At 46.5% G+C, this 142,649-nt stretch overlaps 2 protein-coding genes, 1 long non-coding RNA gene and 3 pseudogenes across 15 annotated transcripts; 3 read left to right on the top strand and 3 right to left on the bottom strand.

The window, feature by feature from the left end:
• Positions 1 to 7,520: 7,520 nt before the first annotated feature.
• On the bottom strand, positions 7,521 to 10,369 carry LOC139360178 (endogenous retrovirus group V member 2, envelope). The gene has a single exon (XM_071086126.1). The coding sequence runs from the start codon at positions 9,984 to 9,986 to the stop codon at positions 8,373 to 8,375; it is 1,614 nt and encodes a 537-aa protein (XP_070942227.1). The 5' UTR covers positions 9,987 to 10,369; the 3' UTR covers positions 7,521 to 8,372.
• Positions 10,370 to 21,065: 10,696 nt separating this feature from the next.
• On the top strand, positions 21,066 to 129,982 carry LOC139360182 (uncharacterized). 13 transcript variants are annotated; one of them, XR_011617387.1, is made up of 13 exons: positions 37,633 to 37,932; positions 43,135 to 43,215; positions 44,151 to 44,358; positions 44,957 to 45,129; positions 52,164 to 52,209; positions 53,009 to 53,177; positions 70,403 to 70,479; positions 107,364 to 107,408; positions 118,558 to 118,774; positions 120,409 to 122,766; positions 123,082 to 123,169; positions 124,294 to 124,359; positions 127,605 to 129,982. It is a non-coding gene; the product is annotated as an uncharacterized lncRNA (long non-coding RNA). The 13 variants fall into 13 exon arrangements; XR_011617388.1 differs by lacking the exons at positions 37,633 to 37,932; positions 44,151 to 44,358 and adding an exon at positions 21,066 to 21,196; XR_011617389.1 differs by lacking the exons at positions 37,633 to 37,932; positions 43,135 to 43,215; positions 44,151 to 44,358 and adding an exon at positions 21,069 to 21,196.
• Positions 62,649 to 64,853, top strand: LOC139360499 (uncharacterized). The gene is made up of 3 exons (XM_071087880.1): positions 62,649 to 63,412; positions 63,489 to 63,620; positions 64,816 to 64,853. Exons 1-3 carry the CDS (start codon positions 62,854 to 62,856, stop codon positions 64,851 to 64,853), a joined length of 729 nt encoding a protein of 242 aa, XP_070943981.1. The 5' UTR covers positions 62,649 to 62,853.
• LOC105497055 (actin-related protein 2/3 complex subunit 1A-like) lies at positions 89,695 to 90,767 on the bottom strand (annotated as a pseudogene).
• LOC105497054 (ubiquitin-conjugating enzyme E2 E3 pseudogene) lies at positions 106,362 to 106,988 on the bottom strand (annotated as a pseudogene).
• A 7,090-nt stretch (positions 129,983 to 137,072) lies between the features above and the next one.
• Positions 137,073 to 142,649, top strand: part of LOC139355396 (zinc finger protein 525-like) — an 11,245-nt pseudogene continuing 5,668 nt past the window's right edge.

The raw sequence follows: 142,649 nt of genomic DNA, 5'->3' as shown, positions 1-142,649 counted from the left end.
AGTTGAGTCTTCTCAAAGAATTGACCTCTTTACAATTACGTAACGCCCCTGTTTGTCTTTTTTGATATCTGTTGGTTTAAAGTCTGTTTTGTCAGAAACTAGGATTGCAACCTCTGCTGTTTCACATTTTCTTGGTCGATTTTTCTCCATGCCTTTATTTTCTCCCTATGTGTGTCATTGCAGGTGGGTCTGTTGAAGAGAGGATGCCAATGGGTCTTGACTCTTTTTTTTTTTTTTTTTTTTAGACAGAGTCCCCCTCTGTCACCCAAGCCAGAGTGCAGTGGTGCGATCTCAGCTCACTGCAACCTCCGCTTCCCAGGTTCTACCGATTCTCCTGCCTTAGCCCCCTGAGTAGCTGGGATTACAGGCGTGCGCCACCACACCTGGCTAACTTTTGTATTTTTAGTAGAGACGGGGTTTCACCATGTTGGTCAGGCTGGTCTCAAACTCCTGACCTCCTGATCCGCCCGCCTCGGCCTCCCAAAGTCCTGGGATTACAGGCGGGAGCCACTGTGCCTGGCCCCGGGTCTTGACTCTTTACCAGCTTGCCATTCTGTGTCTCATAAATGGGGCATTTAACCCATTTACATTTAGGATTAGTATTGATATGTGTGGATTTGATCCTGTCATCATGATGTTAGCTGGTATAATATCACTCATCTGTGAACATCAGTGTGTTTTTGTAGTGGCTGGTAATGGTCTTTTCATTTTTAGTGCTTCCTTCAGGAGCTGTTGTAAGGCAGGTCTGGTGGTATCAAAATCCCTCAGCACTTGCTTGTCTGAAAAGGATTTTATTTCTCCTTTGCTTATGAAGCTTAGTTTGGCTGGATATGACATTCTGGTTTGGAATTTCTTTTCTTTAAGAATATTGAATATTAGGCTGGGCACAGGGACTCCTGCTTGTAATCCCAGTGCTTTGGGAGGCCGAGGGGGATGAATCACTTTATGTCAGGAGTTCAAGACCAGCCTGGCCAACATGGTGAAACCCCATCTCTACTAAAAATACAAAAATTAGCCAGGCATGGTGGCAGGCGCCTATAATCCCAGACCTTGGGAGGTTGAGGCAGGAGAATCGTTTGAACCTGGGAGACAGAGGTTGCAGTGAGCCGAGATCATGCCACTGCACTCCAGCCTGAGTGACAGATTGAGACTACATCTCTAAATAAATAAATAAGATCGTTGAATATTGGCCCCCAATCTCTTCTGCCTTGGAGAGTTTCTGCTGAGAGCTCTACTGTTAGTCTAATGGGCTTACAGATGACTAGACTTTTGTCTCTAGCTTCCTTTAATATTTTTTCTTTCATTTCAACCTTGGAAAATCTGCTGATTATGTGTCTTGAGAATGATCTTCTTGTGCCATATCTTACCGGGGTTCTCTGCATTTCCTAAATTTGAATGTTGTCCTCTATAGCTAGGTTGGGGAGTTTCTCATGGGTGATATCCTAAAATATGTTTTGCAAGTTGGGTCCGCCCTCCCCATCTCTTTCAGGGGTGCCAGAGAGTCACAGATTCAGACTCTTTAGATGATCCCACATTTCTTGGAGATTTTGTTTGTTCTTTGTCATCATTCACTCTCTATTCTTGTCTGACTGTCTCATTTCAGAAAGCCAGCCTTCAAGCTCTGAGGTTCTTTCCTCTGCTTGGTCTGTTCTGCTACTAGTACTTGTGATTGCATTATGAAATTCTTGGTATGTGTTTTTCAGCTCTATCCGATTGCTTACATTCTTTTCTCTAATGGCTATTTTGTCTGTCAGTTCTTGCATTGTTTTATCACGATTGTAAAATTGCATTGAAACCCAATGTGATTCCTTGCATCAGGTCCCAATGTACTGTAGTTCAGTGATCTTCATTCCTATCCATATGCTGAATTCTATTTCTGTCATTTCGGTCATCACAGCCTAGTTGAGAATCCTTGCTGGAAAGATGATTTGCTTGTTTCTAGGAAAGGAAGCTCTGGAGCATTTTGAGTCTTCAGGGGTTTTGTGCTGATTTTTTTCTCATCTTTTTTTTTTTTTTTTGAGATGGAGTCTCGCTCTGTCGCCCAGGCTGGAGTGCATTGGCGCGATCTTGGCTCACTGCAAGCCCTGCTTCCTGGGTTCAGGCCATTCTCCTGCCTCAGCCTCCCGAGCAGCTGGGGCTACCGGTGCCCGCCACCACGACCAGCTGATTTTTTTTTTTTTTTTTTTGTATTTTTAGTAGAGACGGGGTTTCACCGTGTTAGGCAGGATGGTCTCGATCTCCTGACCTCGTGATCCCCCTGCCTTGGCCTCCCAAAGTGCTGGGATTACAGGCATGAGCCACCGCACCTGGCCTTCATTTTTTTCTCATCTTTCTGGGCTTATCTCCCTTCAGTCTTTGAGGAAACTGACCTTTGGATGAGTTTGTTTTTCTTTTTTTTTTCCTTTTTTTTGAGATGGAGCCTCGCTCTGTTGCCCAGACTGGAGTGCAGTGGTGCAATCTCAGCTCACTGCAACTTCCGCCTCCCAGTTTCAAGCTATTCTCCTGCCTTAGCCTCTGTAGTAGCTGGGACTACAGGTGTGTGCCACCCACATGCCTAACTAATTTTTGTATTTTTAATAGAGACAGGGTTTCACAATGTTGGCCAAGCTGGTCTTGAACTCCTGACCTCAAATGATCTGCCCGCCTCTGCCTCCCAACGTGCTGGGATTACAGACATGAGCCACTGCGCCCAGCCTTTTCGTTTATCCCATTTGATGACCTTGAGCGTTTGATTGTGGTATAAGGTGGATTTAACCAACTGGCTTTGCTTCTGGAAGATTTTAGGGGCACCAGTGCTCAGCTCCCAACTCCTGGAGTGCATGCTGTAAATCTCAGAAGCTTGTATTGCACACTGACATTGTTCTCTGGCTTCTCAAGGCTCGTAATCTACTGTGCTACAGGAGCTGAAGTGCAGCAGCTGCAGCAAAGTGCCAGTGAGTGCTGCGTTCCCTGCCTCCGTGCCGGCATTCACCGCCGTGGCAGAGACAATGCCGCTGTGTCGGGGTGCGGGCACCTTCTGGAGACTGTGTTGCCCTGGAAGTCGGTTCTGGGGTGGGGTGCTGGTGGGTGCGGGTCTTGGTGCCTTCTTATTGTCTTGTAAACAGGAGTGGCACCAGTCTTTTTAAAAAGACTGCTAGGCCGGGCGCGGTGGCTCACGCCTGTAATCCCAGCACTTTGGGAGGCCGAGGCGGGCGGATCACAAGGTCAGGAGATCGAGACCATGGTGAAACCCCGTCTCTACTAAAAAAAATAGAAAAAATTAGCCGGGCGCGCGGCGGGCGCCTGTAGTCCCAGCTACTCGGGAGGCTGAGGCCGGAGAATGGCGTGAACCTGGGAGGCGGAGCTTGCAGTGAGCCGAGATTGCGCCACTGCATGCACTCCAGCCTGGGCGACAGAGCAAGACTCCGTCTCAAAAAAAAAAAAAAAAAAAAAAAAGACTGCTAGCCGGCTGGGGGCGGTGGCTCAAGCCTGTAACCCCAACGCTTTGGGAGGCCGAGGTGGGCAGATCACCTGAGGTCAGGAATTTGAGACCAGCCTGGCCAACATGGTGAAATCCTATCTCTACTAAAAATACAAAAAATTAGCTGTGTGTGTGGTGGTGGGCGCCTGCAGTCCAGCTACTTGGGAGACTGAGGCAGGAGAATTGCTTGCACCCAGGAGACGAAGATTGCAGCGAGCTGAGATCGCACCACTGCACTCCAGCCTGGGCGTTAAGAGCAACACTCCGTCTCAAAAAAAAAAAAAAAAAAAGACTGCTAGCAAACCTATTCTTATTTTGAGCTTATGAAGGAGAAGGAGGAATTACATTTATGTTGAAGGTCCCCAAAGAAACCCAGAGCCATAGGTGAAAATCATGTCAGGGAAGGCTGGGATAGCTAGGTGGCCTTATTTTGTCCTTGAGTGCTTGATACAAGCATAATACTGCTTACTGTTCCATGTACCTCCCAGCATCTGGAGGGTCCGGAGGCTCCGTGGCTTCTTCCTACGGGCCCCTTATATGCTTGGTCCCACAGGTCTTGGTGGCTTGAGACACTCCTGCACCTAACATTTCTCCTCTGATGGTGGTTGCGAGACCTCTTACCAACAGAGCTACAAAAGTTTGAATCTCTCTTTTCCCCCAAAATGTTCAGAATATGCAGCATTTCCTTAAAGTGACTGAGATTGGGATAGAGAGGGAGGAAAGAGTCAGGGTTAGGGGAAAAGAACGTTCCTGAATGCCAGGAAGCAAGACATCATTGGCATTAATCTTGAGCAGCTTCTTGGCTGCTGGCTTTTCAAGTAAATGAAGTTTTAATGTTTTATATTCACCTTAAGCTCTCTAGCAGCTTTGAGGACTCTGTCCTTATCTCCTGCCAGCTGGAGGAGAATGAACAACAACCAAACACCATTAAGGTGGCTTCTTTCAATTAAAACTCTAATTCCTAAGGCACGATTCCAAGGTAGGACAGTGGAGACTCATTGTCATCTCACTCATCACTGAGGCCAAAGCATTTGTTATCGGGAGGTTCTCATCCCCAATACCCAGCTCATAAAATGCCCTTTGACTTTTCTGTTTCAGAGCCACATGTATGCCACAAGCTCATGAACACAGAAGAAATTAAGATAGAGGCCGGGCACAGTGGCTCACACCTGTAATCCCAGGATTTTGGGGGTCCGAGGCGGGCAGATCACAAGGTCAGGCATTTGAGACCAGCCTAGCTAACATGGTGAAACCTCATCTCCACAAAACTTACAAAAATAGCTTGGCATGGTAACAGGCACCTGTAATCTCAGCTATTTGAGAGGCTGATGCATGACAGTTACCACCTGGGAGGTGAAGATTGCAGCGAGCCAAGATTGTGCCATTGCACTCTAGCTTGGGTGATGCAGCCAGACTCCATCTCAGAAAGAAAATAAAGACCAGGTGCAGTGACTCACACCTGTAATCCCAGCACTTTGGGAGGCCGAGGCAGGCAGATCACCTGAGGTCAGGAGTTCAAGACCAGCCTGACCAACATGGAGAAACCCTGTCTCTACTGAAAATACAAAAAAATTTAGTGGGCGTGGTGGCGCATGCATGTAATCCCAGCTACTCGGGAGGCTGAGGCAGGAGAATCACTTGAACCCAGGAGGCAGAGGTTGTGGTGAGCCGAGATTACGCCATTGCACTCCAGTCTGGGCAACAAGAGTGAAACTTCATCTCAAAAAAAAAAAAAGAAAAGAAAGAAAAAAATTATTCTATGTAATTTGTACCAATTGCAAAACTGAAAATAGTATCAAACCATCAATTGTTTACATACTTACATGAAACTACTTAATTATCGGGGGATCCTGCCCCCAGTAGTTCATGTGGGTTCTTTTCTATTTCCCTACGTGTTGGCCGGTCTGAGAAATAAAGGGAAAGAGTACAAAAGAGAGAAATTTTAAAGCTGGGTGTCCCGGGGAGACATCACATGTCAGCAGGTTCCGTGATGCCCCCTGAGCCGCAAAACCAGCAAGTTTTTATTAGCAATTTTCAAAGGGGAGGGTGTGTACAAATAGGGTGTGGGTCACAGAGATCACATGCTTCAAGAGCAACAAAAGATCACAAGGTGGAAGAAGATCAGGGCGAGATCACAAGATCAGGGCGAAACTAGAATCACCAATGAACTTCCATGTCCCGCTGTGTACACTTATCATTGATAAACAAAGTTCAAGGGCAGAGAACCCGTCTGACTAGAATGTGCCAGGCTGGAATTTCCTAATCCTAGCAAGCCTGGGGGTGCTGCAGGAGACTAGGGCATGTTTCATCCTTTTCTACATCTTCATAAAGGCAGACATTCCTAGGGCGGCCATTTTAGAGGCCCCCCCCCGGGAATACATTCTTTTCCTAGGGCTGTTAATTATTAATATTCCTTACTGGGGAAAGAATTCAGCGATATTTCTCTTACCTGTTTTCGGTAATAAAAGAAATATGGCTCTGTCCTGCCCGGCCCACAGGCAGCCAGACTTTAAGATTATCTCCCTCGTTCCCTGAACATCGCTGTTACCCTGTCCTTAAGGTGTCCAGATTTCATATTGTTCAAACATACATGCTTTACGAACAATTTATGCAGTTAACGCAATCATCACAGGGTCCTGAGGTGACATATATTCTCAGCTTACAAAAATGACGGGATTAAGAGATTAAAGACAGGCATAGGAAATCACAAGAGTATTGATTGGGGAAGGGATAAATGTCCATGAAATCTTCATAATTTATGTTCTTCTGCCATGCCTTCAGCTGGTCCCTCCGTTTGGGATCCCTGACTTCCCACAACACTTAATATTTCATTTAGTATTACTATTACTATTTATTGTTATGGAGCAGAAGCTGAGTCTGTGTTCCATTACAAGAGAGTGGTGTCCATTTCAAATTGTGCTGTCTTCACAGTGGGTGAGTAGAGAAATTTAGTAAATATTGTGCAAAACCAGATAATTTATATATTTCTTTTTTTTTTTTTTTTTTTTTTGAGACACAGTCTTGCTCTTTCACCCAGGCTGGAGTGCAGTGGTACAGTCTCAGCTCACTGCAAGCTCCGCCTCCTGGGTTCACACCATTCTCCTGCCTCAGTATCCCGAGTAACTGGAACTACAGGTGCCCACCACCACGCCCGGCTAATTTTTTGCATTTTTAGTAGAAACGGGGTTTCACCGTGTTAGCCAGGATGGTCTTGATCTCCTGACCTCGTGATCTGCCCACCTCGGCCTCCCAAAGTGCTGGGATTACAGGCGTGTGCCACTGCACCCAGCCAATTTATGTATTTCTGATAAGATTAAGGTATTCCTCGCCTACCAGGCAAAGCAAAGACTAGGTTCTCTAGAGTCATCTTTCATGAGAAAATAGATACTGACTGCTTCAAAACATGTATTGATAAAGGTAGAGGCATTTACCAGCCACTAACTGGGCTGGGATTATCAATTTATTGTTTTCCTTTGTGGAGAGGATTTCTGGGTGAGGAGAAAATTATTTTGCCTTTAATTATATTTTCCCAACATTTAATAAATAAAGAGTATTTCTTGGTCAGTTGAGTGCAGTTTGCTTGTTTATTTATTTAAACAATAAATAAATTAAATAAATAAAAAATCTAGTTTGTTTGTTTATTTATTTATTTATTTGAGATGGAGCCTTGCTCTGTTGCCCAGGCTGGAGTACAGTGGTGCAATCTCAGTTCACTGCAATCTCTGCCTCCTGGGTTCAAGCGATTCTTCTGCCTCATCCCCTCGAGTAGCTGAGATTACAGGTGGCTGCCACCATGTTTGGCTAATATGTGTATTTTTAATAGAGACGGGGTTTCACCATTTTGGCCAGGCTGGTCTCTAACTCCTGACCTCCCGATCCGCCTGTCTCAGCCTCCCAAGGTGCTAGGGTTACAGGTGTGAGCCACTGCACCCAGCCTCTATTTACTAGTTTAGATGCACTGAATCCTTCATAGACCTTTGGTTACCATGAGGGGTGGGGAATCCTTCAGTTCTTGGTCTTCCTCAAGGAAGGAATTCAGTCAGGAGACACACAGAAACAGTTAAATGGTTAAGTAACCTTTACTTAAAACGAGAGGACATCAAGAAGAGACTCAACTGGCTGCTCAGAAGAATGAGCCGGCTGCTAGTGCCTTAGTTTTTATGGGAGCTTTTAGTCATCAAAACAGTACACTCAGAAAGACAGAACAGGGTGGGCTGATCAAAAGGATGTGTCTTCTACTAATGGCTGTTCAGATGCTTTTTATGAGAATCATGATTAATCATGAAATTCATGATTATTCATGAACGTGCCATTCAGAAGTGTTCTGAGTAGCCAGGTGCAGTGGCTCACGTCTATAATCCCAGCACTTTGGGAGGCTGAGGCAGGTGGATCACCTGAGGTCGGGAGTTTGAGACTAGTCTGACCAACGTGGTGAAACCCTATCTCTACTAAAAGTACAAAATTAGCCGGGCATGGCGGCACATGCCTGTAGTCCCAGCTACTCGGGAGGCTGAAGCAGGAGAATCGATTGAACCTGGGAAGTGGAGGTTGCAGTGAGCCGAGGTCGCACCATTGCACTCTAGCCTGGGAGACAGAGCAAGAACTTGTCTCAAAAAAAAAAAAAAAAAAAAAAAAGCAAAGGGCTGTTCTAGGGTGGGTTTTTAGAGAAGTGCTGACTGACTGTGGGCAGCATCACCAAGGAAGCTATCAGTGGGCTGCGTTTCTAAAGATTCCTTTCCCAAGGGCTCTCTTGCCTGCTCATGCCTGCCTACCTGTCTACCCTAATATTTCCCTCCTCAAGAGATGGAGACCCTGAAAAGCTTTGGGTGTAAGGACGTCGTGGGTCTTCTGTAACTGCTTCCTGCTGACATGGGGCGAAGAAGTCATCAGGGTCTCCGTCTCTTGCTCTGTCTCAGAGAGGAAATCCCTCCATAGTTTCCCGGAATCTTCGCCCACTGGCATCCAAGGGAGAGATGTGCTTGTAGGTGCTGGGGCCTCCAGGGACAGATAGCTGATATCTTTCCATTTTGGGGGACTCCATGTGAAATTGCTTTATCCTAGAGGAGACACACTTAATCAGTAAATTAAAGAAACAAGGACCAAAGAGGAAAAGTGAGAGTATAACTGTTGCTGGTCCCAGTAAAGGGACAAACCATTTGAGGGAGGGGAGGGCAGATTTCAGAGTCTCCCAAATGGCCCTTGTTGAAGCACCTCCTTTTCCAAAGTCATGGAGCCATGTAGCCTGGTCATAGATCTTTTTTATATCCTCCTCTATCGCCCCGCTGTTATTGACATAAACGCAACAGGTTTTATTGATCACTGCACAGACTCCACCCTGCTCTGCTAAGAGGTAATCTAAGGCCAATCTGTTGTCCATGACTACGTTTGCTAGAGAATCTATGGAGGCCTTGAGTTTAGAGATGCTATCTCCGGTACTCTTAGCTATGTTTTCTATTTGTCTGGAGAGATTTCTGAGGGTGACATCATGATAAGCGAACCCTCCCCACGGGGCGATCATTCCTACGGCCGCTCCTATCCCTGCCAGTATCAGACCCAGAGCTCTTTTCTGTCTGGGTTGGGTGGTGTTATAAATGGTCACACCTATCCCCCGTGGTCCCAAAAGTCCCACAGCACATTCCCCCGTATGTTGGATGTTATTAATGCAAGTAAAGAGGTTTGCCACGGGGGGAGTTGAATAGGTTCTCTTAGGACTTCCGTCAAAGGGCAGTTTATTTTTTTGTGGTCCACATAAAAACACATAGCCAGGAGGGGTACAGGCCCACCGGGGCATGCGGCTGTCGAACCACTTGTGTAACTGCGATTTCCACACTGCTGGAATAGTTTGATTGCATGTAGGGGATAGAGGCCCTCCCAGGGGAACAGTAGTTTTTGGCCATGTGGGGACAGTGTGTGCCTTGGGAAGCGAATATAGAACCCTCCATGTGATTAGCTCTTTTCCTTCCCAAGCTGCACAGCGGTTTTGGGGTGACTTGTCTCGATAATCGTTCATTTGTTTATGGCTCGCTGGACACCAGTGAGTCAAGTTAGGGTGGCAGCCTGCTGGGGAAAAGCTCATGGGATGGATGGTGGGACTGGGGAATCCCTCCTTAGAGGTGCTTTTCCGGCCACAGTGTCCTTCAGGGCATGGACAACAGGTTTGGTTTAGAGAAGAGCAGTTGTACAAATAGAAAGAAGTTTTAGAGCTTTGATTGAAAGGTGGAGTGAGATCCAGGCAGGGGACTTGGTACGCTGAGTTAACAAGCGAAACCTGGAGTGGAACAGATTTATGTTGGCCTTCAGGGATTCCTGAACCAAATGTTAGGTTTAAAGAAAAATTTCTTAGCAAAATATATTGGTAAGATGAGGACCTGGTGATGAAGTTGTGACAGATCCAACAGTTGCTTAGATGGTTTCCCGAAGCAATAATTTTGGAAAAATTGACAAGGGAATTTTCACTCCATTGTGCCTGTGAGAGTAGGGGCATGGGAAGGAGGGAAAGATAAAGGAAAAGGAATTTCTCTGTCATAGCTGATTCTCCCTTAAGCTTTGTGAAAGCAAAAGGAAAGTGGTGAAAATAGGAGAGACAAATAATTAAATGGTTAGATAGAGTGTTTGGTGAGAAAACAGGCTATTGGGACTTCAGGTGGCATGGAAGTGTGGGTCCAAATAAGGAGAATAACCAATGCCACCGCAACCAAGATTCCCGGTACTGAGACTGACTTTAGTTTTGGGTGAACAGAGAGAAGGCTTTACTTATCTTTTGACTTGACTAGGACTTTTAAGTTCTCCAGTGGCTCACAAGAATGCTCAGGTGCTGAATTCTGTTGTTCTTCTGTGGTTCTTCGGGACCTTCCCACAGTTTTACTCGGGACTGATGTATGCAACTGGAGATGCCAGAAATGTTGACAGCTGTTGGGGTGGAAAGTAAGACAGTAAAGGGGCCTTTCCATAGGGACTTGAGACCCAAGTGACCCATCTCTCCAGGTTTTGATCAGGTTTTTTGACCCTGGTTGGTATAATGGTTGTTGATTACTGAAAGGGTCAAGAGCAGGCAGTACCTTTTTGTCCGAACTCCTGAATGGCTTGTTTTTTGTTTTGTTTTGTTTTTTGACATAGAGTTTCGCTCTTGTTGCCCAGGCTGGAGTGCAATGGTGTGATCTCGACTCACCATATCTCCGCCTCCCAGGTTCAAGTGATTCTGCAGCCTAAGCCTACCAAGTAGCTGGGATTACAGGCATGCACCACCATGCCCAGCTAATTTTGTATTTTTAGTAGAGACGAGGTTTCTCCATATTGGTCAGGCTGGTCTCGAACTCCCGACCTCAGATGATCCACCCGCCTCAGCCTCTCAAAGTACTGGGATTACAGGCATGAGCCACTGTGGATGGCATTTTTTTTCTTTTTTGAGCTGGAATATCTCTCTTGTCACCCAGGCTGGAGTGCAATGGTGAAATCTCAGCAAACTGCAACCTCCACCTCCTGGGTTCAAGTGATTCTCCTGCCTCAGCCTCTCGAGTAACTGGGATTACAGATGCACGCCACCAGGCCTGGCTAATTTTTTAGTGGAGACAGGGTTCCACCATATGGCCAGGCTGGTCTTGAACTCCTGACCTCGTGATCCACCCACCTCAGCTTCCCAAAGTGCTGGAATTATAGGCGTCAGCCACCGTGCCCGGCTGATATGGGGTTTCTCCATGTTGGTCAGGCTGGTCTCCAACTCACGACCTTGGGTGATCCGCCCACCTTGGCCTCCCAAAGTGCTGGGATTACAGGCGTGAGCCAATGCACCCAGCCTAGGTCTTCTTAATACATGATGATATTGGGCTAATACTAATGATTACAGGAATGGAAAAGATGTGATATCTTCCCCCACTCTTCAAAGGTTCCTCGGGGATTATACAGAAAAAAATGCTTAAAAAGCATGGATGCCCCCTGGGGCTCAGAGTTAGTGAACTGGGCTATTGATTCTGGTTTTTTAGGTCCATTATATGATCACATAAACAGCAAGGGGAATGTGAGAAGCATTTTCCATCAGCTTATTCAACAAAAAGCAAAAAGGACCTGAGTACTTCAAGGGTCTGTTACAATGGCCTAATGAGGTGAAGAAAGAAGTCCCCAGTGACCCATAGGAAACCCTGGTTGTACAGAGAAACTAGGGAGTAAGGAAGTGGTCACAGGTGGCTCTGGAGGAGCCAGGCAGTCCAGTTGAGAAGTCACAGAACGAGGCATTTTTGAAGAGTAGTCAGGTGGACACGGACCCAATAATAAATAAGGGATTTCTTTTTTTTCGAGACAGAGTTTCGCTCTTGTTGCCCAGGCTGGAGTGCAATGCCGTGATCTCGGCTCACTGCAACGTCTGCCTCCCTGGTTCAAGCAATTCTCTTGCCTTAGCCTCTCAAGTAGCTGGGATTACAAGCGTGTGCCAGCACGCCCAGCTAATTTTTGTATGTTTAGTAGAGATGGGTTTCACCATGTTGGCCAGGCTGGTCTTGAACTCCTGCCCTTAGGTAGGTGATCCACCCTCCTCAACCTCTCAGAGTACTGGGATTACAGGCATGAGCCACCGCACCTGGCCGAGATGGGGGATTTCTTTAAGCATCCTGTCAGTGCTGGTCCCTCCAGTGAAAAAGGAGGCAAGGGAAAGGACAAAGCTGAGTCTCATTTCTGAGGAAAAAAGTATAAATATCAGCATAGGCCCTCAAAGGACTCTGGCGCCTGGCAATGAAGCAAACGCAGCAGGTCCTGGATGAGCAGGCCCTGCAAGGGTCTTGCACCCAAAGGAAGAATTCATGAAATCCCCGCGGCAAGGAGAGGGACAGCAAAGAATAAGCAGAGTGACCTGGGAGATTAAGCACCGGTGGGGGCATATTGTGTTCAGGGGATTGAACGGCCATGAACGGCAAGTATAAGAGCTGACTTAACACAGGACTGTAGTTTTAGTTAAAAGATATGGTCCAGGGCCAGGCGTGGTGGCTCACGCCTGTAATCCCAGCACTTTGGGAGGCTGAGGCGGGTGGATCACGAGGTCAGGAGATCAAGACCATCCTGGCTAACACTGGGAAACCCCGTCTCCACTAAAAATACAAAAAATTAGCCGGGCATGGTGGCGGGCACCTGTAGTCCCAGCTGCTCGGGAGGCTGAGGCAGGAGAATGGCCTGAGCTCGCAGTGAGCCGAGATTGCGCCTCTGCACTCCAGCCTGGGCGACAGAGCGAGACTCTGTCTCAAAAAAAAAAAAAAAAAAAGATATGGTCCAGGCGCCATGGCTCACACCTGTAATCCCAGCACTTTGGGAGGCAGAGGCAGGCAGATCACGAGGCCAGGAGCTCGAGATCAGCCTGGCCAATATGGTGATACCCCATCTCTACTAAAAATACAAAAATTAGCCGGGCATGGTGGCACACGCCTGTAGTCCCAGCTACTCTGGAGTCTGAGGCAGAAGAATCGCTTGAATCCAGGAGGCAGACGTTGCAGTGAGCTGAGATCACGCCACTGCACTGCAGGCTGGGTGACAGAGTGAGACTCTGTACCCCCCCCCAAAAAAAAAAACAAAAACAGGCCGGGCGCGGTGGCTCACGCCTGTAATCCCAGCACTTTGGGAGGCTGAGGCGGGTGGATCACAAGGTCAGGAGATCGAGACCACGGTGAAACCCCGTCTCTACTAAAAATACAAAAAATTAGCCGGGCGCGGTGGCGGGCGCCTGTAGTCCCAGCTACTCAGGAGGCTGAGGCAGGAGAATGGCGTAAACCCAGGAGGTGGAGCTTGCAGTGAGCCGAGATCGCGCCACTGCACTCCAGCCTGGGCGACAGAGCGAGACTCCGTCTCAAAAAACAAACAACAACAACAAAACAAACAAACAAACAAACAAAAAACACAAAAACATATGAAACTCCCCAGTCATTGCACAGCCAGGCATATTCCCTGCCACTTTTATAAGCCTCATACAGGAATGGTCACTATGTGTCTCAGATCTACTCAATGTGGAGTTTAAAGTCCTCCCTCCTCTGCTTATCACCCCCAGGGTAAGCTGAGAAATCAGCCAGAGGGAGCAGAGTGACAGTGGCTGAAGGGAAATGGTACGGGGCAGTTGTTAGTGGACAGAGCCTGAGAGGAGAAACCCCTCCCCTTAAAGCTGCAAGAACTGCATTAGGGCAGGAGGTTCTTCAGTGCAGAAAGAAGCAGAGGTCGTCAACCAGAGAATCTGGCACCAGCTTTTGGGCACTTACCTTGCTAACCACGTCAGGTAACCAGGTAACCAGGTGAAAACACCAGATGTTACCTGGAGGCGTGTGGAAGTTGGTCTCTGGTTCTTGGTCTTCTTGGATTCAGTCAAGAGATTGGCAGAAAGAGTTAAAGGGTAAATGCCCTTCATTTAAAGAGATTGGATCTCAGAAAGAAGAGACACCTGGAACAACAGAACTGGGTGGGCTCCTGAAAAGAAGGAGTCTGTCCTTACTAATGCTGGCCTGACCCTTTTAATGAGAACCTGACATGATTATTCATGAAGGGGCCGTGCACAAGCATTATTAGTAAGCATGTTCCGGGAAGTCCTCTGGGCAGGAATGTGCTGTGACTGTCCATGCTAGTGCACACATCACATGTCTCATTAGCATCTCAAATCTCCACCCAGGGGTGTGGCTTGTATTTATTTTTTTCTAGGATCGTATTTGAAAAAAAGGAGGATGTGTTTCTTAGTATTATAATGAGCAAAAGGCCATTCTAGGGTGAATTATTAGAGGAGTGTGCATGCTTCTTAATAGGGAAAATCCGCTAGCTGGGTTATTTCTGGCTAGGGCCTGATAATTCTTTTCCTGGGCCAGACAAGCCCAGCCACAAGGACAAGTGTAGGCAACGTAGCCACTGTTCTGCTTTTGCTGTCACAAGGGGATTGTCACTGGGCTCTGTTTCTAAAGATTCCTTTCCTTAACTGCTCATGCCTGGCTACCTACCTACTCCAACAGCTGGTTTGTGGACGGAAAGACTTGATTGATTGATTGATTGATTGATTGAGACGGTATCTCACTCTGTCGCCCAGGCTGGAGTGCAGTGGCGTGATCTCGGCTCACTGCAACCGCCAACTCCCTGGTTCAAGTGATTCTCCTGCCTCAGCCTCCCGAGTAGCTGGGATTACAGCCACATGCCACCACACCCAATTAATTTTTGTATTTTTAGTAGAGACAGGGTTTCACCACATTGACCAGGATAGTCTTGATCTCCTGACCTCGTGATCCACCCGCCTCGGCCTCCTTAAGTGATGGGATTACAGGCGTGAGCCACTGCACCTGGCGCTAGAAAGACTTTTAAAGTAGTATCTAGTTCATCCACATCTGTATGTTTCTTCTATAAGCAATCTGAATGCAAATTTACCTAAAGCTTTTCCCCTGAGGTCACAGAGAACAACTTTCTTTTTTTAATTTATTTTTTATTTTATTTTATTTATTTTTTTGTTGAGACGGAGTCTTGCTCTGTCGCCCAGGCTGGAGTGCTGTGGCTGGATCTCAGCTCACTGCAAGCTCCGCCTCCCGGGTTTACGCCATTCTCCTGCCTCAGCCTCCCAAGTAGCTGGGACTACAGGCACCCGCCACCTCGCCGGGCTAGTTTTTTGTATTTTTTTAGTAGAGACAGGGTTTCACTGTGTTCGCTAGGATGGTCTCGATCTCCTGACTTTGTGATCCGCCCGTCTCGGCCTCCCAAAGTGCTGGGATTACAGGCTTGAGCCACCGCACCCGGCGAGAACAACTTTCTTCACCTTAATTTTATTTTCAGCTGGGCATGGTGGTGCACACCTGTAATCCCAGCACAGTGGGAGGCTGACGCAGGAGGATCCCTTGAGTTCAGAAGTTTGGGACCAGCCTGGGCAACATGACAAAACCCCATCTCTACAAAAAATACAAAAAAATTAGCTGGGCACAGTGTCGTGACCCCATAGTCCCAGCTACTGAGGAGGCTGAGCTGGGAGGACAGCTTGAGCCCAGGAGGTGGAGGGTACAGTGAGCTGTGATCATGCCACTGCACTCCAGCCTGGGGGACAGAGAGAGACCCTGTCTCAAAAACAAACAAAAAACAAAAAAACCCAATCAAAAAAAGTTTATTCTCATTAGGTTATTTCTCTGATCACGAGAGAAAATGTTTCTCAATTACCTTCCTTCATCAGGGCTCAGCTGGTACCAAAAAGGATGTCAAGAAAATTTAGATGAATATGAGGATGTGACATGGATCTGACATATAAATTAGTGTTTTTTGTTTGTTTATTTATTTTTATTTATTTATTTTTTTTTTTTTGAGACAGAGTCTCGCTCTGCCGCCCAGGCTGGAGTGCAGTGGCGTGATCTTGGCTCACTGCAAGCTCCGCCTCCCGGGTTCACGCCATTCTCCTGCCTCAGCCTCCCGAGTAGCTGGGACTACAGGCGCCCACCACCTCGCCCGGCTAGTTTTTTTGTATTTTTTAGTAGAGATGGGGTTTCACTGTGTCAGCCAGGATGGTCTCGATCTCCTGACCTCGTGATCCGCCCGTCTCGGCCTCCCAAAGTGCTGGGATTACAGGCTTGAGCCACCGCGCCCGGCCATAAATTAGTGTTTTTATTGTCAAATTATGACCAAAGAATTCTTGAAGCTGTGAGAATACGTTTTCCCGTGATCAGCAGAAAAATGTATAAGGGGACAATATTTTCCTTAATATGACCCGGGCTTTCTGCTTCATTCGATAGTTGCAGAGACCCTTGAAGTTGGAAATGTAGAGCGGTATCTTCCAACAAGAACCGATCAGTGTCTTGCATGTGATAGAAATGAATACCACACAGCCGGAATGCACACTGAGGACCCTTCAATGTCATTCAAAAACTGAGGTAAAGAGCAGTCTGCTATTGTTCTTACTATTTTAGTTCTGTTTTTCAAGTAGAAGACGTGTATTTATTATTTTTTAAAGTCTTTGTTTGATGTTATAATATGTGCTGACAATGTTGAAGTTTACCACAGCACTGTAAAACTAGTAAATAGCAAAGGTTGAAGGACCCACCAGAAGGTCACATGTTCTCGAGACCTCTTCAGACTGTGCCTTGGGGAAAAATAACAAAAAACAAAAAAAAACCTACCAGAAACCACTCCTCTGCCCAACCCAAAAGCTTAGTTCAAATAACCCCACTTTCCCCAGAGTACTTCAAGTCTAATGACACCTTCTTTGCTTACATAGGAAAAAGCTCCAATTTCCCACCCTTTGTCTCACCAAGGATCACTCAATTGTTTATCCACATTGATCAGTGGGAACAATGCTTGTTTACTTGACTTAATCAAATCTTATTTAGGCTTCTCTCTTACTTCAAGGTCTCTGACTATTGGGTCACTCTTGGGCACTGAAATTTCACAGCCTCTCCTCCTTGATCACGCTTGGCCACTGTGATTTAGAACAACTTCTCCTCCTTAATATCCCCTCCCAAGAGTAGGCTGACCTTAGGATAAAACATTCCCTGAGCCGGGTGCGGTGGCTCATGCCTGTAATCTTGGCACTTTGGGAGGCCAAGGTGGGCGGATCATGAGGTCAAGAGATTGAGACCATCCTGGCCAACATGGTGAAATCCTGTCTCTACTAAAGATACAAAAATGAGCTGGGCGTGGTGGCACGCACCCGTAGTCTCAGCTATTCGGGAGGCTGAGGGAGGAGAATAGTTTGAACCCAGGAGGCAGAGGTTGCAGTGAACTGAGATCGTGATACTGCACTCCCACCTGGGCGACAGAACGAGACTGTCTCAAAAAAAAAAAAAAAAAAATTCCCTGAGTAGGTCACAGCAGATGCTCATCCTCTGCTCCATACCTGGTGCCTTCTAGCCTTGCTTCCTTCTTTAGAGAAAAGAAAAGCCCGTTTCTTGTAACTCAAACATTTGCAGATCTTGTGGTTGGAGCATTCTCCCTACCACAATATACTTTTTGAATAGAATCTCTTCTAACCAATGTCCAAATTTGTTTTTTGACAGTAGTAAATATTTTCATTGTTCCATCTGTGTTAGAATATGTACATTCTCTTTTTTTTTTTTTTTTTTTGTGACACAGGCTATAATATATACTCAAGAGATGAAAGTATTTCCTGGATGGGCTCAGTGACTCATGCCTGTAATCCTGGCATTTCGGCAGGCTGAGGTGGGAGGATCACTTGAGACCAGTTTGAGACTGGCCTGGGCAATATGGCAAAATCCTGTCTCTACAAAAAATACAAAAATTAGCCAGGCATGATGGTACATGCCTGTAGTCCCAGCTATCAGGAGGCTGAGGTGAGAGGATCACCTGAGCATGGGGAGGTTGAGGCTGCAATAAGCCATGATCACACCACTGCACTCCAGTCTGGGTGGCAGAATGAGATTCTGACACACACATACACACACACACACACACACACACACACACACAAAGTAGTTGCTACTTTAACTTATTTGAAAAAATCCATATTAATTTGCAGTTCTCTTATAATGATATTACAAGGAGGTGTAATAGGAAAATAAATCTCGGACCCCAAAATTACTTAGCCAAGGGAAAAGTCAAGCTGGGAACTATGTCAGGCAAATGTGCCTCCCATTTTATTCCTTATTCTTAAATAAGATAGCTACAAAGATTTTTAAAAGCTACATACCTTCCTTAAAATTTACCTACAAGGAAATTCCTTGTGGACAAAGGACAGACAGAACGCAATGTCATCCCTCTGCTCATGTGACACAAATGCATATCTGATTTTTTCCTTTGTCTTATTGTTTCACTAAGCCAGACTAAGGCATAAGTGACTATTTCTATAAATCACGAATTCAGTGAAAGCCTAATCAGAAACTCCAAAAGAATGCAACAGTTTGTCTGTTATCTACCTATGACCTAGAAGCTTCCTCCCTGATTGAGGTGTGTGACTTTCCAGACCAAATCGATGTACATCTTTTATGTATTCCTATTTTATTTTATTTTTAAAATTTGAGACAGAGTCTCACTCTGTCACCCAGGCTGGAGTGCAGTGGTCCTATCTCAGCTCACTGCAACCTCCACCTCTCGAGTTCAAGCAAATCTCCTGCCTCAGCCTCCCGAGTAGCTGAGATTACAGACACGCACCACCACACCTGGCTAATTTTTGTATTTTTAGTAGAGACAGGCTTTCACCATGTTGGCCAGGCTGGTTTCCAACTCCCGATGTTGTGACCTGCCCGCCTTGGCCTCCCAAATTGTTGGGATTACAGGAGTGAGCCACTGCGCCTGGCCCACATCTTTCATATATTGATTGATGTCTCATATCTCCCTAAAATGTGTAAAACCAAACTGTACTTAGACCACCTTGGGCACATGTCATCAGGATTTCCTGAGGCTGTGTCACAGGCACGTTGTTAACCTTGGCAATATAAGCTTTCTAAATTGATTGAAACCTGTCTCAGATACTCTTAGTTGACAAATTGGTGACCCAAGGAAGTAACTCTGAGTGGAGGGGGCAAATCTCCTATTGGTGCTTGGTACCAGATTGAGCTATCCTTATGGCTCAAACCAATAGGACAATTGGCTGAGGCCTGGGAGCCCCCTCTCCAGAGAATCCCTGATCTACCAAATTTGGTTGAGATCTTAAGTTTATTTTGCTGTACAACTTCTTTTTCTGGAGTTTTACTTGCTTCCAATAAGGAAGGCACGTTTTCCTGCTTCCATGACAACGGAAGGCAGGTAACTCCTTTATAAAGTTTAAGCTCACTTCCAATTGGGAAGGTGAATTTGAGTTTTTTTTCCTGCTTCTAGGATGGTATACCCATTCCTAGGTACATAGGTGAATTTGGGTTTCTGTCTTGGCTAAAGTTAAGATTAATAATCAGCTGGTTTAAATTTCTCCTTACCATTAGAGCACTCAGTATATTGTTTGGGTTTTTTTTGTTATTGTTTTTGCCAGTCTTTCTCCCATCAGATGTTTTAGGTTTTTGTTTTGTTTGTTTTGTTTTTCTTTGAGGAAGTTTCGATCTTGTCGCCAAGGCTGGAGTACAATGTCGCAACCTTGGCTCACTGCAACCTCTGCCTCCCAGGTTCAAGTGATTCTCCTGCCTCAGCCTCCCAAGTAGCTGAGATTCCAGGCATGCACCACCATGTCCGGCTACTTTTTGTATTTTTAGTAGAGACAGGGTTTCCCCATGTTGGCCAGGCTGGTCTTGAACTCCTGACCTCAGGTGACCCACCCGCCTCAGCCTCCCAAAGTGCTGGGATTACAGGCATGAGCCACCGTACCTGGCCATTGCTTATTATTTAAAGCAAAAATTGGTGATCTAACTTATCACTGAACCTGAAACTGCCTTTGCAAAAACTCCTGATGGAGAAATCTAACCTAATTGTTGCTTCTAACACACAAGCTATGTTTGCTCATTACTGGGCATTGGCCCAGCTAACTATGGGTGGAATTCAGTTTATAGTTATGACTTTGAAGAAAGGATGATACTAGTCCCTCCCAAAGTGACCCTCTCAGGTGACTGAAACCAACTGTCTAAGACTAATGAAAGGCTACAATGTTAGGATTATGGGAGGTAACTGAATTCTGCTAAAATGTAGACAGAAACAATAACCAGTGATTTGTAATTTCTCAGCTGCTCCTGTAGATAACATTACTATTTTGAAAACCTAAGATTGGTCTTTGAGGTATTTTTCAGACTTTTACAATTGGGCAGAGTCACTCAGGCCACCTGGACATCTTCTTCACTGGTACCACAGAACTGGCACCACCTGGTCCTGTGACCTTCACCCAGAAACTGACTCAGCTCCAGGAGACCTGTTTTGAACCCTCCTATGATTTTCTCCACAACTAATGAGCCACACCAATTCCCTAGCCCCTTGCTCTCTGAATTATCCTCAAAACCCTAGCCTCCCAACTTTTTGGGTGACAGATTTGAGAACTAACTTCCCCCTCTCCCAACTTGTTCCACTTGGCTAGCCCTGCAATAATTAGACTCTTTGCTGCAAAACCCTCCTGTTATCAGCGCACTGTCTCTTCTGGGCAGAGGCAAGATGAATCCAGGGTGATGACAGACCTAGCTTTCCATGCTTACACCCCAGGTGTTGTCTCTATGAAAGTCTCTGGACGCCGGGCCCAGTGGCTCATGCCTGTAATCCCAGCACTTTGGGAGGTCGAGGCTGACGGATTTGGAACTTCATTTCAAAAAGAAAAAGAAAAAGAAAAGAAAGTTTTTGGAAACGAGTACAAGGTTGACTCTCTGGAGTAAATGTAGATTAGAAAATAAAAGGATTTCTATTTTGTTTTGTGGGACATCAGCACGGGATTGCACCATTACCCCATGCAGAGTTTGCATTTCACATTGCAGTTTACATCCCCTTCACAGACAATTCTGGGGCTTTTAAATTAAGTTGCTAAACTTAATTTCGATAGCAGGAATTTTCCTGGATCCAATCACCGACAGTTTGCCCTGCCCCAGGGAGATCCTGCTGAGTTGCTTCAGCCTCACTGGTAAATGTTGCCTCCTAAACCCGAAAAATAGAGATGCCATGGGAGCCAGAAGAGGAAAGCACAGGCCCAGCTCCTCCGCGGAGGCCCCGCCCCCTTCCTTCTTCCCTCACCAAACTGTCGCTCGCGGGACCCGCCCAGGCTTCCGCTCTGCGCGCTTAGTTTCCTGCAGACCCGGAAACAGATCGCGCGGAGTGAACCTTTTATGGCGGCGCGTGGATGTCCCCGTTTGTTAGTAAGATTAAACTTGGGCTTCGCAGTTCTCTCACCTCCATACCCCAGATTTGGAGGTTCGGACACCCCTGAAAATTCTCATACCGCTCCCCTCACTGCTAGTAAGTCACACATCGCTGTGAGACTCTTGGGGTCGTGTCAATAATTTGGGGTAAAATCATTCTGAGGTTGGTTCCGTCGCCGGTGTTTCTGCCTTCAGGTCATGTAGACATGTTATTTCCTTAAAATTTTCTGTTCGAAACCCTTTACTGACACCTCCTCCTGCCCTAGACTTTTTCAAGTCCTCACCCGCGAGGTGGAGTCGCAATCCTGGGCGCCTCCCAGCCTCGCCCTCGTCGGCCCCGCAGCCCCAGTCCCAGAGAGGCCGCCGTCCTCTGCCTGGTGGGATCCTGCACACCCCACCCCTGTCCTAAGGCGCCGTCGCCCCCTACCTCCCTCCAACTCATGCTGGGCCCTGCTGCTCCACAGGCCTTTCGTTTGCAGTCACCGCTTCCCCTTAGCCCGCCTTAGGGAGGTGCCCGGGGCCTGTCCTGTGACAACCCGGTGTTCTTGCCTTCCCAGGTCCACCCCCTGAAAAGTGTGCTCCTGCGGGATGCAGGCCTCTTACTGCAAACCCTCCTGTGAATGTGTGGGCCAAGGGAATCTGGAAACAGGGACTACGAGAGAAGTAGACAAACTGAGAGAGAGAATGAGGGAAACCCATAAACAGATGGCAAAATGGAGGTTGCATGGGGGATTCGCAAAGAGATAGGAAGAGTGAAAGAAGGAGCTGAGAAAGTAACAGGATGGGGAAACAACTGGAGAAATGTAGAGAAAAGCTCCATGTCCAGAAAGATGAACGACAGCAAAGTAGGGAGAGGGGCAGCAGAGGGTAGGCTCCTCAGACAGAGAGTGAGGGAGAGGAGGAGGGATTTTTAGCCACGGCAGGCAGCAGCGTGGTGCTGGGACAGCAAGAAGGGGCAGCTGGTGACAAGGAGAGCAGAGGGAGAACCACAGCAGGGTTCTCAGGGATTATTGGTTCAAATTCATTAAATGCTATAGGCCTGTTCAGATTGTCTGTTTCTCTTTGAGTTTTGGTGCTGGAACAACTGGACATGCAAATGGGCGGGGGGCGGGGGAGAAAAAAATCCAGCTAAAAACCTCACATTTTGTGCATAAATTAACTCAGAATGGATCATAGACCTCAGTGTAAGCCTAGGAATCTGAGGGTGCTAGAGACTGAGGACAAGGGGGCATAAACAGGGAAGAGGGAAGTTAACGGGAAGTAGAGATGGAGGAAGACGGAGGCAGAAATGTGTGGATGCTGGGGACAACCCAGTGATTGGGGAGAAAGAGGGACAGGAGGTGAAACAAGTTGCAAGACTGGAGCAGAACAGGTGGAAAAGATGGAATAGTGGGAAGAAGGAGAGAAACAGCAAGAGAGGAGAGAGGCTCAAAATGAGGAGCAGAAACCCAGGGGAAAACAGAAAAGAACCCAAGAGTTAGAGAAGATGAGAATGAGAGAGACGTATGGAATAAGGGAGGGGAACACAGAATAATGAACAAAGGGGGGATTGATAGGATGAGTTGACTAAGTTGTGACATATTGATTTCTCTGATTATAATATAACACATATGAAATTTTTTTCTGGGTGCGGTGGCTCATGCCTGTAATCCCAGCACTTTGGGAAGCCGAGGCAGGTGGATCACCTGAGGTCAGGAGCTCAAGACCAGCCTGGCTAAGATGGTGAAAACTCATCTCTACTAAAAATACAAAAGTTAGCCGAGCGTGGTGGTGCCCGCCTGTAGTCCCAGCTACTCAGGAGGCTGAGGCAGGAGAATCACTTGAACCCTGGAGGTGGAGGTTGTGGTGAGCCGAGATCACGCCACTGCACTCCAGCCTGGGCAACAAAGCAAGACTTCGACTCAAAAAAAAAAAAAAAAGAAAAAAAGCTTTAGAGCAGAAATAAAAGGAAGGAAAGTACACTTGGAAGAGGACCAAGTGGACGACTTGAAAGGCAAGTGTGCAGTTTGACCTTTTGACTTAGGGTTTTATACGTTGGCATACTTCCGGGGTCTTGCTTCCTTGGGGTGGGCTGTCCGCATGCACAGGCTTCAGTCCACTTGCCCAACTCCTGAGATCTCATGGGAAGGGGCTGATCATGTTTCAGGTGTTTTCTATCTATGCCTTTCCCTGGTGCTGGCTGTGACTAATTATTATTTTAGAGAGACAGTTAACAACCACCTGACCATCACCTGATGGTTGCCTGGCTCATTCCTGATGTGTGTGTATGGGGAGGGGGAGCCCTCTCCTGCTCATACCATATGAGCTACCTGCTGTAACAAAATGTCATTCTTTGAAGTTGCAAATCTTTGAAACATCCTGCCCGACATGTTTGCTCACTCACGCATGCCTTCCCTCGGTCCCTCTCATCTCACTTAGATTCCGTCGTGCATGACCTAGTGACATGAACTTCTGAAGAGGCTCCGCTGGGCATGGTCCTGGGAAGGGCTGACACCCAGACATAGATTGGAGATGGGGTGTGGGCCTTGTGGTTTCAGTGCTACTGGGGAGCAGGGATTGTTTAGGGACACAAATATCTTCACTGTTTTTGAACACTTGGGTCCATCCACATGCCTCTTCTCCAGTTTTCTGTCACCAATTTTCTAGTCATGCTCCTTCCAAGCCCCTGACCATCCAGCCAAACCATTAGCTACAGCTCATGAGTCAGTATATAATCACACATCTGGCCATTTCTCCTTCCAACCAAAGTGCGCAACCAGGTGTGTCGCTCAAAGTTCTGCCCACTGGGAAGATTTTCCTTCACCACTGTTCTTCAGGGATGTCCTAGAAAGTGCTGCAGCTGTCTGCTTTCAGATGATACTTTCTTTCTTTTTTTTTTTTTTTTTTTGAGACGGAGTCTCGCTTTGTCGCCCAGGCTGCAGTGCAGTGGCCGGATCTCAGCTCACTGCAAGCTCCGCCTCCCGGGTTTACGCCATTCTCCTGCCTCAGCCTCCCCAGTAGCTGGGACTACAGGCGCCCACCACCTCGCCCGGCTAGTTTTTTGTATTTTTAGTAGAGACGGGGTTTCACCATATTAGCCAGGATGGTCTCGATCTCCTGACCTCGTGATCCGCCCGTCTCGGCCTCCCAAAGTGCTGGGATTACAGGCTTGAGCCACCGCGCCCGGCCCAGATGATACTTTCATATCATGCAGAACCATCTGTAAACTAGGCCCTAGTCGTCTTTTGCTGTGTTAATTGATCATAGGGAACTCCCCATGAGAATGTTGGTGCAGGCTGAGGGACAGAAGGCAGGTGGCAGGAGTAGAGACCATGGGCATTTGAGCCACTTTCTCTTTCTCTTTCTTTTTTCTTTCTTTTTTTTTTTTTTGAGACGGAGTCTCGCTCTGTCGCCCAGGCTGGAGGAGTGCAGTGGCACAATCTCAGTTCACTGCAGCCTCCACCTCTCGGGTTCAAGTGAGTCTCCTGCCTCAGCCTCCTGAGTAGCTGGCGTTACAGGCATGCACCACCACATCTGGCTAATTTTTGTATTTTTAGTTGAGATGGGGTTTCGCCATGTTGACCAGGCTGGTCTCAAACTCCTGACCTCGAGCGATCCGCCCACCTCGACCTCCCAAAGTGCTGGGATTATAGGCATGAGCCACCATGCCTGGCCATTTGAGCCACTTTCTCGGGTAACTTCCTTGTGCCTTCAGGAACTGCTTGAGCCCAATCACATATATACCATTCCCATTTGATGATGGAATGCTGCTGTGCGTGCACAGCTTTATGGCTCCATGAGTCAGAAAGCACCCAGTTCATGATAGGCAGATCAGGTCTCATGGTAACTTTGTGACCCATAGTCAAATGTTCAGTTTCTGCCAAGGCCCAATGACAGATTGGGAGCTGTCTTTCAAAAGGTGAGTAGTTATCTGCAGAGGATGGTAGGGCCTTGCTCCAAAATCCCAGAGGCCCCACTATGATTTACCTTTAGGGGCCTGACAGAGGCTCCAAACAGCATGCCTATCTGCTACTGACACTTCAAGTATCATTGGATCTGCTGGGTCATATGGCCCAGTGGTGAAGCAGCTTGCACAGCAGCCTGGACCTGTTGCGGAGTCTTCTGTTCTAGACCACACTCAAAATTGGCAGCCTTTCGGGTCACTTGATAAATGAGCCGGAGTAACACATCCAAATGAGGAATGTGTTGTCTCCAAATCCAAACAGGCCCACTAGGTGTTAATGCCTCTTTCTTTGTGGTAGGAAGGGCCAAATGCAGCAACTTATCGTTCACCTTATAAGGAATATCTTGGCCGGATGCGGTGGCTTACGCCTGTAATCGTAGCACTTTGGGAGGCTGAGGCAGGTGGATCACCTGAGGTCAGGAGTTTAAGACCAACATTGTGAAACCCTGTCTTTACTAAAAATACAAAAAATTAGCGTGGCATGGTGGCAGATGCCTATAATCCCAGCTACTCGGGAGGCTGAGGCAGGAGAATTGCTTGAACCCAGGCGGCGGAAGTTGCAAGTCATTGCACTCCAGCCTGGGCAACAAGAGCAAAACTCCATTTAAAAAAAAAAAAAAAAAGAAGGAATATCTTGACAGGCCCCACGCCACCGGACCCCTAGAAATTTCACTGAGGCAAAAGGATCCTGAATTTTACTCAGATTTATTTCTCATCTCCTGGCATACCAATGTCTCACCCATAAATTCAATGTGGTTGCTACTTGTTTCTCACTGGGTCCAGTCAGCATAACGTCATCAATGTAAAGGAGCAGTGAAAGCGAACTGATCAGGATCTCCGTGAACAAGATTATGACGTAAAGCTGGAGAGCCCATATTCCTCCGAGGCACGACAGGGAAGGTATATTGCTGGTCTTGCCAGCTGAAGGTGGATTCCTTCTGGTGGGCCTTATGGACAGGAATGGAAAGAAAAAAAAGCATTTAGCCAAATCAATGGCTGCATACCAGTTACCAGGAGATGTGGTAATTTGCTCAAGCCATTAAACCACATCTGGTACAGGAGCTGCCATTGGAGGTACCACTTGATTGAGCTTATGATAATCCACTGTCATTCTCCAGGATCCACCTGTCTTCTGCACAGGCCAAATAAGAGAGCTGAATGGAGATGTGGTGGGAATCACCACCCCTGCATCTTTCAAGTCCTTAATGGTGGCACTAATCTCTGCAGTCCCTCCAGGGATGTGATGTTGTTTTTGTTCGTTTGTTTTTGAGATGGAGTCTTGCTGTATCGCCCAGGCTGGAGTGCAGTGGTGCGACCTCGGCTCACTGCAACCTCTGCCTCCCGGGTTCAAGCGATTCTCCTGCCTGCCTCAGCCTCCCAAGTAGTTGGACTACGGGGTCGTGCCACCATGCCCAACTAATTTTTGTGGGGTTTTTTGTCTTTTTTTTTTTTGAGATGGAGTCTTGCTCTGTCACCCAGGCTAGAGTGCAGTGGCGCCATCTCACCTCACTCCAACCTTCACCTCCCATATTCAAGCCATTCTCCTGCCTCTGCCTCCCGAGTAGCTGGGACTACAGGCACATGACACTGTACCCAGCTAATTTTTGTATTTTTAGTACAGATGGGGTTTTACTGCGTTGGCCAGGCTGGTCTCGAACTCCTGATCTCGTGATCCGACTGCCTCGGCCTCCCAAAATGCTGGGATTACATGCGTGAGCCAGTGCGCCCAGTCTGTATTTTTATAATTTTAGTAAAGATGGAGTTTCGCCATATTGGTCAGGCTGCTCTTGAACTCCTGACCTGGTGATCCACCTGCCTCGGCCTCCCAAAGTGCTGGGATTACAAGTGTGAGCCACCGCACCTGGCCTGTGATGTTTTTTATTTACTAGTTTTCTAGATGGAGGCAGCTCTAGTGGCTTCCGTTTGGCCTTTTCCACCGTAATAGCCCTCACTCTGCTAGTCAGCAAGCTAATGTGGGGATTCTGCCCGCTGCTAAGTATGTCTATTCCAATTATGCATTTTGGCACTGGGGAAAAGACCACAGGATGAGTCTGGGGACACACTGGACTCACTGTAAACCAGACCTGAGCTAAAACTCCATTAATTATCTGATCTCCCATAAACCCTTACTCTGAGGACCACAATGATGTTTTGGGTCCCCTGGAATCAATGTTAGCTCAGAGCCAGTGTCCACTAGTCCCCAAAAGGTCTGATCAGTGCACATTTACTCTGGTAAGAGGCCAGAGCTCTCCTTGGAAAAGGCTGGGAGAAAGATTGACAGTAGAAATTGTCGTGCAGTGAGATCCTTAAGGAAATCCAGCTTCCTTTTCATTCAAGGTTCCTGGGTCTGTAAACTGGCTCAAGTCTGGAAATTGAGGGGCCATAATTCTCTGTTTTTCTAATTCAAATTAGACTTTTGTTCGTTCAACATGGGAGTTTTCTGCTTATGCAAATTAAGAATGTAGTCGGCTTCCTATCGCTTTCACTTCTAGGAACACCATAATTAGCCAATGACAGAGTTCTACATGAGTCAGTCTTCCCTTCCCCTTCCCCTTCCCCTTCCCCTTCCCTTCCCTCCCCCTCCACTCCCCCTCCCTTCCCTTCCCTTTTTCCTTTCCCCTTTCCTTTCCCCTTTCTTTTCCCCTTCCCTTTTTCCTTTCCCCTTTCCCCTTTCCTTTCCCCTTTCCCCTTTCCTTTCCCCTTTCCCCTTTCCTTTCCCCTTTCCCCTTTCCTTTCCTTTCCCCTTTCCTTTCCCCTTTCCCTTTTCCTTTCCTTTCCCCTTTCCCCTTTCCTTTCCTTTTCCCTTTCCTTTTCCCTTTCCTTTCCTTTTCCCTTTCCTTTCCCGTCTCGCTCTGTCTCCCAGGCTAGAGTGCAATGCTGTGATCTCAGCTCACTGCAACCTCTGCCTCCCAGACTCAAGCGATTCTGCTTCAGCCTCCTGGGTAGTGGGGTTTACAGGCGTCCGCCACCACGCCCAGCTAATTTTCGTATTTTTAGTGGAGACAGGGTTTTGCCATGTTGGCCAGGATGGTCTGGAACTCCTGACCTCAGGTGATCTGTCTGCTTCGACCTCCCAAAGTACTGGGATTAAGGCGTGAACCACCATGTCTGGCCATTTTTTTTTTTTTTTACAGGGTCTCACTCTCTCACCCAGGTTGGAGTACAGTGGCGCAGTCTCAGCTCACTGCAACCTCTCCTAGGTTCAAGCGATTCTCATGCCTCAGCCTCCTGAATAGCTGGGATTACAGGCCTGTGCCACCACACCCAGCTAATTTTTGTATTTTTAGTAGAGATGAGGTTTCCCACCTGGCTAATTTTTGTATTTTTTGTGGAGATGAGGTTTCACCATGTTGGCCAGGCTGGTCTGGAACTCCTGACCTCAGATGGTCCACCTGCCTCAGCCTCCCAAAGTGCTGGAATTTGGTTTTACGCTGGCATGAGCCAGCGTGCCCAGTGAGTCAGACAATTTTGATTACTACTTTGCCTCTGCTGTCCGTTATGTTAACTATGCCCACCTCTCCTTTGGCATTTGAGTGGCTACTTGGTCCTTGCCTCCTTAAGATCCAATTATTCCCATTGCATTTAAGTATTTCAGCTGAGTGACTGGTGTGCACTGTAAGATCTAGCATACAGAGAATATCAGTCACAGAGCTCTTCAAGGATGTAGGTGCTTCCTTCACAAATCTATTTCACAAGTGAGGACTAAGCTCTGATTTTTTTTTTTTTTTTTTGAGATGGAGTCTCGCTCTGTTGCCCAGGTTGGAGTACAGTGGCACCATCTCGGCTCACTGCAACCTCCGCCTCCCTGGTTCAAGTGATTCTCCTGCCCCAGCCTCCTGAGTAGCTGGGATTACAGGCATGCACCCCCAAATCTGGCTAGTTTTTGTATTTTTAGTGGAGACGGGGTTTCACCATGTTGGTCAGGCTGCTCTTGAACTCCTGACTTTGTGATCTGCCCACCTCAGCCTCCCAAAGTGCTGGGATTATAGGCGTGAGCCACCACACACTCTGAACCTCACCTCTAGGAACCTGCGGGAGTTGAGTCTAGTGACAGGTCTAGAAGCAAAGAGTGTGGGTGCTGAGGAGAATCAGTATAGTCTTAACTGGCAACTGTCCCAGGGTAGACCCTTGCCATTGCCTCAACTAGTACAGGGTTAATCTCCTTAGACAAAGGTGGAAAGACTGATGGCAACCTGGGTGAAGAAGGGGATGTTGCCACCACTGAGGGTAGGGAGGCTGTCTCCTCTGGCAAAAAAAAAAAAAAAAAAAAAAAGTTTAGGGGCTCAGTATCTCCAGCTTTATCAGGGTCCTTCTTCACGTCCTCATTCCAAGTTATAGGTTCTCATTATTTTCCAATCAATGGCCTCACTTTAACAGTAGACACCTGACAAGGCTGACATTCACATTTCATTGCAGGTCATCCACTTACATTATATGAGCTTGTGTCTGATTTTCCCCAATTTCAGCCCTTTGTCTAAAGGAGATTAGATTCCCATCCAGGGCAATCTTAGATTTGAGGCTAAATATGCACTTCTGGCGCTGGGAGATGGAATCCCTGAGCTCATTTTTTTTCTTTCATCTATTTGTCCAGCAAACTTATGAGCAATCAACCAACTTCATTGTATTCCTTGGTTCTCAACATATGGTCAAAGGTATCATGTATAGAGTCACTAAACTCCTTACCCCTCAGGAGTGGTGAATCAGAAGTAGCAAATGCATTTATTTTGCATAACTCAACAGTTTATGCCAATAACTACCAGTGTTCTCCATACTATTCGAAGTAGAGTCCTTAGCATTTTGGGGTCTAATCCGATTAAACAGCCAACTCTAGAGACCCCAAAACCAACTAAAGAAATACATCTTTAAAATTCTGTTCCTCTTGAACCACTCCTGATACCAAAATCTGTATTGGGGTTCTCCAAAGGGACAGAACTAATAGGATATATGTATATAAGAGGGGGAGTTTATTAAGGAGAATTGGCCCACACGATCACAAGGCCAAGTTCCACAGTAGTCTGTCTGCACGCTGAGGAAGAAAGAAGCCAGTAGTGACCCATTCCAAGTTCAAATGCCTCAAAAGTAGGGATGCCAACAGTGCAGCCTCAGTCTGTGGCCAAAGGCCCGAGAGCACCTGGCAAACCACTGTAAGTCCAAGAGTCCAAAAGCTGAAGAACCTGAAGTCTAACGTCCAAAGGCAGGACACATGGAAGGAAGCATCCAGTGTGGGAGAAAGATGAAAGCCAGAAGACTCAGCAACCCAGCTTATCTCACCTTCTGGGTGCTTTGTTCTAGCCTCACTGGCAGCTGACTGGATGGTGCTGACCCACATTGAGGGTAGGTCTTCCCAGCCCAGTCCATTGAGTCAAATGTCAGTCTCCTCTGACAACACCCTCACAGACATACCCAGAAACAATACATTACCAGCCATCTAGCCTTCCTTCAATCAAGTTGAAACCTAATATTAACCATCACATAGACCTTTGTCAAATGCACAGTTTGCAAAAATCTTCTCCCATTCAGTAGGCTGTCTGTTTACCCTGTTGTTAGTTTCTTTTGCTTTTCCCCAAATTTTGGGGGCTTAGCTTCATTGCCTTGGTAGTGAGTTCTTGAGTGAGTTTACCCAAGATCCAGTTGTTTTTAATGTGTACAAAAGGTCCTAAGTTTAACTAGATCTCACTTGTCAAGTTTTTATTTTGTTTCTATTGCTTTTGATATCTTTGTCATAAAATCTTTGTTCCTATGTCCAGGATGATATTGCCCAAGTTGTCCTCTGGAACGCTTATAATTGTGGGTTTTACATTTAAATCTTTAATCCATTTTGAGTGGATTTTTGTATATGATGTAAGGAAGGGGTCCAGCTTCAATTTTCTGCATATGGCATCATTTCTTGAATAGGGACTCTTTTCCCCATTGCTTGTTTTCATCAGCTTTTTAGATGGTCAGATGGTTGTAGATGTGTGGCCTTAAATGTGGGCTCTCTATTCTGTTCCATTAGTCTATGTGTCTGTTTTTGTACCAATGCCATAACGTTTTGGTTACTGTGGCCCTGCAGTATAGTTCAAAGTGGGGTAACATGATGCCTTCAGCTTTGTTCTTTTTGCTTAGGATTGCCTTAGCTATTCAGGCTTTCTTTCTGGGTCCATATGATTTTGTTTTAGATGGAGTCTCACACTGTCACCTGGGGTGGAGTGCAGTGACACGATCTCGGCTCACTGCAACCTCCGCCTCCCAGGTTCAAGTGATTCTCCTGCTTCAGCCTCCCAAGTAACTGGGATTACAGGCACCCACCACCATGCCTGGCTAATTTTTTTTTTGTATTTTTAGTAGAGACGGGGTTTTACCACATTGGCCAGGCTGGTCTTGAACTCCTGACCTCGTGATCCACCTGCCTTGGCCTCCCGAAGTGCTGGGATAACAGGCATGAGCTCGCGGTGGCTCAAGCCTGTAATCCCAGCACTTTGGGAGGCCGAGGCGGGCGGATCACAAGGTCAGGAGATCGAGACCACAGTGAAACCCCATCTCTACTAAAAATACAAAAAAAAAAAAATTAGCCAGGCGCGGTGGCGGGCGCCTGTAGTCCCAGCTACTCAGGAGGCTGAGGCAGGAGAATGGCGGGAACCCGGGAGGTGGAGCTTGCAGTGAGCCGAGATCGCGCCACTGCACTCCAGCCTGGGCAACAGCGTGAGACTCCGTCTCAAAAAAAAAAAAAAAAAAAAAAAAAAAAAAAAAAAACCAAAAAACAAAAAACAGGCATGAGCCACTGCACCCGGCTAGATAAACTTTTTGATGTGCTGCTGGATTTGGTTTGCTGGTATTTTGTGGAGGATTTTTGTATCAATGTTCATCAAGAATATTAGCTTGAAGTGGTTTTTTTGTTTGTTTTGTTTGTTTGTTTATCTTTGCCAGGTGTTGGCATCAGGATAATGCTGGCCTCCTAGAATGAATTAGGGAGGAGTCCCTCCTCCTCAATTTTTTTCAGATAGTTTCAGCAGGAATGATACCAGCTCTTCTTTGTAGCTCTAGTAGAATTCAGTTGTAAATCTTTCTGGTCCTGGGCTTTTTTAAATTGATAGGCTATTTATTACTGATTCAATTTCAGAGCTCATTATTGGTCTCTTCAGGGATTCAATCTCTTCCTGGTTCAGTCTTGGGAGGGTGTATGTGTCCAGTAATTTTTCATTACTTCTACATTTTCTAGTTTATATACAAAGACATGTTCATAATGTTCTCAGATAATTTTTTGTATTACTGTGGGGCCAGTGGTAACATCCCCCTTGTTGTTTCTGATTGTGTTTATCTGAATCTTCTCTTTTCTTCTTTGTTAGTCTAGCTAGTGGTTTATCTATTTTATTAATTTTTTCAAAAACAACTTTCTGGATTTGTTGACCTTGTGAATTTTTTTGTGTGTGTCTTAATCTTGTCCAGTTCAGCTCTGATTTTGGTTATTTCTTGTCTTCTGCTAACATTGGGATTTGTTTACTTTTGGTTCTCTAGTTCTATTAGTTGTGATATTAGCTTGTTAATTGGAGATCTTTTTAACTTTTTGATGTGGGCATTTAGTGCTGTGAATTTTCCTCTTAACACTTTTTAGCTGTGTCCCAGAGATTCTGGTATTTTGTATCATTGTTCTCATTAGTTTCAAAGAACTTCTTGATTTCCGCCTAAATTTTATTATTTATCCAAAAGTCATTCAGGAGCAGGTTATTCAATTTCCATATAATTGTATGGTTTTAAGTAAATTTCTTAGTCTAAATTTCTAATTTGAATGGAATGTGTCCAAGAGATTGTTGTAACATCAGTTCTTTTGCCTTTGCTGAGGAGTGTTTTACTTCCAATTATGTGATTGATTTAAGAGTATGTGCCATATGGCAAGGAGAACAATGTATATTCTGTTGTTTTAGAGTAAAGCGTTCTGTAGATATCTATCAGGTCCATTTGATTCAGTACCGAGTTCAGGTCCTCAATATCTGTGTTAATTTTCTATCTCAATGATCTGTCTAATATTATCAGTGGGGTGTTAAAGTTTCCCACTATTATTGTGTGGGAGTTGAAGTCAGTTTGAAGGTCTCTAAGAACTTGCTTTATGCCTTTCAGTGCTCCTTTGTTGGGTGCATATATATTTAGGATAGCTAGGTCTTCTTGTTGAATCGAACCCTTTATGTAATGCCTTTGTTTGTCTTCTTTGATTCTTGTAGTTTAAAGTTTTGTCAGAGGCCGGGCATGGTGGCTCACTCCTGTAATCGCAGCAGTTTGGGAGGCCAAGGCAGGTGGATCACTTGAGGTCAGGAGTTCAAGACCAGCCTGGCTAACATGGTGAAACCCCATCTGTACTTAAAATATAAAAAATTAGTCAGGTTTGGTGGCGGGCACCTGTAATCCCTACTGCTCAGGAGGCTGAGATGGGAATTGCTTGAACCCAGGAGGTGGAGGTTGCAGTGAGCCAGGCATGTGCCACTGCACTCCAGAGCCAGGCTCTATCTCAGAAAATAAATAAATAAATAAAAAATAATAAAATCAGTTTTGTCAGAAACTATGATTGCAATCCCTGCTGTTTTCCATTTGCTTGGTAGATTTTTCTTCATGCCTCTATTTTGAGCCTATATGTGTCATTGCATGTGAGATGGGTCTCTTGAAAACAGCATACCAGTAGGTCTTGGTTCTTTATCCAGCTTCCCACACCATGTCTCTTAATTGTGCATTTAACACATTTACATTTAAGGTTAGTATAGATATGTGTGGATTTGGTCCTGTCATCACAATGATAGCTGGTATAGTGTCAGTGATTTGCATCCTTTGGTGTATTTTGGTAATGGCTGGCAATAGTCTTTTTTTTTCCATAGTTAGTGCTTCCTTTGGGAACTCCTATAAGGCAGGTGTGGTAGTAATGAATTCCCACAGCATTTGCTTATTTGAAAGGATCTTTTTTCTCCCTCACTTTTGAAGCTTAGTTTGGTTGGATATGAAATTGTGGGTTAAAATTTCTTTGTTTTGGCCAGGCGCAGTGGCCCACACCTGTAATCCCAGCATTTTGGTAGGCCAAGGTGGGCGGGTCACCTAAGGTCGGGAGTTCAAGACCAGCCTGACCAACATGGAGAAACCCCGTCTCTACTAAAAATACAAAATTAGCCGGGCATGGTGGTGCATGCCTGTAATCGCAGCTACTCGGGAGGCTGAGGCAGGAGAATGGCTTGAACCTGGGAGACAGAGGTTGCGGTGAGTCAAGATCCCACCATTGCACTCTAGCCTGGACAACAAGAGTAAAAAACAAAATTCTTTGTTTTAAGAATGTTGAATAATGGCCTTTAGCCTTTTCTGGCTCTTAGGGTTTTTGCTGAGAGATCCACTGTTAATCTGATAAGCTTCCCTGTGTAACTGGCCTGACCTTTTTCTCTAGCTTCCTTTTTTTTTCCTTTCATTTCAGCCTTGCAGAATCTGATGGTTATATGTCTTGATGGTAATATTCTTGCGAAGTATTTCACTGGGGTTCTCTGCATTTTCTGAATTTGAATGTTGTCCTCTATAGCTAGGTTGGGGAATTTCTCATGAATGATATACTAAAATATGCTTTCCAAGTTGGTTTCACTCTCCCCATCACTATCAGGGATACCAGTGGGTCATAGATTTGTTTTCTTTACATAATGTTATATTTCTTGGAGGTTTTGTTCATTCCTTTTCATCCTTTATTCTTTTTATTTTTATTTATTTAATTATTTTTTGAGATAGAGTCTCACCCTGTTGCCCAGACTACAGTGCAATGGCATGATCTCACTTCACTGCAAACTCCGTTTTCTGGTTTCAAGTTATTCTTTTGCCTCGGCCTCCCGATTGGCTGGGATTACAGGCACCGACCACCATGCCTGGCTAATTTTTGTCTTTTTAGTAGAGACGGGGTTTCACCATGTTGGCCAGGCTGGTCTCCAACTCCTGACCTTGTGATCCACCTGCCTCAGCCTCCCAAAGTGCTGGGGTTACAGGAGCCACCGTGCCTGGCCTGGTTATACTCTTCTTCTTCTTCTTTTTTTTTTTTTTTTTGAGATGGAGTTTCACTCTTGTTGCCCAGGCTGGAGTGCAATGGCACGATCTCGGCTTACCACACCCTCCACCTCCGGAGTTCAAGCAATTCTCCTGCCTCAGCCTTCCCAGTAACTGGAATTACAGGCATGTGCCACCATGCCTGGCTAATTTTTTGTATTTTTAGTAGAGACTGGGTTTCTCTGTGTTGGTCAGGCAGATCTAGAACTCCTGACCTCAGGTGAGCCGCCTGCCTCAGCCTCCCAAAGTGCTGGGATTACAGGCGTGAGCCACCGTGTCCAGCCTATTCTTCTTCATTTTTTTAAATTTATTTATTTTGAGATGGAGTTTCCATCTCTCACTCATGCGAGAGTGCAGTAGTGCTATCTTAGCTCACTGCAACCTCTGCCTCCTGGGTTCAAACAATTCCTCTGCCTCAGCCTTCCAAGTAGCTGGGATTACAGGCACCTGTCACCACCCCTGGCTAATTTTTAAATTTTTAGTAGAGATGAGGTTTTGCCATGTTGCCTAGGCTGGTTTTGAACTCCTGACCTCAGGTGATCCAGCTGCCTCAGACTCCCAAAGTGCTGGGATTACAGGCGTGAGCCACTGCACCCGGCCTATTCTACCCGTATGGTTATATTCAAATGGACTTTTATTTTTATTATTTATTATTATTATTTTTTTCAGATGGAGTCTCTGTCACCCAGGCTGGAGTGCAGTGAGGTGATCTCGGCTCACTGCAACCTCTGCCTCCCGGGTTCAAGAGATTCTCTTGCCTCAGTGTCCTGAGTAGCTGAGATTACAGGTGCACACCACCACACCTGGCTAATTTTTGTGTTTTTTAGAGACAGGGTTTCATCATATTGGCCAGGCTGGTCTGGAACTCCTGACCTTGTGATCCGCCCTCCTCAGCCTTCCAAAGTGCTGAGATTACAGGCGTGAGCCACTGGGCCCGGCCTGGACTTTTATTGTTTTAAGCAAGAAAGTATTTATTTATTGTAATTTAATTTAAGTTCCAGGATATATCTGCGGGACATGCAATTCATCGCATATGTAAACGTGTGCCGTGGTGGTTTGCTGCACCTATCAACCCATCCTCTGGGTATTAAGCCCCACATGCATTAGCTATTTATCCTGGTACTCTCCCTCTTTCCACCCCTCCAGTGTGCCCTAGTGTGTGTTGTTTCCGTCTCTGTGCCTATGTGTTCTCATTGTTTAGCTCCCACTTATAAGTACGAACATGCAATGTTTTGTTTTCTGTTCCTGTGTTAGTTTGCTGAATGTAATGGCTTCCAGCTTCATCCATATCCCTGAAAAGGACATGATCTCTTTCCTTTTTATGGCTGCATAGTATTCCATAGTGTATATGTACTACATTTTCTTTATCTAATCTATTATTGATGGGCATTTGGGTTGATTCCATATCTTTGCTATTGTGAATAATGCTGTTCAATTGCACTTCTAATAGCTACATCTCTAATCCATGATGATTAAAGTAAATGAATGAAAAAATCCATTCTATGTAATTTCTACCTATTTCAAAGCTGAAAAAATAATGAATTATTCTACACTTCCTTTTTTTTTTTTTTTTTTTTTTTTTTTTTGAGACGGAGTCTCGCTCTGTCGCCCAGGCTGGAGTGCTGTGGCTGGATCTCAGCTCACTGCAAGCTCCGCCTCCCGGGTTCCCGCCATTCTCCTGGCTCAGCCTCCTGAGTAGCTGGGACTACAGGCGCCTGCCACCTCGCCCGGCTAGTTTTTTGTATTTTTTAGTAGAGACGAGGTTTCACCGTGTTAGCCAGGATGGTCTCGATCTCCTGACCTCGTGATCCGCCCATCTCGGCCTCCCAAAGTGCTGGGATTACAGGCTTGAGCCACCGTGCCCGGCTATTCTACACCTACTTACATAAAATTACTTAATATTATAATTAGTATTGCTATTAATATGTATGGTTCTGGAGAAGAAGCCCAGTCTGTGTAAGTTATAATACAAGAGAGTGGTCTCCTCTATTTCGTTTTTCTTTTTCTTTTTCTTTTTTTTTTTTTTGAGACAGAGTCTTGCTTTGTCGCCCAGGCTGGAGTGCAGTGGTGCAATCGCGACTCACTGCAAGCTCCGCCTCCCGGGTTCACGCCATTCTCCTGCCTCAGCTTCCCAAGTAGCTGGGACTACAGGTGCCTGCCACCACATCTGGCTAATTTTTTTGTATTTTTAGTAGAGATGGGATTTCACCATGTTGGCCAGGATGGTCTCAATCTCCTGACCTCGTGATCCACCTGCCTCGACCTCCCAAAGTGCTGGGATAACAGGCATGAGCCACCGTGCCCGGCTTTTCCTTTTTTTTCTTTTTTGACATGGAGTCTTGCCGTGTCACCCAGGCTGGAGTGCAGTGGTGCGATCTTGGATCTCACTGCAACCCCCACCTCCCGGGTTTAAGCAACTCCCTGCTCAGCCTCCTGAGTAGCTGGGATTACAGTCGCCCGCCACCATGCCCAGCTGATTTTTGTATTTTTAGTAGAAACGGGGTTTCACCATCTTGGCCAGGCTGGTCTTGAACTCCTGACCTCGTTATCCACCTACCTCAGTCTCCCACAGTGCTGGGATTACAGGCGTGAACCACTGTGCCTGGCCCAAGAGCGGTCTCTATTTCATATTGTGGTAAGTGTCCACAGTAGATGAGTAAAGAAATTTAGTAAATATCATGCAAAAACAGTCAATTTACATGTTTCTGATAAGATTAAGGAGTTCTGTATTCCTCATCTACCAGGCAAAGTAAAGACTAGATTCTGTGGCGTCATCTTTGATGAGAAAATAGAAACTGACAGCTTCAAAACAGGTATTGATTAAGGTAGAGGCATTCACTACCCAACAACTGGGATTCTTGTGGGGATGTGTGTGTGCACACGCGTGTGTGTGTGTGGAGAGGATTTTTGGGTCAACAGAAAGTTATTTTGCTTTTAATTATATTTTCCCAGTATTTTAAAAATGAAGTAAAGAGCATTGTATGATGTTTTTGGATAATTGAGTGCAGTTTGTATTTACTAGTTTTGATACACTAAGTCCTTTACACACCTTTTGTTACTGGTAGGGGTGTGAAAGTTCTTCAGTTCTTGGGCTTACTGACGTAAAGGATTCAGTCAGGAGACACATGGAGTTAAAGGGCTAAGTAACCTTCATTTAAAGAGACAGGAGATCAAGAAGAGACAGAACTGGCTGCTTGGGAGAGTGAGCCAGCACTAGTGCCTTAGAAGGAGTTTTTATGGGAGCTTTAGCCTATGCAAACAGTACACCCTGAATGAATCTGCCATTACTAATACTGGGCAGACCCTTTTTATGAGAATCTTACATAATTATTCATGAAAGTACTATGCAGGGCTGTTATTAGCATGTTTTGGAAAGCCCTCTGGGCAGATAGGCACTGTAAGTGTACATGCTAGTATACATGTGACCTGACTCATTAGCATCTGAAATCTACATACAGGGGTGTGTTTTAGTATTATAATGAGCAAAAGAGTATATTAGGGTGAACTGTTAGAGAAGTATACATGCTCCTTAGTGGGGAATAGCTCCTACCTCGGTAATCTCTGGCTGGGCTGATAAGTTTCCTTCAGGACCAAACAATCTCAACTCCAAGGCCAGATGTAGCCAATGTAGCCACTGTCCTCTTTTTGCTGACTCAGCGTGCAGCATCTCCAAGGAGGCCGTCAGGCACTGCATTTCTAAAGATTCCTTTCCCAAGGGCTCTCTTGCCTGCTCACGTCTGGCTACCTGCCTGCACTAATATTTTCCCCCCTCAAGAGATGGAGACCCTGAAAAGCTTTGGGTGTAAGGACGTCGTGGGTCTTCTGTAACTACTTCCTGCTGACATGGGACGAAGAAATCATCAGGGTCTCCCTCTCTTGCTCTCTGTCAGGGAAGGAGCCCCTCTGTAGTTTCCTGGAATCATTGCCCGCTGACGTCCAAGGGAGAGATGTACTTGTAGGTGCTGGGGCGTCCAGGGATGATTCGCTGATGTTTTTCCATTTTTACGAACTGTATGTGAAACCGCTGTATCCTGGAAAAGACACATTTAATCAGTAAATTAAAGCGACAAGGGCCAAAGAGGAGAAGGAGTATAAATGTAGCTCATCAGAGTAAAGAAACAAACCATTTGAGAGAGGGGAGAGCAGACTTCACAGCCTTTCAAATGGCCCCTGCTGAAACACCTCCTGTTCTAAAGTCAAGGAGCCATGTAGCGTGGTCATAGATCTTTTTTATGCCCTCCTCTGTTTGCCCGCTGTAATTGCTATAAGCGCAACAAGACTAATTGATCACCACACAGACCCACCCTGTTCTGCCAAAAGGTAATCTAAGGCCAATCTGTTGTCCATGACCATGTTTGCTAGAGTGTGTAGGGAGACCTTGAGTTTAGAGATGATATTTCCGATATCTTTAGCCAAGTTTCCTATTTGTATGGAGAGATTTCCAAGGGTGACTTCGTGATCAGCGAACCCTCCCCATGGAATAATAAGTCCTGTGGCCACTCCTATCTCTGCCAATATTAGACCCAGAGCTCCTTTCTGTCTTGGTTCGTTGGTGTTATAAATGGTTACACCTATTCCTCATGGTTTCAAAAATCCCACAGCACATTCCTTCATATATTGGATGCAAGTAAAAAGGCTTGCAAGAGGAGGGGTTAAATAAGTTCTCTTAGGACTTCCCTCAAAGTGCAGTTTGTTTTGTATTAGCCTACATAAAAATACATAGTCAAAAGGGGTACAGGTCTACTGGGGGATGCTAGTGTTGAACCAACTGTTTAAGAGGAATTTCCACTGAGTTGGAATTGCATAGGAGATAGAGGTCCTTTATCAATGACAGGATTTCTTGGCCCAACTGGGGACCCTGTGTGCCTTGGGAGGCAAATATAGAACCCAAGTTATTAGCTGTTTTCTTCATCAAGCTGTCCATCAATTTTGGGGTGACTTGTCTTGATTACCATTCATTTGTTTATGGACAGCTGGACACCAATAAGTCAAGATAGGGTGGCAACCTGTTGAGAAAAACCTCATGGGACGAATAGTGGGAGTGGGGAATCCCTCCTCAAACATGGCGTTCCAGTCACAGTATCCTTGAGGGCGTGGACAACAAGTTGGGTTTAGAGAAGAGCATATGAACATATACACAAAAGTTTTATAGCTTTGATTCAAAGGTGGAGTGAGATCCAGACAAGGGACTTGGTGCACTAAGTTAGCAAGTGAAAGAGCACAACAGATTTATGTTGGCCATCAGGAATTTCTGAACCTAAGGTTAGGTTTAAAGCAAGACTTCTCAACAAAATACATTGGTAAGATGAAGACCTGGTCATGAAGCCATGAAAAATCCAACAGTTGCTTAGGTGGTTTCCCAAAGCATTTATTTTGGAAAAAATGACGAGGGAATTATTACTCCATGGTGCTTGTGAGAGTAGGGGTATGTAAAGGAAGTAAAGATAAAGGAAAAGGTATTTCCCTGTTATAGCCAATTCTCTGTTAAGTTTTCTGAAAGCAGAATGAAAGTGGTGAAAATAGGAGGTAAAATAATTACATTGTTAGATGATGGAGTGTTTAGTGATAAAACAGGCAGTTTTTGGAACTTTGGGTGGCATGCAAGTGAGGGCCAGAATAAGGAGAATAAAAAATGCCACCACAACCAAGATTCCCAGTACTGAGATGACCTTCCTTTTGGGTGACAGGAGAGAAGGCTTTACTTATCTTTTCACTTGAAGAGGAATTTTAAGTTCTCCAGTGGCTCACAAGAATGCTCAGGTGCTGATTCTGCTGATTCTGTTGTTGGTTCTTCAGGACCTTCCCACAGTTTCACTCGGGACTGATGTATCCAACTGGAGATGCCAGAAATGTTCATAGCTGTTGGGTTGGAAAGTAAGACATTAAAAGGGCCTTTCCATAGGGAGTTAGTTGAGACCCAGGTGACCCATCTCTCCAAGTTTTGATGAGGACTTGTGACTCTAGCTGGATTTTTACCTTATAACAGGAGTGAAGCGGCTTCGTATCCTCGGGAAGGAGTAGTATGATAGCAGGATTGAGAGCGTGACATCTCTGAATGGTGATTTTGGATTTGCTAGCAGAAGATCTTGGTATTTTAAAAGTAGGCTGCCCATCAGCCAGTGTGAGCCTTTTCATTGCAGCACAGTGGCTATCTGATGTGAGGTAAAGATGTCAATAATTTGGCCCATTGTGATTTTGGAAACCTCTTCTACTGAGAGTGGTGGTAGCTATTGCCTTAAGGCACTAGGCCATCTTTGGGCCACCATCAAGCCTTTGAGAGACATAGCCCATCAGGCACCTTGTGGGACCCAGAGTCTGTATTAAAACTCCCATTGCTATCCTTCTATTTTCATTTTGTAAAGTTGGAAGGGTCGCCGAGTACACCGGCTCATGCCTGTAATCCCAGCACTTTGGGAGGCCGAGGCCAGCAGACCACGAGGTCAGGAGATCAAGACCATCCTGGCCAGCATGGTGAAACCCTGTCTCTACTAAAAATTCAAGACATTAGCTGGGGATGGTGGCAGGTCCCTGTAATCCCAGCTACTCAGGAGGCTGTGGCAGGAGAATTTTTTGAACCAGGGAGTCAGAGGTTGCAGTGAGCCAAGATCACAACACTGCACTCCAGCCTGGTGACAGAGTGAGAGTCTGTCTTTAAAAAAAAAAAAAAAAAAAAGTATATATAAATGTATCAGGTTGGAAGGGTCTGTCTACTTGGGGCAGCCCCAGTGCTGGGACTTGCAGTAGACTAATTTTAAGTTGGATAAATGCCTGATCTTGTGAGGGTGCCCATGATAAGGGTTCTTTATCATTCCCTCCTTTTGAGATTCTTAAAGGGGCTTAGCCATTTCTTCATATTCTAAAACCCAAAGTCTACAATCTTCTGTTAGCCCCAGGAAAGTTCTAAGTTGCATTTGAGTGCTAGGGTGAGGTATTTGTTGAATGACTTGTATTTTTTCAGGTGAGAGCCTGACTTTTCCTGGAGTAAGAATAAGATTAATTGTTGTTGGATTAATTGGGCCTTCTGTTTGGAAGCTCTGTATCCTCTTTTAGCCAAGAAGTTGAAAGTCTGGGCATGGTGGCTCACACCTGTAATTCTAGCACTTTGGGAGACTGAGGCTGGCAGATCACTTGAGGTCAGAAGTTTGATACTAGCTTGGCAAACATGGCGAAACACCATCTCTACTAAAAATACAAAAATTAGCCAAGCATTATGGCACATGTCTGTAATCCAAGCTACTCAGGAAGCTGAGGCAGGAGAATTGCTTGAACCCAGGAGGCAGAGGTTGAAGTAAGCCAAGGTCACGTCACTGCACTCCAGTCTGGATGACAGAGCAAGAGTTCATCTCAAAAAAAAAAAAAAAAACAAAAGAAGTTGAAAGTCTGTACTGCATGTCATTGTGCCAGTTATTTTGAGGGGGAGCAGATGAGTAGATCATCAATATATTGTAAATGTGAGACCCCCTCAAGAGAGAGTTCTGTTAAGTCTTAGCTAGAGCTCGCTCAAATAAATGTGGAGTGTCTGTAAAACCCAGAGTCAGGACCATCCAAGTCAGTTGGCAATTTAACCCTTTGTCACCTATTAATTCAAAGATAGTAAATAAAAATGGAGACTCGGGGTCCAGAGGTACGCAGAAAAAAAAATATTTCAGATCTAGGACTCAAAGATCTAGAACTCTGTGAACGCCTTTGCGTTGGTAGGCATTTCCCCCAGAATCATCTATAGGTTTGGGATCACTGAGTGAATAGGTATGACAGCTTTGTTTATGATTCTTACGTCTTAGACAAGCCTGTACTCCTCATTGCCCTTTTGGACAGCCAGGATGGGTGTGTGACAGGTGAGTTACAGGCCTTTACCAGGCCACTCCTAAGGAATCAGTTAGTAGTAGGCTGCAGTACTTCCTCAGCTTCTTGCCTTAGGGGGTATTGTATTTTATGAGGGAAGTGGAAGGGACTGCAGTTGTTGGCCTTCTTGGCATATCAGAGGCCCACATCTTGAGATTTATTTGTGATTTTAGATCAAGATTATTCACCAACATCATGGGCGATTCTTTCAGAAAAGACGGACCTTTAAGGGAAGCTACATATCTAGAGTTCAGGTAAATGTGAAATATATCCCTGGTTTGGAGAGTATATCCCCGCCAAAAAGGGAGGTGGGACATTCAGACATTACCAGGAACTCATGGGAAAAGAGTAATGAGTCCAGTAGATGACCTAAAGGAGGTGTAAATCTTCTGAGGTAGGGATGCCATTCACCCCAATTACTTGACAGGATTTAGAGGAAAGTTGCCCAGAGAAGGGGGTCAGCACCAAGCAGGCTGCTCCCAAATCCAATAGAAAATGTATTGTCCTACCTGCTACGTCCAGAGTTGCCCTTGGCTCCATCCCTTTGATGATGATGTCAGACCAGGGAGCCGGCCACAGCAGAGGGCCCTTCCAGCTCAAACCATATTGAATTGCTGTCTGGCTCAGGGACCTTTTGGCTCTCAGGACAGTCCCCTTTCTAGTAGCCGAGCTTACGGCAGAGGGGACAGGCCGTGTAGGGCTTTTCCCCCTTTGGCCCATAGGGGCAGTTTGCCTTCCAGTGGCCTGGCTTCCCGCACTGATAGCACTTCCCTGGGAGCGTATCCTTAGGGCAACCTGGAGGGGGCTGGTGGACTTGCAAAGCAGCTAATAATTGAGCCTGCCTCTCTTCTTTCTGTTTTTCCTTCTTCTCGGCCCTGTCCCTCTCCTCCTGGTCTCGGTTATAAAACACTGAGGAAGCTAATTTGAGGATTTGTGACATGGGGGCACTAGTTCCCAAAGCCAGCCTCTGCAGTTTTCTCCTAATGTCTGGGGCAGCTTGTGTGAGGAAGTGATCCTTTAGGACCAGTTGTCCTTCTGGGGATCCTGGGTCTAGGTTGGTATGTTTGATAAGAGTTTCCTGGAGCCTTTCGAGAAAGGCTATGGGATTCTCATGTGGCCCTTGGTCGATGGTTGCTAATTTATTATAATTGACAGGCTTGACTTGACTCCTTTTCATTCCCTCTATCAGGCATAGGAGCATATGATTTCTGGCGCAGATTCCTGCCGGGGTATCGTAGTCCCAGTTGGGGTCCTGCAGGGGGACAGCTGTAGCTCCCACGGGGTAGTTGGCGTCTGCCAAGTGGAGCTCATCCCCGCATTGACGTGCTGCCTCCCAAATGGTCTGTCTTTCGTCCAGAGAGAGGGTTTGTCCGAGGAGGATGGCGACATCCTTCCAGGTTAGTTCACAAGTGAGGGTTAATTTACGGAAGGCCTCCAGGAATTTTCCCGGATTCTCTGAGAATTTTCCCAGGTCTTCCTTAACTTGGGACAAGTCGTGCATGGAAAAGGGGACCTGGACTTGGACTGGTCCTGTTAGTCTGCTCACCACTGGTAGCGGGCAGATTCCAGAGCGGGGACCTGGGGGCCTAGTGTAGGTTGAGGCTGACCCATCAAGGCTAAGAGTGTGATACAAGGAGGAGGGAGCTGGGGGTGCCTGTTCTTTCTCTTTGGTCTCAGGAAGAGGAGGTTGAGGTGGGTTGACCAGGAAATCGTTGAGGCCTCCTGGTTGAGGGCTCTGGAGTGGATGACTGAGGATAGGTAAGAGGGTGGGATTTGTTTCACAGCCTTTACAAAAATCGGGGTTTTCCCTGAAGATCATGAAGGTTTTCACATAAGGGACCTCCGACCATTTGCGGTGACGCCGGCAGTAGAGGTCAAGCTGGAGTATGGTGTTAACATTTAAGCTTCCCCCCACTGGCCAGTCTTCCTGCCCTTCTAGGTCATATTTTGGCCAAACTGTATTGCAAAGGAAAACCAATCTTTTTTGTTTTATAGTCTGGAGATCAAACTTATCCCAGTTTTGAAGGATGCATCCGAGAGGGGAATTCTGGGGTACAGCGATCTTGTTACCCATCTGAAAGAGAAGACGGGAGAATGTAGGATAAAGGAGATATCCCTCCACCTATTCAGTGCCTTACAAAGATGCGGCGTCTCACACATTGACATAGGTGAGGTGTTCCATGCCTCTGCCTATACGGGTGAAGCTTTCTTCCCCTTGGGGCTCCAGAATCCGCAGGTACTTATGTGTATCACACTTTCCGTCCCTGCGTCTTTTATTTTTATTTTTATTTTTATTTTTGAGATGGAGTCTTGCTCCGTCACCCAGGCTGGAGTGCAATGGCGCGACATCAGCTCACTGCAACCTCTGCCTTCCAGGTCCAAGCCTTTTTCCTGCCTCAGCCTCCCAAATAGCTGGGATTATAGGCGTGCACTACCATGCCTGGCTAACTTTCCTATTTTTAGTAGAGGCAGGTTTTCACCATTTTGGCCAGGCTGGTCTTGAACGCCTGATCACAGGTGATCCACCCACCTTGGCCTCCCAAACTGCTGGGATTATGGGTGTGAGCCACTGTGCCTGGCCCCTCTGCTTCTTTTTGATCCGAAGAGTTTCTTAGATTTCCTAGGATTCATGCCCAGCAGGGATGACAGCCTCACCTCCGTGTTGGGCAAGGAAGGGTGGAGGAATGTTGAGCATGGGAGTAGTTCTCTTTTCTCTCCCATTCCCAGTGACCTTGGTTCTGCAAGAAGCTCAGTGCTCATGTCCCTGCTGGTGTCTGCAGAGAAGGGACTCCATAATAAGGTCCCTTTAATGCATAAGAATATTGGGATAGGCGGGGCGCAGTGGCTCAAGCCTGTAATCCCAGCACTTTGGGAGGCTGAGACGGGCGGATCACGAGGTCTGGAGATTGAGACCATCCTGGCTAACACGCTGAAACCCCCTCTCTACTAAAAAATACAAAAAACTAGCCGGGCGAGGTGGCGGCACCCGTAGTCCCAGCTACTCGGGAGGCTGAGGCCGGAGAATGGCGTGAACCCGGGAGGCGGAGCTTGCAGTGAGCTGAGATCGCGCCACTGCACTCCAACCTGGGTGACAGAGCGAGACTCCATCTCAAAAAAAAGAAAAGAATATTGGGATAATAGATACAAATGAATAGAGGAATGGAGGAAAATATGATGTCTTCTTCCACTCCTAAAAGATTCCTGGAAGATCATACAGCAAAAATAATTAAGTCCAGGATCGATGGCTCGTGCCTGTAATCCCAGCACTTTGGGAGGCTGAGGTGGGCAGATCACTTGAAGTCAGGATTTTGAGGCCAGCCTGGCCAACATGGTGAAACCCCATCTCTACTAAAAATACAAAAATTAGCCAGGGGTGGTGGCACATGCCTGTAATCCCAGCTACTTGGGAGGCTGAGGCAGGAGAATTGCTTGAACCCGGGAGGTGGAGGTTGCAGTGAGCTGAGATCATGCCATTGCACTCCAGCCTGCGTGACAGAGCGAGACTCCGTCTCAAAAAAAAAAAAAACAAAACCAAAAAAAATTAGGCCAGGCACAGTGGCTCACGCCTGTAATCCTAGCACTTTGGGAGGCCAAGGCAGGCAGATCATGAGGTCAGGAGATTGAGATCATCCTGGCTGAAATGGTGAAACCCCATCTCTACTAAAAATACAAAAAATTAGCTGGGCGTGGTGGCAGGTGCCTGTAGTCCAAGCTACTCGGGAGGTTGAGGCAGGAGAATGGCGTGATCCCGGGAGGTGGAGGTTGCAGTGAGCAGAGATTGCGCCGCTGCACTCCAGCCTGGGTGAAAGTGTGAGACTCTGTCTCAAAAAAAAAAAAAAAAATTAGAGCCGGGTGCAGTGGCTCATGCCTATAATCCCGGCACTTTGGGAGGCCAGGGTAGGTGAATCACCTGAGGTCAGGAGTTTGAGACCAGCATGGCCAATGTGGTGAAACCCCATCTCCACTAAAAATACAAAAATTAGCTGGGTGTGGTGACCTGCACCTATAATCCCAGCTACTTGTGAGGCTGAGGCACGAGAATCGCTTGAGCTCAGAGGCGGAGGTTGCAGTGAGCCAAGATCACATCACTGCACTCTAGCCTGGGCAACAGAGCAAGACTCTGTCTGAAAACAAACAAACAAACAAATATTAGCCAGGCGTGTGGGCGCATGCCTGTAATCCCAGCTACTGGGGAGGCTGAGGCAGGAGAATCGCTTGAACCCAGGAGGCGGAGGTTGCAGTGAGCCAAGTTTGCACCATTACACTCCAGCTGAGTGACAAGAGTGGAACTCCATCTCAAAATAAACGTATAGGGCCGGGCGCGGTGGCTCAAGCCTGTAATCCCAGCACTTTGGGAGGCCGAGATGGGCGGATCACGAGGTCAGGAGATCGAGACCATCCTGGCTAACACAGTGAAACCCCGTCTCTACTAAAAATACAAAAACTTAGTCGGGCGAGGTGGCGGGCGCCTGTAGTCCCAGCTACTCGGGAGGCTGAGGCAGGAGAATGGCGTAAACCCGGGAGGCGGAGCTTGCAGTGAGCTGAGATCCGGCCACTGCACTCCAGCCTGGGTGACAGAGCGAGACTCCGTCTCAAAAAAAAAAAAACAAAAAAAAAACCAAAACGTATAAAGTTCAGCACAGGTGCGCAAAGGCCTCTGGTGCCTGGCAGTGAAGCAAACACAGCAGGTCCCGGACAAGCAGGCCCCACAAGGCGCTTGCACATGAAGGAGGAATTCCAAGAAGCTCGGCGACGAGGACAGGGACAGCAAAGAGTAAGCAGAGTGACCTGGGGGATTGTTCACCGGTGGTGGCATATTGTGTCCAGGGGAATGGAGTGCCATGAACAGCACGTAGAAGAGCCGACTCAACACAGGATGGTAGTTTTCGTTGAAAGATGTGAAGCTCCCCAGTCATTGCACAGCCAGGGTGGATTTTCTGCCACCTTCACAAGCCTCCTGCAGGGAGGGTCACCGTGTCTCAGATCTACTCAGTGTGGAGTTTAAAGTCCTCCCTCCTCTGCTTATCACCCCCAGGGTAAGCTGAGAAATCAGCCAGAGGGAGCAGAGTGACAGTGGCTGAAGGGAAATGGTACGGGGCAGTTGTTAGTGGACAGAGCCTGAGAGGAGAAACCCCTCCCCTTAAAGCTGCAAGAACTGCATTAGGGCAGGAGGTTCTTCAGTGCAGAAAGACGCAGAGGTCGTCAACCAGAGAATCTGGCACCAGCTTTTGGGCACTTACCTAGAAGAACAGTTCACAGGCCACCAGTGGAAAACACCAGATGTTACCAGGAGTGGGGTGGAAGTCCTCTGGGTCTCGGTCTTCTTGAATTCAGTGAAGACACACAGAGAGCGTTAAAAGGTAAGTGCCCTTTATTTAAAGAGACAGGAGCTTAGAAAGAAGAGATGCCCTGAATGAAGAAACAGGGTGAGCTCCTGAAAAGAAGTCTGTCCCCGCTCATCCTCGGCAGAGCGTTTTTATGAGACTCTGACATGATTATTCATGAAGGGGCTGTGCAGGGATATTTCTAATAAGCATGTTCCCAGAAGTCCTCCGGTCAGGAATGTGCTGTGACTCTTCATGCTGGCACACACGTCACACGTCTCATGAGCACCCCAAGTCTCCATTCAGGGGTGTGTGGTTTTTTTGTTTCCTAGGGTAATATTGGAGGAAAAGGAGATAAGTTTTTAAATTTTTATTTATTTATTTATTTTGAGTCTGTGTCTCACTCTTGTCACCCAGGGTGCAGTGACGTGATCTCAGCTCACTGCAACCTCTGCCTCCTGGGTTCAAAGGATTCTCCTGCCTCAGCCTCCAGAGCAGCTGGGACTACAGGAACCTGCCACCACGCCCAGCTAATTTTTGTTAGCTAGACTGGTCTGGAACTCCAGATCTCAAGTGGTCCGCCTGCCTCAGCCTTCCAAAGTGCTGGGATTACAGGCATGAGCCACCACGTCCAGTCTTATTTTTATGTATGTATGTATTTATTTATTTATTTATTTTTATTTTTTGTGACAGAGTTTCACTGTTTCTACCAGGCTGCAGTGAAGTGGCGTGATCTCGGCTCACTGCAACCTCTGCCCCCTGGGTTCAAGTGATTCTCCTGCCTCAGCCTCCAGAGTAGCTGGGATTATGGGTAACTGCAAGCCATCACACCCGGCTTAATTTTTGTATTTTTAGTAGAGATGTGGTTTTATCATGTTGGCCAGGCTAGTCTCAAACTCCTGACTTCAGGTGATTCACCTGCCTCGGCCTCCCGAAGTGCTGGGATTACAGGCGTGAGCCACCATGTCCAGTCTTATTTTTATGTATGTATGTATGTATGTGTGTATGTATTACTTTTTGAGACAGAGTTTCGCTGTTTCTACCAGGCTGGAGTGAAATGGCATGATCTCTCTTCACTGCAACCTCCACCCCCTGAGTTCAAGTGATTCTCCTGCCTCAGCCTCCAGAGTAGCTGGGATTATGGGTGCACACCACCATGCCTGGCTTAATTTTTATGTTTTTAGTAGAGATGAGGTTTCACCATGTTGGCCAGGCTAGTCTCAAACTCCTGACCTCAGGTGAGTGCTAGGATTACAGGCATGAGTGACCGCGCCTGGCCTGTTTTTTAGTATTATAATCATCAAAGGCTGTATTCTAGGGAAAATTATTAGAGGAGTACACATGCACATTACTGGGGAAAATTCCCTACCTCCGTTATATCTGTCTAGGGCCTGATAAGTCCGCTTCTGGGCCACAAGGCCAGGTGCAGGGGATACAGACATGGTCCACTGCTGTTTTTTTTTGCTTACTGCCAGTGGGCAGCATATTCAAGGAGACTGTCAGTGGGCTGTGTTTCTAAACACTCCTTTCCCAGGGGCGCTCTTGCCTGCTTATGCCTGGCTACCTGTGTACTCCAACACTTTCAGCTGGTTTGTGGACACATTGACTTTTAAAATAATATCTAGGCTGGGTGCAGTGGCTCACACCTGTAATCCCAGCACTTTGGGAGGCCAAGGCGGGTGGACCACTTGAGGTCAGGAGTTTGAGACCAGCCTGACCAACATGGTGTAACCCTGTCTCTACTAAAAATAAAAAATTAGTGGGGTGTGGTGCCACACACCTGTAATCCCAGCTACTTAGGAGGCTGAGGCAGGAGAATTGCTTGAACCCAGGAGGCAGAAGTTGCAGTGAGCTGAGATCGTGCCATTGCACTCCAGCCTGGGCAACAAGAGTGAAACTCTATCTCAAAAAAAAACAGTTTCCCACAGCACTATAAAACTAGTAAATAGCAAAGGTTGAAGGACCCACCAGAAGGTCACATGTTCTCGAGACCTCTTCAGACTGTGCCTTGGGGCACAAAACAAAAACAAAAAAATCTACCAGAAACCACTCCCCTGCCCAACCCAAGAGCTTACTTCAAATAATCACTTTCCCCAGAGTATTTCAAGTCTAAGGATAGCCTCTTTGCTTACATAGGAAAAAGCTCCAATTTCCCACCGTTTGTCTCATCAAGGCTTACTCAATTGTTTATCCTCACTCAATGAAAACAATGCTTGTTGACTTGACTTAATCAAACCTTAGGCTTCCCTTTTTCTCCAAGGCCCTTCAAGGAAAATGTAATAAAATAAATACTTATAGACACACCTGTCATAATTTAGAATTTAAAGTCGTATCAAATAATAGATATTTATTATGTTCCAATTAATAAATATATATTTATAAATATTTATTAATAATATTTATATATTATATATTTATAAATATATATTATATATTATAATATAATATATAATAATGTAATATATAAATATAATATATAATACTTATATACTATATATAATATATAGTATATACTTATATAATATATACTTATATATATATACAAGAAAAACATTCTTTCTAAAAGAAACTGTGTTCTTCCTGAAAGGTAAATATTTTTTGTCTAATTCAAAGTTTATTTATTTATTTTATTTTATTTTATTTTATTTATTTTTTTTTTGAGACGGAGTCTTGCTCTGTTGCCCAGGCTGGAGTGCAGTGGCCGGATCTCAGCTCACTGCAAGCTCTGCCTCCCGGGTTCAAGCCATTCTCCTGCCTCAGCTTCCCGAGTAGCTGGGACTACAGGCGCCCGCCACCTCGCCCGGCTAGTTTTTTGTATTTTTTAGTAGAGACGGGGTTTCACCGTGTTAGGCAGGATGGTCTCGATCTCCTGACGTTGTGATCCACCCGTCTCGGCCTCCCAAAGTGCTGGGATTACAGGCTTAAGCCACCGCGCCCGGCTCAAAGTTTATTTAAAGGCAATGTATAAAACAAGGTAAAAGAAGGCCAGGGGACCGGGCGTAGTGGCTCACGCCTGTAATCCCAGCACTTTGGGAGGCGGATCATTTGAGGTTGGGAGTTCAAGACCAACTTGACCAACATGGAGAAACTCCATCTCTACTAAAAATACGAAATTAGCCGGGTGTGGTGGCGCACGCCTGTAATCCCTTAGGAGGCTGAGGCAGGAAAATCACTTGAACCTGGTAGGCAGAGGTTGGGGCGAGCTGAGATTACACCATTGCACTCCAGCCTGAGCAACAAGAGCGAAATTACATCTCAAAAATAATAAAAATAATAAGATAAAATAAAATAAATTAGTTATTAGGCTGGGGTGCAGTGGCTCATGCCTATAATCCCAGCACTTTGGGAGGCTGAGCCGGGTGGATCACTTGAGGTCAGGAGTTCAAGACCAGCCTGGCCAACATGGTGAAATCCTGTATCTACTAAAAATACACACACACACACACACACACACACACACACACACACACACACACACAAATTAGCCTAGTGTGGTGGCAGGTGCCTGTAATCCCAGCTACTTGGGAGGGTGAGGCATGAGAATTACTTTAGCGCAGGAGGCGGAGGTTGCAGTGAGCTGAGATTATACCACTGTACTCCAGCCTGGGCTACAGAGTGAGAATCAGTCTCAAAAAAAAAAAAAAAAAAAAAGTGATTTCATAATCAACATAGGAACATAGGACTATGGCAAGTTATCTTGAATGCAAGTTTTGGAGGTTATGACACTACAGAAAAAACTTCCAAGACTTCCATGGAGAGCTGAAATATTCATCAATTTCAGTCAAATAGGAGTTAACTCATGAGCTGAACTAATAGAAGACTGAAATCATCCTTTTATGACTTTTTGCTTAAAATGTTGTTTATCCTTTGTTTTTCAGAGCCAAGAAAACTTCTTTTGAGTAATTTACAACTTTTAACAATTGAGTAAAGTATACTCCTATGAACAATATTGGGGGCATATTTCTCTCTACCTGATTTCTCCCAAATTTGGAAACTAGTGTTGAGTATTCTTTTTTTTTTTTTTCTCTTGAGATGGAGTCTCGCTCTGTTGCCCAGGCTGGAGTGCAGTGGCGCGATCTCGGCTCACTGCAAGCTCCACCTCCTGGGTTCATGCCATTCTCCTGCCTCACCCTCCCGAGTAGCTGGGACTACAGGCGCCCGCCACCACGCCCAGCTAAGTTTTTGTATTTTTAGTAGAGATGGGGTTTCACCGTTTCAGCCAGGACGGTCTCGATCTCCTGATCTCGTGATCTGCCCGACTCGGCCTCCCAAAGTGCTGGGATTGCAGGCGTGAGCCACCGTGCCCGGCTTTTTTTTTTTTTTTTTTTGAGATGGAGTTTTGCTCTTGTTGCCCAGTGCAATGGCACGATCTCGGCTCACTGCAACCTCCTCCTTCGGGGTTCAAGCGATTCTCCTGCCTCAGCCTCCTGAGTAGCTGGGATTACAGGCATGTGCCACCATGCTCGGCTTATTTTTGTATTTTTAGTAGAGATGGGATTTCTCCATGTCGGTCAGGCTGGTCTCGAACTCTGGACCTCAGGTGATCCACCCACCTCAGCCTCCCAAAGTGCTAGGATTACAGGTGTGAGTCACTGGGCCTGGCCTAGTGTTGAGTATTCTTACCTTAATGCAGTATAGGTATTTGCATAAGAGTAATAAGAATCTGTTTTTGGTGTATTTATTTATTTATTTATTTATTTATTTATTTATTTATTTTAAACAGGGCACAGTTGGAGACACTGGTTATTCTACCAAGGTTTTGACTGGAATGACATATCACATACAGACTCGTTTAAGGAATCAAAGTTGATATATGGAGCCAAAAAAAGCCCCTTGCACATGCTAGCTTCATACCTTGTCTACTCAGTTCCAGTACAGGTTCCTGACCTGTGGTAAGTAAAGAGTGTCACTTTGCCGGGCGTGATGGCTCACGCCTGTAATCCCAGCACTTTGGGAGGCTGAGGCGGGAGGATCACGGGAGGTCGGGAGTTCAAGATTAGCCTGACAAACGTGGTGGAACCTCGTCTTTATTAAAAGTGAAAAAATTAGCCGGGCATGGTAGCTAGCGCCTGTAATTCCACCTATTTAGGAGGCTGAGCCAGGATAATCGCTTGAACCCAGTAGGCGGAGGTTGCAGTGAGCCAAGATTGTGCCATTGCACTCTAGCCTGGGGGACAGAGCGGGACACCGTCTCAAAAAAAAAAAAAAAGTGTCACCTTCTGACAGACCCAAAAGACCCAGGTTTTCTTGGGATCTCAAGGTTAGGAATTTACCAAGTTAATACAGGTACTTGCAGGCACAGGATGCCTTAAGGCATTGAAGTCAAATTTGAGATTCCTTATGGAATAAAGTTCCAGCAAAGTTCTTTTAGAAAAAGAAAAAGAGGAGCCTATACAGCAAATAATTGTTTTTGCTGACTGTATGCAAATACTCTGGCTAAGTATAATAAGACTAAAACTTATTTTTCAAATGAATTTATCCTATGATTTGGCTTTAGTGAAAACAGGAACTGAAGAGAGAGAAGTTTGTTTCAAAATAAACTATCGTTCACATGTTATTAGATTCTAGTCTTGCCTATGTTTTTCAATTCTTATTATTTTCTACAGTTTGGACTAAATTCTTTTTTCCTTTTTCTTTTTCTTTTTTTTTTTCTTTTGAGATGGATTTTCACTCTTGTTGCCCAGGCTGGAGTGCAATGGCATGATCTTGGCTCACCGCACCCTCCACATCCCAGGTGGAGCGATTCTCCTGCCTCAGCCTCCCGAGTAGTTGGGATTACAGGCGTGCACCACCACGCCCACTAATTTTGTATTTTTAGTAGAGATGGGGTTTCTCCATGTTGGTCAGGCTGGTCTTGAACTCCCGACCTCAGGTGATCTGCCCACCTTGGCCTCCCAAAGTGCTGGGATTACAGGCGTGAGCCACTGCACCTCGCCTGGACTAAACTCTATTAATAATATTTTTCCAGCTACAAGTCTGCAAAATAATGTTTCCAATTTTCTTCTTTCTTTTCTTCTCCCACTTTTCTTGATTAGAAATCACTGAAAGCTAAGCTGTGCTTTCTTAAGTCCCTGCAGACTGAAACTAGACAACTGAAACTTTAGCAGAAAATAACAACCACCGGTTTACATATATAGCGACTTTCATACCTGCCTATTGATGTATGGACTTCAGAGTAATATCACCTATATCAATTTTCCAGAATTGTTTTTTGTTTGTTGTTTTTTTACCTTCCTTCCCCTGTTTTCTCCTTGTAGAATGTGAGACTTTACAACCTGCTAAAAATGAGCTTTCCTAATAACTTGGGACCTACCCATCTAGGAATGAATCACCCTGGCCACAAGAGATTAAAAAACAAAAACAAGAACAAAAAAAAAAAAAACAGAGACCAGAGACTCATTTTCTTCTAGAATGCTTTCTCCAAAAGATTTTAAAATGAAAAAGAGGCTGGTCACAGTGGCTCACACCTGTAATCCCAGCACTTTGGGAGGCCGAGGCAGGCAGATCACCTGATGTCAGGAGTTTGAGACCAGCCTGACCAACATGGTGAAACCCCATCTCTACTAAAGATACAAAAAAGTAGCGGGGCCAGGTGGTGTGTGCCTGTATTCCCAGCTACTCGGGAGGCTGAGGCAGAATTGCTTGAACCTGGGAGGCGGAGGCTTCAATGAGCAGAGATCACGCCATTGCACTCCAGCCTGGGCATCAGAGTGAAACTGTGTCTCAAACAAATAAATTAAATAAATAAAATAAAATATAGCTACAAAGATAAGAAGCTACATACCTCCCTCACTATCTCCCCACAAGGAAATTCCTTGTGGACAAAGGACAGAGGGAACGCACAGTCAAACGTCTGCTCACATGAGACAAATACATATCTGATTGCTTTCTTTGTCCTGTTGTTTCACTAAGTCAGACTAAAGCGTAAGTGACTATTCCTGTAAATCACATGTCCATTGAAAGGCTAATCAGAATCTCAGTGCAACCATTTGTCTTTTATCTATGACCTGGAAGTCCCCTCCCTGTTTCAAGTTGTCCCACCTTTCTGGGTGAACCAATGTACATCTTACATATATTGATTGATGTCTTATGTCTCCCTAAAATGTATAAAACCAAACTGTACCCAAACCACCTTGGGCATATGTTGTCAGAAGTCTGTGTCATGGGTGTGTCCTAGGCCTTGGCAACATACACTTTCGACCTTGATTGAGACCTGTCTCTGATACTCTTGATTTTCGGAAGTATATGTCAAAATCTTTCTGTGATTAAGAAAATATCCTTTAAATTTCTTGTGAATGCCAGGCACAATATCTCACAGCTGTAATCTCAGTGCAGTGGGAGGCTGAGGGTGGCGGTTTGCCAAAACTCAGAGTTTAAGACCAGCCTGGGTAACATGGTGAAACCACATCTCTACCAAGAATACAAAAACGTAGCTGGATGCCATGGCATGTGTCTGTAGTCCCAGCTCTCAGGAGGCTCTGTTGGGAGGATCAATGGAACCTGTGAGGTTAGCCTACAGTGAGCTGAGATCTTGCCACTGCCTTGGAGCCTGAAAGAGAGTGAGACCCTGTCTCAAACAAAACAAAACAAAAAGTAGTTTCTACTTAAACTTTTTTGAAAAAATTCTAGGCCAGGCGTGGTGGCTCGTGCCTGTAATCTCAGCACTTAGGGAGGCTGAGGCAGGTGGATCACCTGAGGTCAGGAGTTTGAGACAAGCCTGGCCAACATGGCAAAAACCCATCTTTACTAAGAATAAAAAATAAAAAAATTAGTCGGGCATGGTGGCAGGCATCTGTAATCCCAGCTACTTGGGAGGCTGAGGCAGGGAGAATTGCTTGAACTGGGGAGGTGGAGGTTGCAGTGAGCCAAGATCATGCCACTGCACTGAAGCCTGGACAACAGTGAGACTCTGTCTCAAAAAAAAAAAACCTTATTAATTTGCATTTCTCATACAATGATGTTACAGAAGATATGTCAAAATCTTTCTGTGATTCAGGAAATATTCTTTTAAATTTTTTGTGAATCAGCATGACCATGTTGCTTCCTGGATATTTTTGGAAGCAAGAAAATTTCCAATATACCAAATGAAATTGTGATTTTCAGTTATAATCAGCTTCTTATTTACTGTTCTGAGGTTCAAAAGAAGCTTCACAATTAATCATATTTTTGCATGAGATCATAGAGGTTCAGATTCAAAGTTCATTTTTGGGAATGTAGCTACTTAGCAATATTTCACAATACCAAATTATAATGATGTGTGAGAAAAACATACTTCCTATTAAATGCTAAGTTGGGGATTGTCATAGAATTATTGCCAGTAGAAATGAGGCTATTTAAAATTCGATAATTGAGTTGTGTTTTCTTCAGCGTTCATATGAAAGAAAATAACCTGTCTGCCATATATTTTTAGAAATATTGCAAAATTAATTTCCTTTTTTTCTTTCTTTTTTTTTTTGTATATTTAGTAGAGATGAGGTTTCACTGTGTTAGCCAGGATGGTCTCGATCTCCTGACCTCGTGATCCACCCGCCTCGGCCTCCCAAAGTGCTGGGATTACAGGCGTGAGCCACCGCGCCCGGCCTTTTTTTTTTTTTTTTCTTTCTGAGACGGAGTTTTGCTCTTGTTGCCCGAGCTAGAGTTCATAGGCACCATCTGGGCTCACTGCATCCTCTACCTCCCAGGTTCAAGTGATTCTCCTGCCTCAGCCTCCTGAGTAGCTGAGCTTACAGGCACCCGCCACCACACCCAGCTAATTTTTGTATTTTTAGTAGAGACAGGGTTTCACCAAGTTGGCCAGGCTGATCTCGAACTCCTGACCTCGGGTGATCCGCCCACCTTGGCCTCCCAAAAGTGTTGGCATTATAGGTGTGAGCCACCTTGCCCGTCCCAGACGCTGTTTCAAATAAATAGGCTGGGCGCGGTGGCTCACGCCTGTAATCCCAGCACTTTGGGAGGCCAAGGTGGGTGGATCATGATGTCAGCAGTACGAGACCAACCTGACCAACATGGAGAAACCCTGTCTCTACTAAAAACACAAAAATTAGCTGGGTGTGGGGGTGCGCACCTGTAGCCCCAGCTACTCGGGGGGCTGAGGCAGGAGAATAGATTGCAGAGGTTGTGGTGAGCTGAGATCATACCATTGCACTCCAGCCTGGGTAACAGAGTGAGATTCCATCTCAAAAAAGATAATAATAAATAAATAACGTGTAAGGAAAAGCTATGTAACATCTACTTTTCAAAAGTTATTGCTTGTTATTTAGAGTATAAATTGGTGATCTAACTTATCATTGAACCTGAAACCGCCTTTGCAAAATCATTAGAGAAATCTAACGTAATTGTTGCATCTAACCACTCAAGCTGTGTTTCTTCATTCCTGGACATTGGTCCAGCTACATATGAGAGGAATTTAGTTTATAGTTATGACTTTCAAGCAAGGATGATAGCTGACCCTCCCCACAGTGACCTTCTTGGGTGACTGAAACCAACTTTGTAAGACTAATGAAAGGCACAAGGGTCAGGCGTGGTGGCTCATGCCTATAGTTCTAGTGTTTTGGGAGGCTGAGGTGGGAGGATCATTTGAGGTCAGGAGTTTGAGACCAGCCTGGCTAACATGGTGAAACCTTGTCTCTACTAAAAATACAAAAAATTAGCTGGGCATGGTGGCGGGTGCCTGTAATCCCAGCTACTCATGAGGCTGAGGCAGGAGAATCACTTGAACCTGGGAGGCAGAGGTTGCAGTGATCCGAGATCACGACAGTGTACTCCAGCCTGGGCAAATGAGGCAAACTCCGTCTCAGAAAAAAAAAAAAAAAAAAAAAAAAAAGAGCAGGGCACTGTGACTCACGCCTGTAATCCCAGCACTTTGGGAGGCGGAGGCAGGCCAATCACCTGAGGTTGGGAGTTTGTGACCAGCCTGGCCAACATGGAGAAACCCTGTCTACTAAAAATACAAATTTAACCGGGCCTGTAATCCCAGCTACTTGGGAGGCTAAGGCAGGAGAATCCCTTGAACCCAGGAGGCAGAGGTTGCAGTGAGCCGAGATTGTGCCAGTGCACTCCAGCCTGGATCACAAGAGGGAAACTCTACCTCAAAAAAAAAAAAAAAAGGCAACGAGGTTAGAATTATGGAAGGTACCTGAATTCTGCTAAAATGTAGGCATAAACAATAACCAATCATCCTGGAGATCAGATGATTTGTAATTTCCCCATTTGCTCCTATAGACATCATTATTGTCAAAATTTAAGATTGATCTTTGAAGTATTTTTCAGACATTTACAATTGGGCAGAGCAGCTCAGGCCACCTGGACCTCCTCTTCACTGGCCCCCAAGAATTGGCACCAACAAATTCTGTGATCCCTAACCAGAAACTGACTCAGCCCAGGAAGACTGTTTTGCACACTCCTAAGATTTCCTCTCCAACCAATCAGCCGCACCAATTACTTCCCCATATTATCCTCAAAAACCCTAGTCTCCAGGTTTTTGGGAAACGGATTTGAGAATTAACTTCCCCGTCTCCCACTTGTTTGACCTGGTTAACACTGGGATTATTAAACTCTTTCTTTGCTGCAAAACCCCGCTATTTTCAATGCACTGGCTCTTTTGGGCAGAGGCGAGATGAATCTGGATGACAGACCTAGCTTCCCACGCCTTGCACCCCAGGTATTGTCCCTGTGAAAGTCTCCGGAAACGAGTACAGGGTTGACTCTTTCTGGAGTGAATGGAGACTAGAAAATGAAACGATTTCTATTTTGTTGTGTGGGGCATCAGCATGGAATTACACCATCACCCACGCAGTTTCCCTTTCACATTCCAGTTTACATTCCTGTCACAGAGAATTCTAGGGCTTTTAAATTAAATTGCTGAGCTTAATTTCGATAGCAGGAATTTTCCTGGATCCATCACCAACAGTTTGCTCTGTCCCAGGGAGATCCTGCCGAGTTGCTTCATCCTCACTGGTAAATGTCTCCCCCTAAACCAGTAAAATAGAGACGAGCCAGAAGAGGAAAGCACAGGTCCCGCCTCTCCGCTCTGCCCCCGCCCCCTCCCTTCCACTCTTCACACTCTGTATCTCGCTGGGTGGACCTGCCCATCCCTGGTTTCCACCGTGTGCGCGCAGTTTCCTGCAGACCCGGAAGCAGTTCACCGGAATGGGAGTTGCTCCTCCACGAGTGAGTTTTCCTCTGTCTATATTAAGATTAAATAAGGCGGTAGGGCCCGGTGGCTCACACCTATAATCACAGCATTTTGGGAGGCCAAGGTGGGTGGATCGCTTGAGGTCAGGAGTTCAAGACCAACCTGGTCTACAGGGCGAAACCTGTCGCTATTAAAAATACAAAAATTGCTGGGCGCGGTGACTCATGCCTGTAATCGCAATACGTTGGGAGGCTGAGGCGAGCTGATCACTAGGTCAGGAGTTCGAGACCAGCCTGGACAACATGGTCAGACAGAAACCCTCTCTCTACTAAAAATAGTCCACTAAAGATACAAAATTAGCCGGGCGCGGTGGCTCACGCCTGTAATCCCAGCACTTTGGGAGGCCGAGGCGGGCGGATCACAAGGTCAGGAGATCGAGACCACGGTGAAACCCCGTCTCTACTAAAAATACAAAAAATTAGCCGGGCGCGGTTGTGGGCGCCTGTAGTCCCAGCTACTCGGGAGGCTGAGGCAGGAGAATGGCGTGAACCCGGGAGGCGGAGCTTGCAGTGAGCCGAGATCGCGCCACTGCACTCCAGCCTGGGCGACAGAGCGAGACTCCGTCTCAAAAAAAAAAAAAAAAAAAGATACAAAATTAGCTGGGCGTGATGGCACACTCCTGTAGTCCCAGCTACTCAGGAGGCTCAGACAGCGAATCGCTTGAACCTGGGAAGCCGAGGTTGCAGTGAGCCGAGATCGCGCTACTGCACTCCAGCCTGGCAACAGAGTGAGACTCCATCTCAAAAAACAAAAACAAAAACTAGCTGGGCCTGGTGGCATGGGCCTGTAGTCCCAGCTACTCAGGAGGCTGAGGCAGGAGAAGGCTGAACTCAGGAGGTGGAGGTTGCAGTGAGCCGAGATTGCACCACTACACTGTAGCCTGGGCGACAAAGCGGGACTTTGTCTAAACAAAACAAAAAAAAGGCCGGGCGCCGTGGCTCACGCCTGTAATCCCAGCGCTTTGGGAGGCCTAGTTCAAGACCAGCCTGACCAACATGGAGAAACCCCGTCTCTGCTAAAAATACAAAAATTAGCCGGGGTGGTGGCGCATTCCTGTAATCCCAGCTACTCGGAGGCTGAGGCAGGAGAATCGCTTGAATTGGGAGGCGGAGGTTGCAGTGAGCCGAGATCGCCCATTGCACTCCAGCCTGGGCAACAAGAGCAAAACTCCATCTCCAAAAAAAAAAAAAAAAGAGAAAATAAAGGAAGAAATGTAGAGAAAAGGTCTATGTCAAAGAGATGAAGGACAGCAAGATAGGGAGAGATAGAGTCGGGAAGAGGTGGAATGATTTCGAGCCAGGGCAGACAGCGAGGTGCTGGGACAGCAAGAAGTGGCAGTGATGACACAGAGGGCAGCAGAGAGAGAACCACACAAGGTTCTTTGGGATTATTGATTCAAATTCATTGAAAGTATAGAGGCCTGTTCAGATTGTCTCTTTGAGTGAGTTTTGGTGCAGGAACAACTGGAAATCCAAATGCAGAAAATAAAAAAAAATCCAAAGGCCTCACATTTTGTACATAAATTAATTCAGAATGGGTCACAGACCTCAGTGTAAGCCTAGGGATCTGAGGGTGCTAGAGACTGAGGACAAGGGGGTGTAAACAGGGAAGAGAATTTAACAGGGGAAGGAGAGATGGAGGAAGACAGGCAGAAAGGTGTGGAGATTGAGGACAATCACGTAACTGGCGAGAAAGAGGTGAAACAAGTTCCAGAAGGTGGAAGAGATGGAGTAGAGGGAAGAAGGGTAGAAACAGCAGAAGAGGAGAGGGGTACAACATGAGGAGCAGAAACCCGGGGAAACAGAGAAGTGCCCAAGAGTTACAGAAAGAAGGTGAGAATGAGAGATGTGTCAGGAATAAGTGAGGGAAACAGAATAATGAGCAAAGGGGGGAGTTGATTGGATGTGTTGATTAAATTGTGACATATTGATTTCTGTGTTTATAGTATAGCAAATTTAAATTTTTTTTTTTTTTTTTTTTGAGACGGAGTTTCGCTCTCACCCAGGCTGGAGTGCTGTGGCGGGATCTCAGCTCACTGCAAGCTCCGCCTCCTGGGTTCACGCCATTCTCCTGCCTCAGCCTCCCAAGTAGCTGGGACCACAGGCGCCCGCCACCTCGCCCGGCTAATTTTTTGTATTTTTAGTAGAGACGGGGTTTCACTGTGTTAGCCAGGATGGTCTGGATCTCCTGACCTTGTGATCCACCCACCTCGGCCTCCCAAAGTGCTGGGATTACAGACGTGAGCCACCGCGCCTGGCTAAATATGTTTTAAAAATGTGTGGAAATGGGTGAGAATTGCAAAAACTCCTATCTGTAAGATGTGCATTTTTCACATCTTGGTATCAGGCTATAGCTTCTTTTGAAATCCCTATTCATTCTAAGGGCAGTGACTTCATGAATTTAGGTTTTGGTCACCCTCTTTTCCTGGGATAGGGTAGGGTATGGGTGAGTCTATAAACTAAGGGGAAAAACAACAGCATTTTTCCCGTCTCTCTCCTGTCACACTCAATGTAAGTGAAGACTCAACACAGATTACTTCCCTGCCGATCATCTAAATGTGTGGCGATTTCTCCCACCAGCAACCCATTCTCTGTCATACATTACGTGGGTGTCCTATAATGTGACTCAGCTGTGACACTGTGTACCTGGAGGTAGCATTAGATCTCACCGTTTGAGGGCTCAGTTCCACAAGGGCTCTGGCACACTATGGGTGTCACTTGCAGTCTGTTTGTGACATGAACTTCTGACTAACCAACTATAAATTAGGCATCCCTTGACCCCCTCCTGGGTTCTATTAATTTGCCAGAGCTGCTCACAGAACTGAGGAAAACTCTATACTTAGGTTTGCTCATTTGTTATAAAAGATACTACAGGCTGGGTGCGGTGGCTCACACCTCTAATCCCAGCACTTTGGGAGGCTGAGGCAGGCAGATGACCTGAGGTCGGGAGTTCGAGACCAGCCTGGCCAATATGGCGAAACCCTCTCTCTATTAAAAGTACAAAAAATATTGGGCGTGGTGGCGGGTGCCTGTAATCCCAGCTACTCAGGAGGCTGAGGCAGGAGAATCACTTAAACCCGGGAGGTGGAAGTTGCAGTGAGCAGAGATCACTCCACTGCACTCCAGTCTGGGCGACAAGAGCAAGACTCCGTCTGAAAAAAAAAAAAAAAAAAAGATGTTACAAAGGATACAGATAAACAGCCGTAAGGAGGAGCTATGCTACCAACTTAATTAAACTGGAGCAGTGGTTATGAGAACCACAGTATTTATTAGGTCACTCAGAAATATAAGTGACAGCTGCTATTTGCATACAGCACTGGAAGTGAGGGACCTTCTTTTTTTTTTTTTTAACTTTTAACTAAAAAGTAAACTTTAATGTCGAAAATGCAAACTTGGGGAAGACAGAAAAGATCACATACAAGGCCGTCACTTCACACTTGGAAGGTTGCACAGTGGCCGGGCAGAGACGCTCCTCACTTCCCAGACGAGGCAGCTGCGGGGCAGAGGCGCTCCTTACTTCCCAGACGGTGGGGCGGCCAGGCAGAAGCACTCCTCACTTCCCAGATGCGGTGGCTGGTAAGAGGCGTTCCTCACTTCCCAGACACTGGGCAGCCGGGCAGAGGCGCTCCTCACTTCCCAGATGCGGTGGCCGGTAAGAGACGCTCCTCACTTCCCAGACGGTGGGGCAGAGACGCTCCTCACTTCCCAGACGGTGGGGCAGAGACGCTCCTCACTTCCCAGACGGTGGGGCAGAGGCGCTCCTCACTTCCCAGACGGTGGGGCAGAGGCGCTCCTCACTTCCCAGACGGTGGGGCAGAGGCGCTCCTCGCTTCCCAGAGGGGGCAGCCAGGCAGAGGCGCTCCTCACTTCCCAGACGAGGCAGCTGCGGGGCAGAGCGCTCCTTACTTCCCAGACACTGGGCAGCCGGTAAGAGGCGCTCCTCACTTCCCAGACGAGGCAGCTGCGGGGCAGAGCGCTCCTTACTTCCCAGACACTGGGCAGCCGGTAAGAGGCGCTCCTCACTTCCCAGAGGGAGTGGCCAGGCAGAGGCGCTCCTCACTTCCCAGACGGTGGGGCAGAGGCGCTCCTCGCTTCCCAGATGGGGCGGCAGCCGGCCAGAGGCAATCCTCACTTGCCAGATGGTGGGCAGCCAGGCAGAGGGGCACCTGGAGCAGGTCATTGTGCAGAAAAACCACACACACGTTTTGGTGATTAGAGGTGAAGTATTCTGTGTTGTGAGAGCAGGAAAAACAGTTTTGTTTTTTTTTTGTCTAAAGACTAAAGGGGCCAGGTGCAGTGGCTCACGCCTATAATCCCAGCACTTTGGGGGGCTGAGGCAGGCAGATCACCTGAGGTCAGGAGTTTGAGACCAGCCTGACCAACATGGTGAAACCCCCATCTCTACTAAAAATACAAAATTAACTGGGTGTGTTGGCACATGTCTGTAATCCTAGCTACTCTGGAGGCTGAGGCAGGAGAATCTCTTGAACCCCGGAGTCAGAGGTTACAGTGAACTGAGATCCTACCACTGCACTCCAGTCTGGGCAACAAGAGTGAAACTCCGTCTCAAAAAAAAAAGAAAAAGACTAAACAAAGTGGTCTCCAATGGGCCCACCCACCTGCCTCAGGGCCTGTCATCTCTACTCAGCAGTGACTGGGAATGGTCTGTCCCTGCCCATGGCTGTGGCTGTCCCTGGGATTGTGCACCATGGGTCAGCCCCACTTGCAGTCTCAGGACAGTGTGGCATCCTTCCTCCATGATGTCATCAGTTTTTACTTCAAGGGAAATTATTTTCTTTTTTGTTTGTTTGAGACACAGTCTTACTCTGTCTCCCAGGCTGGAGTGCAATGGCACGATCTTGGCTCACTGCAACCTCCGCCTCCTGGGTTCAAGCAATTCTCCTGCCTCAGCCTCCTGAGTAGCTGGGATTACAGGTTCCCGCTACCACGCCCGGCTAATTTTTGTATTTTTAGTAGAGACGGAGTTTCACCATGTTGATCAGGCTGGTCTCGAACTCCCGACCTTGTGATCCACCCACCTGGGCCTCCCAAAGTGCTGGGATTACAGGCATGAGCCACCGTACTGGGCTCAAGGGAATTATTTTCATCAGTATACCCAGATGGTGGTCTTCTCCTTTAAAAAACACATAAACACACATGCACACACACAGAATAAAGCATTTTTTTCCCTTCTACTCTCCCATCTTGTGGGGGAAAGAAAGAGAGATCAGACTGTTACTGTGTCTATGTAGAAAAAGAAAGACATAAGAAACTCCATTTTGATCTGTACTAAGAAAAATTCTTCTGCCTTGAGGTGCTGTTAATCTGTAACCCTAGCCCCAACCCTGTGTTTGCAGAAACATGTGCTGTATTGACTCAAGGTTTAATGGATTTAGGGTTGTGCAGGTTGTGCTTTGTTAAAAATGTGTTTGCAGGCAGTATGCTTGGTAAAAGTCATCGCCATTCTCCAGTCTCGAGTACCCAGGGACATAGTGCACTGTGGAAGGCTGCAGGGACCTCTGCCCAAGAAAGCCTGGGCATTGTCCAAGGTCTTCCCACACTGAGACAGCCTGAGATATGTCCTCGTGGGAAGGGAAAGACCTGACCGTCCCCGAGCCTGACACCCATAAAGGGTCTGTGCTGAGGAGGATTAGTGAAAGAGGAAGGCCTCTTTGCAGTTGAGATAAGAGGAAGGCATCTGTCTCCTGCTCCTCCCTGGGAATGGAATGTCTCAGTGTAAAACTGGATCGTACATTCTATTTACTGAGAAAATAGTAAAACCGCCTTTTGGCTGGAGGTGAGACATGCTGGCGGCAATACTGCTCTTTACTGCACCGAGATGTTCGTGTAAAGTCAAACATAAGTCTGGCCCAGGTGCACATCAAGGCACAGCACCTTTCCTTAAACTTATTTATGACCCAGAGTCCTTTGCTCACATGTTTTCCTGCTGACCCTTTCCCTACCATTACCCTATAGTCCTGCCACATCCCCCTCACCGAGATGGTAAAGATAGTGATCAATAAATACTGAGGGAACTCAGAGACCAGTGCTGGCGCGGGTCCTCCGTATGCTGAGCACCAGTCCCCTGGGCCCACTTTTCTTCCTCTATACTTTGTCTCTGTGTATTATTTCTTTTCTCAGTCTCTCATCTCCACCTTGCGAGAAATACCCACAGATGTGGAGGGGCAGGCCCCCTTCACCATCTTTAAAACAAAAAATAGTGGTAACTACATTTCCCTCTATGGTAATTCCCGTCTTCTAAGCCCCTTTAAGAATGTCATACTCCTGGCCAGGCGCGGTGGCTTACGACTGTAATCCCAACACTTTGGGAGGCTGAGGTGGGTGGGTCACCTGAGATCAGGAGTTCGAAACCAGATCGGCCAACATGGTGAAACCCTGTGTCTACTAAAAATACAAAAATTTGCCAGGCGTGGTGGCACATGCCTGTAATCCCAGCTACTTGGGAGGCTGAGGCAGGAGAATTACTTGAACCTTGGAGGTGGAGGTTGCAGTGAGCTGAGCTTGCACCATTGCACTCCAGCCTGGGCAACAAGAATGAAACTCCATCTCAAAAAAAAAAAAAAGAGAGAGAAAGAAAGGAAAAAAAAAAAGAATGTCATACTCTGAAAGCTTGCTTTTATTTTCTCTTCAAGTCTGGCCTCCAACTTTTGCTTGAACCCTTGAATTCTTGCTTGAATCAAACATTTACTTCCAGCATTCAACTGACCCCTTCTTTTTCAGTCATCAGTGACTTCCCATTTCTTTCTTTCTTTTTTCTTTTTCTTTTTTTTTATTTTTGAGGTGGAGTCTCACTCTGTTGCCCAGGCTGGAGTGCAGTGGCATGATCTCTGCTCACTGCAACCTCTGCTTCCCGGATTCAAGCAGTTGTCCAGTGTCAGCCTTCTGAGTAGCTGGGATTACAGGCATGCACCACCACACCCAGCTAATTTTTGTATTTTTAGTAGAGATGGGGTTTCACCATGTTGGTCAGGCTGGTCTTGAACTCCTGACTGAAGGTGATTTGCCTGTCTTGGCCTCCCAAAGTGCTGGGATTACAGGTGTGAGCCACTGAGCCCAGCCAACCTCCCCATTTTTACACTTTTTTTTTTTGTCTTTTTTTTTCCTTTTTGTGGAGAATGGGATCTCGCTATATTGCCCAGGCAGGTTTTGAACTCCCGGGCTCCAGCTATCCTCTCGTCTCTGCCTCCCTGAGAGCTGGGGTTATAGGCATGAGCCACTGCTCCCGGCACACCTCCCCATTTTTAAATGCAATGTTTAACTTCCTGTCCTCATCTTTTTCTTCCTATTGGTAGTATGTGATACAGTTGATCACTTTCCCTTCTATTTTCTTGACTTTGAAGACATCCCATCAACCTTAAAAAATCGACTCCTTTCAGTTTTCTTCTTGCCTCCCTGATCACTTCACCTTTTCCTCTTCTACTGTGTTTCGAACTTCTTTCTCTGAATGTGGAGTGACCCAAAGTTTAGTCCTTGGATGACTTCTGGTCTCTGTCCACACCCACTGCCCTTCCTTATCATCTCATCTCATGGCTTTCAACCCCACCTACATGGCTCCATGGCTCCTGCAAACCTCTCCCCTGAGTTCAACAATCCTGTGTCTAGTTGTCTCCTCAACTCTCCTCGGGGGGTCTAGCAGGCATCTCTACTGTCATATGTCCAAAAGTGACTTCCCGAACTCCCCAAATGCATTCCTCTGCAGTCCTGCACATCTCAGATGAGGGCAACCCTGGATTTCCTGGGACTTAGCTGAACATGTCAACATTTATGAGGATTATAGAAAATAGGACATGATTTGTGTGTCAATTTATACGAGAAAGAAAAAAATTAAATTTTTACTTAATATAGGCAAGGAAATAAGTCATTTGCAAGTTATTTTGTGGGACAGAGTTGTTTGAAGACCTTATCCCTACTTGATCTGCTCCCCCAGGACTTCTGTGACCTTATCTCTTGCTAGTGAACGCCTCACTCCCTCTGTTCCGGTCACACAGGCCTCTTCCCTTTTCCTGTGCTCTGGGTTGTTTCTTTTTTCTTTCTTTCTTTTTTCTTTTTTTTGGAGACATAGTCTCACTCTGTTGCCCAGGCTGGTGGTACAGTAGCATGATCTTGGCTCACCGCAACCACCACCTCTCAGGTTCAAGCCATTCTCCTGCCTCAGCCTCTTGAGTGGCTGGGATTACAGGCATGAGCCACCACGCCTAGCTAATTTTTGTATTTTTAGTATAGACCGGGTGTCACTATGTTGGCCAAGCTGGTCTTGAACTCCTGACCTCAGGTGATCCACCCTTCTCGGCCTCCTGAAGTGCTGGGATTACAGTTATCAGCCGTTGGACGGGGCCTTATGTCTTCTTTTGAAAAGTGTCAGTTCATGTCTTTTGCCAACTTTTTAATGGGCTTGTTTTATTCTTGTAAATTTGTGTAAGTTCCGTATAGATGCTGGATATTAGACTCTTGTCAGGTGCATAGTTTGCACAAAAATTTCTCACATTCTGTACGGTTTTCTATTCACTGCGGATAGTTTATTTTGCTATGTGGAAGCTCTTTGGTGTAATTAGATCCCATTTGTCAATTTTCGCTTTTGTTGCAATTGCTTCTGGTGTCTTCGTCATGAAATCTTTGTCCATTTGTATGTCCAGAATGGTATTGCCCAGACTGTCTTCCACGTGTTTTATAGTTTGAGGTTTCTCATTTAAGTCTTAAATTCATCTTGACTTAATTTTTTTGTGTGGTATAAGGAAGAGGTCCAGCTTCAATCTTCTGCATGTGGCTAGCCAGTTATCCCAGCATCATTTATTAAATAGAGTGTTATCTCCATTGCTTGTTTTTGTCAGCTTCATCAAAGATCAGATAGTTGCAGGTGTGTGGCCTTATTTCTGGGTTCTCTGTTCTGTTCCATTGGTATCACAGACCAGAAGTTTTAACCTGACGAAGTTTCATTCATCATTTTTTCCCATGCTTTTGGTGTCATATCTATGAACTCTTTGATGTGCTTGTTCCCAATTAATTTACAGTATGTTTTTCTAATTCTTGATAGATTAACATTTTATGGTTTCTTTATTTTACATTTAACAATATGATCCTTTTTGAATGAATGTAAAATTTAGGTGCAGATTCATCGTTTTTCATTCGTGGATATTCATTTGGTCCAGCACCATATTTGAAAGTCCTGCTTTCAATTGCTTTGGTATCTTTTTTTATTATTATTATTTTTTGAGACGGAGTCTTACTCCACCACCTGGCTGGAGTACAGTGGTATGATCTCGGCTCACTACAACCTCCCTTTCCCGGGTTCAAGTGATTCTCCTGCCTCAGCCTCCCAAGTAACTGGGACTACAGGCGCACGCCACCATACCCAGCTGATTTTTGTATTTTTAGTAGAGACGGAGTTTTACCACATTGACCAGGATGGTCTCAATTTCTTGACCTCGTGATCCGCCTGCGTTGGCCTCCCAAAGTGCTGGGATTGTAGGTGTGAGCCACCACACCTGGCCTGCTTTGGTATCTTTACCAAATATCAGTTGAAAGGAAGATATTTCTGCATTCTCTGTTCTGTTCCATGGATATATATATATATTGCTCTCCACCAATGCCATGCAGTCTTTTTTTTTTTTGAATGTAGAGTTTCATTCTGTCACCCAGGCTGGAGTGCAGTGTTCATAATCTTGACTCGCTCACTGCAACGTCCCTCTCCCAGGTTCACATGATCCTCTCATCTCAGTCTCCTGAGTAGCTGGTACCAAAGGTATGTGCTACCATGCCTGGCTGATTTTTGTATTTTTTTGTAGAGATGAGGTCTCTCTATGTTGCCTAGGCTGCTCTCAAAATCCTGGGCTCAGGTTGCTCTGCCTGCCTCAGCCTCTCAAAAGTGCTGGGATTACAGGCATGAGCCAGCACACCTGGCCACAATCTTGATTATGTTTACTATTATTCTTTTCTTTTCTTTTCTTTTCTTTTGTTTTTTTTGAGACCAAATCTCACTCTGTTGCCCAGGCTGGAGTGCAGTGGTGCGATCTCGGCTCACTGCAAGCTCTGCCTCCCAGGTTCACACCATTCTCCTGCCTCAGCCTCCCGAGTAGCGGGGACTACAGGTGCCCACCACCATGCCTGGCTAATTTTTTGTATTTTTAGTAGAGACGGGGTTTCACCTTGTTAGCCAGGGTGGTCTCAATCTCCTAACCTCGTGATCTGCCCGCCTCCCAAAGTGCTGGGATTGCAGGTGTGAACCACCGCGCCTGGCCTCTACGTTTACTATTTTTCAAATCTTGATACCGTGTTCAATGATTTCACCCACTTTATTCTTATTTTTCTTATGTTTCAGCTATTCTAGTTTCTCTCCCTTTGCAGATAAGTTTTAGAATTATCTAATAAAATGGCAGCTTTCTAGGAAATATACTCTCCCAACATTGACATTAGTTGACACAGAAAATCCAAACAGAACCATATCCATTGAAGAAATTGACATGTTTTATGAGGTGGGCAGATCACTTGAGCCTGGGAGTTCAAGCCCAGCCTGAGCAAAATGACAAAACCCCATCTCTACAAAAAATTGTTAAAAATTAGCTGGGCATGGTGGCACATGCCTGTGGGCCCAGCTACTTGGGAGGCTGAACTGGGAAGCTTGCTTCAGCCCAGGAGGTGGAGTTTGCACTGAGCCAAAATGGTGCCACTGTGCTCCAGCATGGATAACACAGTGAGACCCTGTCTCAAAAAAATAAAAATAATAAAATTACTGTAATAAATGGTACAAAAAATGCTAGAGTCTGAATATACATAGGAGAATCATTTGTAAAATATTATCAAACAATTTGTAATTGTTAATTTAAAATAATATATAATGAACATGTTACAGAAAGTCACACTAAAGTCAGAAATGACACTAAGGATCTTCTCGTCTCCTCTTATCCAGCATCATCTTGGAGGGAATAACCAAGGAAATTTAAGAAGAAAGAGCAAAATGGGAAACAAGAATTTTCAATTAAAGAGGTAAAAGTCATTCTGGAGCAAGTGATTCAATTTCTATGTAAATATATGGTTTTGAACAAATTTCTTAGTCTTTATTTCTAACTTGATTGAGCTATGGTCAAAGAGATTGTTAGGATTTCAATTCTTTTGCATTTGCTAAGGAGTGTTTTACTTTCAATTATGTGATCTATTTAAGAGTGTGTGCTGGCCCAGTGCCGTGGCTCACGCCTGTAATCCCAGCACTTTGGGAGGCTGAGGCAGGTGAATCACGAGGTCAGGAGTTCAAGAGCAGCTTGGCCAAGATGGTGAAACCCCATCTCTACTAAAAATACAAAAATTAGCTGGGCGTGATGTTGGGCACATGTAATCCCAGCTACTTTGGAGGCTGAGGCAGAGAATTGCTTGTACCCAGGAGGCAGAGGTTGCAGTGAGCCGAGATCGTGACACTGCACTCCAACCTGGGGGACATAGTGAGACTCCATGTCAAAAAAAAAAAAAAGAGTGTGTGCCAGGTGACAATGGGGAGAATGTATATTCTATTGTTTTTGAGTAGAGAGTTCCGTAGATGTCTGTCAGGTCCATTTGATCCAGTGCTGAGTTCAGGTCCTGAATATTTTTGTTAATTTTCTGTCTCAATGATCTGTCTGATATTGCCAGTGGGGTGTTAAAGTCTCCCACTATTATTATGTGGGAGTCTAAGTCTCTTTGAAAGTCTCTAAGAACTTGCATTTTGGGCAAGTTCTTGCTTTAGGAATACAGGGTGCTCCTGTGTTGTGTACATATATATTTAGGATAGTTAGCTCTTCTTGTCAAATTGAACCCTTTACTATTATGTAATGCCCTTCCTTGTTTTTTTAGAATCTTTGTTGGTTTAAAGTCTGTTTTGTTAGAAACTAGAATTGCAGTGGCCGGGCGCGGTGGCTCAAGCCTGTAATCCCAGCACTTTGGGAGGCTGAGACGGGCGGATCACGAGGTCAGGAGATCGAGACCATCCTGGTTAACATGGTGAAACCCTGTCTCTACTAAAAAAAAAAAATACAAAAAAAAACTAGCCAGGCGAGGTGGCGGACGCCTGTAGTCCCAGTTACTCGGGAGGCTGAGGCAGGAGAATGGCGTGAACCCGGGAGGCGGAGCTTGCAGTGAGCTGAGATCCGGCCACTGCACTCCAGCCTGGGTGACAGCACGAGACTCCGTCTCAAAAAAAAAAAAAAAAGAAACTAGAATTGCAACCCCTGTTTTTTTTTTTTTTTTCATTTTCTTTCTCCCCCCTGTTTTTTTTTTTTTTTTTTTTTTTTTGAGATGGAGTCTTGCTCTGTTGCCCAGGCTGGAGAGCAGTGGTGCAATCTCAGCTCACTGCAGCCTCCGCCTCTGGTGTGCAAGTAATTCTCCTGCATCAGTTTCCTTAGTAGCTGGGATTACAGGCACAAGCCACCATGCCCAACTAATTTTTTGTATTTTTAGTAGAGACAGGATTTCACCATGTTGGCCAGGCTGGTCTCGAACTCCTGGCCTCAAGTGATCCTCCTGCCTCAGTCTCCAAAAGTCCTGGGATTACAGCCATGAGCCACCGCACCCAGCCCCCTGCTTTTTTTCTGTTTTCCATTTGCTTGGTAGATTTTTGTCCATTTATTTATTTTAAGCCTATGTGTGTCACTCTTTGTGAGATGGGCCTCTTGGAGACAGCATACCAGTGGGTTTTGGTTCTTTATCCAGCTTGCCAGTCTGTGTCTCTTAACTGGGGCATTTAGCCCATTTACTTTTTTTTTTTTTCCTGAGACAGAGTCTTGCTCTGCTGCCCAGGCTGGAGTGCAATGGCACAATCTTAGCTGACTGCAGCCTCCGCCTCTGGGGCTGAAGCAATTCTCCTGCCTCAGTCTCCTGAGTAGCTAGGATTATAGGTGTGTGCCACCACACCCGGCTAATTTTTGTATTTTTAATAGAGATGGGATTTCACCATGTTTCCCAGGCTGGTCTGGAACTCCTGACCTCGTGATCCACCCACCTCTGCCTCCCAAAGTGCTGGGATTACAGACGTGAGCCACTGCATCTGGCTGCCCATTTACATTTAAGGTTCATATTGATATGTGTGGATTTGATCTGTTATCATGATGTTAAGTGGTATAGTGTAACTGATCTGTGTCCTTTAGTGTGTTTTTGTAGTGGCTGGTAATGGTCTTTCCATATTTAGTGCTTGCTTTCTTCAGGAGCTCTTGTATGGCAGGTCTGATGGTAATGAATTCCCTCAGCATTTACTTCTCTGAAAAGGATCTTATTCCTCTTTTGCTTATGAAGCTTACTTTGGCCAAATATGAAATTGTGGGTTGGAATTTCTTTTTTTTAAGAATGTTGAATATTGGCCCTCAATCTCTTCTAGCTTGTAGGCTTTCTGCTGAGACGTCTGCTATTATGGGCTTTCCTTTGTAGGTGACCTGACCTTTCTCTCTAGCTTCCTTTAACATTTTTTCTTTCATATTGACCTTGGAGAATCTGATGATTATGTGACTTGAGTATGATCTTCTTGTGAAATATCTTACTGGGGTTCTCTGCATTTCCTGAATTTGAATGTCTTACTGGGGTTCTCTGCATTTCCTGAATTTGAATGTTGGCCTCTCTAGCTAGATTGGGGAAGTTCTTATGGATAATATGCAAAAATATATTTTCCAGGGCTGGGCGTGGTGGCTCAAGCCTGTAATCCCAGCACTTTGGGAGGCCAAGGCGGGCAGATCACGAGGTCAGGAGATTGAGACCATCCTGGCTAACACGGTGAAACCCCGTCTCTACTAAAAAATACAAAAAAAAAAAACTAGCCAGGCGAGGTGGGGGGGCGCCTGTAGTCCCAGCTACTGGGGAGGCTGAGGCAGGAGAATGGCTTAAACCCGGGAGGCGGAGCTTGCAGTGAGCTGAGATCTGGCCACTGCACTCCAGCCTGGGCGGCAGAGCGAGACTCCGTATGAAAAGAAAAAAAAAATATATATATATATATATATATATATATATATATATATATATTTTCCAAATTGGTTTCACTCTCTTTCAGGGACACCAGTGAATCATAGATTTGGCCTCTTTACATAATCCCATTGATTTATCATATTTGTTATCTTTCTTGGAATGGGTTTCAACATACTCCCATAGCTTAATAAACTTTGTCCTTATCCACATTCTGAGTTCTATTTCTGTTATTTCTTCCAGCTCTGCATGGTACAGAAACCTTGCTGGAAAGGTGATGCAGTTGTTTGGAGGAAAAAAGGCACCCTAGCTTTTTGAGTTTCCAGGATTCCTGCACTGATTCTTTCTCATCTTTTTGGGCTTATCTACCTTCAGTCTTTGAGGTTGCTGACCTTTGGATGAGGGTTGTTTTTTGTTTTTGTTATTGTTTTTTACTTTTATCATAACTATTTGATGACCTTGAGGGTATGATTGTGCATTGTGGTATAAGGTGGATTTAGCCGACAGGCTTCATTTCTGGAAGATTTTAGGCGGCCAGCACTCAGCTCCCAACATCTGGACTGTGTGTTCCAACTCTAGGGGACTTGTAATGGGCCCCAACATTTTCCTCTGACTCCTCAAGAGCCAGCGTGCTAGAGGGTGCCAGAGTCCCTGCCTCCTTGCAAGTGTTCACCACAGTGGCAGAGACAATGCAGCTGGATCCGGGGCTGGGGTCCCCTTCTGGAGACCGTGTGCATGGGTACACTGGAGGTGGTGTTGGCTTGGGAGTGGGGTGCTGGTGGCCACCATTCTGGGTGCCTTTTCTCTGCCCTGTAAGCAAGAGTGGCAACAATCTTTCTTAAAAGACTGGTAGCAAACCTACCCTTACTCTGAGCTTACAAAGGAGAGGGAGGAATAACAGTTACGTTGAAGGTCTCCAAACAAACCCAGGGCCATAGGAGACAATCATGTCAGGGGAGGCTGGGGCAGCTCCATGGCCTTGTTTTCTCCTTGGGTGCTTGATATAAGCATAATGCTGCCTGCTGCTCCTTGTACCCCCCAGCATCCGGAGGATCCTGAGGCTCAGTGGCTTCTTCCTATGGGCCCCATACGTGCTTGGTCCCACAGGTGTTGGTGGTTTGAGACACTTCTCAAAGCATTTTTCCTCGGAAGGTGATTGGGGCACCTCTTACCATAAGAGCTACAAAAGTTTGAATCTCTTTTTTCTCCCAAATTGTTCAGGATACTCAACTCTTCCTTAAGGTGATTGAGATTGGAATAGAGAGGGAAGGAAGAGTCGGGGGTGGAGAAGGAGAAAGTTTCTGAATGCCAGGAAGCAAGACATCATTGGCAGTAATTTTGAGCAGCTTGGTGGCCACTCTGGTTTCAAGCAAGTGAAGTTTTAATGTTTCATATCCACCCTAAGTGCCCTATAATCTGTCCTTATCTCCTGCCAGCTGGGGGAGAATAAACGATAAGCAATTACCATTAAGGTGGCTTTTTTCAATCCAAATTCTCAAAGCACAATTAGTAGGTAGGACAGTAGAGACTCTCCTCTCCGCTTCTCACTCATCATTTACGCCACAGCATTTGTTACTGGTAGTCTCCCACTCTCTGCTCATAAAAAGCCCTTGCACTTTTCTGTTTCAGAAGCCATGTGTCTATCACAAGCTGATTAATACAGAAGAAATTAAGATAGAAAAAATTGCCGGGCACAATGACTCACGCCTGTAATCCCACCACTTTGGGGGGCTGAGATGGGTGGATCACATGAGGTCAGGAGTTCAAGACCAGCTTGAATAACATGGAGTAACCCCATCTCTACTAAAAATACAAAATTAGCCGGGCATGATGGCACATGCCTATAATCCCAGCTACTCAGGAGGCTGAGGCAGGACATTCACTTGAACCCAGGAGGTGGAAGTTGCACTGAGCTGAGATTGTGCCACTGCACTCCAGCCTGGACAGCAAGAGCAAAACTCCGTCTCACAAAAAAAAAAAGAAAAGAAAAGAAAAGAAAAAAATAAGCTGGTGTGGTAGCCCACACGTGCAATCCCAGCACTTTGGGAGGCCAAGGTGGATGGATCACTTGTGGCCAGGAGTTCGACCTGGGCAACATGGCAAAACACTGTCTCTAGTAAAAATACAAAATTTAGCCGGGCGTGGTGGTGTACACCTGTAATCCCAGCTACTCGGGAGGCTGAGGCACCAGAATCGCTTAAACCCATGAGGCGGAGGTTGCAATGAGCTGAGATCATGACACTGCACTCCATCTTGGGCAACATAGCAAGTCTGAGTTCCACCATATTATGTAATAAACGTTAATAGAGGAAATGCTCTTTTTAGAGTCTAACTGTATGGGTATATTCAACTACATTTTTAAAAGCTATATTTCTAACCCATGATGATTAAAGTAAATGAATGAAAACTCCATTGGGTGTGGTGGCTCATGCCTGTAATCCCAGCACCTTGAGAGACCAAGGGAGGTTGATCATCTGAGGTCCAGAGTGCAAGACCACTCTGGCCAACATAGTGAAATTTCATCTCTATGAAAAATACAAAAATTAGCCAGGCAAGGTGGTGTACACCTGTAATCCCAGCTACTCAGGAGGCTGAGGCACAAGAGTCACTTGAACCCAGGAAGCAGAGGTTGCAGTAAGCTGAGGTCACCCGTGGCACTTTGGCCTGTATGACAGAGCGAGACTGTCAGAAATAGAAAGAAAGGAGAGAGAGAGAGAGAAAGATTTATTCTGTGTAATTCACACTTATTGTAAAACTGAAAATAATGAATTATCAATTTTACACCTACTTATGTAATATTCATCTTTCAATTAGTATTGCTATTACTGTTTATGGTTATGGAGCAGAAGCTCAGTCTGTTTTAAGTTCAATACGGGAGAGAGGTGTCTCATTTTGTGCTAAGACTCTACAGTGGATGAGTGGAGAAAATTAGTAAATATTGTGCAACACCAAACAATTTATATGTTTCTGATAAGATTAAGAAATTCTAGGCCGGGCGCGATGGCTCAAGCCTGTAATCCCAGCACTTTGGGAGGCCGAGACGGGCGGATCACGAGGTCAGGAGATCGAGACCATCCTGGCTAACACAGTGAAACCCCGTCTCTACTAAAAATACAAAAACTTAGCCGGGCGAGGTGGCAGGCGCCTGTAGTCCCAGCTACTGGGGAGGCTGAGGCAGGAGAATGGCATAAACCCGGGAGGCGGAGCTTGCAGTGAGCTGAGATCCGGCCACTGCACTCCAGCCTGGGTGACAGAGCAAGACTCCGTCTCAAAAAAAAAAAAAAAAAGATTAAGAAATTCTGTATTCCTTGTCTAGAGTGCAAAGCAAAGACTAGATTCTGTAGCGTCACTTATAAGGAAAAAGAAGCTGACAGCTTCAAAACATGTATTGCTTAAGGTAGAAGCATTCACCAGCCACCAACTGGGATTCTTTATTTATTTTTTTTCGTTTTTGGTGAGGATTTCTGGGTTTGGAAAAAATTATTTTGTCTTTAATTGTATTTTTCCCAAGATATAAAAAATGGAGTGAAGAGGGTTTCTTTGGTGATTTCTTGGATAATTGAGTATAGTTTGTATTTACTAGTTTAGATACACTAAATCCTCCATAGCTTCCAAAGGAGGGATTGCACAGAGACCTTTGTTACCAGGAGGGGTGTGGAGATCCTTCAGTTTGTCTTTCTGAAGGAAAGAATTCATCCAGGAGGCACACAGAAAGAGTTAAATAATTAAGTACCCTTTATTTAAAAATAGGAGCTCCAGAAGAAACAGAAAGGCTGCTCCCGGAGAGTGAGTCAGCTGCTAGTGACTGAGGAGGAATTCCCTGCCCCCCTCCCCAGATGGAGTCTCGCTCTGTAGCCCAGGCTGGAGTGCAGTGGCGCAATCTCGGCTCACTGCAACCTCTGCCTCCTAGTTTCAAGGGATTCTCCTGCCTCAGCCTCCTGAGTAGCTGGGATTACAGGCACGTGCCACCACGCCCGGCTAATTTTTTTGTATTTTTAGTAGAGACAGGTTTTCACCATGTTGGTCAGGCTGGTCTCAAACTCCTGACCCATGATCTGTCTGAGGATCTACCTAAGGAAGTGCTGGGATTACAGGCCTGAGCCACTGTGCCAGGCCTGGGAGGAATTTTTATAGGAGCTTTTAAAGAAATAGTACACCCTGAAAGACAGAACAGGCTGGGCTGCTCAAATGAATGAGTCTCACGAATGCTGAGGAGATGCTTCTTTTTGTTTGTTTTTTGAGATGGAGAGCCCCTCTTTTTGCCCAGGCTGGAGTGCAATGGCTCGATCTAGGCTCAACACAACCTCTGCCTCCCGGGTTCAAGCGATTCTCCTGCCTTAGCCTCCCGAGTAGCTGGGATTACAGGCATGCACTGCCATGCCTAATTTTGTATTTTTAGTAGAGACAGGGTTTCTCCGTGTTGGTCAGGCTGGTCTTGAACTCCTGACCTCAGGTGATCTGCCTGTCTTGTCCTCCCAAAGTATTGGGATTACAGGCATGAGCCACCGCACCTGGCCGGGGAGATGCTTCTTATGAGAGTCTTACATGATTATTCATGAAGGGGCCTTGCAGGGGCATTACTAATAAGCATGTTTTGGGAAGTAGTCTGGGCACACACGTGCCGTGTCATTTGCATCTAAAATCTAACAAGGAATATCTGGTTAAAAAATAAAATCTCCACACAGGGATGTGTTTTTTTTTTATTATTTTAATGAGCAAAATGGTTTATTAGGATGAATTATTAGAGAAGTATACATGCTCCTTAGTGGGGAATAGCTCCGACCTCGGTCACCTCTGGCTAGGCCTTGATAAGTTCCCTTGTGGAACAGAGGCGTGCAGCCACAAGGCCAGGTTTAGCCAGTGTAGCCACGCTCCTCGCTCCTCTTTTTTGCTGACTCAGCGTGCAGTGTTTCCAAGGAGGACATCAGTGGGCTGCATTTCTAAAGATTCCTTTCCTAGGGGCTTCCTTGCCTGCTCATGTCTGGCTACCTGCCTACCCTAAAAATATTCCCCCTCAAGAGATGGAGACCCTGAAAAGCTTTGGGCGTAAGGACGTCGTGGGTCTTCCGTAACTACTTCCTGCTGACATGGGACGAAGAAATCATCAGGGTCTCCCTCTCTTGCTCTCTGTCAGGGAAGGAGCCCCTCCGTAGCTGCAGAATCTTTGCCCACTGGCATCCAAGGGAGAGATGTACTTGTAGGTGCTGGGGCCTCCAAGGAAGACTGGATGATCTATTTCCATTTCTAGGGGCTCTGTGTGAAATTGCCGTATCCTGGAAGAGATGTATTTCATCAGTGAATTATAGAGACAAGGGCCAAAGAGGAGAAAGAAAGCTATAAGTGCAGCTGGTCCCAGTAAAGGGACAAACCATGTGAGGGAGGGGAGGGCAGATTTCACAGCCTCCCAAATGGACCCTGCTGAATCATCTTTTCCAAAGTCATGAAGCCACGTAGCCTGGTCGTAGATCTTTTTTATATCCTCCTCTATCGCCCCGCTGTTATTGACATAAACGCAACAGGTTTTATTGATCACTGCACAGACTCCACCCTGCTCTGCTAAGAGGTAATCTAAGGCCAATCTGTTGTCCATGACTACGTTTGCTAGAGAATCTATGGAGGCCTTGAGTTTAGAGATGCTATCTCCGGTACTCTTAGCTATGTTTTCTATTTGTCTGGAGAGATTTCTGAGGGTGACATCATGATAAGCGAACCCTCCCCATGGGGCGATCATTCCTACGGCCGCTCCTATCCCTGCCAGTATCAGACCCAGAGCTCTTTTCTGTCTGGGTTGGGTGGTGTTATAAACGGTCACACCTATCCCCCGTGGTCCCAAAAGTCCCACAGCACATTCCCCCGTATGTTGGATGTTATTAATGCAAGTAAAGAGGTTTGCCACGGGGGGAGTTGAATAGGTTCTCTTAGGACTTCCGTCAAAGGGCAGTTTGTTTTTTTGTGGTCCACATAAAAACACATAGCCAGGAGGGGTACAGGCCCACCGGGGCATGCGGCTGTCGAACCACTTGTGTAACTGCGATTTCCACACTGCTGGAATAGTTTGATTGCATGTAGGGGATAGAGGCCCTCCCAGGGGAACAGTAGTTTTTGGCCATGTGGGGACAGTGTGTGCCTTGGGAAGCGAATATAGAACCCTCCATGTGATTAGCTGTTTTCCTTCCCAAGCTGCACAGCGGTTTTGGGGTGACTTGTCTCGATAATCGTTCATTTGTTTATGGCTCGCTGGACACCAGTGAGTCAAGTTAGGGTGGCAGCCTGCTGGGGAAAAGCTCATGGGATGGATGGTGGGACTGGGGAATCCCTCCTCAGAGGTGTTCTTCCGGCCACAGCGCCCTTCAGGGCATGGACAACAGGTTTGGTTTAGAGAAGAGCAGTTGTACAAATAGAAAGAAGTTTTAGAGCTTTGATTGAAAGGTGGAGTGAGATCCAGGCAGGGGACTTGGTACGCTGAGTTAACAAGCGAAACCTGGAGTGGAACAGATTTATGTTGGCCTTCAGGGATTCCTGAACCAAATGTTAGGTTTAAAGAAAAATTTCTCAGCAAAACATATTGGTAAGATGAGGACCTGGTGATGAAGTTGTGACAGATCCAACAGTTGCTTAGATGGTTTCCCGAAGCAATAATTTTGGAAAAATTGACAAGGGAATTTTCACTCCATTGTGCCTGTGAGAGTAGGGGCATGGGAAGGAGGGAAAGATAAAGGAAAAGGAATTTCTCTGTCATAGCTGATTCTCCCTTAAGCTTTGTGAAAGCAAAAGGAAAGTGGTGAAAATAGGAGAGACAAATAATTAAATGGTTAGATGGAGTGTTTGGTGATAAAACAGGCTGTTATTGGGACTTCAGGTGGCATGCAAGTATGAGTCCAAATAAGGAGAATAACCAATGCCACGCAACCAAGATTACCAGTACTGAGAGACCTTTTTTTAAGGTGAAAGGAGAGAAGGCTTTACTTATCTTTTCCCTTGAAGAGGAATTGGAAGCCCTCCAGAGGCTGGCTCACGAGACTGAGATGCTGATTCTGTTGTTGGTTCTTCGGGACCTTCTCACAGTTTTACTCGGGAGTGATGTATCCAACTAGAGATTCCAGAAACTTTGATAGCTGTTGGAGTAGAAAGTAATAAAGGGGCCTTTCCATAAAGGAGAGACCCAGGCTGGTTGAGACCCAGGTGACCCATCTCTCCAGGTTTTGATGGGGACCTGTGACCCTGACTAGTATAAGCGTTGATTCCCAGAAGGGTCAGTGGCAGGCAGTACCTTGGACCAATGATGTTATGTATTTGGTTAATTGGGTAACTTCTGGATCTCACGTTAGCTCTGCATGTAGGAAGGGTCTTCCGAATAAAATTTCAGAAGGACAAAGGCATAAGTAATTTTAGGGGCAATGCTCATTCAGAGTTGCCATGGGCAGCAGTTCTAACCATGGTGCGGAGGTTTCCTGGCACACTTTGTTCAGAGTCCTTTTAGTCGTTTGATTAGTCCTTTCTGCCTTGCCAGAGGATCGTGTTCTCCAGGAGTGCTAGGAGTGCTTTTTTTCTAGGGCTTTTGCCCACTAATTAAAGGGTGTGTGAAATGAAAACTGGGCCGTTGTCACTTTGTAAAAACAAACTAAGCCCACACTGAGGGATGCCTTTTTTTTTTTTTTTTTTTGAGTTGGAGTCTCGCTCTGTGGCCCAGGCTGGAGTGCCATGGCGTGATCTCGGCTCACTGCAAGCTCCGCCTCCCAGGTTCACGCCATTCTCCTGCCTCAGTCTCCCGAGTAGCTGGGACTACAGGTGCCTGCCACCACGCCCGGCTAATTTTTTGTATTTTTAGTAGAGATGGGGTTTCACCGTGTTAGCCAAGATGGTCTCGATCTCCTGACCTCATGATCTGCCCACCTTGGCCTCCCAAAGTGCTGGGATTACAGGCGTGAGCCACCGCGCCCAGCCTTTTTTTTTTTTTTGAGATGGCATCTTGCTCAGTTGCCCAGGCTGGAGTGCAGTGGCACGATCTCAGCTCACTGCAAGCTCCGCCACCCGGGTTCACGCCATTCTCCTGCCTCAGCCTCCCAAGTAGCTGGGACTACAGGCGCCCACCACCACACCCGGCTAATTTTTTCTATTTTTTATTAGAGACGGGATTTGACCGTGTTAGCCAGGATGGTCTTGATCTCCTGACCTCGTGATCCACCTGCCTCAGCCTCCCAAAGTGCTGGGATTACAGGCCTGAGCCACCATGCCTGGCCGGGATGATTTTTTTTTTTTTTTTAAAGAAGTACCTTGGCTGCTTCCTGGGCCTTTTCTGTTCTTGTAGGAAAGGATTTAATCCACCCAGTCAAGGTGTTCACAAACACCAGAAGGTATTTAAAGCCTCTACAGGCTGGCAATTGAGTGACATACATCTGTCAGTCTTTCCCTGGGTAAGCTCCCCGATGCTGAACTGGCTGAATTAAGCAGGCCAGGGAGCTGCATTGGCTCCGGCCAGTTGTCCTGGGGCACAAGGAGGCAAGGCTATGCGTTTGAGGCCAACCTTGGCAACATTGAACAACAACAAAAAAATTTGGCTGGGCACGGTGTAATCCCAGCACTTTGGGAGGCTGAGGCGGGCGGATCACCTGAGGTTGGGAGTTCAAGACCAGCCTGACCAGCATGGAGAAACCCTGTCTCTACTAAAAATACCAAAAAAAAAAAATTGTTTCTGGTTTTTTTTTTGGTGGCACCTGCCTGTAATCCCAGCCACTCCGGAGGCTGAGGCTGGAGAATCGCTTGAACTTGGGAGGCAGAGATTGTGATGAGCCAAGATTATGCCATTGCACTGCAGCCTGGGCACCAAGAGCAAAACTTTGTCTCAAAAAAAAAAAAAAAAAAAGAAAAGAAAAGAAAAAAAAAGCAGGGTAGCATAGGGCCCTGGGGGCTATTACAGCACAGGATGGACAGGCGTTAAAGACCTGACGAATAGTCTAGTAGAGCCCTTTCCTGGAAAAGAGGTTTTTGCACATGTGCTGGAGATGTTGTCTCCCGAAGTGACGTGACTCATGGAGTGCTCTTACAAGTTTTTACTGGAGGGCCTAGGAAAGTAGAGAATTCCTCCTGCTGTATACCACACCTCAGGTTCCCGGGTAGATCCATATTTGGTAGCCCTTTCCTTTTCCTCTTTGGTTTTTGTGGGTGGGTAAGGTGTTGGGTAAAGTTGGGTTAAGGGCCATCAGGAGCTCCCTAGAGAGGGTAGTGGTCCTGGCTGCTTGATCTGCCCTCCTGCTTTGCTGGGCATTTTCTCCCTCGTCCTTTTGGTGTTCCTGGCCATGGACTACAGCTATCTCCCGTGATAGGTGTACGGCCTAGAGCAGGGCCAAGATCTCTGGTCTACATTCCAGAGGGGTATCTTTTGCTGTTAAAAATCTCTGTTCCTTCCAGATGGCCACATGAGCATGGAGCCCTGAGAAGGCACATTTTGAATCTGTATAAATTGCAACTGTTGGATTTTTCCATAGTTCTGTGGGTCTAATTAAGGATATGAGCTCTGCTAGCTGTGCCAAGGTTCTTGGAGCAAGGCGTTTGTCTTTTATAATGTCAAATAGAGACACTATTGCATAACTGCATGTGTCACTCCTTGTTGGATGAAACTGCCGCCATCAGAAAACCAGAGTCAGTCAGGGTTCAGTAGTGGAGAATCCTTTAAGTGTTTTCTACCAGCAGAATAGATTTCCTGCGTTGCAGGGAGAATTACAGACTTTAACAGGCCAAGTCTAAGGAATGGGTTAATGATAGGCTCAAGTCCTTCCATTGCCTGTGGCCATAGCGAGTATTGTTTCTTATGAAAGAAGTGGAAGGTTTTCTTAGCCCCATTTTGACTGGGACTGCAGTTGTTGCCCTTCCTAGCATATCAGAGGCCCATATCTCAGGGTTATTTGTGATTCCAGATCGAAATAACTCACCAATGTCATGGGTGAGTCTTCCAAAAAAAAAAAAAAAAGGTCTTTCAGGGAAGTTCAGGCAAATGTGAAGTGTGCCCCTAGTTTGGAGAGTATATCCCTGCCCTAAAGACAGATGTTATCAGGAACTCATGGGAAAAGATTAATTGGTCTTTTGACAATAAAGAAGGTGTAAATCTTAGGAGGAGATGCCATTTATCCTGATTACCTGACAGAGGAAAGTTGCCTAGAGAAGGGGGTCAGCACCAAGCAGTCTGCTCCCAAATCCAATAGAAAATGTATTGTCCTACCTGCTACGTCCGGAGTTGCTCTTGGCTCCATCCCTTTGACGATGATGTCACATCTGGGAGCCAGCCAAGGCAGAGGGCACCCTCAGCTCAAAGTCATCATTTGTTTGGGGCCCTTTTGGCTCTTGGGACAGTCCCCTTTCTAGTAGCCGAGCTTATGGCAGAGGGGACAGGCCGTGTAGGGCTTTTCCCCCATTGGCCCATAGGGGCAGTTTGCCTTCCAGTGGCCTGGCTTCCCGCACTGATAGCACTTCCCTGGGAGCGTATCCTTAGGGCAATCTGGAGGGGGCTGGTGGACTTGCAAAGCAGCTAATAATTGAGCCTGCCTCTCTTCTTTCTGTTTTTCCTTCTTCTCGGCCCTGTCCCTCTCCTCCTGGTCTCGGTTATAAAACACTGAGGAAGCTAATTTGAGGATTTGTGACATGGGGGCACTAGTTCCCAAAGCCAGCCTCTGCAGTTTTCTCCTAATGTCTGGGGCAGCTTGTGTGAGGAAGTGATCCTTTAGGACCAGTTGTCCTTCTGGGGATCCCGGGTCTAGGTTGGTATGTTTGATAAGAGTTTCCTGGAGCCTTTCGAGAAAGGCTATGGGATTCTCATGTGGCCCTTGGTCGATGGTTGCTAACTTATTATAATTGACAGGCTTGACTTGACTCCTTTTCATTCCCTCTATCAGGCATAGGAGCATATGATTTCTGGCGCAGATTCCTGCCGGGGTATCGTAGTCCCAGTTGGGGTCCTGCAGGGGGACAGCTGTAGCTCCCACGGGGTAGTTGGCGTCTGCCAAGTGGAGCTCATCCCCACATTGACGTGCTGCCTCCCAAATGGTCTGTCTTTCGTCCAGAGAGAGGGTTTGTCCGAGGAGGATGGCGACATCCTTCCAGGTTAGTTCACAAGTGAGGGTTAATTTACGGAAGGCCTCCAGGAATTTTCCCGGATTCTCTGAGAATTTTCCCAGGTCTTCCTTAACTTGGGACAAGTCGTGCATGGAAAAGGGGACCTGGACTTGGACTGGTCCTGTTAGTCTGCTCACCACTGGTAGCGGGCAGATTCCAGAGCGGGGACCTGGGGGCCTAGTGTAGGTTGAGGCTGACCCATCAAGGCTAAGAGTGTGATACAAGGAGGAGGGAGCTGGGGGTGCCTGTTCTTTCTCTTTGGTCTCAGGAAGAGGAGGTTGAGGTGGGTTGACCAGGAAATCGTTGAGGCCTCCTGGTTGAGGGCTCTGGAGTGGACGACTAAGGATAGCTAAAAGGGCAGGATCTATCTTGCAGCCTTTACAAAAATCGGGGTTTTCCCTCAAGATCATGAAGGTTTGCACATAAGGGACCTCTGACCATTTGCGGTGACACCGGCAGTAGAGGTCAAGCTGGAGTATGGTGTTAACATTTAAGCTTCCCCCCACTGGCCAGACTTCCTGCCCTTCTAGGTCATATTTTGGCCAAACTGTATTGCAAAGGAAAACCAATCTTTTTCGTTTCAATGCCTGGGGATCAAACTTATCCCAGTTTCTAAGGATGCATCCAAGAGGGGAATCCCGGGGTACGGAGCTCTGGTTACCCATCTGAAAGAGAAGACAGGAGAGAACATAGGATAGAGAAGGCATCTCTACACCTATTTGGTGCCTCAGGAAGGTGAGGCGTTCCACACCTTGGCCTGGGTAACATGTCCATGCCTCTATTTACAAGGATGACAGGTTCTTCACCCTGGGGCTCCAGAATTAGCTAGCCTTAGCATTTGCACCATCCGTTGTCTCCCTGTATCTCATTTTGCTCAGAAGGGTTTCTTAGATTTCCTAGGATTGATGCCTAGCAGGGACGCCTTTCTCACCTCTGCGTGGGGCGAGGAAGCATGTAAGAACGTCGGGCATGGGAGTAGTTCTCTTGTCTCTCATATTCCCAGTGACCTTCGTTCTGCAAGAAGTCCAGTAGCTCTGCCCCTGCTAAAGTCTGCAGAGAAGGGACTCTATAGTAAGGTCCCCTTAATGCATTATAATATTGGATTAATGCATACAGATGGTTAGAGGAATGGAGGTAAATCTGATATCTTCCCCTTCTTATACTAGGTTCCTTGGGGATCATACAGAAAAAATGCTTAAACAGGCACGGAAGCCCCCTGGGGCTCAGAGTTAGTGGACTGGGCTGTTGGTTATGGTTTTTTACATCCCTTATATGATCACATAAGCAGCAAGGGGAGCGCTGGGGGCATTTTCTATCTGCCATTTCAACATAATGCAAAAACCACCTGACTGCTGTACAGGTCTGTAACAATGGCTTTAGGAGGCGAATGAAGAACTTCCCATTGACCCACAGGAAACTCCGGTTGTAAAGAGAAACTGGGGATTGGGAAAGAGGCCCATAAATGACCATCCGGAGGAACCTGACAGCTCGCTTGAGGAGCCACAGAATGAGGCATTCTTGAAGAGTAGTCGGGCGGAGAAGGACCCGATAATAAACGAGGGATGCCCGTAAGCGAGCATCCTGCCAGTGCCGGTCCCTGCAGTGAGAAAGGAGGCAACTGAAAGGATGAAGCTGGGTCTCATCTCTAGGGAAAAAATAAGTATAAACTTCCTCACAGGCCTGGGCAGGCCTCCGGCGACTGGCACTAAAGCAAATGCAGCAGGTCCCGGACAAGCAGGCCCCACAAGGCGCTTGCACATGAAGGAGGAATTCCAAGAAGCTCGGCGATGAGGACAGGGACAGCAAAGAGTAAGCAGAGTGACCTGGGGGATTGTTCACCAGTGGTGGCATATTGTGTCCAGGGGAATGGAGTGCCATGAACAGCACGTAGAAGAGCCGACTCAACACGGGAGAGTAGTTTTAGCTGAAAGATGTGAAGCTCCCCAGTCACTGCACAGTTAGGGCATATTCCCTGCCTTTCACAAGCCTCCTGCAGGGAGGGTCACCGTGTCTCAGATCTACTCAGTGTGGAGTTTAAAGTCCTCCCTCCTCTGCTTGTCACCCCTCAGGGTAAGCTGAGAAATCAGCCAGAGGGAGCAGAGTGACAGTGGCTGAAGGGAAATGGTACGGGGCAGTTGTTAGTGGACAGAGCCTGAGAGGAGAAACCCCTCCCCTTAAAGCTGCAAGAACTGCATTAGGGCAGGAGGTTCTTCAGTGCAGAAAGAAGCAGAGGTCGTCAACCAGAGAATCTGGCACCAGCTTTTGGGCACTTACCTAGAAGAACAGTTCACAGGCCACCAGGGGAAAACACCAGATGTTACCAGGAGGGTCGTGGAAGTCCTCTGGGTCTCGGTCTTACCAGGAGGGGCGTGGAAGTTCTCTGGTTCTTGGTCTTCTTGAATTCAGTCAAGAGACACGCAGAAAGAGTTAAGCAGGTAAGTGCCCTTTATCTAAAGGCATAGAAGCTCAGAAAGAAGAGTGGAACAGTGGAACAGGGTGGGCTCCTCAGAAGAATGAGTCTGTTTCTACTAGTGCTGGGCAGAGCCTTTTTATGAGAATCTGACATGATTATTCATGAAGGGGCTGTGCAGGGATGTTCCTAGCAAGCATGTTCCAGGAAGTCCTCTGATCAGGAGAGCCCTGTGAGGGTCCATGCTGGTACACACACCACATGTCTCATTAGCATCTCAAATCTCCACCCACCGGTGTGTGTTTTAGTATCATTTTGAGCAGAAGGCTCTTCTAGAGTGAGTTATGACAGAAGTACACATGGTTGTTAATGGGGAAAAGCCCCATCTCGATTATGTCCAGCTAGCCCCTGATAAGTCCTCTTCTGGGCCAGAGAAGTACAGCCCCAAGGCCAAGTGGAGGCAATGTAGCCACTGATCTTCTTTTGCTGTCAGTGGGCAGCATCTTTAAGGAGACTCTCAGTGAGTTGCATTTCTTTTTTTTTTGAGACCGAGTCTCGCTCTGTCACCCAGGCTGGAGTGCAGTGGCGAAATCTTGGCTCACTGCAAGCTTCCCCTCCCAGGTTCACACCATTATCTTGCCTCAGCCTCCTGAGTAACTGGGACTACAGGCGCCCGCCACTAGGCCGGCTAATTTTTGTACATTTAGTAGAGATGGGGTTTCACCATGTTTGCCAGGATGGTCTCGATCTCTTGACCTTGTGATTCGCCCATCTCGGCCTCCCAAAGTGCTGGGATTACAGGCATGAACCACCGCGCCCGGTCAGTGAGTTGCATTTCTAAAGATTCCAAAATGTCAGAGACGTTTGAACCAGAGCAATTCCATCTGGAATAGGGGCTGGAGAAAATAAGCCTGAGACCTGCTGGGTTACATTCCCAGTAAGTGAAGGCATTCTTGGTCGCAGGATGAGACAGGAGGCTGCTCTGCCTATGGAGTAGCCATTCTTTATTCTTTTACTCTCTTAATAAACTTGCTTTCACTGTATGATTCTGTATGGGTTCACCTTGAATTCTTCCTTGTGTGAGATCCAAGAACCCTCTCTTAGGTTCTGGATCAGGACCCTTTGCGGGTGACACAGGGGCTTCTTACGTGCTCATGCCTCGCTATCTGCCTACTCCAATACTTTCTTTCACCTGGTTTGTGGATAGAAAAACTTAATTATACCTAGTTCATCCACATCTGTATGTTGTCTGTTTAAAACCAATCTGAATGGAAATTCACCTTAAGCTTTTTCCCCAAGTCACAGAAAACAACAGAATTTTCACCTTCATTGAGTTTATTCTCATCAGCTTATTTCTCTGATAGAGAGAAAACTTCTATTAAGTATCTCCATCAGGGCTCCACTGGGATAAAAAGGGATGTCAAGAAAATTTAGATGAATTTGAGAATGTGACATGAATCTGATATATGAATTAGTGCTTGTATTTTCTTTTCTTTTCTTTTTTTTTTTTTGAGAGGGAGTCTCGCTGTGTCACCCAGGCCGGAGTGTAGTGGTGCATTCTCGGCTCACTATAACCTCTGCCTCCCAGGTTCAAGGGATTCTCCTGCCTTAGTCTCCCAAATTATGGGATTATGGGCACGCACCACCACGCCCAGCTAATTTTTTTTTTTTTATTTTTAGTAGAGACGGGTTTCACCATGTTGGCCAGGCTGGTCTTGAACTCCTGACCTCAGGTGATTTACCCACCTCAGCCTCCCAAAGTGCTTCCAAAGGCATGAGCCACAGTGCCCTGCCTCTTTTTTTTTATTATTTTTATTTTTCCCCGCTCTTGTTGCCCAGGCTGGAGTGCAGTGGCGCGATCTCGGCTCACTGCAACCTCCACCTCCCGGGTTCAAGCGATTCTTTTGCCTCAACCTCCCAAATAGCTGGGATTACAGGCATGCACCACCATGCCCGGCTAATTTTGTATGTTTAGTACAGACGGGGTTTCTCCATGTTGGTCAGGATGGTCTCAAACTCCCGACCTCAGGTGATCCGCCTGCCTTGGCCTCCCAAAGTGCTGGGATTACAGGCATGAGCCACCACACCTGACCTAAGTGCTTGTTTTTCTTTCTTCTTTTTTTTTTCCCCACATTTAGTTCTTTTATTTAGTTTTCTAGTGGACAATTTACATATCTCCCACACCCTGTCTTTTAAGTTAGTGTGACGATTTCCCATAACAAACTACTTAAAGGGGAGCTTTGGTCAAGAATGGAATGAAATCGCAAATAAATAAATAAATAAATAAATAAAAGTTACTGCTTTTAAAAAACCAACACTTTCACTAATTTTATATTCAAATAAAACCACACAGGGCTGGGCACGGTGGCTCAAGCCTGTAATCCCAGCACTTTGGGAGGCTGAGACGGGCGGATCACGAGGTCAGGAGATCGAGACCATCCTGGCTAACACGGTGAAACGCCGTCTCTACTAAAAATACAAAAAACTAGCCGGGCGAGGTGGTGGGCGCCTGTAGTCCCAGCTACGCAAGAGGCTGAGGCAGGAGAATGGCGTGAACCCAGGAGGCGGAGCTTGCAGTGAGCTGAGATCTGGCCACTGCACTCCAGCCTGGGCGACAGAGTGAGACTCCGTCTCAAAAAAAAAAAAAAAAAAAACACACACAGCATTGGCGTGATGTGTTTTCAGTGTTTCCTTGGGTCTGGCTTCCTCGCCATCGTGCCACGGCACAGCTGCTGTTGACCACAGTTTGTCATTCTGGATGGCAAAGGCTCACTCAGCTTCACATTATCCGGAGGACCTGGATGGAAAACTCGAGGGTCTTGAAATCCCAAATTGTCATGGCTTCATCAATGCCAGTAGTGCAAAATTTGCGACAATCTTGCTTGTCCACCTCATAAATAGAGACTTGAGTGATGCTATCCTGGTGCGGAGTCTCCAAGGCCATGTTACCGTCCTCAGTCGTGGCCCTCTTGTCCATGTTGCGGAAGCGTTCCATGGCAGACGTGTTGCGTTGAATGCTGTTTTGGAATGTCTAACTTGGAGATGAAGGTCGGGCAGCCATGGTCATCATAGTTAAAGAGCACTGGGCAGCAGGCATGGCCAGCAGCCACGACGCTGTTGTCCGAGACCAATGACACACTCAGGAGCAGCAGGAACTCCGTCCTCAGAGTTGAGACCTGCACACTTTTTGAGGCATCAGCAACAGACACAGTGCTGTCGTGGCTGACCCAGGCCAGGCGGCTCCTACTGGCAGAGAAGCTTACCCCGTGGACCCAGCCACCAGTGCCACTGCCACCAAACTCTGACATCAGCTGCCCAAAAGGCATCTTGCTGCCCCAGGGCATGCTGACTGGCTTCTCATCCACTTCTTTAATGTAGGCAGAAAACACTCTGCATTTGAAGTCACATGATCCTGCTGCCAGCAAAACGTTGTTGGGATGCCAGTCCAAGCTGAGGATTGTGGAGTGCATCGGCTTTTTAACATGCTTGCTCGCTCACCAGTCATTTCGAACTCAACAAACAGAAATGAGTCGTGCTCCACTTCCCACAGCAAATTTGTTCTCTAGGGGGGACCACTTCACAAAAGCAGCTGCACGATTAATTCTCAGGATCATCAGGGTTGGTTTCCAGGCACCATCTTTTTGACTCCGGACATAGGCATCGCGGTCTACCCCGTAAGTGACGATGCGGTTGCTCTTGGGAACCCAGTCAATACCTGTGATGTGTCCATTGTGCTCACTGAGTTCATAAGCTTTCACCCACTGGCTCCCGTACTTCTTATAGATGTGCACTTCGTGATTATTTTGACTAAGGGCAATCTGGGTACGATCCCTGTTCCAGACATGACAGGTAATTGACTCTAGTAAAAACCAATGCAGTGACATTAGTCTTAGTGTTTTCAAAGGAGAGAAAGCTGGGATTGGCGAAGTCCGGATGGGCTCAGAGCAGAGAATTCGCAGACCCTGGGCTGTCAACACGAACTAGTGCTTGTATTTTCTTTTTTTCTTTTTTTTTTTTTTGAGACGGAGTCTGGCTCTGTCGGCCGGGCTAGAGTGCAGTGGCCGGATCTCAGCTCACTGCAAGCTCCGCCTCCCGGGTTCACGCCATTCTCCTGCCTCAGCCTCCTGTGTAGCTGGGACTACAGGCGCCCGCCACCTCGCCCGGCTAGTTTTTTGTATTTTTTAGTAGAGACGGGGTTTCACCGTGTTCACCAGGATGGTCTCGATCTCCTGACCTCGTGATCCGCCCGTCTCGGCCTCCCAAAGTGCTGGGATTACAGGCTTGAGCCACCGCGCCCGGCATGCTTGTATTTTCTAATTGTTACCAAAGAATTGATAAAACTATGAGAGTGTGTTTGTTCATGGTCAGCAGAGAAATGGAAAAGGGAGCACCATTTTTCTTTTTCTTTTTTTTTTGGAGACAGAGTCTTGCTCTGTCACCCAGGTTGGAGTGCAATGGTGTGATCTTGGCTCACTGCAACCTCTGCCTCCCAGGTTCAAGCAATTCTCCTGCCTCAGCTTCCCGATCAGCTGGGACTACAGGCCCATGCCACCACACCTGGCTAATTTTTTGTATTTTTACCTGAGATGGGGTTTTACCATGTTGCTGGGGCTGGTTTCAAGCTCCTGAACTCTGGCAATTCGCCTGCCTCAGTCTCCCAAAGTACTAGGATTACAGGCGTGAGCCATCGCGCCCAGCCCACTAGTTTTCTTTTTTTTTTTTTTTTTTTTTTTTTTTTTTTGAGACGGAGTCTCGCTCTGTCGCCCAGGCTGGAGTGCAGTGGCCGGATCTCAGCTCACTGCAAGCTCCGCCTCCCGGGTTTACGCCATTCTCCCGCCTCAGCCTCCTGAGTAGCTGGGACTACAGGCGCCCGCCACCTCGCCCGGCTAGTTTTTTGTATTTTTAGTAGAGACGGGGTTTCACCGTGTTCACCAGGATGGTCTCGATCTCCTGACCTCGTGATCCGCCCATCTCGGCCTCCCAAAGTGCTGGGATTACAGGCTTGAGCCACCGCGCCCGGCCTATTTTTCTTAATATATCTCTAGGTTTCTGTTCAATTTAACAGTTACACAGACCCCTGAATTTGGAGATTTAGAGCCATATCTTCCAATAATTACTGGTGTCTCTTGTATGTGATAAGAATGAATAACACACAGCCAAAATGAACACTCAAGGCCCTTTCGCTCCATTCAAAAACTGAGGTATGGGGCAATTTCACTATTGTTCCTATTATTTTTAGTTCTATTTTTCAAATAGTACACATGTATTTATTATTATTATGTTTTCTTTTGGAGACGGAGTTTCACTCTTGTTGCCTAGGCTGGAGTGCAATGGTGCGATCTCGGCTCACCATAACCTCCACCTCCTGGGTGCAAGTGATTCTCCTGCCTCAGCCTCCTGAATAGCTGGGATTATAGGCATGTGCCACCATGCCCAGCTATTTTGTATTTTTTTTAGTAGAGATGGAGTTTCTCCATATTGATGAGGCTGGTCTCGCACTCCTGACTTCCAGTCATCTGCCCACCTCGGCCCCCAAAGTGCTGGGATTACAGGTGTGAGCCACCATGCCCGGCCTGTATTTATTATTTTTTAAATTTTGTTTTGTGTTATATGTGGTGACAGTGTTGAAGTTTATTACAACCCTGTCAACCTAGTAAAGGGCTGAAGAAATACCAAAGATTGAAGAAACCACCAGAGGGGCACATGATCTCCAGGCCTCTTGAGGCCTCTAGGGCAAAAGCAAAAAAATAAATAAATAAAACCCACCGGAAACCACTCGCCTGCCCAGTCCCTTGTTTTTGTTTTCCCTAGACACAGCTTACTTCAAAGCTTACCCTCTTTGTTTACATAAGAAAAAGCTCCAAATTCCCACAGTGTGTCTCATCAAGGATTTCTTACTGATCCTGGGAACAATGCTGGTTGACTTACTCAAATCTTAGGCTTCCCTGTTTCTCCAAGCCCCTGACTGTTGGACTACTCTTGGCCATTGAAATTCAGAACAGCCTCTATTTCTCTCTCTCTCTTTTTTTTTTTTTTTTTTTTTTTTTTGAGGCAGAGTTTCACTCTTGTTGCCCAGGCTAGAGTGCAATGGCACTATCTCAGCTCACCGCAACCTCCGCCTCCCAGATTCAAACGATTCTCCTGCCTCAGCCTCCAGAGTAGCTGGGATTACAGGCATGTACCACTGTGCCTGGCTAATTTTGTATTTTTAGTAGAGACCGGGTTTCTCCATGTTGGTCAGGCTGGTCTCGAACTCCTGACCTCAGGTGATCCACCTGCCTCGGCCTCCCAAAGTGCTGGGATTATAGGCATGAGCCACTGTGCCCGGCTAACAACCTCTTTCTTAACCACATATGGGCACTGTGATTGAGAACAACTTCTCTTTTTGCTTGTTTGTTGTTGAGATGGAGTCTTGGCTCACTGCAAGCTCTGCCTCCCAGGTTCAAGCAATTCTCCTGCCTCATCCTCCCCAGTAGCTGAGATTACAGATGTGTGCTACCACGCCCAGCTAATTTTTTTATTTTTAGTAGAGACAGGGTTTCACCATGTTGGCCAGGCTGGTCTTGAACTCTCCCGTCCTCAAGCGATCCACCCTCCTTGGCGTCCCAAAGTGCTAGGATTACAGGCATAAGCCACCGCGTCCGGCCCAGCTTTGTTTTTGATATCCCATCCCAAGAGTAAGCTACCTTAAGATAAAATACTCGCTGAATAGGTCACAGCAGATGCTCATCCACTGCCCTGTACCTGGTGCTTTCTAACCTTGCTTCCTTCTCTGTATAAAAGAGAAGTCCTTTTCTGTGCAACTCATACATTTGCAGATCTTGTAGTTGGAGCATTTTTCCTATTGCAATATACCTTTTGAATCAAATCTAACCAATATCTAAATTTGTTTTTTGACAGTAGTAAACATTTTCATTGTTCCGTCTGTGTTAGAATATGCACATGCTCTTTCCCATGACACTGGCTATAATATCAGCCCAATAGATGAAACTAGTTCCAGGCGTGGTGGCTCATGCCGGTAATACCAGCACTTTGGAAAGCAAAGGCAGCCAGATGGCTTGAGCCCAGGAGTCGGAAACTAACCTAGGCAACTTGGCGAAACCCATCTCTACTAAAAAATATGAAAATTAGCTGGGCGTGGTGGCACACCCTGTAGTTGCAGCTACTAGGGAGGCTGAGGTGGGAGGATCACCTGAACCAGAAAGATTGAGGCTGCAGTGAGCTGAGATGGCACCACTGCACTCCAGCCTGAGTGACAGAGTGAGACCCTGTTTCAAAAAAAAAGTAGTTTCTACTTCAACTTTTGGAAACATCTAATTACTTTGCATTTCTCTTATAATGATATTACAAGGATATATATGTCAAAATATTTCAGTGATTGAGAAAATATTCTTTTTTTTTTTTTTTTTTTGAGATGGAGTTTCACTCTTGTTGCCCAGGCTGGTGTACAATGGTGCTATCTCAGCTCACTGTAACCTCCGCCTCCCGGGTTCAAGCGATTCTCCTGCCTCAGCCTCCTGAGTAGCTGGGATTACAGCCATGTGCCACCACACCCGGCTAATTCTGTATTTTTAGTAGAGTCGGAGTTTCTCCATGTTGGTCAGGCTGGTCTCAAACTCCTGACCTCAGGTGATCCGCCCGACTCGGCCTCCCAAAATGCTGGGATTACAGGTATGAGCCACTGTGCCTGGCAGGAAATATTCTTTTAAATCTCTTGTGAATCAGTATGTCCATGTTGCTTCCTTGACATTTCTAGAAGCAAAGAAACTTTACATATACAAAATGGAACAATGACTTTCAGCTATAATCAGCTTCTTGTCTACCGTTCTGAGGTTAACAAGAACCGTTACAATTGATTCTTTTTTTTTTTTTTTTTTTTTTTTTTTTTGCATGGAAGCATGGAAGTCTAGGCGCAGTGTTCTTTTTTGGCTACTGAGCAATATTGCATAATACAGAATTATAATGTGACAGAAAAACATACTTCCATATTACATGGTAACTTGGAGATTGCCATGGAATTATTGCCTTAAGAAATGAGGCTACTTATAAAAATTTAATAATTGAGTCGTCCTTTCTTTTTTTCTTTTTTCTTTGCTCTGTCTCCAAGCCAGAATGCAGTGGTGCAATTTCAGCTCACTGCAACCTCTGCCTCCCGGGTTCAAGTGATTCTCCTACCTCAGCTCCTGAGTAGCTGGGACTAGAGTGCGCACCACCATGTCCAGCTAATTTTTAGTGGAAACAGGGTTTCACCATGTTGGCCAGGATGGTCTCGATCTCTTGACCTCGTGATCCGCCTGCCTCTGCCTCCCAAAGTGCTGGGATTACAGGCGTGAGCCACTGTGCCTGGCCGAGTTGTCCTTTCTTGAGAGTTCATATAAAGGAAAGTAACCTGCCTGCCATTTATCCTTAAAAATATTGCAAAATTATTTTTTCTCTAAGGGAAAATAAATCTAAACGACTTCTGAAGAGTATTTTATTGGCTTTGTTATCCACACGTGACAGAACATTGAGAAACAGAAAACAGAAAATATCTAAAATACGTTACAATTTTAAAATGAAATTTAATTCTCTTATTTCAGAATGCGCATGGTGAATTTGAAATTACAATATATTTAGAAATTAATGACATAGCGATATTAGTGTTGATGAAAAGAGTCAAACTCTGTAAAATACTTGAAGAGATTTATTCTCAGCCAAATACGAGTGAGCTGGTCTGTGACATAGTCCTTAGGAGGTCCTGAGAACATGTGCCAGAGGTGGTTGGGGCACAGCTTGGTTTTGTACGTTTTAGAGAGGCATGAAACATAATTGAAATACATTTAAGAAATACACTGGTTTGGTCCAGAAAGGTGGGGCAACTCAAAGCACGGTGGGTTGGTTTCAGGCTATTGGTGAATTTAAACATTTTGTGGTTAACAATTGGTTAAGTGGCCGGCATAGTGGCTCCGCTTGTAATCCCAACACTTTCGGAGGCCGAAGCAGGAGGATCACAAGGACAGGCGTTCGAGACCAGCCAGGTCAACATGGTGAAACCCCATCTCTACTAAAAAATATACAAAAATTAGCCAGGCATGGTGGCATGCTCCTGTAATTTCAGCTACTCAGGAGGCTGAGGCAGGAGAATTGCTTGAACCCGGGAGGCAGAGGTTGCAGTGAGCCGAGATCGTACTACTGCACTCCGGCCTGGGTGACAGAGTAAGACTCCATCTCAAACAAAACAAAACAAAACAAAACAAAACATTTGGTTGAGTTTCTGTAAAGACTGGGATTCATAGAAAGGTAATGTTCAAGTTAAGATAAAAGATTGTCAGCTGGGTGTGGTGGCTGGCTGGGTGCGGTGATTCAAGTCTGTAATCCCAGCACTTTTGGAGGCGGAGGCGGTTGATCACATGAGGTGAGGAGTTCCAAACCAGCCTGACCAACATGGTGAAAACCTGTCTCTACTAAAAATATAAAATTAGCCAGGGATGGTGGTGCATACCTGTAATCCCAGTTATTTGGGAGGCTGAGGCAAGAGAATCGCTTGAACTTGGGAGGCAGAGGTTGCAGTGAGCCAAGATTGCACTCCAATGTGGGCAACAAAAGCGAGACCGTCTCAGAAAAAAAATATATATATAATTAAATTAAATTAAATTAAAAAATAAAAAGATTGCAGAGACCAAAATTCTTTTTTTTTTTTTCTTTTTTTGAGATAGAGTCTCACTGCAACACACAGGCTGGAGTGCAGTGGCGCGATCTCGGCTCACTGCAACCTCCACTTCCCGGGTTCAAGCGATTTTCCTGCCTCAGCCTCACGAGTAGCTGGGACTACAGGCAGGGGCCACCACACCTGCCTAATTTTTTTTTTGTCTTTTTTTGAGATGGAGTCTTGCTCTGTCGCCCAGGCTAGAGTGCAGTGGCACAATCTTGGCTCACTGCAACCTCCACCTCCCAAGTTCAAGCGATTCTCCTCCTTCAGCCTCCCAAGTAGCTGGGATTACAGACGCCCACGACTGCGCCCAGCCAATTTTTGTATTTTTAGTAGCGATGGGGTTTCACCATATTGGCCATGCTGGTCTCGAACTCCTGACCTCATGATCCACTTGCCTCGGCTTCCCAAAGTGCTGAGATTACAGGCGTGAGCCACTGCCCTTGGCATAATTTTTGTATTTTTGGTAGAGATGAGGTTTCACCTTGTTGACCAGGCTGGTCTCGAACTCCTGACCTCAAGTGAGCAGCATCGGCCTCTCAAAATGCTGGTATTACAGGCCTGGGCCACTGTGCCTGGCCCAAAATTCTTTTGAAGTTTTATAGTGGCTGCTCTTTGAGACAATAGATGATAAATATTCCTATTCAGAACCTAGTTAATCTCTTTAGGATTGGGAGGCTCTGGAAGAAAAAGATCTAGCTATGTTAATAGAGATTCTTTACATATGCAAATTTTCCCCCACAAAGAACAGCTTTGCCTGGCCATTTCTTTTTTCTTCTTTTTTTTTTTTTTGAGTTTCACCCTTGTTGCCCTGGCTGGAGTGCAATGGCACAATCTGGGCTCACCGCAACCTCCACCTCCCAGGTTCAAGCGATTCTCCTGCCTCAGCCTCCCTAGTAGATGGGATTACAGGCATGTGACACCACGCCCGGCTAATTTTATATTTTTAGTAGAGACAGGGTTTCTCCATGTTGGTCAGGCTGGTCTCGAACTCCCCACCTCAGGTGATCCACCCGCCTCAGCCTCCTAGTGCTGGGATTACAGGTATGAGCCACTGCGCCCGGCCATGGGTCATTTCAAAATATGGCAAAGAAACATGTTTTGGGGTAAAATATTTTGATTTTCTTTTTTGTCTTGTAGTGTTATGCCAGAGTCAGGTTGGAAAGTAAGTCACAATATATAGAGTTAAATAAAACCCATTTGATGAGAATTTATGATTTGTAGGGCATGACTCCCCAGGCCCCTTTGATAGGAATTTGGGCAAGATAAAAAAAATCTGAGTTTAGTTCTCATTAGGATGTCAACAAAGTTCATTTCAGAAGTATTTGAGGTTAACTCATCTTGCATAGAATAAACTAACAAAAGTAACCAGGTGTGGTGGCTCTGGCCTGTAATCTCAGCACTTTGGGAGGCTGAAGTGAGAGGATTGCTTGAGGCCAACAGTTTGATACCAACCTGCCAATCAATACATGGAGACCCCATCTCTATTTAAGAAAAAGAAAAAATAGCAGGGTGTGATTTCTCATGCCTGTAGTCCCAGCTCTCAGGAGGCTGAGGTGGGAGGATCGCCTCAGCCTCTATGTTTCAGGCTGCAGTGAGCCGTAATCATGTCACTGCCCTCCAGCCTGGAGGACAGAAGACTGCTTCAAATAAATAAAAATGAACAAATAAATAAATATGACAGGAGAGTTTCAAATAAATAAATATGAATAACAATTACAAGGAAAAACTATGTAATTAATATCTACTTTTAAAAAGATACTGCTTCTTGACCAGGCGTGGTGGTTCACACCTGTAATCCTAGCACTTTGGGAGGCTGAGGCGGGCAGATTGCCTGAGCTCAGGAGTTCAAGACCAGCCTGGGCAACACAGTGAAACTTCGTCTCTACTAAAATACAATAAAAATCAGTGGGGCATGGTGGTGTGCACCTGTAGTCTCAGCTACTTGGGAGGCTGAGGAAGGAGAATTACTTGAACCCAAGAGGCAGAGGTTGCAGTGAGCCAAGATTGCACCTCTGCACTCAGCCTGGGCAACAGAGCAAGACTCCATCTCTTAAAAAAAAAATACAGCTTCTTATTTAAAGCATAAGTTGGTCATCTGATCATCTAACATATCACTGAACCTGATACCGCTTTTGCAAAGATTGATAGTGAAACTTAATTGTTGTTTCTAACCACAGAAGCTGTGTTTGCTCATTCTTGGGCATTGGTTCGACTAACTATGGGAAGAATTCAGTTTATAGTTATCACTTGGAAGCAAGGACGATAATAGTCCCTTCCCAAACTGACCCTCTCAGGTGACGTGTACCACCTTTGTAAGAAGCCTTTTACATGATGAAAGGCCACAAGGTTAGGATTATGGGAGGTAACTGAATTCTGCTAAAATGTAGGTATAAACATTAACCAGCCATATGGAGGTCACAAGATTTGTAATTTTCCTAATTGCTCCTATAAATAACATCACTTTTGTCAAAACCTAAGATTGGTCTTTGAGGTGTTTTTCAGGCTTTTCCAATTGGGCAGACCAGCTCAGGCCACCTGGACTTCTTATTTTCTTTATTACTTTTTAACCTCCAGTATTCAACCACCTGGAACTCTTCACTGGTACCAGAGAACTGGCACCACCCGATCCTGTGACCCCTCCCCACCCAAAAACTTACTCAGCTCCGGGATAGTTTTGGACCCTCCTATAATTTCCTCCCCAACCAATCAGCCACACCAATTTCCTAGCCCCTTGCTCCAAATTATCCTCAAAACCCCTAGTCTCCCAGCTTTTCGGGAGACGGATTTGATAATTAACTCTTCTCTCCCTCTCCCACTTGTTCGACTTGGCTAGCCCTGCGATTATTAAACTCTTTTATTTGCTGCAAAACCCTGCTGTTTTCAGTGCACTGTCTCCTGTGCAGAGGCAAGGTGAATCCGGATGATAACAGACCTAGCTTCCCATGCCTTGCGCCCCAGGTGTCGCTACGAACGTTTCTGGGCTGGGCACAGTGACTCACGCCTGTAATCTCAGCAGTTTGGGAGGCTGGGGCCAGCGGATCACCTAAGGTCAGGAGTTTGAGACCAGCCTGACCAACATGGAGAAACCCCATCTCTACTAAAAATACAAAAAGAATATTAGCCGGACATGGTGGTGCGTACCTGTAATCCCAGCTACTCCGGAGGCTGAAGTAGGAGAAATCGCTTTAACCCGGTAGGCGCGCCATTGCACTCCAGCCTGGGCAACAAGAGCGAAACCCGTCTCAAAAAAAAAAAAAAAAAAAAAAAAAAAGTTTCTGGAAATGAGTACAGGGTTGACTCTGGAGTGAATGGAGACCAGAAAATAAAGGGATTTCTATTTTGTTCGGTGGGGCGTCAGCATGGAATTGGACTATCACTGCATGCAGAGTTTGCATTTCCCCTTCCAGTTGGCATCCCCTTCACAGACAATTCCAGGGCTTTACTAAACTTAATTTCGATAGCAGGAATTTTCCTGGATCCAATCGCAGACTTTGCTCCGCCCCAGGGAGATCCTGCTGAGTTGCCTCAGCCTCACTGGTAAATATCGCCTCCTTAATCCGGAAAATAGAGATGCGCTGGGAGCCAGAAGAGGAAAGCACAGGCCCTGCCCCTTCTTTTTTTCCCTTCCCAATCCGCAGCTTGCTGGGCGCGCCAGGCCCAGACTTCCGCCCTGCGCGTGCCGTTGCCTTCAGACCCGGAAGCAGATCGCACGGAGTTAACCTTGGGCCGCAGCGCGTCTGTAAAGATTAAACTTGGGCTTCGCAGTCCTCTGGTGCTTCCGTACCTGGGATCTGCAGGTTCGTACACCCCTGAAAATAACCCCTCCCCAAGGAAATCACACATCGCCGTGAGAGCCGGGGTTGTGTCAATGATTTGGGGGTAAAATCATTCTGAGTCTGAATCCGTCCTGGATCTTCTGCCTTCAGGTCACGTAGACACGTCTTTTCGTTCCATGTTCTCTTTTGAAACCTTTTTTTTTTTTTTTTTTTTTTTTTTTTTTTTGAGACGGAGTCTCCGCTCTGTCGCCCAGGCTGGAGTACAGTGGCCGGATCTCAGCTCACTGCAAGCTCCGCCTCCCAGGTTCACGCCATTCTCCTGCCTCAGCCTCCGGAGTAGCTGGGACTACAGGCGCCCGCCACCTCGCCCGGCTAATTTTTTTGTATTTTTTTTTTTTAGTAGAGACGGGGTTTCACTGTGCTAGCCAGGATGGTCTCGATCTCCTGACCTCGTGATCCGCCCGTCTCGGCCTCCCAAAGTGCTGGGATTACAGGCGTGAGCCACCGCGCCCAGCCTAAAACCTTTTACTGACCCCTCCTCCTGCCCTGCACCACCTAAAGCCCTCACCCACGGGGTGAATTCAGGGCTATGTGGTTCCCCAGCCTCGCCCTCGTCGGCCCTTGTAGCGCAGGGCCGCAGCAGCAGTCCCGGGGAGGCCGCGTCCTCTGCCGGGTCCTAGGATCCTCCAGACCCCCACCCGGGCCTAAGGCGCCGTCGCCCCCCATCTCCCTCCTCCTCGTGCCGGGCCCTGCTCGTCCCCAGGTCTCTTCGCAGTCATCGCTTGTGCGTTGGGGAGGCGCCCGGGGCCTGTCCGGTTCTTGCCTGCCCAGCTCCACCCCTTGGAAATGTGCTCCTCCGGGATGCAGGTGTCTTACTCCAAACCCTCCTGTGAATGTGTGGGCTAAAAGGATCAGGAGACAGAGAAAGAGACAGAGAACTGAGAGAGAAATAGAAAAACGAGAGGAAAGAATGAAGGAAACCCGTAAACACATGGCAAAGTAGACTATGAGTGAAGAATTTGCAAAAAGAAGTTAGAACGAAGGAGTTGAGAAAGTAACAGGGAAACAACTGGAGAAATGTAGAGAAAAGCTCGATGTCCAGCAAGCTGAAGGACAGCAAGATAAAGAGAGAGCCAGCAAAGGGGAGGCCCCTCAGAGTGGGGAAGAGGAGGGATTTGGAGCCACTGAAGACAGAGCAGGATGATGGTGGGACAGCGAGAGGGGCAGCTGGTGACAAGGAGAGCAGGGGGAGGCCTGGGCATTTGCGGGTGCCAGAGAGTGAGGACAGCGGGTTATAACAGGGAAGAAGGAATTTAACAGGGAGAGCCACGGGGCAGCAGAAATAACATGTAGATTTCGGACAATGGAAAGATAGGGGAGAAAGACGAGTACGGGGCGAAACAAGTTGCAAGAATGGAGGAGAATATATGGAATTGAAGGATTCGAGGGAAGAAGGGGAGAAAGAGCAGGAGAGGAGAGAGGCACAAAATAAGGAGCAGAAACCCGGGGGGAAACGGGAAAAAAAGCTAGACACAGATGAGAATGAGAGATACAGAGTGAGGGAAGGGAACAGTAATGATGAAAGAGGGGTGCAGGTGAGTGGTGGGTTGATTGTATGTGATAATTGTGACATGTTGATTTCTCTCTCGTGATAAATTTAAATTTTGTTTAAATTTGAGAATAAGAATTGCAGGCCAGGCGCGGTGGCTTAGGCCTGTAATTCCAGCACTTTGGGAGGCCAAGGCGGGTGGATCACAAGGTCAAGAGATCAAAACCATCCTGGCCAACATGGTGAAATGCTGTCTCTACTAAAAATACAAAAATTAGCCAGCATGGTGGCAGGCACCTGTAGTCCCAGCTACTCAGGAGGCTGAGGCAGGAGGCTGGTCTCGAACTCCTGACCTCAGGTGATCTGTCTAGCTCCATCTCCCAAAGTGTTGACTTTACAGGCATGAGCCACCATGCCTGGTCTTGATTCATTTTTTAATTTTTGTTTTTAATTTCTGTGGTTGAATTGTAAGAGTTCCTTATATTCCTAATCACATGTAATTTCACAGTTTTTCCCTTGGAATCTTTAGTGTTTTCCATATGTAAGATGGTATCTTCTGTGAACACAGAGCATTCTACTTTTCTTTTACTGCTGCTTGGCATTTATTTCTTTTTCTTGTCTAATTTCTTTGGTCAGGATTCCAGTAATATGCTGAATAGAAATGGCAAAAGCAGGCTTCTCTTTCCTGATCTTAGAGGAAGAGATTTCAGGCTTTCACCATCAAGTATGATGGTAACTGTGAGCTATTCCTAAGTGGCCTTTGTTATGTTGAGGTAGGTTTCTTTTTTTTTTTTTTTTTTTTTTTTTGAGATGGAGTCTTACTCTGTCCCCCAGGCTGGAGTGCAGTGAGGTGATCTCTGCTCACTGCAACCTCTGCCACCCAGGTTCAAGCAATTCTCCTGCCTCAGCCTCCAAAGTAGCCGGGAATACAGGTGCACGCCACGGCGCCTGGCTAATTTTGTAGTTTTAGTAGAGACAGGGTTTCACCATCTTGGCCAGGCTGATCTTGAACTGCTGACCTCATGATTCACCTGTCTCAGCCTCCCAAGGTGCTAGGATTACAGGGGTGAACAACTGTGCCCGACCGGATTTCTTGTATTCTTACTGTGTTGAGTGATTTTATCACAAAAGAATGTGTTCACTTTACAAATGTTTGCTGCGTCAAGTGAGAAAATCATGTCGTTTCCCCCTTTAATTCTCTGAATGTGGAGTATTACATGGATTGATATTCGTGTGTTTTACCATCTTTGCATTCCAGTAATAACTCACATGTCATGGTATACGACCTTTTAATATGCATTTGATTTTAACTTGCTAGTTTGGGGGAGGTGTTCTGAAAATTATTTTCCCCATCCATTGGGGATATTTTTCTATATTTTGTAGTAGCTTTGCCTTGCTTTGATGTCAAGGTAATGCTAGCCTAATAGCATGAGTTTGGAAGTATTCCCTCCTTTCCCATCTTTTCAGGGTTTGTTTGTTTGTTTGTTTGGAGACCAAGTCTCGCTGTGTCACCCAGGCTGGAGTGCAATGACGCGATCTCGGCTCACTGCAATCTCCACCTCCCAGGTTCAAGCAATTCTGCCTCTGCCTCTGGATTAGCTGGGACTGCAGGCACCCACCACTATGCCTGCTAATTTTTTTTGTATTTTTAGGAGAGACGGGGTTTCACTGTGTTAGCCAGGATGGTCTCAATCTCCTGACCTCATGATCTGCCTGCCTCGGCCTCCCAAAGTGCTGGGATTACAGGTGTGAGCCACTGTGCCTGGCTTTTTGAGTTTTTTTTTTTTTTTTTTTTTTTTTTTTAAGTTTAAGGACGATTAGCTTTAATTCTTCTTAAAATGTATGGTAGAGTTGGTAGAGTTCTCCACTGAAGTTACCTGGTACAGGACTTTTCTTTTGAAGAGGTTCTTGATTATTGATTCAACCTTCCTACAAGTTACAGGTCTGTATCTTTTATATTCATACTAAGTATGTGTATGTTATGTGTTTCCAGAAATCTATCCATTTCTTCTTTATTTCCTTTGTATAGAATGAGTTGTGATTCCTTTTTGATTTTAGTTTTTTAAGTCAATTTTTGTCAATTTTCTTGAATTTGTCAAAGTATCACCTGTTACTTTCACGACTTTAGTGCTTTCTATTCTCTATTTTACTTCTTTCTCTTTTAGTCTTTATTTCCTTTTTATGTATGTTTTTGTTTAGTTTTTTCTTTTTCTACTTCGTTGAGGTATAAACTTGGGTTGTTGATTGGAAACTCTTATTCTGTTTTTATGTAGTCATTTTCAGTTATAAATTTCCTTATTAGGAGTGTTTTTGTTGCATCCTATGAGGTTTGGTGTGTTGTGTTTCCTTTTTCTCCACCCTCCAAGCTGATTTACAAACTATGTCACTGTTTCTTTCTTTTTTTCTTTTTTTTTTTTGAGACGGCGTCTCACCCTGTCACCCAGGCTGGACTGCACTCGCATGATCAGCTCACTGCAACTTCCGCCTCCTGGGTTCAAGTGATTCTCCTGCACAACCTCCCGAGTGGCTGGGATTACAGGCACACGCCACCACGCCCGGTTAATTTTTGTATTTTTAGTAGAGACGGGGTTTCACCATGTTGGCCAGGCTGGCCTCAAACTCCTAACCTCGTGATCTGCCTGCCTTGGCCTCCCAAAGTGCTAGGATTACAGGCGTGAGCCACCGCTCCTGGGCTTCACTTTTTCTTTCAATAATCCCAGTCAAAAGAGACAGAATGCAGTCTGTCATGCAAATGCCCGACAAGCCAGAACAGTGGATTTAAGTTTTACTCTTTTCTTTTGTCCCTAAAAGAAAATAATGAGAGAAGCATACTGCCCTGTGCTGGGGAGGCAATGGGATGGAGATGAACAAATTTCCACAAACTTTCCCACCCGTTCAGTCCAATTTTGCATCGGTGTTCATTGAATACTGCGGCTCCCTTACTGGTTTCCAGACTTTTTTCGCAAAGATATTTTTGATGAAAAATTTTTTGTTAAGTTGGTGTCTCCATGAGGATATGAGGGCCTAGCATTTGCTAGTCTGTCAACTTGCTGGCTTTACTTTTTATGTCTTATTTATTCCACAGACTGTGTTTAGAGGTCCAGGGATTTATTTCAAATCACGTAGGAATCAGCAAAAGAGACACCATTACTTTTATATGAGAAACAAGATTTACCCTCAAATTTTTATATGGCACTACTATTCATATTTAGCACATTATTGTTTTTCTTCACTAATAGGACCATGCACAGAACTAGGCAGCAATCTCTATCTGGCTTTGTTTTCAGAACACACATCTCTGGCTCATCATGGTTGCTCATGTTTGTAATCCCAGCACTTTGGGAGGCTGAGATGGGTGGATCACTTGGGGCCAGGAGTTCGAGACCAGCCTGGCCAACATGGTGAAACCCCCTCTCTACTAAAACTACAAAAATTAGCCAGGTGTGGTGGTACACGCCTATAGTCCTAGCTGCTTGTAAGGCTGAGGCATGAGAATCGCTGGAAGCTGGGGGTGGAGGTTGTGCTGAGTCGAGATCATGCCCTTTCTTCTTTTTTCTTTCTTTTTTTTTTTTTTTTCCTCCTTCAGGTGTATGTTTATTGTGTTTGAGATGATACATCAGGTGCTGTCTGAGCTACAAAGGGTAAAAGGAAATCCTCTTATTACAAACAGACAAAGGTAAAAGGTAAAACACTTTTCACAACAGCATGAACCACATACTCAGAAATAGATCTGGGTTTAATACAAATGACATAATTCCTAGTCATCTACAGCTACTTTTATCACTTCATGCAGATAATGAATTAGGCTAAAAGGCACTATAATATTTGGTAGATTTCAGGACCAGTATCCTTAGTACATCACAAAATACATTTTGATATCCCAGAGAAGCAAGACTTGCAAGTAGGCATTTTAAATATAACTAATCGGGCCGGGCGCGGTGGCTCAAGCCTGTAATCCCAGCACTTTGGGAGGCCGAGGCGGGCGGATCACAAGGTCAGGAGATCGAGGCCACAGTGAAACCCCGTCTCTACTAAAAATACAAAAAATTAGCCGGGCGCGGTGGCGGGTGCCTGTAGTCCCAGCTACTCAGGAGGCTGAGGCAGGAGAATGGCGGGAACCCGGGAGGCGGAGCTTGCAGTGAGCCGAGATCGCGCCACTGCACTCCAGCCTGGGCAACAGCATGAGACTGCGTCTCAAAAAAAATAAATAAATAAATAAATAAATAAATAAATAAAACTAATCTACAGCTGCAGAGTTCTACTCTTGATCGCATTTACCTTTTTGGGCAGTCTCCCAGGCTCCAAAGGATAAAAGCAGAGTAGAATCACTGTAACATATACACAGAAGTTCATATCGTACAGGCTTTAAAGTTTTGCAGCACAGTGAGAAAATGCCTTCTGCTCCTTCACACTGCATACAAATTATGTGAATTCTGTTGTGTATCTCTTGGTCCGCTGTCTGGCTATCCTGTCGTGTTCTGTGCTGTTGGTCAAATACTGAGTGGCTACGCTTCCACCCGAGGATCTGCAGGGTTGCAATCTGTCAAAAGGGAACAAATGGACAGCAAAACCTTTGAAATAGTCAAAGCGGGACTCCAGTTGTCTTTAAGGATGTCCAGACAGATGACTCCCTGACTGTTGATGTTGCAGTGATAGATTCTGATGTGGAAAGTAACCTTTGGTGGCTTAAATGGATAATCTGATGAAAATGTGATATCCAGAAAAAACACACCACCTTCATATACAGAACCCGGTGGACCAAGTATAGTTGATCTCCATTCATAAATGTTATCTCCTTAGGCCCAGCACTGCAATTAGGAGAAGGATCAAGGGTTATTTGAGCTAGCTCCTTCTGAATACTTTTAGCACTAGTGGATAACTTAGCAGTGGTTTTGCTAGAGAGTTTGGTGTTTTTTCTTCTGCTGGCTGGCAGAAGGTTTTCTTTCCTCATGTTCTTCAGCCTCTGGAGCGGCTGGGTCTTGCTTGTCCACATCTGCCACTGCTGATGCTGGGGCTGTCACCATCAGACCTTTGCCTATCACTGGACATCTTGGTGAAGTTATCGCTTGGAAAACTCGGCCGCCTGCCTGGCCTGTTCACACGCCACTATGGTGTGGGGGAGGAAAAGAGAAAAAAACTCTTCCTTAAGGAAATGGAGGCAGCTGTGGCGGGGGAAAAGGGGAGAGAGGGAAAAAAAGAAGCCGAGGAGGCTCTGACCGGGGAATGTGGAACACTGAAAGTCAGAGGGGGTTGTGCAGTCAGATCACGCCCATTCTTTAAGAATTGTACTCCTTTTGTATTCTTAAACTTTAAAGATCATATTTGGGAAGTTTAAAATAAGTATTTTTGTGTAATATTTACACATTTCGATATTATTTACCATCTGTACTCAATTGGAAACCTATTGGTCATTATTTTTTGTAGATATCTCTTCGAAAAGCATGATGGAATTCTCATCAACAGAGCAAGGTAATCCAGGAGAAGGTTTCTACATAGGGATGTTGGAAAGACATAAAAGTCATCACATTGGAGATTTTTGCTTCCCAGAAATTAAGAAAGATAATCATGACTGAGTTTTAGTGGAAAGAAGATGAAAGAAATGGCCACGAAACATCCATAACAAAAACCAAAACGTTTACTGATAGTACAGAGTGATATGATCGAAGGCATGCTAGAAACAAGCCTATTAAAGATCACTTGGAGTAAGCTTTCGTTCCCTTCTGCCTGAACTGCACGTATTTCAGACCCAAAGGAAAATTGGTAATCCAGTGGAGAAGTCTATCAACAATGCCTCCTCAGTTTCAACAGCCCAAAGAATTTCTTGTAGGCTCCAAACCCATATTTCTCATAAGTATGGGAATAATTTCCTCCATTCTTCATTATTCACACAAAAACGTAAGAGAAAAACCTTGCCAATGTAATGAGTTTGGCAAAGCCTTTAATTGTAGGTCACTTTGTAAATACTTCTAATGATTAGTGTTTGGCTTACTGGACACGGCTTTGAAAAACATGAGTTTGGTCCTCCCATCATAATCTACCTAAAAGGTAGGTACAAATCAACACATTTGATAGGTTGTTGGGAACAAGCCCCCCCAAAATCTGGCCATAAACTGGCCCCAAAACTGGCCATAAATAAAATCTCTGCAGCACTGTGGCATGTTCATGATGGCCATAACGCCCCCGCTGGAAGGTTGTGGGTTTAGTGGAATGAGGGCAAGGAACACCTGGCCCACCCAGGGCAGAAAACCACTTAAAGGCATTCTTAAGCCACAAACAATAGCATGAGCGAACTGTGCCTTAAGGACATGCTCCTGCTGCAGTTAAGTAGCCCAACCTATTCCTTTAATTTCCCATAAGGGATACTTTTAGTTAATCGAATATCTATAGAAGCAATGCTAATGACTGGCTTGCTGTTAATAAATATGTGAGTAAATCTCTGTTCAGGGTTCTCAGCTCTGAAGGCTGTGAGACCCCTGATTTCCCACTTCACACCTCTATATTTCTGTGTGTGTGTCTTTAATTCCTCCAGCACCGCTGGGTTAGGGTCTCCCCGACTGAGCTGGTCTCGACTATAGGTGAAATTAAAAGATGAAATTGTATCAAGACAAAGAAAATTGTGGTTGAAATTCTTTGTATACTGGGAGAGGAAAAACTGGCAGTTCCATGGCACAAATCAAGAAATATTGATAAAGTAAAGATCACTAAATTGGTCTATGTAAAATTAAAAATATCAGTCGGGCACGGTGGCTCATGCCTATAATCCCAGCACTTTGGGAGGCCGAGGTGGGTGGATCACCAGAGGTCAGGAGTTCAAATCCAGCCTTGACCAATATAGTGAAACCCCATCTCTACTAAAAATACAAAAATTAGCTGGGTATTTTGGCATCCGCCTGTAATCTCAGCTACTAGAGAATCAGGCAGGAGAATTGCTTGAACCCAGGAGGCAGAGGTTGCAGTGAGCCAAGATCACGCCATGGCACTCCAGTCTGGGAAACAAGAGTGAAACTCCTTCTAAAAAAGAAAAAAGAGAGAGAGATATAATGGACAGTGTTGTGGAATGAATGTGTCCATCCCAGAACATATATGTTGAAATTCTAACCCTCAATGTGATGGGATTAGGAGTTGAAGACTGCAGGAGGTGATTAGATCACAGAAGGGAACCCTCAGGAATGGATGCATGCCCTTAACACAAGAGGCACCGAGAACTTGGTTCCTTGTCTCCCTGCTCTCTGTCTGCTTGAGGCCACAGCAGAAGATATATCACCCAGCTACATCTGGACCACATCAGCTGCAAAGCACATCATTAACCTTGGCAAAGTAAACTTTCTAAATTGAGACCTATTAGATACTTTTGGTTCACAAGCTCATGAACACAGAAGAAATCAAGATAGAAAACAAACGATCTGGCTGGGCGCAGTGGCTCAAGCCTGTAATCCCAGCACTTTGGGAGGCCGAGACGGGCGGATCACGAGGTCAGGAGATCGAGACCATCCTGGCTAACACCGTGAAACCCCGTCTCTACTAAAAATACAAAAAACTAGCCGGGCGAGGTGGCAGGCGCCTGTAGTCCCAGCTACTCCGGAGGCTGAGGCAGGAGAATGGCATAAACCCGGGAGGCGGAGCTTGCAGTGAGCTGAGATCCGGCCACTGCACTCCAGCCCGGGCTACAGAGCAAGACTCCGTCTCAAAAAAAAAAAAAAAAAAAAAAAAGAAAACAAACGATCTAATGAAAAGCATAAAATAAGTTCATAAATCTGAACTCCATATATATTGAACATAGAGGAAATGGTCTTCTCAAACTATGTGTGTTTATATTAGATCGCATTTTTGAAAGACATTTCTAATATTTGATTAACCATCCTATGTAGTTTTAGCCAATATAAAACTGAAAATAATAAATGATCAATTGTATACATACATTTAACTTCTTAATATTTCCCATAGCATTGCTATTACTATTTATGTTATTGGAGTAGGTGCTCAGTCTGTCTTTGATATATTACCAGAGTGGTGTCTTCCACAATGGTGCTTAGACTCTGTGGTGTACGAGTGGATAAACTGTTAAGTAGGAACCTAGGAGAGCCAGGATGTCAAAGCTCAAGTCCTTTAAAACTAGGAAGACATACTCCTTACTGCACAAGTCAAGGTCATAAGATGTTAATGGTTAAGGAAAGCAGCTTATGGTATCTGCAAGGACAAACTCCTACAGAAACACAATGTCCACATGACCCAATATCCCATGACAATGTATGCTTCTAAGATAATTACAGTCATGCTTTCAAGTACTTACACACTAAAATACCAAGGATCGCTTTAAATCAACAAAGTAGTAAGTTTTGTCACACTATCAGCCCACCAGCAGTTAGCTTAGCTTTTACGTAAGCCCCTAAACAAGAAAAACTTGAAACAAGAGGCATTCCCCCTGCTTTCTGAGGAACCTTACTGTGTAACTAGTAGCATTTTTTTTGTTGTTTTTGTTAAAAAAAAAAAAAAATAGGAGTTTCGCTCTTGTTGCCCAGGCAGGAGTATGATGGTGTGCTCTGGGCTCACCACAACCTTCACCTCCCAGGTTCAAGCCATTCTCCTGCCTCCACCTCCTGAGTAGCTGGGATTACAGGTGCCCACCACCATGCCCGGCTAAGTTTTGTATTTTTAGTAGAAAAATACAAAATTAGAGACCAGCCTGTTGACCAGGCTGGTCTCTAACTCCACCTCAGGTGATCCGCCTCCGGATGTGCTGGAATGACCTGTTTTTCTTTTTAATTTGAAAGTGGTTTAAATGCAAAGCGCCTTTTGTGAGCAGGTAAAGACGCCTGCGGCGGGGGGCGGGGGCGAGCTCCCCACAGCCTGGGGTAGCTGGGGTAGGGGGAGGGCGAGGTGGCAAGGACCTCGGTAAGGGGGTGGAGTGCGGCGCTGGTTGCAGCCAGGACCGAGATTTAGAACGGCTTGTTTAGGTGCCCGGAGCGGTGGCTCACGCCTGTAATCCCAGCACTTTGGGAGGCCGAGGCGGGTGGATCACGAGGTCAGGAGATCGAGACCATCCTGGCTAACACGGTGAAACCCCGTCTCTACTAAAAATATAAAAAATTAGCCGGGCGTGGTGGCGGGCGCCTGTTGTCCCAGCTACTCGGAAGGCTGGGCCAGGAGAATGGCGTGAACCCGGGAGGCGGAGCTTGCAGTGAGCGGGAGATCGCGCCACTGCACTCCAGCCTGGGCGACAGAGCGAGACCCGTCTCAAAAAAAAAAAAAAGAGATGCTTCTTTAAGCAAGGACCTGTGTTGTTTGAGTGGATAATGGAAAATGGAGGGTGACATGCATGTGGAACTGCCTATTGCACACTGGAGGTGAAGGACAACTTTCCCGTCCTTTCTTTTCTCAAGACATTTATTTAGAAAACTTGTAACTGTATTTTCTCTGTCTTCTTTGTTTTTTGTTTTTGTTTTGTTTGTTTGTTTGTTTTTAGACGGAGTCTCTCGCTCTATGGCCTAGGCTGGAGTGTAGTGGGGCGATCTCTGCTCACTGCAACCTCCTCCTCCCTGGTTCAAGCGATTCTCCTGTCTCAGCCTCCCGAGTAGTTGGGACTACAGGCGCAAGCCACCACGGTCAGCTGATTTTTGTGTTTTTAGTAGAGACAGGGTTTCACCATGATGGCCAAGTTGCTGTTGGTCTCCTGACCTCGTGATCCGCCGGCCTCTGCCTCCGCCTCCCAAAGTGCTGGGATTACAGGGTTGAGCCACCAGGCCCGGCCTCCTATAATTCTTAAACTGGAAATTACCCAGATAGCTAATGTCAAATAATAACCTTAGATCCTAAATTATGACAAGTTTGTTTACAAGCATGTAAACAAAATTACATTTACCCGGCTAATTTTGTAGTTTACCTGGATTATTTACACACAGAAAGAAACCCTGTGCTAGCTGATGTTTAAAGTTATTAAAGTTTACTTTTTTGGCCGGGCACGGTGGCTCACGCCTGTAATCCCAGCGCTTTGGGAGGCTCAGGCAGGCGGATCACGAGGTCAGGAGATGGAAACATGGTGAAACCCCCTCTCTACTAAAAATACAAAAAATTAGCCGGGCGTGGTGGCACGCGCCTGTAGTCCCACCTACTTGGGAGGCTGAAGCAGGAGAATTGCTTCAATCTGGGAGGTGGAGGTTGCAGTGAGCCAAGATCTCGCCAGTGCACTCCAGCCTGGGTGACAGAGCAAGACTCCGTCTCAAAAAAAAAAAAGAGGTTGTTTCGTTTTTGCAGGAACTCTGATGAAGCAGGCATTTTAGGTAAAAATGATTATAATTTTATTCTGACATCAGAGCAGAACTTATTGTTAGAGAAGATGGAGCCATATTCTTCTACCTATTATTAAATTGTTTTTTAAATTTTAAACACCACACAATGTATGTATGTGTTGTGTAGTGAAAGTCTAAAGAAAAGTGCATTTATGCGTCCCCTTTCCTGTCCAGCCTTCCACCCGTTCCCATGGCTCAATGGGGAATCTCTGCTGAGAGTTCTGTGGCAAGTCAGCATAAGTCCTGCAGAAATATATTCAGACATCATTTTGAGAGTTTAGAAAAAATTCTTCGATGAATGCGCCTGTGGCCCAGACTGGAGTGCAGTGGTGCAATCTCAGCTCACTGCAGACTCCGGCCCCCAGGTTCAAGCGATTCTTGGGCCTCAGCGTCCCGAGTAGTTGGAGTAGTTGGGACTACAGGTGTGCACCACCAAGCCTGGCTAAGTTTTTTTATTTTTTAGTAGAGATGGGGTTTCACCATGTTGGCCAGGGTGGTCTGGAACTCCTGGCTTCAAGTGATCCTCCCTCCTCAGCCTTCTAAAGTGCTGGGATTACAGGCGTGAGCCACTGAGCTCGGCATGAGAAATGTTTTGTTGCGGTATTTTATCCTACAAGTTTTGAAAATTTCCATGTTTTGAAGGTAGGAAACGAGAGCTTGCTGTTTTTCATCTTTTTTGGCGCATTCTCTGAATGAAGACGCGTGAATCCTTCCCAGTTTTTCGCTGTTACCGCGGACGCCACGCTGGCTGCCTGTGAGTGTGCTGATTTCGCTACATGTATCTGGAGGGTTCCTGCAGGGGGCGCTATTGAGAAACTGATGGCTTCTTCTAGGACGTGGCATTTCCTCTTATCTTAGATCTGGGAAGATTCCATCCCTACTCCCAGCTGCAAAAGCGCCCTCTCTGAGAACACAGCACCATGTGTCCTGCAGCCTCTGCATTTCAGGCTCAAGCGATCCTCCCAGCTCAGCCTCCCAAGTAGCTAAGACTACAGGTGTGCACCACCATGTCCAGCTAGTTTTTGTATTTTTGGTAGGAACAGGTTTTCAACATGTTGCCCAGGCTTATTTTGAATTTTTGGTCTGATTATTTCTAAGTCTCTGTTTTGTTAATTTGTGTTTAATTCCTTGGGATCATCCATGTTTTCTCTTTGTATATCTGGTTAAGGTCTGTTGGAACTTCAGCAGTTCAGAAATCAGCCAGCTTTCATGGTTTTTGGTGTCTGACTTCAGTGAGGAAGGACACTCTCCAATCAGGCTGGCTAGAGATTCCTGAGACCTCTCCAGATTTTTCTGTATTTTCATTTTTTAATTAATTAATTTGAGACAGAGTCTCTGTATGTCACCCAGGCTGGGGTGCAGTGGCACAATCTCAGCTCACCACAATTTCTGCCTTGCAGGTTCAAGTGATTCTTCTCTCTCAGCCTCTTGAGTAGCTGGGACTACAGGTGAGCGCCACCACACCTGGCTAAGTTTTGTATCTTTAGTAGAGATGGGGTTTTACCATGTTGGCCAGGCTGGTTTCACACTCCTGACCTCAGGTGATCTGCCCACCTCGGCCTCCCAGAGTGTTAAGATTACAGGCATGAGCAACTGCACCCAGCCTTATGTTTATTTTCCTTTTTTAATTTATTTTAATTTATTTTTTTGTTTTTGGGGACAGAGTCTCGCTCTGTCGCCCAGGTTGGAGTGCAATGGCTTGATTTCGGCTCATTGCAACTCCGCCTCCCGGGTTCATGCCATTCTCCTGCCTCAGCCTCCCGAGTAGCTGGGACTACAGGTGCCTGCCACCATGTTTGGCTAATTTTTTGTATTTTTAGTAGAGACAAGGTTTCACCGTGTTAGCCAGGATGGTTTTGATTCCTCAGGTAAGTGATATTCCTCAGTGGATTATTCTGTCTCTTTGCTTTCTGAAATGCCAAGTATTGTAGCCAATCTTCTCTGAGCCTGAAGCATCCTGCCTCAGTGGTGCACACCTGCAATCCTAGCTACTCAGGAGGCTGAGGCAGGAGAATTGCTTGAACCCGGGAGGCGGAGGTTGCAGTGAGCCGAGATCACAACACTGCACTCCAGCCTGGGTGACAGAGCGAGACTCTTTTCCAAAAAAAAAAAAAAGAAGAAATGTTTTATTTTTATAATAGTTGAAATGATGTTAGGTATTTTCCATTGTCATCAGCTATCACAGTAGTGACTTAAAAGTAAGAAGAATTGGGCCAGGCGTGGTGGCTCACACCTGTAAACCCAGCACTTTGGGAGGCTGAAACGGGCAGATTACTTGAGGTCAGAAGTTCAAGACCAGCCTGGCCAACATGGTGAAACCTCCTGTCTACTAAAAACACAGAAATTATCTTGTGGTGGCAGGCACCTGTTATCCTAACTACTGGGAAGCTTAGGCAAGAGAATCGTTGGCACCCAGGAGGCACTGGTTGCTGTGAGCTGAGATCGCATCACCACACTCCAGCCTGGGTGACAGAGCAAGACTCTGCTTCTACCCTTGGAATTCTCTCATGTTCTCTCCACTAGGTAAACCCCTGTCAGTTTAGTTTTGAAGCTGTATCTGTTATTTAGGTGGTTATATTCAAAGCTGAATCCCAGACATCTGGATTCAGGTGCTTAGGTTGACATTTTTAGCTATTTGATATGTGGCCACTTTCCTAGAGTGTGTGTGAGGCAGTTCTCTCCCAGTACAAATCTTGTCTCATGGGACAGTTGTTAGTTTTCGGCTGAGGACATGGGAAGCGCTTAGAAGAGTGTATATAGCACATGGGAAGCATTCACAAATGCTCGTCATGGCTATTGCTGTGATCATGACAGTTTTCCGATTTGGACATTCCTTTCTTTTTCTTTTTCCTTTTTTTACCTGTCTTTTTCTGCCTCCCAAAGTGCTGGGATTACAGGCGCGAGCCACTGCGTCCAGCCCTGACTTTCCTTTCTTTAAACCCGCCGAACTTTGTCATCTCTGAGACAGCACTTGTATTTTAGCTCATCCAGATAATGAATATCACGTGTTATGTTGAACATAATATCTAACATATCTGTAGACCCTTTGGATTGCTGCGGCTAACAGGTCGATGATTCTCCGGGCTTGGCGTTCATTCTCTTTGTGGTTTTCCTTACAGCTTACTGCGTCCCTGTTTACAAACACCTGGTTATCTATCTATCTATCTATCTATCTATCTATCTATCTATCTATCTATCTATTTTTGAGACGGAGTCTTACTCTGTCACCCAGGCTGGCGTGCAGTGGCACGATCTCGGCTCACTGTAAGCTCCGCCTCCCGGCTTCATGCCATTCTCCTGCCTCAGCCTCCCGAGTAGCTGGGACTATAGGTGCCCACCACCACTCCTGGCTAATTTTTTGTATTTTTAGTAGAGACGGGGTTTCACTGTGTTAGCCAGAATGGTCTCAATCTCCTGACCTCGTGATCCGCTCACCTCGGCCTCCAAAAGTGCTGGGATTATAGGCGTGAGCCACCGCGCCTGGCCTCTGGTTAGCTATTTCTAATAACTGTGACGTATTCATCCCTGCAAACCCGGCCTGTTTCTACAGTTTTCTTCTAATGTTTTCTGCGCTTTGACTAAAGTCACGTTAATCATGCGCTGATTTTCAGGGCTATCGGGATGGAAGGGAGTATACATGCAATAGGCCTCACACAGCCTCTCCTAGAACTGTGCTGGAGTTTCCTTTTTTCCCTGGATGACCTCAGAGGCCTTGTTAACATTTGTGGCCTTCTGGGCTCCCCTCTTTAATCCTTCCAGGAGAGCTGCCCTGTGTCGGTTCAGCCTTTGCATGTCCTCTCTTTCATTTGGGTCCCACCGGGGGTCGGTTCCTAGGAACTGGGTGATTACATACTCTTGGGGGTTTTGGTAATCAGCCGGTGCCTGTTCCTCCAGCCACTTAGTCGCTGCTTGGAGCTCTCTCCACCTTTCATCTGTGTTAGAGAGGGACATGAGCATGTTCTTCCTGATGAGGTAGCATCAGCCTAAGTGGGGTTATAGGTCAGGATGATAGTTTGGAAAAGAACAAGTAGAACTTGTGGCTTTTCAGTATAGGACGAAGTGTTTTTCCAGTTGAGAAGGTCGGCAGAGGTAAAGGGCTGGTACACAAAGCACGCCTCTCCACCATGTGCCCATCCTCATCTATCCCAGTATACCGCTGCTCTCTCAGGGGCATTTGTATCCCAGTTTTGGGTCGTAAAGGAGCTGCCAAGGGAGGGGTTTCTCCCTAGGCTTCACATCCTGTCTTGTCTACTCTGGGTGGCCTAGAGGTGTGTGTGTCTTGCGGAGGCGCAAGTTCTGTGGGCTAAAGAGTGGGGAGCGTCTCTCCCTGGTAAGGGGAAGGCACCACCAGGATCACTGGTGCCATCTCCTGCAATGGGTCTTCTGGTGTTGGGTCGCACAGAACTTTAGGAGTTTTTTTCCTTTGGCAGGTGGAGCAGGATCTTTCCTTGGCTATCTGTCCCTTTGCTACTAGTACTGCTGCTGCCAGCCTTCTTAGCCACTGTGGGGGGTCTAGTACCAGCTGTAACCAAGTGTCTATGTACAGGAACTGGTCTGGGTGTCCTGGATTTCCAGTTACCTTGTGCCATTTGAAACAAGAGACCTGTCCGGGCTTCCTTCTGGGGGCCAACCCACTTCTAATGCTGGCCAATCTATCTCACACAAAGTTCTAAGTTTCTCTGGTGTCATAGTAACTCCATAGTCTCTGTTAAATCCTTTCTTGAAATTTTTCAACATAGTTCATAGCGGAGTGGGCTTACTTTGTGCCTGACCCATTTATCCTCAAGCAAAACAACACTCACACTACAAGAAAGAAAGGGTAAAAGGTCACTGACTCGTCTAATTCACACTAAATCAAAATCAAAACCAAAGCCAAAGTGTCATTAAAGGCACACCTGTTCATCAAGCAATTCAAGCCAAGTTAAAACCAAAACCAAAGTGCCAATGAAGGCACGCCATGGGTGATCAGGCCACGCTTCCACTCAAATGGAGTGGGCAAGTTCCCAAGACCAGTCTTACTGTGTTTCAGATGACTGGGTTCCAAGTGCCAGTTCCTTCCCAGTGTTCAGCCGCTGCGCTGATCCTCCATGGGGGGCCTGCCAGGCACTGCTCTGATGAGGTGTTCCACTGGGGCAAATGCCTACCCGGGAGCACTCTCAGGATCCACGTCGCTCAAGCTGGCCAGAGTCTTCTGGAGGGATGCTCCACAGGGCAGGGCTAAGCCGCCGAAGGGGCTGCCTCAACCATCCATTAATCACCTTGCTTCCCAGTCAGGGAATCAAGAAATACAGCAGGACGAGCAGAAGACAAAACCCCTCAGACACTGGGTTAAAGAAAGACGTGGCTTGATTCGGCCGGGAGCATCAGCGGACTCGCGTCTCAAGAACCGAGCTCCCCGAAAAAGAAATTCCTGGCCCTTTTAAGGGCTTACAACTCTAAGGGGTCTACGTGAAAGGGTCGTGATAGATCGAGCAAGCATGGGGAATGTGACTGGGGGCTACATGCATCAGCTAATAGAACAGGAAGTTTTGCAATGCTTCTTCACACAATGTCTAGAATTTACAGATAACGTAAGTAGTTTAGGTCAGGGGTTGATATTATTATTACTATTTTTTTTTAACCACCAGGGCCGAATGGTGGTGCCAAGGTTGTCTGGCTATTTCTCTTACTTCTGTTTCTTTCTAACTTTTTGTTTTCTTCCTTTCCTCCTGTCTTGAGAACTAGGCAAGGGGGAAGGAGGAGGGCCTTCTCCTATCTCAGAATATTCTCCTGTCTCAGAATAGAAAGAATGGGAATGGTCGACTTTACACTAACACATTCCATTCCCAGGGACGAGCAGGAGACAGAAGCCTTCCTCTTATCTCAACCTCAAAGAGGCCTTCCTCTTTCACTAATCCTCCTCAGCACAGACCCTTTATGGGTGTCGGGCTGGGGGATGGTAAGGTCTTTCCTTTCCCACGAGGCCATATCTCAGGCTGTCTCATTGGGGAAACCTTGGACAATACCCAGGCTTTCTTGGGCAAAGGTCCCTGTGGCTTTCTGCAGTGCATTGTGCCCCTGGTTAATAGAGAATGGAGAATGGCGATGACCAAGCGTACTGCCTGCAAACGTGTTGTTAACAAGGGGCATCCTGCACAGCCCTAAATCCGTTAAACTTTGATTCGATACAGTACATGTTTCTGTGAGCACAGGATTGGGGCTAAAGCTACAGGTTAACGGCATCTCAAAACAGAAACAATTTTTCTTAGTACAGATCAAAATGAAGTTTCTCATGTCTTCCTTTTTTACATAGACACAGTAATAATCTGATCTCTCTTTCTTTCCTCACACAGGAAATTGAGAAAGATATTCATGACTTTGAGTTTCAGTGGCAAGAAGATGAAAGAAATGCCCATGGAGCACCCATGACAAAAATAAAAAAGTTGGCCGGTAGTACAGACTGATATGATCAAAGGCTTGCTGGAAACAAGCCTATTAAAGACCAGCTGGGATCAAGCTTTTATTCATATTGGTCTGAACTCCACATATTTCAGACTGAAGGGAAAATTGGTAATCAAGTTGAGAAGTCTACTAATGATGGTTCTTCAGTTTCAACATCCCAAAGAATTTATTGTAGGCCCCAAACCCATATTTCTTATAACTATGGAAATAATTTCCTCAATTCATCATTACTCACACAAAAACAGGAGGTACACACGAGAGAAAAGTCTTTCCAATGTAATGAAAGTGGCAAAGCCTTTAATTGTAGCTCACTTTTAAGAAAACATCAGATAATCCATTTAGAAGAGAAACAATATGAAAGTGATGTATGTGGCAAGGTCTTGTTGTTGTGGTGGAGACGATATCTCATTTAGGGGAATATTTTTTTTGTTTGTTTTCAATTATATTTTCTCAACATTTAAAAAGTGAAGTAAAGAGTATTTCTTGGCCAGGCGCAGTGGCTCACGCCTGTAATCCCAGCACTTTGGGAGGCCAAGGCGGGCAGATTACAAGGTCAAGAGTTCAAGAACAACCTGGCCAACATAGTGAAACCTGGTCTCTACTAAAAATACAAAAAATTATCCGGGCGTGGTGGCAGGCGCCTGTAATCCCACCTACTCGGGATGTTGAGGCAGGAGAATAGCCTGAACCCAGGAGGCGGAAGTTGCAGCAAGCCAAGATCTGTGCCACTGCACAGCAGCCAGGGTGACAATGTGAGGCTCTGTCTCAAAAAATAAAATAAAATAGGGTATTTCTTGGGCCAGGCACGGTAGCTCACGCCTGTAATCTCAGCACTTTGGGAGGCTAAGGGAGGCGGATAACTTAAAGTCAGGAGTTCGAGACCAACCTGGCCAACATGGTGAAACCCTGTCTCTACTAAAAATACAAAAAAATAGCCAGGTGTGGTGGCTGGCGCCTGTAATCCCAGCTACTCAGGAGGGTGAGGAAGGAGAATCGCTTGAACCCGGGAGGCAGAGGTTGCAGTGAATTGAGATTGCACCACTGCACTCCAGCCTGGGTGACAGGGTGAGACTCCATCTCAAAAAAATAAAATGAATAGCTACTTCTCGAATAAGCTTTAGTAGAATTTTGTGAGCTCATATCGGTTTTTTTTTTTTTTTTTTTTTGAGATGGAGTCTTACTGTGTTGCCCAGGCTGGAGTACAATGGCACGATCTCAGCTCACTGAAACTTCCACCTCTTGGGTTCAAGTGATTCTCCTGCCTTAGCCTCCCGAGTAGCTGGGACTACAGGTGCCCGCCACCACGCCCGGCTATTTTTTGTGTTTTTAGTAGAGACAGGGTTTCACCATATTGTCCAGGCTGGTCTTGAACTCCTGAGCTTGTGATCTGCCAACCTTGACTTCCCAAAGTGCTGTGATTACAGCTGTGAGCCACTGCACCCCAGCCTCACATCATTGTTTTTTAACTATGTGTTCAAAATTTTCTCCTTTGACCCCACATTTCATTAGAAGTATATATTTTTAACTATTTTAATATAGTTTCTCTATGAAATGTATTGTGTTCAGTTTACATCGAAGACTGCATGCTTTCTAGTCTGTATCATATATTGGAAACTTTTTCTGGTACCTGATAAATGATTTTAGGTTGTTTCAATGTGTATTTGATAAAGATGTCAAGGACCTACTTTCTTTCTCTTTTTTTTATTTATTTTTTTTGATGGAGTTTCACTCTTGTTGCCCAGGCTGGAGTGCAATGGTGTGATCTTGGCTCACCGCAGCTTCCGCCTCCGGGGTTCAAGCGATTCTTCTGCCTCAGCCTCCTGAGTAGTTGGGATTATAGGCGCCCACCACCACGCCCGGCTAATTTTGTAATTTTAGTAGAGATGGGGTTTCTCCACGTTGGTCAGGCTGGTCTCAAATTCCCGACCTCAGGAGATCTGCCCGCCCCAGCCTCCCAAAGTGCTGGGATTTCAGGTATGAGCCACTGCACCTGGCCCTAGGACCTATTTTCTTTACACTAACATAAAAATTTAGTTCAAGTAGCCTATCACTCCATTTTCTTTCCTTATGTCATCTGATAAAATGGTGAACTGTGAGCTTCTAAGTAAACATTCCCCTCAAGTTCCTCTAGTCCATAATATTCTTTGCAGATGTTGAAGGATGGGCTGGATTGACCTGGAACCTTGTTTCAGCAGAGCCCATGTGTTCATAAAGAAAACATATGCTCACAGCTTAGTTCTACCGCTGCCTGAATTTCAGTGTTTTAAAAACCTATAGCTATGTGTTCACAATTGTGTTTATTTTGAACGTTATTACTGTCATTTTTCTGGGAAAATAATTACATGTTTACGATTCGTGCCATCAGAATCTTGGATGTTGAAAGGGACATTTCTTTTATATAAATGATGGTCCTGGAATTGTTTTTTTCCTTTTTCTGAGACGGAGTGTCACTCTGTCACCCATGCTTGAGTGCAGTGGCACGATCTTGCCTCACTGCAATCTCTGCCTCTGAGGCCCAAGTGATCCCCCCCGGTCAGCCTCCCAAATAGCTGAGACCACAGATGCACACCACCATGCGTGGCTAATTTTCTGTACTTATGTTACAGATGAGGTTTCACCATGTTGCCAGGTTGGTCTCAAACTCCTGGGCTCAACTGATCCACTTGCTTCAGCCTTCCAAAGTGCTGGGACTACAGGAGTGAGCCACCACACATGGTCAGTCCTGGAATTTTCTAGAGGAGGATGACCAACGCTGTCTGTTGACCCCCCCTGGCCATCACATGAAAACCAGCAACTCCTCCTTCCAAAACTCAGAGATTCTCAGGATGACTTGGTGACCCCCGCTGTGAACCTCAGTGAGCCCGCCTGTAACATACAGGTTAGGGAGAAGACCAGAAAAGCTCAGTCAGAGTGACACTGACCCTGAAATGATGAGCACAGTGGAGTGTGTGGCTTTTCCTGTAGGAGAGGGAGGTGCTTAGTTGTAATTTGAATTTTAAGTGGATTCCAGTCCTCCAAAAATGTAAAAAACAAAAGCACAAGAATGGGAAAAACAGGGGATTAGACTCAAATCACCTTGAACCTTATCATCTCATGGCTTTAACCCACCTACACGGCTCCATGTCCCCGGCAGGCCTCGCCACTGAGCTTTACAGTCCTGTGTCCAGTTGTCTCCTCCTCTATCGGGACATCAAACAGTCATCTCCACCTTCCTGTGTCCATAAGTGACTTCTTAAACCCCCAAACACATTCCCTGGCAGTCCTCCACGTCTCACATGAGGGTGACAGTGCACTTCTGGGAGCTTAGCTGAAATTGACAGCATGTATTTTAAATATGGGAAATAAATTCCGTTATTTGTAAGTGTTGTAATTTATAATGTAAAGAGAAAGTTGTGTGTATACATGAAAGGAGTGAGAAAATACATCATTTCCAAAATTCTTTTGAGATATGAGAGAAAAATGTTTCATAACCTCATCCTTAGGGATCTGTGCTCCCAGGACCCCTCTGACCTCATCTCCTGCCTGTGTCCTCCTCACTCCCTCTGCTCCAGCCACGCAGGCTTCTTTCCTTTTTCTGGGACTGAGGTTGCTTTTGTCTCAGTGCCTTCACCTGAGAAGTCCCTCTTCCTAGGACTCTGGCCCCTCAGCTGCAAGTAACAAGCAGCGTTTCATCCCTAAGCCTTGTTCTGACATTACTTTCTCTATGGAAACGTTTGTGATCGCCCACAGTCCCCATTTGACATGGCAGCTCCACCTTCACCCCCACCTCTGGTCCATGTTGCCTGTTCTGTGTGATTCTTTTTGCTCCTTCACTGTTCACTGGATCCTGGTGGGAACAAGTACGGAAGCAGAGAGCAGAGCCAGCACTGGGCTGGTGCCGTCTGAATAGAGCAAAACCCTAGCTTCACATTAGGGTTCTCAGGCATTTTGCAAATACATCTTTTATGCTGTTTTATTGGAGATTGCTGTTATCATAGGATTAAACCCACCCTCAATAATTCTTACAATGACGCTGGTGATTCTCATCTGTGTCCAGCACTGAACGTCAAGGAAATTTCTTTCATCTTGAGAACTGAGATCCGCCTGTGATCCACAGGGAGGTGAGGGCGCTGTGCTCTGCATGGGGTTTGGTTAGGGCCAGATCTGTGCCCTGAAGATCTGTGCCCTGCTTCAGCGTGTGTGTGGACTTTTCCAGGAGGGGAGCAAGATCTGAAAACGGGTCAAAATTACCCTTGTAGGTTTTCCTGTGGGACGTTCTTATCTCTGCATGATCTCGGGTGCAGTGGGCAGCAGAGGACACGCTTTCTCCCGGGTGAGGTCTCCCCTGTGTGTGTGATTTGTCACAGGAAAGGAGTGAGTGGTTTCTAAACATTAAATCTCTTATTATTATTATTATTATTATTTTTCACATACAGGATTGATTTCCAAAGAGTCATGTTACTTGGCTTGGTGGAAGCCACCAAGAAGAGCAAAGAAAAGGATCCAGGGATGGCTCTTCCTCAGGTGAGTGATATTCCTCGGTGGATTCTGCTGTCTCTTTCCTTTCTGAAATGCCAGGTATTGTGGTAGCCAGTCTTCTGTGAGTCTGAAGCGTCCTGCCTCACTCATTTGCTCGCACTCATCCATGCCTTTTCTCAGTCCTTGTCATCTTCACTTAAATTCCATCTCCTATAACCTAGTGAATGAGCTTGGGAAGAGGCTCCCCTGGGCATGGTCCTGGGAAGGGCTCACACGAGACATGGATGGAGATGGGGTGAGGGTCCCGTGCTGTCAGTGATGTTGGGCAGCAGGGATTGTTCAGGGGCCACATCTGGATGCACGTTCAGTACTTTGTGGACGAGATCAGAGAAACTGTGACCAGATCAGAGAAACTGTATATGAAAGTCATACATTAATGTGCAGTAATATCTGGTAAATTCTGGAAATGGAGACAAATTAGGGGAGATATTTTGTGTCTGATTTTGTAATGGATTTGAAGCTACACTAGTGAGTCAATATGTCTGACTTGAAACTTTCTTTTTTTTTTTTTTTTTTGAGACGGAGTCTTGCTGGGCTCACTGCAAGCTCCGCCTCCCGGGTTCACGCCATTCTCCTGCCTCAGCCTCCTGAGTAGCTGGGGCTACAGGTGCCCGCCACCATGCCCGAGTAATCTTTCATATTTTTAGTAGCGATGGGGTTTCACCGTGTTAGCCAGGATGGTCTCGATCTCCTGACCTCATGATCCACCCGCCTCAGCCTCCCAAAGTGCTGGGATTACAGGCATGAGCCACTGCCCCAGTCGAAACTTTTTTTTAAAGAGACAGGGTGTCACTCTTGGGCCCGGTCTGGAGTGCAGTGGAACAATTCTAGTTTACAGCAGCCTCAGATTTGTGGGCTCAAGTGATATCCACATTAGCCTCCTAAGGAGCTAGGATGACAGGCATGTGCCACCACACCTGGCTAATTCTAATTTCGGAGAAGGTGAGAAAGAGCTATGTACAGAATGAGGGAGGGAAACAGTAATGAAGACAAAGAGGGACCCTGGGTGCAGATGTGCGGTGAGTTGATTGGATGTAATGAGGAAGTGATGACATGTTGCTTTCTCTGTTTAGGAGGTAACAAATTTAAAATTTGTTTAAATTATACAGATGAGAATGAGAGTTGCCAAACTCCTGGGTCTACGTGTAGTGCATTTTATAATTATGGCGGCAGAGGTGAGCTTCCCTTTGCAACCCCTCTTCAGCCAGAGGACAGTGACTTGACTCATTAGTTGTGGATCCCCCTCTTCCCTTTTCATGGATGGGGTGGGGGGTGGGAGAGTGAAGTAGGGTAAGAAGCGACTGAGTCTCTGTTACTACATCGAACCTGATAAAAGAAATATTAAAAGTGCTTTTGTTCTCTTTTTGTGCTGGGTTTTCTTTTTTTCTAGTTCCTCCTCATTTCATTATTTTTTTTAATTTTAATTTTAATTTTTTGAGACCCTCTTACTCTTGCCCAGGCTGCAGTGCAGTGGCAGGATCACTCCTCACTGCAGCTGTAACCTCCTGGCTCAAGTGATTTTCCCACCTCAGCCTCCTGAGTAGCTGAGACCACAAGTGTGCCCCACCATGCCTGCCTAATGTTTGTTTTATTACTATTGTTATTTTTTGAGACTCTCTTTGTCATCCAGGCTGGAGTGCAGTGGAAGGATCCAGGCTCACTGCAACTTCTGCCTCCTGGGGTCAGGCGATTCTCCTCCCTCAGCCTCTCCAGTTGCTGGGATTACAGGTGTGCACCACCACGCCCGGCTAATTTTTGTATTTTTAGTAGAGATTGGGGTTTCTCCACGTTGGCCAGGCTGGTGTCAAACTCCTGACCTCAAGTGATCTGCCCACCTTGACCTCCCAGAGTGCTGGGATTATAGGTGTGAGCCATTAAGCCCGGCCAGATATTTGTATTTTTTTGTAGATACCAGATTTTGCCATGTTTTCCACGCTGGTCTCGAACACCTAGGCTAAAAAGATCCAGCTGTACAGGTCTCTTAAACTGATGCGATTACAGGCATGAGCCACCACGTGCAACCTGTTTTTTAATTAAAAAAAAAATTACTGGCCGGGCGCGGTGGCTCAAGCCTGTAATCCCAGCACTTTGGGAGGCCGAGACGGGCGGATCACGAGGTCAGGAGATCGAGACCATCCTGGTTAACACGGTGAAACCCCGTCTCTACTAAAAAATACAAAAAATTAGCCGGGCGCAGTGGTGGGTGCCTGTAGTCCCAGCTACTCGGGAGGCTGAGGCAGGAGAATGGCGTGAACCCGGGAGGCGGAGCTTGCAGTGAGCTGAGATCCGGCCACTGCACTCCAGCCCGGGCGACAGAGCGAGACTCTGTCTCAAAAAAAACAAAAAACAAACAAACAAAAAAATTACTTATGAAGTAAGTTTTGGTAGAATCATTTTTTTGAGATGGAATCTTGCTCTGTCACCCAGGCTGGAATGTAGTTTTGTGATCTCGGCTCACTGCAACCTCCACCTTCTGGGTTCAAGCAGTTCTCCTTCCTCTACCTCTTGAGTAGCTGGGACCACAGGTGCATGTCACCACGCCCAGATAATTTTTGTATTTTTAGTAGAGACAGAGTTTCACTGTGTTGGTCAGGCTGGTCTCGACCTCATGATTTGCCCACCTCAGGCTCCCAAAGTGCTGGGATTACAGGTGTGAGCCACCGCGCCTGGCCTTTTTTTTTTTTTTTTTTTTTTTGAGACAGAGTTTTGCTCTCGTTGCTCAGGCTGGAGTACAATGGTGCAATCACGGCCTATTGCAATCTCTGCCTCCCAAGTTCAAGTGATTCTCCTGCCTCAGCCTCCCAAGTAGCTGGGATTATAGCCGCCCGCCACCACACCTGGCTAATTTTTGTGTTTTTAGTAGAGACAGCATTTCACATTGTTGGTCAGGCTGGTCTTGAACTCTTGACCTTAGGTGATCCACCCGCCTTGATCCCCCAAAGTGCTGGGATTACGGGCATAAGCCATCGTGCTTGACCATCCACATATTGTTGATTGAAAAATTTTGCTTGTGTTCTACAGCTGACCTTCTTTCACTGTTCTTACAGTCAATAGCTGTGTGTTCACACTTCTTCATTTTACAAATGTTACTGTATTTTCTTGTAAAAAAGAATTAAATGTTGGTAGTCAATGACATCAGAACGTTGCAAAAGAAGTTTCTTTAGCCCAGGTTTGTGAAAGATGCTTCTCTAATTTTCAAGGATAGGGGTGATAAAGACCAACCCTTCCTATTAGCCTTTCCAGGCCCCCATGTAAGAATTCAGACACACCTTCTCACTCATCTCAGACCTTCTCAGGGTAACATGGTGAAAATGTTTCCCGCTCTGAGCCCCGGTGAGCCTCCCTGCAACTTGGAGATGACGGGCTAGGCCAGAAAAGCTCAACCCGAGTGACCCTGGCCCCTGAAATGGTTGGCAAAATAGAGTGTGTGTCTGAGTGTGGCTTTTCTTCTGTGAGAAAGGAGTGCCCAGTTGTAATTAGAATTTTAAATTCTGCCGGGCGCGGTGGCTCAAGCCTGTAATCCCAGCACTTTGGGAGGCCGAGGCGGGCGGATCACAAGGTCAGGAGATCGAGACCACAGTGAAACCCCGTCTCTACTAAAAATACAAAAAATTAGCTGGGCGCGGTGGCGGGCGCCTGTAGTCCCAGCTACTCAGGAGGCTGAGGCAGGAGAATGGCGGGAACCCGGGAGGCGGAGCTTGCAGTGAGCCGAGATCGCGCCACTGCACTCCAGCCTGGGCAACAGCGTGAGACTCCGTCTCAAAAAAAAAAAAAAAAAAAAAAAAAAAGAATTTTAAATTCTAATTACAGTACCCTAAAATTGTACAGTACCCTAGAATTTAAATTCTAATTGCAGTACCCTAAAAATGAAAAAAAAAAGAACAAAAAAAATGCAGAAGAATGGAAGAAACAGAAGTGTAGGCTCAGACACAGAGACCATCTTCGGGGCCTTTCTCTGTATGAGGATATCACAGCGAAATCTAAAGCAGGTCGTGTCAGTCCCTGGCAGGGAACCCTCCACCGGCTTCCCGTGTTCCCCAGGACAAAAGTCCAGCTCCTCACTGTGGCTCCACAGCCCTGTGTCCAGGGTCCCTGCCAGTGTCCAGCCTCCTCCTGGGAGCTTGCCTCCTCTCCCAACTCCCTCTGCCCCAGTCACCTTTGCTTTTCTCTTTTCCCAAACATCAAAACCCTTCCTGTCTCAGGTCGTTGTTCCTGCTCTTACCCTATGTCCCCTGCCCCTTTCTCCTCCTTCAGGTCTAGGCTCAGAGCTGTCTCCCATGCCCTCCCACTGCCATCTGAAGTTCCTCTGCCCGTCAGTGTCTATCACGTTACTCATGTTACGCAGGTTACTCAGGTTTTATTATTATCTCTGCATCAGTCACATCAAAAACGCGTTTTTTTTTTTTGTTTTTTGTTTTAGACAGACTCTCACTGTGTCCTCCAGGCTCTCCAGGCTGTGAGTGCAGTCTCGTGATCTTGGCTCACTGCAACCTCTGTCTCCTGGGTTCAAGTGATTCTTGTGCCTCAGGCTTCCAAGTAGCTGGGATTACAGGTGTGTGCAACCACATGTGGCTAATTTTTGGATTTTTGTTTTTATTTTATTTTATTATATTTTATTTTTGAGTCTCACTCTGTCGTCCAGGCCGGAATGCAGTGGCACGATCTCGGCTCACTGCAACCTCCACCTCCTGGGTTCAAGCGATTCTCCTGCATTAGCCTCCTGGGTAGCTGGGATTACATACAGCCACCAAGTCCGGCTACTTTTTGTATTTTTAGTAGAGATGGGGTTTCACTATGTTGGCCAGGCTGGTCTGGAACTCCTGATCTCAAGTGATCTGCTTGTCTTGGCCTTCCAGACTGTTAGAGTGCTAGGATTACAGGCATGAGCCACTGTGCCTGACCCAATTTTCCTATTTTTAGTACAGACAGGTTTTCACCGTGTTGGCCAGGCTGGTCTCAAACTTGTGATCTCAGGTCATCTGCCTGCCTTGGCCTCCCAGTGTGCTAAGATTATAGGCGTGAGGCCTCACTAAGGTCAGAACAGCTCTACGGACCAGACCCTGTGTCCTCAGGCAGCGCCGAGGCATCCCCATGTTTGTCATCTGTGTCACTGCCTCACTCCAGCTCCCGGGTCTTCCGTGCTCTGCACATCACCAGGGCCCAGTTTGGCCATCATGAGCAGGGGCTTTGCCACCAGCAGGTGATGTGCTCAGAGTCAGGGGTGCTGGATTCCCTTCAGGAAGGATGAGGAGAAGGTCAGAGGCCTTGGAGGCATGAAGGACACACCCCTACACAACTAGTTCTGTTCCAGAGGAGCTAGAAGCTCTACGACTTCAGGAAAGATTCTTCCAAGGATCAGAGTGCAAACAGCACAGTGAACTGCAGCCCGAGGGCCACCTCCTCCTGCCAGGCCAGTGGCGATGACTCTACTGGCTTTTCCTTGTCTGTCACACCACGTGAGCATGCGCGCGCGCGCGCGCACACACACACACACACACACACACACAGAGTCACAAGGCAGCTGGGAAGCCAAGGGTCAAGATGTTATAATGTAAATGTGGGCCGGGCGTGGGGGCTCATGCCTGTAATCCCAGCACTTTGGGAAGCCAAGGCAGGCGGATCATGAAGTCAGGAATTTGACACCAGCCTGGTCAATATAATGAAACCACTTCTCTACTAAAAATACAAAAAATACAAAAAAAAAAAAAATTAGCTGGGCATGATGGTGTGCACCTGTAATCCCAGCTACTCAGGAGGCTGAGGCAGGAGAATCACATGAACCCAGAAGACGGAGGTTGCAGTGAGCCGAGATCGCTTCATTGCACTCCAGCCCGGGTGACAGTGCAAGACTCCGTCTCAAATAAAGATGAAAAATGAAAAATGATGGCCGGGAGTGGTAACTTATGCTTGTAATCCCAGCACTTTGGGAGGCCGAGGTGGGCAGATCACGAGGTCAAGAGATCAAGACCATTCTGGCCAACATGGTGAAACCTCGTCTCTACTGAAAAAATGTAAAAATTAGCTGGGCTTGGTAGCACATGCCTGTAGTCGCAGCTACTCAAGAGGCTGAGGCAGGAGAATCGCTTGAACTCAGGAGGCGGTGGTTGCAGTGAGCTGAGATCGTGCCACTGCACTCCAGCCTGGCAACTTAGTGAGACTCCATCTCAACATAAATAATAAATAAATAAATAAATAAATAAATAAATAAGATGCTATAATCTAAATGTGGAGCACAGATGTTTTTCCCACAAAGAGGGAACACTGGGTCCTGGGAAGGGAGTTTGAGGGTTACAGCCCTAGTCATGGCCTGGAGATTCAGGAACTGGAGGAAGGAAGAGCCATATTTATCCTCACAGGACACCTCTGTGCTCAGCAGTGGGTAGAATAGATGGGCTGAGCTAATGGAGTCCCATTTAGGGAAAGGAGTTTTTCTCCAAACAGTACACACCGTCACCCACCCTATGCATACTCCCCCCTTTCCCATTGTCTTCTCAAGGATGGCAAAGTTGGTGCTTCCCCAGGTGGGTGTATGAGGGAGGGGAGTGGTTTCTCTGTGCCTGTTCTTGATCCCCTCCCTCAAGTCTTCTACCTTCCTGTCCACTGGTCTATTCTGACACTCATTGCCTGCAATTCTGTCAGTTTGCATCATCCCAAGACCCAACCTAAGACCCAAGGATTTGAGTCTGGGAATATTTAAGCCAATGTCATTGCCAAGTGAGAAGTCTTAGACCCCAGGAATTTTTCTTCATTGAGAGTCTGGGCAGCAAGGAAGCCTCTCCTCTTTCTGCAGAGTTTAGGGTCTTTTTTTTTTTTTTTTTTTTTTTTTTGAGACGGAGTCTTGCTCTGTAGCCCGGGCTGGAGTGCAGTGGCCGGATCTCAGCTCACTGCAAGCTCCGCCTCCCGGGTTTGCGCCATTCTCCTGCCTCAGCCTCCCGAGTAGCTGGGACTACAGGCGCCCGCCACCTCGCCCGGCTAGTTTTTTGTATTTTTAGTAGAGACGGGTTTTCACCGTGTTAGCCAGGATGGTCTCGATCTCCTGACCTCGTGATCCGCCCGTCTCGGCCTCCCAAAGTGCTGGGATTACAGGCTTGAGCCACCGCGCCCGGCCTAGAGTTTAGGGTCTTTAATTGCCAATGTAAGTTTGCTCAGAGTCCAGCAGTTACCCCTTGGGTCAGCCAGATGTGTTTCAGAGTGAACATGCACTTGTCCTTCTTACTGATTGGGCAAGTAGACTGGTCTGCCTGAGGGACCCTGGGCTCTCCCGCTCAGCTGTTCCTGCTCACCTCCCTCATCACGATGAAGACCATTCCAAAGTCAAACAGGGCCCTGGCACACATGAGACCCCAGAGAGGACATACTAGTATCACTCTGTCATTCTCATTCATTCACTGACTCAGTAGCTATGGAGCCTATACTGTATGCCAGGGGACACAAATAGAGGAGCTGTCTGTATCAGGGATAAAAATGGTAAACCAGCAGACTATACCCTGCTTTCTTCAGGTTATCTTTCATTTTTATGCTGTGTTGTTGAAGTTGGTCTTGATCTCCTGGGCTCAAGAGATCCTCTTTGGCCTCCCGAGTAGCTGGAATTACAGGCCCCAACCCCCATACCTAATTACTGGTTTTTACTTTTTAAATTTTAGCTTATGTGTGTCCTTAGGGCTAATACGAGTCTTCTGTGGGCAACATGTAGTTGGTTCCTGTTGATTGAGGCAGTCTTTGCCTTCTGAGTGCAGAGGTAAATATTTACATTTTAATAATTACTGATGGAGAAGACCTTACCGTTGTGTTTTTGTTCTGTATTTCTTCTAGGAATTTTTGTTCTTCATTTCTCATTTCCTACTTTTTGGGTTTAATTGCTTTTTTTGTGTAGACATGCTTTGATTCCCTTCTTACTTTTTTTTTTTTTTTTTTGACAGAGTCTCACTCTGTTGCTCAGGCTACAGTGCAGTGGTGCTATCTTGTCTAACCGTAGCCTCCGTCTCCCAGGCTCAAACGATTCTTGTGCCCCAGCTTCCGAGTAGCTGCGACTACAGGTGCCCACTACCACACCCAGCTAATTTTTGTGTTTTTAATAGAGATGGGGTTTCATCATATTGGCCAGGCTGTTCTCGAACTCCTGATCTCAAGTGATCCACCTGTCTCAGTTTCCCAAAGCGCTGGCATTACAAGCGCAAGTCACCATGCCCAGCCATTATCATTATTTTAAATAGTTTTGTCTTTTAGTTTTTAAGTACTTATAAGTGGTTTAAGCATAATTCCAGTGTGAATATAAAAATCACGTTAGTGTCCGTTCCTTTCAGTATGAAGAATCAAAGTGTGGGCCGGGCACGGTGGCTAACGTCTATAATCCCAGCACTTTGGGAGGCCGAAGCGGGCGGATCACAAGGTCAGGAGATTGAGACCATCCTGGCCAACACGGTGAAATCCCGTCTCTACTAAAATAGAAAAAATTAGCCAGGTGTGGTGGTGCATGCCTGTAGTCCCAGCTAGTCGGGAGGCTGAGGCAGTGGAATTGCTTGAACCCAGGAGGCAGAGGTTGCAGTGAGCCAGATGGCGCCACTGCACTCCAGCCTGGAGACAGAGCAAGATTCTGTCTCAAAAACAAAACAAAACAAAACAAAACAAAACAAAAACCGAAGCATGTTGTATAGATACTTGAGGGGAGGTTATTGTTGTAGGTATGTTAAATATCTTAAAGTTATAGCATAAAAATGAAACTTGAAATTTCCATTACCTGGCTGGCTCACTCCTGTAACCTCAGCACATTGGGAGGCCAAGGCAGGGCAAATCACCTGAGGTCAGGAGTTCAACACCCGCCTGGCTAACACGGCAAAACTCCATCTCTACTGAAAATACGAAGCGCAGTGGTGGGCACCTGTAATCACAGCTACTCAAGAGGCTAAGTTCTTTGAATTCAAGAAGTGAAGATTGCAGAAGCCAAAATGGCACCATTACACTCGCCTGGGCGACAGAGCAAGACTCCATCTCAAAAAAACAAAGAAAGAAAGAAACAAAAATGTCCATAACCTGCAAAAACTACTGTTTCTCCACTAGAACTCTTTGTTATTTATGTCAGAATTACTTCTGTGTATGTTGCATTTTCATTAACACATGTATAGTGTTTTTTCATGCTTTTTTCTGCTAAATAATTGGAAAAAATGTTGTGTTATAACGAAAAGATACACTTATACCGGTTTCTGTACCTGTCTATTTATTTATTTGTGAGACAAAGTTTTGCTCCTGTCCCCCAGGCTGGAGTGCAATGGCACAATCTCCACTCACTGCACCCTCCATCTGCCAGGTTCAAGCAATTCTTTTGCCACAGGCTCCCGAGTAGCTGGGATTACAGGTATGCACCACCACACCCAGCTAATTTTGTATTTTTAGTAGAAACAACGTTTCTCCTTGTTGGTCAAGCTGGTCTCGAACTCCCAAACTCAGGCGATCTGCCTGCCTTGGCCTCCCAAAGTGCTGAGATTTCGGGCGTGAACCACCTTTGGTGGGTGCACGGCAACATAATCAAGCTTATGTACAAGGCATTTGAGGTTGAGGCATGGAAAAATACTGAGGCATTGTGTGTATGTTGTTTGTGTAGGAGACTGTAACTCCTTGACCCTGAAATCAGGACAAGGAGTAGACTGTGTGATAAGGAACGCTGAAAACAGTCTCCTGTAAATGTGGTCTGCGTGCTTTCACAAGGCCATATGTGCCTCACGATCTGCCTGCAAAGAGCTCCATGGTGGATGCCTTTTGTTTGTCTGAAGTGTAGTTTAAACAAGCCCTTTCAATAAACACTTGGAGGACGGATTCTGGGGTGGCACTCTCTCAGAAGGGTTGCTCCCCACCCCACTCAGCTGGAATTATCTGAGTACTTCATTCTCTACATTCACTGCAAGCTATAAGCTGCATCACTGCACCCAGCCTATCTGTCCTTTTATCTACCTTTTCTGGGGAACTTTATATATATTTGTGGGTTGGAGTTACTCTTTAGCCTTCTTTCATTTCTTTTTTTTCTTTTTTATTTTGAGATGGGGTCTCCATCTGTCGCCCAGGCTGGAGTGTAGTGATGCGATCTGGGCTCACTGCAACCTCTGTCTCCTGATTTTAAGGGATTCTCCTGCCTCAGCCTCCCAAGTAGCTGGGACCTCAGGCGCATGTCACCACACCCGGCTAATTTTTTGTATTTTTTTTAGTAAAGACACGGTTTCCCCATGTTAGGCAGGATGGTCTCAATCTCCTGACCTCGTGATCCTTCTGCCTCAGCTTCCCAAAGTGCTGGGATTACCAGCGTGAGCCACCATGCCCTGCTTGCCTTAAGGTTTTGAAAACTTGTTAGTGCTATTAGATGGCTTCAAGTATTGCAAGTTTCATAGTATAGACTGTTAACTTCGTTTGTTTTTTGTTTGTTTTTCTTTTCTGAAACGGAGTCTCGCTCTCTCACCCAGGCTGGAGTGCAGTGGCCAGATCTCAGCTCACTGCAAGCTCTGCCTCCCGGGTTTACTCCATTCTCCTGCCTCAGCCTCGCGGGTTTACTCCATTCTCCTGCCTCAGCCTCCCGAGTACCTGGGACTACAGGCGCCCGCCCGCCACCTCGCCCAGCAATTTTTGTTTTGTTTTGTATTTTTTAGTAGCGACTGGGTTTCACCGTGTTAGCCAGGATGGTCTCGATCTCCTGACCTCGTGATCCGCCCATCTCAGCCTCCCAAAGTGCTGAGATTACAGGCTTGAGCCACCGCTTCCTTTGTTTAATAAGATTTGTAAGCCTTCCTTTGTTTAATAAGATTTGTAAGCCTTTGGTGAGGCTGATGATGAGATGCTCCTTTTCCTGTCTCAGACATTTCACTGTCCTGTCAAAAATAGCTTAGACTGGCCGGCCCTGGTGTCTCACGCCTCTAACCCCAGCACTTTGGGAGGCCAAGGTGGGTGGATCTCTTGAGGTCAGGAGTTTGAGACCAGTCTGGCCAACGTAATGAAACCTTGAATCTACTAAATACAAAAAATTGGCCACGTGTGGTGGCTCACACCTGTAATCCCTGCACTTTGGGAGGCCAAGACGGACAAATCACCTGAATTCAGGAGTTCGAGACCAGCCTGGCCAACATAGTGACTCCCTGAAAACTGCACAAACTCGCATGGGGATTTCAACATCCCGAAACACCCAGATTCCTGGTGTGGCTGGACTTGGGGCTGGGGTCCTGCGAAAGACAGGTTTGAAGCAGAAACACACAAAAAAACACTCATTTGAGTCAGCCCCGGGCGCTGCAAAACAACCGTGGGCGGGCCCTCGACCCTGTCTGGGCCGGTTCTGGACAGTGGGCGGGACGGAACGGGAAGGGGAAAATGTCTCCTAGCGGGCGGGGCCAGAACAGGTGCTTGGGCGGGGCCAGAACAGGTGCTTGGGCGGGGCGAGAGGGTGGAAGCCGCTTTGGGGACGGGCCTGGAACGCGACTGGGGCAGGGCAAGAGGGAGGAGGCTGCCTGGGGGCTGGGCCAGACAGCGGGAAGGGGCGGGGCCAGAGGGGGCGGTCCGGGCTCTCTCCTCAGCTTGGCCCCAGGTGTCGCCTGCTGTCTTCCTCTTGCCCCCCAGGACTGGATCCTCCGGGTTCTGATTGGTGGATTGTTTCTGATGTGTCGTGATATTACCCCTAATATCATAGGATGCTTCCTGCCCGTTTTAAGTTAATATTTCATATGAAGTTAATATTTCAATGGAAGGTAAAACAACATATTGTAGTGGTCCACCGGTACCAAACGCTGAATTGTTTTTCCTTTTAAGTTGAAAATGGTTTTAATGCAAAGCGCTTTTTTGGAGCAGGTAGAGTCGTCCTGCAGGCGGGGCGAGCTCCCCTCAGTCTGGGGCAGGGCGGGGGAAAAGGGCAGGTAAAGGGGTGAAGTGAGGCGCTGGTTGCAGTGGGGACTGACAATTAGAACGGCTTATTAAACTAATCAAAATCATGAGTTGAGTGGATAATGGAAACTGAAAGGTGACATGCAAAACTCTATTACACACAGGAGGTGGAGGACAATTTCATATTTTGTGGAAATAAAGCTAGAACCCGGAGGGGTGGCTCACATCTATAATCTCTGCACTTTGAGAGGTCAATACGGGAGGATTGCTTGAGCCCAGGAGTTCGTGATCAGCCTGGGCAACATAACATAGTGAGACCTCCACTCTACTAAAAATCAAAAACCTCAGCCAGGTGTGGTGGTGCACACCTGTGGTCCCAGCTGCTCGGGGCGCTGATGTGGGAGGATCACTTGAGCCACGGAATTGGAGGCTGCAGTCAGCCCTCTTCTCGCCACCACACTCCAGTCTGAATGACAGAGCTGGACTCTGTCTCAAACAAACAAATAAATAAGAGGTATAAGTCCTCCTCTGAAAATAAGGGAAGACTTTTTTTTCCTTGCATCTCTTTTATTAGGACATTTATTTAGAAAATTCGTAAATGCATTTTCTCTCTCTTCCAAAGTGGTTTTTATTTTTTTTTGGACGGAGTTTTGTTCTTATTTCCCAAGCTCTAGTGCAATGGCGCGATCTCAGCCCAGCACAACCTCCACCAAAATCTCCACCACAATCTCCAGGGTTCAAGCGATTCTCCTGCCTGAGACTACGAAGTAGTAGTCTCCGGAGTAGTGCTCCGGAGACTGAAGCAGGAGAGGGGTTCAGCGGGGAGGGGTTGCAGTGAGCCGAGATCTTGCCACTGAACTCCAGCCTGGGTGACAGCGAAATACTCTGTCTCAAAAAAGAAGAAAAGAAAAAAGTATATATAATGAAAGAAAGTAATAGATCTCTTCCACAAATATGCTGGGACAACTAACTGGATATTCACATGGAAAAAAACGTTGCACCCCTATGTCACACCATCAAAAATTTTATTTAAAAAAGTTAAAAAAAAAAAAAAGAGAGAGACTAGTAAGGGTAAGGGAGCCCAGCGGGAGGGGGTGTTACTTTGTCGCCCAGGCTGAACTGGACCCCCAGGTTCAGAGATCCCCGCGCCACCCGGAAGCAGATCGCCTCAGTGAAGGTCATACCGCAGGGCGTGAGTTTCCCTCTGTCTCTAGTTAAGTCGGCCCTTCGCAGGCCCCCGACTCTGCTATACTCGAGAGGTGGGGTCCCCAGAGACCTGGAAATTCCCACCTTCCTTCCTCCACACAGACCATATTGAGACGTCCTTGTAGAGTCCGGGGGTCGCTTCCTTTTGAGTTTGTTTGTTTGAGACTCAGTCTCAGTCTGTCGCCCAGGCTGGAGTGCAGTGGCGCAATGTCGGCTCACTGCGACCTCTGCCGCCCGGGTTCAAGCGATTCTTCTGCCTCAGCTTCCCGAATACCGGGATTACAGGCGCCTGCCACTTTGCCCGGTTAATTTTTGTAGTTTTTAGTGTAGACAGGGTTTCGCCATCTTGGCCAGACAGGTCTTGAAGTCCTGACCACCTTATCCGCCCGCTTTGGCCTCCCAAAGTGCTAGGATTACAGGCGTGAGCCACCGCGCCCAGCCTCCTTTAGGGTTTAACGTCAGTCTGAGGCTGGTCCAGTCCTCGCGCCTTCTATCGCGTAGTTTTCCGGCTCAAAACCGTTTCCTGACCCCTCCTCCTGCCCGCGCTTTTTAAAGTCCTCATCCCGGAGGTGGATTCCCGCCCCGGGCGCCTCCCAGCCTCTCCCTCGCTGGCCCCTGGAGCGCAGCCTCGCAACCCCAGTCCGCGGGAGGCCGTTCCACATAATTCCAGGGCTTTCGAATTACGCTTCAGCCTTCCAGGCGGTTCTCGCCTAAAAAGCCGGAACACTGGCGCTGGGAAAAAGGCTGAGAGACGCACAGGTCCCGCCCCGGCCCCGCCCTCTGCCGGTTCTAAAGGGTGAGGTCTCTCCGCCTCGCGCCCAGCCTCTACCTCACCCAGGCCCCACCCACCTCCTCGGGGGTCCCGCCCAGGTCTGGCTTCTGCCCTGCGCGCGCAGATTCGCGCAAACCCGGAAGCGGATCGCGTGGAGTAAAGGTCCTACAACCGCGCGTGAGTTTCGCTCTGCTTTTATTAAGTCTGCATTTCCCAGGCCCCCGGCGCTCTTTTTTGTTTGTTTGTTTTTGTTTTTTGAGGCAGAGTCTAGCTCTGTCGCTCAGGCTGGAGTGCAGTGGCCGGATCTCGGCTCACTGCAAGCTCCGCCTCCTGGATTCACGCCATTCTGCTGCCTCAGCCTCCCGAGTAGCTGGGACTACAGGCGCCTGTCAGCACGCCCGGCTAATTTTTTTCTATTTTTGTAGAGACGGGGTTTCACCATGTTAGCCAGGATGGTCTCGATCTCCTGACCTCGTGATCCGCCCACCTCGGCCTCCCAAAGTGCTGGGATTACAGGCGTGAGCCACCGCGCCCGGCCTCCCCAGCGCTTCTTTACCTGGAATGTCGGGTCCCCACAAACCTGGAAATTCTCACCCGTCTTCTTTCACCAACAGCAAATTGAGACGTCCCCGTGAGAGTCCGGAGGTCATTTCCTTTTGGGTTTAAAGTCGCCCTGAGGCTGGTCCTGTCCCTGGTCTTTCTGCTGTAGGACAATATATACGCTTCCTATCGCGTAGTTTTCCTGCTCAAAACCGTTTTTTGACTCCTCCCGCCCCGCACTTTTTAAAGTCCTCACCTGAGAGGTGGATTCCCGCCCTGGGCGTCTCCCAGCCTCACCCTCGCCGGACCCTGGAGCGCAGCCCCGCGACCCCAGTCCCCGGTAGGCTGGGTTTTCTGCCTGGTACTGGGATCCTGCGGACCCCACCCTTTTCCGAAGGCGTCGTTGTCCCCCACCTCCCTCCTACTCAGACTGGGCCCTGCAGCTCTCCATGTCTCCCCTCTGCAGTCACCGCTTCCCCTGAGCCCGCGCTGGGGAGAGGTGCCCGGGGCCTGTCCTGTGACACGGGGGTGTTCTTGTCTGCCCAGCCCCAGCCCCTGGAAAATGCGCTCCTTCCGGATGCAGGCGTCTTCCTCCAAACCCTCCTGTGATTGTGTGGGCCAAAGGGATCAGGAGACAGAGAGAGGGACTGAGAGAGCAGTAGAAAACAAGAGACAGAGAAAAGAAGAATGAGGAAGACCCATAACAGACGGCAAAGTAGAGGATGGGTGAGGGATTTGCCAAGAGACAGCAAAAGTGATAAACAAAAGGAGGAGAAGAGCAACTGGAGAAATGTAGAGAAAAGCTAGATGTACAGAGAGATGAAGGACAGCAATGTAGGGAGAAGGGCAGCAAAGAGGGAGGCTCGTCCGAGTGAGGGAGAGGAGGAGGGATTTGGAGCCAGGGCAGACAGAGCACAGTGGTGCTGGTGGCAAAGAGAACAGAGGGGGAAGGACAGCAGGGAGGACACCTGGGGATCTGAGGTGCCAGAGAGTGAGGACATGGGGGTGTAACACGGAAGAGAGAATTTAACAGGGAGAGCAGAGGAGGCGCAGAGATGGGAGAAGAGGTGGAAATCTATGGAGATTGAACACGATCTAAAGATTGGAGAGAAGGAGTAAAAAGAGGTCAAATGAGTTGGGAGGATGGAGCCTGGCAAATTTTTGTATTTTTAGTAGAGACAGGGTTTCACCATGTTGGCCAGGCTGGTCTTGAGCTCCTGACCTCAGGTGATCCACCTGCCTCGACCTCCCAAAGTGCTGGGATTACAGGCATGAGCCACCATACCCAGCCACCCATGTATTCTTGATTGAAAAATTTTGCTTATGTCTTAGTTCTACAACTGACCTTCTTTCCCTGTTTTCAAGGTCAATATCTGTGTGTTCGCACTTCTGCATTTTATGAATGTTACGCTGATTTTCTAGTAAGAAATAATTGAATGTTGGGAATCAAAGGCATCAGAACCTTGCAAAAGAAGTTTCTTTAGCCCAGGTGTGTGAAAGATGCTTCCCTAATTTTCAAGGATAGGGGTGATAAAGACCAACCCTTCCCATTAGCCCTTCCAGGCCACCATGTAAGAATTCAGGCACACCTTCTCACTCATCTCAGACCTTCTCAGGGTAACTCAGTGAAAATGTTTCCAGCTCTGAGCCCCAGTGAGCCCCCTGCAACTTGGAGATGACGGGCTAGGCCAGAAAAGCTCAACCCGAGTGACCTTGGCCCCTGAAATGATTGGCAAAATAGAGTGTGTGTCTGGGTGTGGCTTTTCCTCTGGGAGAGGGGAGTGCCCGGTTGTAATTAGAATTTTCATTGGGATGCAGGACATCCACAGCTACATCTAAAGCAGGTCGTGTCAGTCACTGTCAGGGAACCCTCCACCGGCTTCCCATGTTCCCCAGGACAAAAGCCCAACTCCTCACTGTGGCTCCACAGCCCTGTGACCAGGCCCCCTGCCAGTGTCCAGCCTCCTCCTGGGAGCTTGCCCCCGTCTCCTGAATCCCTCTGCCCCAGTCACATTTGCTTTTCTCTTTTCCCAAACATCAAAACCCTTCCTGTCTCGAGTTGTTGTCCCTGCTCTTACCCTATGTCCCCTGCCCTTTCTCCTCCTTCAGGTCTGGGCTCAGAGCTGTCTCCCATGCCCTCCCACCCCCATCTGAAGTTCCCTCTGCCTATCAGTCTCTGTCACATTACTCAGGTTTTATTATCTCTGCGTCAATCACATCAGAAACGCGCTTTTTTTTTTTTCCAAACAGGTTCTCACTCTGTCCTCCAGATTGTGAGTGCTGTCTCGTGATCTTGGCTCACTGCAACCTCTGTCTCCTGTGTTGAAGCAATTCCTATGCCTCAACTTCCCAAGCAGCTGAGATTACAGGTGTGTGCGTGCCACCACACCCGGCTAATTTTTGTATTTGTATTTCCTTTTATTTTTGAGTCTTACTCTGTTGCCCAGGCTGGAGTGCGGTGGCACAATCTCGGCTCACTGCAACCTCCACTTCCCAGGTTCAAGCGATTCCCCTACCTCAGCCTCTCGAGTAGCTGGGATTACAGATACCCACCAAGCCCAGTTACTTTTTGTATTTTTACTGCAGATGGGGTTTCACCATGTTGTTCAGGCTGGTATCGAACTCCTGACCTCAAGTAATCCAACCCCCTTTGCCTTCCAGGGTCCTAGTATTACAGGCGTGAGGCAACGTGCCCAGTCCACTTTTTGTATTTTTAGGAGAGACAGGGTTTCACCATGTTGGCCATACTGGTCTCAAACTCCTGAGCTCAAGTGATTTTCCCACCTCAGCTTCCTAAGTAGCTGGTACAACAGACAAACAGGCGTGCACCACCAGACCTGGCTAAGTTTTTGTATTTTTGGTAGAGATTGGGTTTCACCATGTTGCCCAGGCTGGTCTCAAACTCCTGAGCTCAAGCGATGTACTCACCTCGGCCTCCCAGAATGCTGGGATGACAGGCATGAGCCGCCGCACCCAACCTCTGCATGGCGTTTGGTCAGGGCTGGGTCTGTGCCCTGAAGGGGAGCTCATTCCAGCCCAGCTTCCCACTGCTGCAGCGTGTGTGGAGGCTTCTCCAGGAGAGCCGGAGTTTTCCTGTAGGAGTTTATCATCCTTGCTGCAGTGGGCAGCAGAGGGGACCGTATTTCCTCAGGGTGAGGTCTCCTTTGTATGTGTCCTACAGGGAGGGGGTGTGTTGATTCTGAGCAATAAACAACATATTCTGACATTCAGGATTGACTTCAAAGACTCTTAGTCCGTGGGGAAGAAACCCAGAAGAGGAAGAGGAAAGCAGAGGAGTCAGGGATGGCTCTTCCTCAGGTGAGATGATATTCTCGGTGGCTTGTTCTGTCTCCTTCCCTTCAGAAACGCTGGGCCTTGGAGTTGGGAATCTTCTGAGTCTGAAGCGTCCTGCCTGACAGGTTTGCTCACACTCACCCATGCCTTCCCTCAGTCTCTCTCATCTCGCTTAGATTCCATCTCTCGTGACCCAGTGACATGAACTTGGGAAGAGGCGGCCCTGGGCATGGGCCTGGGAAAGGCTCACACCAGACATGGATGGAGACGGGGTGAGGGTCCCGTGGTGTGAGTGCTGTTGGGCAGCAGGGATTGTTCAGGGGCCACATCTGGATGCACTGTCAGCTCTCTGTGGACCAGGATTAGAGCAGCTGCCAATAGAAGTCACATATTAATGTGCACAAAGTACGTGGAAAATTCTAGAATAGGAGAACAATAATGGGAAATCTTCTGCTTAATTTCTTTTTTAATTTTTATTTTTTCTTGAGACGGAGTTTTGCTCTTGTTTCCCAGCCTGGAGTGCAGTGGCGCGATCTTGGCTCACTGCCACCTCCGCCGCCCAGGTTCAAGCGATTCTACTGTTTCAGTCTCCCGAGTAGCTGGGATTACAGGCGTGTGCCACCACCCCTGGCTAATTTTGTATTTTTAGTAGAGAGGAGGTTTCTCCGTGTTGGTCAGGCTGGTCTCGAACTCCTGACCTCAGGTGATCCGCCCGCCTCAGCCTCCCAAAGTGCTGGGATTACAGGCATGAGTCACTGCGCCCAGCCGATTTCTACCTGATTTTATACTACATTTTTAGGTAATTGAATGATTTACTGTGTTTCTGACTTAAAAAACTTACTAATTGGAATAGAAAGTTCTTAGATTGACATGAATGAGACATGAATGATTCCGTCAGTTTTTGTTTGTTTAGTTTTTTTGTTTTTTTTTTTTTTTTTAGACAATTTTGCTTTTGTTGCCCATGCTGGAGGGCAATAGCGCAATCGCGGCTCACCACAACCTCCACCTCCCACTTTCAAGCAATTCTCCTGCCTCAGCTTCCCAAGTAGCTGGGATTACAGGCATGCACCACCACGCCTAGCTAATTTTGTATTTTTAGTAGAGACAGGTTTCTCCATGTTAATTAGACTGGTCTCGAACTCTTGATCTTAGGTGATCCACCTGCCTCGGCCTCCTGAAGTGCTGGGATTACCGGCATGAGCCACCGCACTCAGCCGATTCCATTATTATTTTAAGAATATGAAATCAACCTCAGTAATAGCAGGAGATTCATTCAACCATTCTTAGCCCATTTAGCTCATGGAGACTGTGGAATTGCTGTGGAGAGCCTTGTGAAACAGGTGTTTTTGATAAAAATGGTTACAATTTTTCTCAAATATGGGAGCAGTACTTCTTTTTTGTCCTATGGGATAAAGCCATATTCTCATTCCACCTGTAATTATTATTATTATTATTTCTGAAACAGAGTCTTGCTGTGTTGCCCAGGTTGGAGTGCAGTGGCATGATCTCGGCTTACTGCAACCTCCACTTTTCGGGTTCAAATGATTCTCCTGCCTCAGCCTCCCGAGTAGCTAGGATTATAGGTGTGTGCCAGCACACCGGGCTAATTTTTTTTTGTATTTTTAGTAGAAACGGGGTTTCACCATGTTGATCAGGCTGGCCTTGAACTCCTGACGTCAGGTGATCTGCCCACCTCAGCCTCCCAGAGTGCTGGGATTGCAGGTGCACCAATTGTTATTAAATATATATTGTTATATTTAAACATCCCATGATGCATGTATTTATTTTGTGGTAAAACTGCAA

This window comes from Macaca nemestrina, chromosome 20 (genome assembly GCF_043159975.1).
Source record: "Macaca nemestrina isolate mMacNem1 chromosome 20, mMacNem.hap1, whole genome shotgun sequence".
Taxonomy (NCBI): domain Eukaryota; kingdom Metazoa; phylum Chordata; class Mammalia; order Primates; family Cercopithecidae; genus Macaca; species Macaca nemestrina.
The sequence above is the reverse complement of the archived record's forward strand: the minus strand, read 5'-3'. Positions and strand labels throughout refer to the sequence as shown.

Coding starts and splice junctions, on each gene's coding strand:
- LOC139360178 (XM_071086126.1), bottom strand. CDS start 9,986: ATGACAGAGAAATTCCTTTTCCTTTATCTTTCCCTCCTTCCCATGCCC.
- LOC139360499 (XM_071087880.1), top strand. CDS start 62,854: ATGTCGAAAATGCAAACTTGGGGAAGACAGAAAAGATCACATACAAGG. Junction 63,413..63,488: donor CACTGGGCAGCCGGTAAGAG/GCGCTCCTCACT, acceptor GCAGCCGGTAAG/AGGCGCTCCTCACTTCCCAG. Junction 63,621..64,815: donor CAATCCTCACTTGCCAGATG/GTGGGCAGCCAG, acceptor CTGTAACCCTAG/CCCCAACCCTGTGTTTGCAG.